At 56.2% G+C, this 122,236-nt stretch overlaps 7 protein-coding genes across 15 annotated transcripts in view; 4 read left to right on the top strand and 3 right to left on the bottom strand.

The window, feature by feature from the left end:
• Nucleotides 1-4,716: 4,716 nt before the first annotated feature.
• SPRYD3 (SPRY domain containing 3) lies at nucleotides 4,717-44,887 on the bottom strand. 3 transcript variants are annotated; one of them, XM_073319136.1, is made up of 11 exons: nucleotides 44,772-44,887; nucleotides 38,315-38,461; nucleotides 37,048-37,123; nucleotides 36,111-36,235; nucleotides 34,701-34,836; nucleotides 34,106-34,294; nucleotides 18,797-18,946; nucleotides 15,795-15,852; nucleotides 9,323-9,442; nucleotides 8,603-8,760; nucleotides 4,717-7,432 (listed from the first exon to the last, which is right to left on the bottom strand). In XM_073319136.1, the coding sequence occupies exons 2-11, from the start codon at nucleotides 38,440-38,442 to the stop codon at nucleotides 7,298-7,300; spliced, it is 1,275 nt and encodes a 424-aa protein (XP_073175237.1). In that variant the 5' UTR covers nucleotides 38,443-38,461; nucleotides 44,772-44,887; the 3' UTR covers nucleotides 4,717-7,297. The 3 variants fall into 3 exon arrangements, with proteins under 3 accessions (XP_073175237.1, XP_073175236.1, XP_073175238.1); XM_073319135.1 differs by lacking the exon at nucleotides 44,772-44,887 and adding an exon at nucleotides 42,938-43,047; XM_073319137.1 differs by lacking the exons at nucleotides 18,797-18,946; nucleotides 44,772-44,887 and adding an exon at nucleotides 42,938-43,047.
• A 4,956-nt stretch (nucleotides 44,888-49,843) lies between these two features.
• IGFBP6 (insulin like growth factor binding protein 6) lies at nucleotides 49,844-56,114 on the top strand. The gene is made up of 4 exons (XM_073318880.1): nucleotides 49,844-50,344; nucleotides 53,454-53,605; nucleotides 54,153-54,272; nucleotides 55,037-56,114. Exons 1-4 carry the CDS (start codon nucleotides 49,963-49,965, stop codon nucleotides 55,157-55,159), a joined length of 777 nt encoding a protein of 258 aa, XP_073174981.1. The 5' UTR covers nucleotides 49,844-49,962; the 3' UTR covers nucleotides 55,160-56,114.
• A 2,550-nt stretch (nucleotides 56,115-58,664) lies between these two features.
• SOAT2 (sterol O-acyltransferase 2) lies at nucleotides 58,665-70,385 on the top strand. Its single transcript, XM_073319205.1, has 15 exons — nucleotides 58,665-58,848; nucleotides 59,415-59,473; nucleotides 59,854-59,981; nucleotides 60,957-61,010; nucleotides 61,902-62,009; nucleotides 63,559-63,841; nucleotides 64,318-64,393; nucleotides 64,664-64,745; nucleotides 64,983-65,028; nucleotides 67,693-67,822; nucleotides 68,235-68,332; nucleotides 68,773-68,871; nucleotides 69,467-69,602; nucleotides 69,860-70,005; nucleotides 70,335-70,385. Exons 1-15 carry the CDS (start codon nucleotides 58,665-58,667, stop codon nucleotides 70,383-70,385), a joined length of 1,680 nt encoding a protein of 559 aa, XP_073175306.1.
• A 3,360-nt stretch (nucleotides 70,386-73,745) lies between these two features.
• LOC140900702 (uncharacterized) lies at nucleotides 73,746-77,734 on the top strand. 3 transcript variants are annotated; one of them, XM_073318371.1, is made up of 3 exons: nucleotides 73,746-73,899; nucleotides 75,118-75,494; nucleotides 76,002-77,734. In XM_073318371.1, the coding sequence occupies exons 2-3, from the start codon at nucleotides 75,155-75,157 to the stop codon at nucleotides 76,292-76,294; spliced, it is 633 nt and encodes a 210-aa protein (XP_073174472.1). In that variant the 5' UTR covers nucleotides 73,746-73,899; nucleotides 75,118-75,154; the 3' UTR covers nucleotides 76,295-77,734. The 3 variants fall into 3 exon arrangements, with proteins under 3 accessions (XP_073174472.1, XP_073174471.1, XP_073174473.1); XM_073318370.1 differs by having other exon boundaries at nucleotides 75,109-75,494; XM_073318372.1 differs by lacking the exon at nucleotides 73,746-73,899 and adding an exon at nucleotides 74,050-74,605 and having other exon boundaries at nucleotides 75,109-75,494.
• On the bottom strand, nucleotides 75,651-92,182 carry CSAD (cysteine sulfinic acid decarboxylase). Of its 3 annotated transcripts, none has more exons than XM_073318367.1 (15): nucleotides 92,167-92,182; nucleotides 90,366-90,529; nucleotides 88,696-88,822; nucleotides 88,119-88,209; nucleotides 87,403-87,509; nucleotides 86,427-86,542; nucleotides 85,364-85,443; nucleotides 84,824-84,878; nucleotides 84,601-84,717; nucleotides 83,672-83,736; nucleotides 83,166-83,247; nucleotides 82,216-82,415; nucleotides 82,017-82,068; nucleotides 81,602-81,691; nucleotides 75,651-80,284 (listed from the first exon to the last, which is right to left on the bottom strand). In XM_073318367.1, the coding sequence occupies exons 2-15, from the start codon at nucleotides 90,510-90,512 to the stop codon at nucleotides 80,111-80,113; spliced, it is 1,503 nt and encodes a 500-aa protein (XP_073174468.1). In that variant the 5' UTR covers nucleotides 90,513-90,529; nucleotides 92,167-92,182; the 3' UTR covers nucleotides 75,651-80,110. The 3 variants fall into 3 exon arrangements, with proteins under 3 accessions (XP_073174468.1, XP_073174467.1, XP_073174469.1); XM_073318366.1 differs by lacking the exon at nucleotides 92,167-92,182 and adding an exon at nucleotides 90,999-91,081; XM_073318368.1 differs by lacking the exons at nucleotides 90,366-90,529; nucleotides 92,167-92,182 and adding an exon at nucleotides 89,681-89,746.
• A 6,839-nt stretch (nucleotides 92,183-99,021) lies between these two features.
• On the top strand, nucleotides 99,022-106,977 carry ZNF740 (zinc finger protein 740). Of its 2 annotated transcripts, XM_073318311.1 has the most exons (7): nucleotides 99,022-99,145; nucleotides 100,709-101,088; nucleotides 101,578-101,709; nucleotides 101,900-101,986; nucleotides 102,851-102,974; nucleotides 104,022-104,140; nucleotides 106,234-106,977. In XM_073318311.1, exons 2-7 carry the CDS (start codon nucleotides 101,080-101,082, stop codon nucleotides 106,321-106,323), a joined length of 561 nt encoding a protein of 186 aa, XP_073174412.1. In that variant the 5' UTR covers nucleotides 99,022-99,145; nucleotides 100,709-101,079; the 3' UTR covers nucleotides 106,324-106,977. The 2 variants fall into 2 exon arrangements, with proteins under 2 accessions (XP_073174412.1, XP_073174413.1); XM_073318312.1 differs by lacking the exons at nucleotides 99,022-99,145; nucleotides 100,709-101,088 and having other exon boundaries at nucleotides 101,589-101,709; nucleotides 101,900-101,990.
• An 8,441-nt stretch (nucleotides 106,978-115,418) lies between these two features.
• The window catches only part of ITGB7 (integrin subunit beta 7), a 14,746-nt gene continuing 7,928 nt past the window's right edge, over nucleotides 115,419-122,236 (bottom strand). For both annotated transcript variants that reach the window (XM_073318761.1, XM_073318762.1), the window contains exons 7-15: nucleotides 120,317-120,412; nucleotides 120,141-120,230; nucleotides 119,561-119,701; nucleotides 118,759-118,952; nucleotides 118,215-118,432; nucleotides 117,738-117,954; nucleotides 117,217-117,425; nucleotides 116,753-116,913; nucleotides 115,419-116,278 (exon numbers count right to left, since the gene is read on the bottom strand). In XM_073318761.1, coding sequence (XP_073174862.1) covers nucleotides 116,213-116,278; nucleotides 116,753-116,913; nucleotides 117,217-117,425; nucleotides 117,738-117,954; nucleotides 118,215-118,432; nucleotides 118,759-118,952; nucleotides 119,561-119,701; nucleotides 120,141-120,230; nucleotides 120,317-120,412 — 1,392 coding nt within the window. In that variant the 3' untranslated portion in view covers nucleotides 115,419-116,212. The remainder of the gene's footprint in view (nucleotides 116,279-116,752; nucleotides 116,914-117,216; nucleotides 117,426-117,737; nucleotides 117,955-118,214; nucleotides 118,433-118,758; nucleotides 118,953-119,560; nucleotides 119,702-120,140; nucleotides 120,231-120,316; nucleotides 120,413-122,236) is intronic.

The raw sequence follows: 122,236 nt of genomic DNA, 5'->3' as shown, positions 1-122,236 counted from the left end.
TTTATTGTTTCCATTTAACTAGCCTCTTTGTCTTGGTGTAGTCCCTCCTTTGGAAGTTAAATGCTACCAGGGTGGGCGTCTTTGGCATTTCCCCCTGCACAAGGGTATTACATTGAATTATTGTCACTGTTACCAAGTGGTTCGGCTCCTCTCACCTCCTGGGCGAGACCCCGGGCTCGCTTAGGACAAAAATCAAGAAGTGCCTCTTCCCTTGTGGGTTCCAGAACTAGCTGCTCCAAGAGGCAGCCATTAGCCCTGCCTAGAAATTTTATCCCAGCCAGAGGTGAAGTTCCCAGTCAGTCCAAGTTGAAATCCCTCCTTATTACTTATTCTTTCCTATCCTTTTTGGAGACTATTGCAGCAATTCTCAAACTTCGTGACCTCCCTTCTGACAACAAAAACTACTAAACGACCCCAGGAGGGAAGATCGAAGACTGAGCCCCACTGCCTTGGGCAAGGGGGCCAAAGCTGAAGGCCAAGGGCTTCTGCCCTGGGCAGGGGGCATGTAACCTTAGCCCTGGCCAGTGGGGCTTCAGACTTGCTGGGGCCCAGAGCCAACACCAGCCTTAGTGACCCCATTAAAATAGGGTCACAAACCCACTTTGGAGTCACGACCCACAGTTTGAGAACCCCTGGACTACGGCATTCCCTCTTTAATAAATTCATCCTTCAGGGCTGTCTCTGCTGGAATGGTGTGCTCCTCTGCTCCTTTTGGCCTTCCCCCAGCCTTTAGTTTAAAAATAAATAAATAAATCCTCTACAACCTTTTCAATTTTTGATGCCAGCAGTCTGGTTCCATGCTGGTTTGGGTGGAGCCCATCCCCCTTGTATGAGCTCTTCCTTTCTCCAAAGGTTCCCCAGTTCCTAATAAATCTAATCTCTCCTGCCTACACCATTCACGCATTAAGACTTACCGTTCTGCCTGGCTTCCTCGCTCTGCCCGTGGAACTGGAAGCATTACAGAGGAATGGTCATCAGTAAGGTTCAGAGTTAACATGGTGAGCAGAGAGATGAGGGCCTGAGTCTGGAGGGAGCCCAGACGTCCTCACCCCACCCCCCTCCACTGCATCTGTCTAAAACAGCAGCACAAGCCAAAGGTATGGGCCGTGTCCCGCTCAGCATCAGCCGGAGGCCTCTTCTTTCCAGTCAGCAGCGGACCACCTCCTGCTGCATCACTGGCTATTGCACCTAGCTGGGCTCCCAGGCTGGAACTAGCGTTGGCCAGGCCCCGACTCTTGCTCCTGACAAGCAGCATGAAGGAGCCACAACTGGTGCTGGGTGCAGGAGAGCGGCAGCCACCCCGCAACAAGGCAGCGCCTGCCCTGAGCAAAGCCAGAGCGGCCCACACGGCAGAGGAACTCACCGCAGCGGGCGTTCACAACCCAGGCTGGAGGGTCCACGTTACCCAACATGGGGAGGTAAAAACCAGAGCAGTGGACCGACTGGCAGAGGTGCCCCCTACCCATTGCTGGCACAGGCCCAGGCAGCTGCCCCGCCTTGGGGAAATCCAGTCACTTCTCCAGCTGCTGCTACAGCTGTAAGGGGCAACTGGACAATGCCCCACCCAGGGTCATTGTTCCTTGCTAGGGTCTCTATTGGGCGGTTACACTGCAGGATGCAGCAATTACGGGGGGGGGGGTGTCTTGGAGCAGCCTGATTTGGACGGGACCCTGGTTTAAGGCATGTTCTAGTAGCCTGGGGAAGGAGGAGAAGCCCAAGAGGCAGCCAGCCTGGCTCCAAGGCCAGGGCAACGTGCCCCCAGTACAGCTGGCACTGAGAATGCCAGCTGGGGGGCAGAGGCAAAGCCAGGACCAGGCAGGGCAGCGAATCAGCCGCCACACTCAGCAGGATCCTCAACAGGGCAGGGAAAAAACCATTTTTTTTAAACAATTTAAAAAAAATGGATTTTTGTAACGTAAATCCACTTTATTTTGTACTTTTTTTCCTTTTTAAAATTATACTTGAATTTCATACAAAATATGTGAAGGCCTAAACGACTTATCATCCCTTCAAACACTGAAATCAAAAATAAATATGCTGAATCCGTGAGCCTCTTGCAAAAACTTGGAGTCAAAGGCAGCTTGTCTACATAAAGAAAGGATGTAACTGGGGCGGGGGGGGAGGGGCTTTATAAATGTGGCACAACAGGTCATGGATGCACAGGAGTAAGGGCTTGTTTTGTTGAATGAAAATCCATTTGCTGTGCAGTTTGATGTGCTTAATGAAATTCCAGTTACCATCCTAATGCAGCTTGACACACAAAGTGAAATATATCATTCACCATTTTCTAACACACTAAAAATGTGGTTAATAATCGGACAATATTAAGCTACATACCTGCTAACTCACATGTATATAGTGTCCCGATGTGTAGAAAGAATAGCAAACATGGCAGGCGGCCAGCTTGGCTTAACAGTGAAATCCTCGCTGAGCTTAAACACAAAAAAGAAGCTTACAAGAAGTGGAAGATTGGACAAATGACCAGGGATGAGTATAAAAATATTGCTCAGGCATGCAGGAGTGAAATCAGGAAGGCCAAATCACACCTGGAGTTGCAGCTAGCAAGAGATGTTAAGAGTAACAGAAAAGTTTTCTTCAGGTATGTTAGCAACAAGAAGGTCATCAAGGAAAGTGTGGGCCCCTTAATGAATGAGGGAGGCAACCTAGTGACAGAGGATGTGGAAAAAGCTAATGTACTCAATGTTTTTTTTGGCTCTGTCTTCACGAACAAGGTCAGCTCCCAGACTACTGCACTGGGGAGCACAGCATGGGGAGGAGGTGACCAGCCCTCTGTGGAGAAAGAAGTGGTTCGGGACTATTTAGAAAAGCTGGACGAGCACAAGTCCATGGGGCCAGATGCATTGCATCCGAGGGTGCTAACGGAGTTGGCGGATGTGATTGCAGAGCCATTGGCCATTATCTTTGAAAACTCATGGCGATCGGGGAAAGTCCCGGACGACTGGAAAAAGGCTAATGTTGTGCCCATCTTTAAAAAAGGGAAGGAGGAGGTTCCTGGGAACTACAGGCCAATCAGCCTCACCTCAGTCCCTGGAAAAATCATGGAGCAGGTCCTCAAGGAATCAATTCTGAAGCACTTAGAGGAGAGGAAAGTGATCAGGAACAGTCAGCATGGATTCACCAAGGCCAAGTCATGCCTGACTCATCTAATTGCCTTCTATGACGAGATAACTGGCTCTGTGGATGAAGGGAAAGCAGTGGATGTGGTGTTCCTTGACTTTAGCAAAGCTTTTGACACGGTCTCCCACAGTATTCTTGCTCGCAAATTAAAGAAGTATGGGCTGGATGAACGCACTACAAGGTGGGTAGAAAGTTGGCTAGATTGTCGGGCTCAACGGGTAGCGATCAATGGCTCCATGTCTAGTTGGCAGCCGGTGTCAAGTGGAGTGCCCCAAGGGTCCGTCCTGGGGCCGGTTTTGTTCAATATCTTCATTAATGATCTGGAAGATGGTGTGGATTGCACCCTCAGCAAATTTGCAGATGACACTAAACTGGGAGGAGAGGAAGATACACTGGAGGATAGGGATAGGATACAGAGGGACCTAGACAAATTGGAGGATTGGGCCAAAAGAAATCTGATGAGGTTCAACAAGGACAAGTGCAGAGTCCTGCACTTAGGACGGAAGAATCCCATGCACCACTACAGACTAGGGACCGAATGGCTCGGCAGCAGTTCTGCAGAAAAGGACCTAGGAGTTACAGTGGACGAGAAGCTGGATATGAGTCAACAGTGTGCCCTTGTTGCCAAGAAGGCCAATGGCATTTTGGGATGTATAAGTAGGGGCATTGCCAGCAGATCGAGGGACGTGATCATTCCCCTCTATTCGACAGTGGTGAGGCCTCATCTGGAGTACTGTGTCCAGTTTTGGGCCCCACACTACAAGGATGTGGAAAAATTGGAGAGAGTCCAGCAGAGGGCAACAAAAATGATTAGGGGACTGGAACACATGACTTACGAGGAGAGGCTGAGGGAACTGGGATTGTTTAGTCTACAGAAGAGAAGAATGAGGGGGGATTTGATAGCTGCTTTCAACTACCTGAAAGAGGGTTCCAAAGAGGATGGATCTACACTATTCTCAGTGGTAGCAGATGACAGGACAAGGAGTAATGGTCTCAAGTTGCAGTGGGGGAGGTTTAGATTGGATATTAGGAAAAACTTTTTCACTGGGAGGGTGGTGAAACACTGGAATGCGTTACCTAGGGAAGTGGTGGAATCTCCTTCCTTAGAAGTTTTAAGGTCAGGCTTGACAAAGCCCTGGCTGGGATGATTTAATTGGGGATCAGTCCTGCTTTGAGCAGGGGGTTGGATTAGATGACCTCCCGAGGTCCCTTCCAACCCTGATATTCTATGATTCTATGATTCTATGATTCCCCACCCAGCTCACCAAAAGATGGACCAAATTTAGCGTCAAGGCTCCATTCAGCTGTAACTTAACCCGCTTTAAGGGTTATACAAACCACAGCGAATGCACCTTTCTTTAACAAGTAACCAAATCACACAAGGAGAAGCTGATTCAAATTGATGGTTTACACTAAGGCTTGGTGATTTAAATCAGGATTTAAACCGCTGATTTAAATCGATCCGCCCTGATCCTCAACCCGCCATCCCACAGCCCAGCTGCCTGCCACGGATCCCTGCTGCCCACGGGGCCAGCCACAGGGCAGCACCAACCAGGACAAAAGATGCCAGGAGCCGGATACAGATAAATATGGAAACTCCATCTTTATTGAGTGTGTATAAAGATCTCAGTATGTACAGACGTGTAAGTCGGAGGGTGGAGAGCGCAGACTGGGGGTGGGGATTGGGGGGATCTCAACCTGGCTGGGTCAAAACACTTGATTCCCCGTAGGTGCAAAGTCCGGGTTTCTCAGCCAGCAGCAGCCTCAGCACTGGTGAGATCCCCATCTCGGGTGGGGGGAGGGAGGATGGGCTCCATGCAGATGGGACCCGGGCAGGGTCCCAGCCCAGGGCATCATGCCCTCCCAGCTGAAGCCTAGCAGGGGAGAGTCCCACAACTGGAGCCCTCCCCAGGCTCACTGATTTCCCACTAGCAGCTAAGGGCTGTGTCCAGACCTGGGCTGGGGGGATACACAAAAGGGGGAGGGGGCTGATTTTTACATTCACAAGATCTGGTAACAATTAAGCAAAGAAAGAGCAGCATAAGCCCCAGTGGCACCTGGTCCACAGCCAGCCCCCCAGCCATCACAGACATGACCCCGTAGGCCCAGGGAGCTTTTGGCATCACAGGGCTGGGGCAGCCCAGGCAGGGGTGGGAGAGACCCTTCCAGCGACTCAGCTCTCATTGGCTAGCGGCCACCTGGGCGCAGCCCTGGCCCCAGGTGTCCCAAGAGAGCCGTAGAGAGGAGTGAAGGAACCTGCCCCAACGTTAACTCTGCCAACGAACCCTCGCGTGCCCCCTGAATTCATTCTCTGCCCCCCATCAGAGCATCCCCCTCACTCCCTGCAGCCCCGCCAGCCTGGGCTGAGACACTAGGCTGCCCAAGCCCTGGCTGGATTAGCCCCCGCTTCCCTTGGAGGGCACAGGCGGGTTCCATCACCATCCTTTGCCCCCGCATTGGCAGTAGGGCAGGCACCAGCATTTAGGGGGTGGGGGGAGGTATGTGTAAGCTCTGTGGCAGGTGCTGCAATCCCCAGCATTGGAAATAGGCCTCCCCGCCGTGACCCCCCACTTGCCACCCCACATGAGGGCCACGTCCTCCAGCCCAGCAAGGGGAACCCCCGCCACAGGCTAGGGAGCTACCCCTCAAAGGGGGTGGGAGAGGGAGCCACGGGCAGACTCGGAACTGGGGGGCAGCCCTGACCCGGTCCACATGGACTCTGGGAAGTGGAAAGCTGAATTGGACTGCAGGAAACAGCGGACAGAGCAGCGAGGGCTGGTCTGCCCCGAGCCTGGCTACAAGCCCAACCTGGGGGGATGCTGACACCAGGCTAGGGGGGAGCGAGAATTTCCAAGCTTGCCTGGGGTGGGGGGGGAGGCTGCTTAATGGGGGAAGCCCCAGTTACCCTGAAGAAACCCACCCATCTGCCCTGCCCCTTACAGACCTCCTGGTTATCCCTAGGAGGGGAGATGGGCTGGGGTCTAGGGGGCTCCAGGGTCAGGGGGCTGGGTGAGGGGCAGCTGAGATCACCCCACGCAGGGCCGGGGTTTGCTGACTGTGGCCCCCCACAAAGGGGCCCTGGGCTGCAGCACTGTCCCCTCAAGGCCCAGCCCCAGCCTGACGCTACATCAGGGCCCACAGCAGCCAGTGTTCACTCCCCCTGACACCCCCAGCCCCTGACCTCAGAGGGCAGAACGAGACAGCTGTCAGGGACAAAACCCTAGCCTGCCCCCTGACCTGTGCCCTGCCCCCGGGGAGACGGACTGATGGCCTGGGGACTTGGGACCATGGGTCAGGCCATCCCAGCCCCCCGAGGGATGGCATGACACTGTAATAAGGCAACCAGTGTGGGCACGAGGGGCGGAGGGTTGGCCATCGCTGGCTACAGAGGGGCAGAGGAGGAAGCCCAGGAAGCCGGCTCTTTAGCAAGTGGGGCAAGGCTCAGGCACCGCAGGACAGCAGGGAGAGGCTTCGAGGCAGCCCAGACCCCCATCTGAGTGGTGCCTGATTCCTCACCAACACCAGGGCAGGCCAAGCTGGGGCAGGCAGGAGGCCACAGTGCTGTAAAACCATCCGTGGTAACAGGAGAGGCCCCAGTGGGCACAGATCTCACGCATGCTCAGGTGGTAGCCAGAGCCCAAGCCGGGTGCCCAGCTACCAGGATCCCTGCAACAGAGCAGCAGCCAGACAGGAAATGAAAGCAAAGAGGAATCTCGCCAGCTGGGGGGAAGGGGCCAGCCCCACACAGGGGGGTGGGAATTGGGCCTCAGGCGGCACCTGTCTCCGCATGTCACACACCACACTGAGACGGACAGGCTGGGCCCAAGGCTTGGCAAGTTGCTACAAACAGGAGATTGCCCTGTGCTCTGGCTGGCACTGGACAGAGCTGGGGGGGCAGCACCAGGCACATCCAGAGCTTCCAGAGCTCTCTCCAGCCACCCAACATCCCACCTGCAGACTGCCGGGCACCAGGGCCCAGTGGGGCACTCGCGGAACCAGCTGGGATAATACTTTGGCCACCAGCGACAAAGCACTGCCCCCTACAGGAAGAGGCTCAAAGCGCGAGGGATTGAAGTGATGGAGAACGTCCCCAGGGTGCCCCATGGGGAAGGTGCTGACCCCGAGAGCGGGGCAGAGGACGGGATATGCCCCCTGGCTCCTAGCCGCTGAGCGGGTGGAGGTCCACCTTGACTTTCTCCCCACTGCTCAGCATGCCAATGGTGGGGAAGAAGCCGCCGACCGGCACCACCGCGTCCTTCTTGCCAATGATCTTCCCGTTGCGTGTGAAGAACACCTGGGGGGACAGAATGGTGCCGCGGGCTGTTAACCCCTTCACTGCCACAGCATGGCCCCTTCCCTCCCAGCCCAGGGCCCCACTCAGTACAGCCATGACATCCGGCTCCACGCTGGGAGATGCCCAGTCAAGGGCCACAGCAGCTCCTTGTTGGGAGTAACCCAATCTGCAATGACTGCAAGTGCCCCCCACTTTGCCCACAGAGACGCTTCCCAGCATGCACCACGGCTAGATGTGTACACTCTTTAGCCCGGGCCTCTGTTAAACCCAGATGCCACAAGCCCCCGGGCCCCGCCAGGCCTGTTGTTTTAGCCACCCCGTCCTATGGGCTCAGGAGCCGTAAAGCCCGAGGAGAACAAGCCAGGGGTGCAGGCCAGCCAGCCAGGAGGACTCCAGTACAGCCAATCCGAGCCCCAGCCAGCAGGCCGCAGAGCCGGGCGTTGGAGTGGTGTTAGTCCGCAGTTCTCCGGCACTGCTAAAAAGCCAGTTCCTTGTAGCACCACTTGGAGGAGGGGAACATTGTGGCATCAGCCACTAGGGGGCGCCTCAGGCCAGGGAAATCCAGCCAGCTCGTACCCAGGCCTGGGCCAAGGTCACAGTAAGGCACGGGGGAGAACAGGCCGGTCGGCCCCTGGGTTAGGGGCTGCAGTTTCTTGGGGGCTGGGCACTGCCCAGTCAGCTCCAATTGATTCAAGCTTGTTGCACGGGGTGGCAGCACCATGAGCTGTGCCAGTGTGTGTCCCTGGGGCGGGGTCCCAGGACCCCAGACAGAGCCACCCCGTCACTCCCGGCAGGGCCTCCGGCTCCTACCAGCATGGATGCAAAGCAGAAAAACCCCCATGGGGCAAAGCAGCCCCATGACACATCCCCAGTGCCCTGGAACCACCCCTCGGCACACCCCCTGCTCCCCCAAATCACCCTGGAAAATTTCCCCTCCCCCGAGTCATCCCCCAGGCGTGTTCCCCACCATGCCCCAGCCCCTGGTGCATTCCCCCTCCTGACCCACACTGGTCCCATGGCACATCCCCCAACCATGCCCCCGGCCTGACCCCCCAGCCCCACATTCCTCCCTTGAGCCACCCCACCCAGCGCATCCCCCACCCCCTCCCCAAGCTGTCCCAGCCCCACGGTACAGCCCCCAGCCAGGTGCCAGCAAAGCCCAGCTCTTACCACCACTTTCTTCCCTTCGTGCTCCTGCTCCATCTCCTCCCCGTCCTCTTCCTCCTCCTCCTCCTCCTCCTCCACCTCCTGGTGCAGGTACATGACATTCCGCACGCCCCGCAGCTTGGGCTTCAGGTCCATGGTGTCGCAGCTGTCGTCGCTGTCGCCTGGGGTGGTGGGGAAAGCCGGGTCACCCCGGGGCTGGGTTGTACCCCATGCAGGGAGCACCCGCTGGGGTCTCTGCAACAGGCTGGGCCCTTCGACTCACGTAGCAGCGGCTCCAGGATTAAACCCCACTAAGGACCCCCCACCCCCAATCCAGATTCATTCCCCCGACAGGCCCCCCAGGAGCTGCTACCACATGTCCTCCGCTCAGCCCCGTCCAGCCACCACAGCGAAGGCACTGCCTAGCACCCATCGGCACTGCCTAGCACCCAGGGTGCCCCGCGAACGCCAGCCCCTGCCCTCACCAGGCCTGAGCCAGGGGGTCGAAGCAACTCGGCCAGGTCAGCAGCACAGCCAGAAACGCCATCCCGGCTGCCTGCCTCTAGCCACTAGACCATGCTGCCTTGCTCCACATCCCCCCTGCTTTTCTGAGTCTTGTTTCACCACCGGGGGCAAAGCTGGGGGACTGGCTGCAGCCCTCAGCACTACACTCATTGCTACAGGACTGGATCTCAGGTCCCCGGGGGCCAGCCACGCCTCCCCCAGCCACGTGCGGTCACACACCTTCGCTGTCGAGGATGTAATCCCGCGGGAACATGATCCCGCAGCCCATAATGTCGCCCTTGTAGCACCGGGGCCCGAAGGGGTCGCCCACGCCGCTCCCGTGGAAGATCTTCCCATCGTCTGGAAGGAAGAGGCAGAGGAGAGGCTGTTAAGCATGGCGGGCCTGGCAGGGCGGCCCGGGAAGGGGAGCGATGCCCAGGCACGTGGCCACTCTTTGGGGAGATTTCCAGCCTGGCAGCACCACCGGTCTACACCAACCAACATGGTCTCTGCCTGCAGGGCAGGTGGGTCAGACTACGTCCGCCAGTGGGAGATGGCACGAGATACCTGGGCCACACAGCTCACAGCCGCACTGGCGCCATGGGACTCGGGCCAGGATAGGAGAGAGCACGGGCCGAGCCTGGGGGAGAGGTGGACCCCGCACAGAGTGCGGCTCTCTGCCCCCCTTTAGTGGCTGGGCCACGCGGAGGTTTGTGAGCAGGCTTGCCGAGAGGAATCCTAGCTCATCCGGCTTTTGGGGGCTGAGGTTCCAGGTCAGCCCCCACTTAAGGGCTACTGGGGGAAGACGCTCTAGGTTAACAGCTGCTCTTAGAGGATGGGATACAGGAATAAGGGACAGGGGGCAGGTGATTGTCCAGGGAATCTGGGCCTTTTGCTGCATGGAGGACAGGACAGACCTAGAGGTGCAGGGTTCCCGCTGCAATGCTCCACAGCTGGACCCGCACTAGTTGCCAGCTATGAGTGATCCCACCATGGGTGCATGAGGGGCTGTGCTTACCTGGCGCTTTGCCCTTGCCCACCGAGGTGGTTTGCTTGTACTCCTCCTCCCTAGCAGCTGGGGGGATGGGCGTATTCGGGGGGGATGGGCTGCACGCACCCCCCTGCCCCCCCGGTCTCTACCAGTGTCTGCTCCTGTGCAGAGATTGCGAATTGCAGAGCGAGCGCCCATGTTACCACAGGCCGGGGAGAGCGATCGCTCAGAGGGCACGGTGCCAGCACCCCAGGCCTCACCCTGCCCTATCTCGGCTCCCTTGCCAGCCCCAACCCGCCCACCTCCTCAGCCCCCACAGCTGGCTGTACTGTCAGCTGCCTCCCGAGCCATGGACCGGACCCAGGGGGCTGACCACACGCCCAGCGGCGCCAGACCCTCCTCTTAGCCCTGAGAGACCCCAGCGCCCAGCCGGCCATGGCCTGCACCCGGGAGTGCTGCAAGAAAGCTGATGCACCGGGGTGAGCTCCGGGCTGGGGCCACACGCTGAATGGGCTCTCATGTACCAGAGAGCAGATGGTGCCAGGGGAGAGAAGCCGAGCGTGGGAGCCCACGTGAAAGGAGCCAGGGGGGCCCCGGCTGTGCCTCCCGCACCATGCAGCTGGTTCGTGGACCAAGGAGCCCCAAGGCACATGGGCCAGGCAGAAGGCGGAGGCCTGGCGGGGGGCAGGGGGGGGTTGTTTCAGCAAACAAGGGAGATGCACCCAGCGGAAGGGGCGGTAAATATTTCTCCCCGTTGCCAGGGAAACCGAAGCTGGGAATAATACTGTGTAAACATTCCTGTGTGTCGAGAGCGAGCGCGCCTTGTAGGGGATCCCCTGGCTCCTGCCACAGGCGGGGGCGGGCACCAGGGCCCATGCAGGATAACCGGAGGGAAACAGACCCCTGGAGGCTGGGGGGAGCAGGGCTTGCTGGTGGACGGTACTCGGGGCGGGGGCAAGGGAAGGCTTAACCCAGCCCCCTCTCATGCCACATGGAAAGGAGCCCAGGAGAACGCCATCCCCTGCACCAGGTCGCTGGAGATTTTCCAACCTCCCAACCGTCTCAGGGCACCAGCAGGGTGCAACGAGGGGGCCATGGCCTGCTGCTGCCCCCCTTGCCGAGGGAAGACCCCCCAGTAGATCTCAACCCCGTGCCCTCTGCAGCCAGTTCGGTACCTGCCCAGCTCTCCCCTCCTGGCTCCTTCCACCTACCCACAGGGTCCCATACACCCACTCCTCAGTACCCCCCCCCTTCGGCCTCGGAGCTAGGCTGGAATCCTTTCTTCCTTGCCCCCTCCCCTCCAGCATCACAGACCTCCCAAGCCAGGGAGCTCCGCGCCCCCCATTGCTGAGCTGGGGCCACAGCAACCTCAACTGGTGTGTTCTACCCAGGTCTGGGTGAGGGAGGCCGTGAGCTCGACCCTCGCCCAGCACGATGGGGCCCCGATGGTGACTGGCCCTTGGGCACTGGCATCAGAACCATGCTGCGAGCATGGGGAGCATCCCTCGGTCTAACCCCGGAGAGACGAAGGCCAGCGGCTGCACTGGACGGCGGGGGGGTGTGTGTGTGTTCAGGAGATGTAGGAGTTCTCGGCCCCGGCTGGACTCCGCGTTCCACTCACTCCCAAAAGTCCTAGTTTGGAAGGAGATTGGCTCCTTGATGGGTAGTTTTTCTATTAGCCCCAAGTGAGAGCAAGGCCCCATTGGGCCATGCAGCTCCCCTGCCCCAAAGAGCTTCGAGACGAAACAGAAAGAATGGAGGAGAAACTGAGGCACAGCCAGGAGAAGGGGCTTCTCCCGGTTCACCGAGCAGGTCGAGGCAGAGCCCGGACTAGAACCCAGGTCTGCTGCTTCCCAGCACCCTAGACTGTGCTGCAACCTCAGTCAGCTATTCGAGCCCAGGCACCCAGCCATCAGGCTCGCCAAACCCAACTCAGACTGCGCTGGGGCTGCCAGCCAGGCAGCTGAGCTCCAGCTACGAGGCAAGATCCAAAATGGGGGTGGGGGAGGCCAGGCTGGAGCCACGAGCGACTGGCTGGGGCTGCCAGGGAAAGGACAACGTGGCCAAAGGGAGCTGGGAAACCTGGACACAAGTGGGTCACAGCAGCTGCCTCTGCCCCCCATGCACCCGCCTGCACACCATGCTCAACTGTTTGAGAACTGGCCTGGCACTGGGGCATCTGGGCACACCCCAGGCACCCAGCTGCAATGCTCACCATGGGCAGCAATGTTCAGCTGCCCTTGGCTAGCCAGCCCACCCTGGGGGAGAGAAAGATGATGGGCAAGGAAGGAGAAAGGCCTCCGCAAAGACCCACCGGCCCAAGAGAGCAAGCCGGGCACTGCAGGCCGAAGATCTCTGCTTGTGACCAAGCCACGGGGCGGCTGGCCTCCACCAAGGCCTCCCACACTCCTCACGGATGCCTTCAGCTCACACCAGCCACAGCCCTGGCAGAGATGGGGAGGGGAGCATCCGAGATAGCTCCGTGCCATAAGGAGGGTGATGAGAGCCGGAGCCGGACACTCAGAGGCAGCAAAACAAAAGAGATTGCCCTCGATTCGCCAGCCAGCCACAAACCAGGGAGCTGGCAGGAGCCAGGGACGGAGGGAGAGGGCCACACAATGAACAGAAGCCCATGAGGGAGTTTAGGGCCGGGTTACTGCCCCTCGCTTCTGCAGACTCTCCCCCCTACCCACGTGGTACCTCCTCCACTCGCCTGCAGCACGAGCGGATAGGAGAAGCTCTTGCCCGTCTGCATCGCTACCTCCCAGCCTGGGCTCTGCTGCCCGGACATTCCCCCGCTGCAGGACTGATTGAGCGCCCGTGTCTGCCAGAGGTTATGGCAGCTCAGAGCAGCAGCTGGCACTGCAAAGGCTGGGTAACACGAAGGGAAAAAAGGTGGGAGGAGAATTTTTCCAGGAAGAGGAGGAGGAGGAAGGTGAAGTGGCCAGCGAAGGGAAGTGGGAGGCAGCAGATCGAATACTTGGATGGGAATTTGAATGTTCCCCTGGCGCCGAGCACTGGAAAGAAACCACCAGGAATCAAAAGCGTTTACAGCTTTTCCTTCAGAGAGACAAGTCAGACAGAGAAAATAAAATCCTTAATCAGGCAGAAAGGGAGTGCGGCCCAGAAGGTCGGACTGCCCACGGAGGGAAGGGATGGAATGCGGAGCGAGAGTGGGGACAGCTCCCAACAACTTCAATCCCGAGGGAAGGGCCACAAGGCTCCCAGCCCTGCTGTCTTGGAGCCAGAGGACCCGGTAGGATTACGGTGACCAGGCCTCAATCGTCCATCGAGGGTTGAGACTGCATCAACAGTGCCTCTGCCACTAAGAGCCAAGACTCAAGGGCTGACCTAGGCCAGAGATAGCAAGAGGTCAGGCTGCCACCAAGGCACCCGCACACAAACCCCGATCACCACTAGATGGTGGCAATGGGGCTCCTGAACCAGGGGTTGGGAGCCCATAACTGGGTGACTCAAGCAGAGATGTTGAAAACACCCAGGCACTGTTGGTTGTAAAAATCCTGCCCTCAGCAGCTTCTGGCCTTGTGTGTAGAACCCTAGACGGGACTCTCAAGAGACCTGGGCTCTATTCCCAGTTCTGCCGCTGGATGACCTTGGGAAATCCACTTCCCTGCCCCATGCCTCAGTTTCCCCCTCTGTCATACAGGGATAAGGCTACTGCCCTTCTCTGTAAAATGCTTGGAGCTCTGCTGCTGGACTAGCAACATCACCTAAATCTTTTCAACACCCTTCCCGAAAGCACGGCTGAGCCTGGGCAGCAGCAGATGCAGGTGGTGCTCCAAAGCCATACCCCGAGCCAAGCAGCCACCTGGCTCTAAGCACTGTGGCTCTGATCTGCCAAGTGGCTCCTTGGAGATCTGCTTGTGTGGTTACACACACTTGGCCTGATGCCTGGCTGGTGTCGCACGACTGACTTCGGAGCAGCTATGCCGATTCACATCCAGAGATCAAGCCGAGGGGCCCCTAGAGAGAGGTTCAGCACGGACACTTACAGCCCTGTGTGTTGGGTAACACAGGCCAGAATGATCAGAGCAGGAGCTGGTCTTTGCAGCGAGCACCTCCAAAAGCTCTAGGCAGCCACAGAGGCAGCAGGTCACAGGAACAAGTCCCCAGGACCAACCCTGCACTCAGCAGCTGTTCAGCTCCCAGCTGGTGGAGCGTGCTGGCTGGGAGCAGCCACAGTGGGACAGCTGGCTCAGCATGCTAGTAGCTAATTCTCAGCTGATGGGGATCAGCCGAAAGCCAGCATTACAGTCCAAGGCAGGGGAGAGAACCCCACTCTTCAGCTAGCCACACTGCCAGCTCCTTCTGGCCCAGTGGAGCAGACACGGTGCCAACAGGGAAACCCCAGGTCTCGCTGTACTCGTCAATTTTAAGGTCAGAAGGGACCACGGTGATCATTTATTCTGACCTCCTGCACATCGCAGGCCACAGAAGCTCATCTGACCCTCTAAGGAAAGGCAGCTGGAGGCTCCAGGGAGTCCGACCTCCAGATCCCTGGTCGATTGCTCTGCCTAAGAGCCTGGTGCCAAGCACCCGCTAGTCCCCTGGGCTTTCACAGCGAGCAACACAAGAGCCAGCCTCGGTTCATTCTTATCATGAGCCCTGGGAGGGGGAATGTGTCCACACCCGGGCCTGCAGCCCTCAGTGCTTGAGCCCAGCTTCCATACAGGGGCTGGGTGAGAACCACTCTTCGAGAGCAGAGTCAGTAGTGGGGATGTTACTGTAACCCACCCTCTACTGGGTGACTGTTCCCGCTGGCTGAATCACACACAAGAAGAGGAGACTCTACGGTCTGTTAGCTCAGGTAGGAGAGGCTCACGATTTGAGACTAAGAGTCCCAGGTTCAACCCCTGCTATAGACAACGCACAGAGGGCTGCTGCATGTTCGGGTACTTAGCAAATTAATAATGGCTTGCTGTTCTTCCTGGGGTGCAGATTAATGTGGGCTAAATTCAAAGCAGGCAGAAACAAGCATCAAAGACCCAGAGGAGCGTGTGGCAGCAGAAAGGGGGCAGGCCAGTTTTGACATAAGAAGATTGAAAGGCAACAGCCAGATGAACTGAGCCCCTAGTGGAAATAACTCATCCCCCATCCCTGCTGGAGTGCAGTGGGTCTGACTGGATCCAGCCCACAGCGCGAGAGGACTCAGAGCTAAGAGGACCACCATCATCCATCGCAAGCCGGAGATGGGCAGATATGGCAGCAGTAACCAGTGGGGTTGTAAGCAAGTGGAGCTACCTGTGGCCTGAACATTAACCAGCTTTCCCAGCTGATAAACTTGGCACCAAACACCGAGCCTCACCGGGCCTCGCTCTGGTGGGCTGCCAACTCCCTGGACTTCTCCACTCACGATCCAGACCCCACCGCTGAGAGGCTGCCCCGAGAGCAGAATGAAAGCCGGACCCTTTGACATTAAAGACATTTTCAAAAGCTTCTGCAAGCCCCAGGGGTATTTATGCACCTAACTCCCTTAGCTGCTTTTTGAAAACTCCCCCACTAAAAGCTTGGTGTCCAGTGTTGGGAGAATGACACTTCCACCGTCCCCCAAGTTGTGTGCATTGCACTGACTGCCAGTGGCTGCCCCTGGGTGATGCTGCTGCATTTGGGGAGTGCATGGTTAAACTGGGAAGGGACAGCTTCCTTTGGGTTCTGGCCAGAGACTTAGATTCCTCCCCATTCCAGTCCTGCCTCGCTCACCTGCATGGTAGGCCACAGATCCTCTGCTCCAGCCGGGATGGCGGTTTTTCGGGTAGTCCTAGGGCAGAGAGAGGAGGGAGGGTGGGTCTCATGACTTCACCCATTATCACCTAGAGTCCCAGCAGCGGGAATTGCTAAAATATTTCCCTATAAAATGTGAGTTTGCCTTTGGCCTTGGGCCGAGATGGAAAATCCAGCTGTAAAAGCGCAGCAGACACATCCCCCACTCCCCCCAGCCACATCCCTGGCGCCACGGCATGCCCCCTCCCGCCATCCCCGATGGAGGCTGTGACTCGCTTGGCTTCAGGAAGGGGAGGGGAACCAGGCCCTGTGCAATCAGAGCGCTTGGCCCATGAGAGAGTTAATTGGGAGGCCGTGGCATGGCCTGCCTCAGGTGCATGACTCACCGACAGGTAAATCCCTTGGGATTAGACGGCTGCAGCTCAATGAATGAGGATGCACTGCACCGAGACCAATCCCAAACCACCGGGGATGAGGGAACCCTGCCCGAAGGCTGCCAAGGCTAACAGCAGGCCAGCCAGCACCAGCATGAGTCAAGGGTGACTCAGAGCTACCTGCTCCCCAGAGCTTTCTGGCCCCTGTTTGAAAGATGCTCCTGGGACCTACGCAGCAACTTGCTCCACCGCGGCCCAGCCCAGTGCAGAGCGTGCGTTGGCTAGCGGCGCAGCGGGAACGCTACGGGGCTGGGGACCCAGGACAGGGATAGGCCTGTTGCATCAATCAGAGGGGTTGGGGTGCTGCCAGTCCCGACAATATCACCTGGACATCAGACAGGAAGGATGGTCCAGTGGTTAGTACGCAAACCTGGGACTTAGTCAAATGGCTGCCCCTTGGACAAGGCATGTCTACACTGAACACTGAACCTGGGCTCTGAAGCCCCCCTTCCGTCCACAAACAAATCACTCTGACTCAGGGCGCTAAGCCCTCAGTCCTAGAACCCTGCTGGGAGGGTGGGTCAGAGCCAGAGTCCCACTGAGACTCGGTTCCAAGCCCTGTCTTTTAGCAGTGTGGGATGCCTGCCAAGCTGCAGCCCCGAGTCAGAAGGTCCATGCAGCACAGCGCAGATACATTAGCATGGCTGAGACGCGGGTCCAGCAGCTGCAAACCCAGGTTCACAACGCAGTGCGGACACTCAAGAAATCCCAACTCCATAAGCCCTGGTCCCACAGATCCAGGTTTAGGGAACAGTTTAAACGGACTCAGTCTCTCTGTGCTTGTTCCCCATCTGTACAATGGGGTTAGGGTTAGGGGCGTGTGGGGTTAAATACACGGAAGGTCGTGACATGACGACAATATGGTGACAGGGACCAAACCAGTACAAGGGGTAGATGGAATTTAGGGTTTCCAGCTGACAATGCTGTGACCCAGCGTGGCTTGTCACACTTAACCTGGCCTGCCCCCAAGAGACCGCTGGACACAAGCGCCCATTTCCACCTATTTGCCGCATTCCAGCTGCAGCAAAAGTGGGCAAGGAACAGCGGGATTAAACGGGGTCGCTTCTGGCTTCTTCCCAGCCCAGGTTCCAGGGGCACCTCCTGCCTGTTGTGGGCCATTCACGTGGGCATTTTGTTGCCCTGTTAACGATTTTGAGTCCTCTCTTCTGAGAGGAGGGGCAGCTTCCTTTGGGGTCTGGCCATGGACAGGTTGCCCCCTTCATTCCAGAACGCAACCCGCCAACCAACTCATGTGAAAACTACAAACAGTGTAGTCTTTCCTCAGTGCTTACCTCCTATCAACTCATCTTAACCACCAATCATCATCCCTAGCTCTTATCCCAAAGCGCTTTTCAAAGAGGTATCATTGTCCCCACATTACAGATGGAGAAACTGAGGCATGGAGGGGGGAGGAGAAGTACTTTGCAAGCCAGTGGCAGACCTGGGAACAGAAAACACCTTCTCTCTTAGGGAAGAAAGCGCCTAAGAGGGTCTGTGTTGGTCTCATTCGTTAGGCCAGGCCTGCTCTTAGCTGTTTGAGCGGCAGAGTTATTGCCATCAAGGTAGGTTTTTGCCAACGCGGTGATGCAGGTGAAAGCCTAGTGTAGAGAGTTATCCCAGTATAAAACTGCTTATGCGGGTATCGCTTATTTCGCTTCTCTGAACCGGAATAAGTCAGGGGGCAAAGCCGACACAGTTAACACGGCAAAACCTAAGTGCAGACCCGACTTTACATGGTCCCCGCAGAGAATGTCATCAGAGGTGCCCGTTGCAATGCAGACACTCCCTCACTAGGAACTGAACTGAGAGCCCACCCCTCATTTCACGTAGTGCCGGCAGAGCAATTCCCAATCACTGTCCCAGATTAGGGCTGTCCTGGCAGCCTCACTCGTAGGTTGTCATCAGACAAGGCACAGCTGGGTAACAAGCAGATCCCTGTAGACAGTAGCTGACTTGGCAAGAGAATGGAACCTGGCAACGTGGGTACAGCCAACCCCAGGGCCAGCTCTCACACAGAGACTGGACCTGGCAAGCCCGATGTGCCATGAGGAATGCTAGCAGCAGCAGGGGAGGGTAATGTGCTGCATCACCCGGGAGATGAACATGAGTGCATGAATCCAGACCACATGTCAGGACAAACACAAACAGATGGCAGGAAAGGGGCAGGGGGTGGTTTGCATTCTCGAGGGGGAGGCAGCGCAGCCTACAGGATGGCTCCTATGCCACAATCAGGTGAGACCTCACAAAGAGAAATGAGCCTGGCTAGATCATTCACCTGCTGGGGGGGAGAGGGGTGCCTGGGAAGGGGCTTTTAATAAATAGGCACAATAATAAAACATGCAGCTTGTGTAACGATCGGGGCACCTCGTGGAAGCTGAACATGGTTAGGCTGGGTCATCCCACGGATGGGAGATCTCCTCAGAACAACCTGGTCTCCGAAGCCCCACCTCAAACCACTCTTGCTATCAGCAGGCTCGTGGACAGACACACATATCGGACGGATGTGTGGGACCCATCCAGAAGGCACTTTCCCCGCAGTGGCTTTACCTTCCGGGCCAGGCCTAGCGCAATATAGCACTTCTCCCCGGGGTCTACGATCTCCACCTCAAAGTAGTGGCTCCTGGTGCTCAAGGGGTGCCTTGCCTGGGCCAGCCCAACGTCGATGATGCTCTTCCCCTTGCCCACGTACTCCAGGAGCTGCAGAGAACAGGAGATCGGAGTCAACCTCTGAGAGCAGACGCGGCACCGGAGACCCACAAGGCAGGGACTCCTATGGCAGCAGTTCTCATCTTTCCCATGCCAACACAGTCCCAGCTCCTCACCCAGTATCCCACTCCCAGATAACCAGGACACCCTCCCCTCTCTTAGCAATACAGGAAGGACGGGGTGAATCCCTACCCCCCAGGCACCTGTTCACAAGTCATAGGTAGCAAACCCCTAACCTGTAGAATGATCGATTGTTTGCCCTGGAAAGGTCCCCTGCACGGCCACAGAGCAGGCCCTGCTCCTGTCTGCACTGCACAAGTGACCCGGGGGAGCCTGGGCTGCAGGTTCCATCTGTCCCTAGCCTGGGAGTGTTTCGTAGCCCGGCAGGGAGCAAAGGAGAATGCCACTCAGCTCTCCGGCCCAGTTTAAATCGTGGCACTTCAAGGTGAAGTGAATGGCTTATGGAAAAGCCTGTATGGAAGGAGACCAGCTGGGTCTCTGCAGCCCTATGGGTGGGGTCACTCAGTCTGGCTTAGTTATACAGTGATCTAGCTCCGCCCAGTGGGAGGGACTTATGCCCCCAACACTGGGGACCGGGAGGGGGGCTCAGACAGATTTCAGAACTGAAGGTTGGTAAGTTTCAACAGAAGAGGGAAAGGAAGTAACAGAAGCCAGCCAACCTGCTCGCCTGGCCAAGGGTCACATAAAAGAGCATGTCAGGCCTTGTCCCCCTTGGGATACAGAGAAGCATCTTCTAGGAAGCAGAATGAGACCGCTCAGTCCTTTCAAACAAGCCAGGGACAACCCTGCGACGACAGCTGTTCTAGGCTACCCCCTACGTCCCACCAGATCACCCAGAACACCCCATAGCCAACTCCTCAAGAGAGCCAGCCATCCCCGAAAAGCCCTGGGGTTGGGGAGGAAAGGGGAGTCATTAGAAGAAACAGCTTCTGTTGGAGAGAAAAAATAGATTGTGTCCTAGTAGTACAGACTGAGTTAAACTGATCTCGCTTGGGATCTGGCTAACTTTGGGAGGGTGGGGAGGAGAGAGAAGAAAGCTGCATTTTCTGTCCCAGTTGCTCTAAGGATCCAGAGGGAATTGCAAAATCTGGGTTTTTCAGGAGGAGAAGGGGATGTTTACAAGGCCGGGAGCTTTGCAGATTCATGAGGCAAGCCCTGTGTCACGAGGTTTTCTTTGGACAGCGCCCGACATTCCAATTGTTGCTTCACAGACATCAGCTTTTGTTTCCTGCCTCCAGCAAGCCGGGCCCTTGTCCCACCTAACGCAGCTGCGTGGAAAAATATCCCTTCAGGGATCATAAACGAGACAACCTCACACCCTCCTTTGCTCCCCAGGGCTGCCTGGGCTCATCTCTTAGGAAGAGAGTCTTATTTACACTCACAAGATCAGAGTTGCAAGAGCCGACACACCACGTCAAAGGCCTGGCAATCAAGAAAACAACACACGAACTGGCTGACAGCTGGAGCTGACAGATTAGTTTGTACCAGGCCCAAAGCATCTTGTCCATTTTAGCTCCCCCACCCCGCATCTCGGAGCCCGGCTGCATGTTGAACCAATATTTGCTGGCTCCTGCCAAGCCATGGAAAGGGTCAGTGGTTTACATTTTTCCACTCAGTCGCTGCATTGCCACGGGATTCTGAGAACTGCTCATCCATTTAAGAACCAAAATAAAATCAGCACGAGGCTCTGGAAGACGAAGTCACCTCGGGTCACTCCTTGACAAGGAACAACACTGGAAAGAGACTGTAAATGTTCCCCTGCTGGAAGAAAGCAAGCTTAGAAGAGAAGGATACTTACGTAGGATCACGTAAAAGAGCATGTCAGCTCCGTCGATTAGAACAGCAGATAATGTAGGTGGCTGCACATTATGCATGCATGTGGCGTCCAGACAGGGCTGGGGCCAATGACAGCACCAGACCAGGAGCTAGTCCTACAGGCTGATGGGAAAAAGCCTGCACACCATTACATGAAGAGGGTAAGTTTCCTGGGCACAGCAACTGCTCTAAAACACTGGGGGAGATGCAGAATGGCCAGGGGTTTGTGGGGCCACTCAGCTGTGCAGAGCCAGGGGCTTGCTCAGAGCCAGGGACATTTTTTTCCATGCTCTAATAGATCCACTGTAGGTACAAACATGGCGCCCATAACCGCAGCTTCTGGGCATATCACACTTATCAATGTATTTAACCTCCTAACCCTGCTGCGAGGTGGGGCAGTTTTCCCCAGTAGCCATGAACTGAGGCACAGAGACACTAAGCGACTTGCCCTCAGGTCACATAGGAAGTGTGTGGCAAAGCCAGGAATTGAACCTGGGTGTCCCAATCCCCAGGCTACAGCCCTCACCCCTGCACAATCCTCCCTCAGCTAGCTCTGCTGCAATACACAACCAGAGCATGTGCTCCAGGCCAGAACACGGCATTCAAAGTGGAGCACATGCTGAGAAGAGCCACTAGGTTGACCAGGGGAACGGAGCTGATCTCACAAGAGGAGACAGGAGGGGCTTGGCTTGCTCAGCCAGACAAAGGCTGAGGGGGATCCAATTGCTCTAGGTAAATTACACCGGGAAGGGGGAAGAGCTTGAGGAGCCAAAGGACAACGCTGGCACAAGAACAAATCTGAATTAACTGGCCAGGGAGCAGCTGAGGCTGGAGGAGAGGAGTGGGTTTGCAGCCTCAGTAGGAAGGGTTGGGGGCAAGTGCCCTATGCTGTCTGAAGAAGGGACCTGATCCATTTCTGGCCAGGATGATGTGATGGGGCTCCCACAAAACCAGGCATAACCTCAGCGACCATTCCAGTCCTATGGCTCCACTCTTTGTGCAGGGCAGCTGGCATCTTACAGAGCAACTCCAAAGCCCTTGAGGCGGGGTGCCTCAAGGCATCTGGGGGGAACCTTGGCTCCCCTGAAGTCAATGGCGGAACTGCCTTTCGGTGAGGGAAGGGCAGTGGGGGAAGATTTCCCCATGTGGTTTTCCATTCCCATCCCCTGGAAGCTTCTCCAGACCTAATCCAAGCTGGATTTGGGGGGGCAACATATCCAGGGGTTTCCCAGGTAGGGGGCACAGTCTGAGACTCTTTGGTGGCTCCTTCTCCCCACCCCATTCCCTAAAACCTGGGGAGGGAAATGGGCTCCAGGGATGCTCACAACACAAAAACCACCAGCACAACCTGCCCCACAGGCTAGCAGCCACGGAGCCCATGGGTTGTAGGATCCTGACCTCCGACCTCTCACCCCTAGCGTGGGAGGTGCCAGGCTTGCCGCTGCCCTGAATCTGTGGGAAGATACCTTCAGACCCCAGTGCTGGCACCCCAGAGTTGGGTGACCGCTTTCTAGGGGCAGGCTTGGCACCCACCAGCCGGGCCCCTGGCCCTGGAGACCTTCCCAGATGGGAAGCTTCCCACCAGCAGCTCACGCCCCTCGGCTGCAACTTGCCCCAGCAAAGGTGCTGGCATGCACGCTCCTCCTGGAGACCGGAGGGGGGCATTGTTTACCCAGTGCCATGGCAGCGCTCACAGCAGTGGCAGTGATTCACCCAGCGGTGCTGCCCACAAAATACCTTAATCCCCTTTTAATTAGCTGCTTTAAAACTAGTAAGGCATCATCTGAATAACAGACTGAGTAGCGGCTACCAGCCTACGCCCCCCAGCCCCGCCCTGTGCCATCCAACATCAACAGGGACTCCTCCCAGGCCTACACAATCCCTCCCAGCCCCCGCACTCCAGCTCAAAGTGCAGCCCCCAGCACCCTCCGGCCTCCCTCGTGCCCCATTCCATAGCCATACACCCATACAACAATGCGTTTGCCTCGCCCCCACTGGAGCTGGGAACGCTCTCTGCGCTAAGAGACAACGATAGCTGCATCCATAAGGGTTGCGCCGTGTCTTCCGCGGCGTTCAGAAGCAATCACAGCTCAGAGAGTGTGTGACAGGACCCTCAATAGCTCGGTCGCTGCTGGAGCTCAAAGAGATGATCACACACAGACGCTTCAGGCCTGAAAGAGCTATAATTTGGAAGCCTCCCAATGCAGAGCACAATGGAGTGGCTCCTAAGCTGCAATGGGCAAGCGCAGCTCCTCTTTGGTTTGATGGGGGTGGCGCTGAGCCAGGAAAAAGGAACTGCAAGGATCGAGGACAAGTCTGAGAAGGCCCCCCCCGAAGAACAAGGCACAAAGCTGGAGAGTGGCTCAGGCAGCCCGCTGAGTGCGTAGGCAGGTTGAATACAGTGCCCCTCTGGAAAGGCAGTCCCATGCTGGCTGGTCACCTAGGTATGAGTTCTCAACCGGGGGGGGGAGGGGGGGCAGGACCTGGTGTGAGGAGGGGGCACATGCCACCTGGCCTCTCTCACATTGCTGAATGGCATCTTGACTTGATGGATGAAGGTTCCAGGGGGTCCCTGTATGGACAAACCTAAGAATCCTTTGCCATGGGCAGGGAGGGAATCAGCCCATAATCTCAGCAGGGCTTCTCAAGGGGGCATTTGTGCCACCCTTGCCAGCTTCCCTTCAAATGATGCTTCCTAGCAGGCAGCTGGGTTTGGAAAAAGAAAGAGGCCCGTGTAATTCCCCAGGACGGGGAGCGTGTGCGGGGAGGAGACGGCCCGAGGCGATTGTGGCGCAGATGACGAAAATTCCAAGACAACCAACTTTTCGGAACAGACAGACACATGATAAAACTGCCCTTTACCTCCCCCTCCCAGCCAACCGGAGCACCCAAACCAGGCCTTTCATCAAGGGCCGTCAGTAATAAGACTGTCCGAGAGAAGAATGTGAATTATGTGCATTATCATTTCCTGACAGTCTGGAGCTAAAACGGAAAAGCCCTGGCTAGAGATTCAACGGATTGGGGGAGGGGGAATTTAGCAGGGGCAAACTTATTCAGCACTAAGGGTGGCAAGATGGAGAGGAACAGTCTGCAATCTCCCCTTCTAGGCTGGCCCAAGGGCGGAGGTGGTTTTCACCGATTGTTCTTTCCTGGTAGGGAAGAGGGATAGCTCAGTGGTTTGAGCACTGGCCTGCTAAACTCAGGGTTGTGAGTTCAATCCTTGAGGGGGCCATTTAGGGATTGGTCCTCCTTTGACCAGGGGGTTGGACTAGATGACCTCCTGAGGTCCCTTCCAACCCTGAGATTCTATGATAAGCTGTATCAGAGAGCTAGTCAGTCGGACATTATTAAAATTAGGCAAAGGCAGCATGGTGCAGTAGGCAGAGCACAGGAAATTTGAAAATCATGTCCCAGGCCTTCAAGCAATTGCGATTCGGAGGCCCCTGCCCCTACCCCACCCCAGTGTGGCACCCTCTTAGAGGGGCCTAATTCTCAGAAAGTCCCGAGCACCTGCGTTCTGGAAACCAGGCCATTTGATCAGCAGTCCAGACATGCAAAAAAATCACTAGTCGCTTTCAAAGACATCAGCTCTGCTACTGCTTTGCTGGGTGGCATGGGGCAAGTCCTCACCCCCTACCCTGCTCTGTGCCTCAGTTTCTCCATCTATTACATGACAATGATGCCAACAATCCTTTATAAACAGCTGAACTATCAGGCCCTTAAGCACCTAAATCTAGGCCCTGTCCCCAGTGTCTGAGCACCTCACAATCCTTAGTGTATTTACCTGCCCAACCCTGCTATTATCCCCATTTCACATGGGGAAATGGAGTCACAAGAGAGGTTAAGAATGGATTTTGTTGTCAAAGGCTCAAATGGCAGCATCCCCCTAAATGACTTGCCCAAAGTCACAGTCAAAGTGGGGAACTGAACCTGGGTCTCTCAAGCCCCAGGCTAGCACCTTAACCATTAGGCCATCCCTCCCCTACGGGCCACTTAGTCTCCCTGTTGAAAATCTTGGCCGTACTCTCCATTGCAGCGTCAAGCTGCAGCACAGAATGCGTAGCCTTGACTTTGGATTCTAATGAAGCGCTGCTGAGACCAGCATCGCAACACTGGCCACAGTTCTGGGGTCCACATTTTAAAAAGGGAGTTTCAAAATTGGAGCAGGAACCACAAAAGTGAGCTAAGAGCTAGAAAAAAAAGCCTGACGGTGAATTCAATTTGTTTAGTTGATTGAAAAAAAGACCGAGAGGAGATTTGATTACTGGGAATTGGGCTAGGAAGGGGGGCTGACTACACACACTCCTGGCCGGAGACGCTCGGACCACCCCGAACGCCGCCTCTCGCCTCCCTTCCCCGCTGCTTGGGGATGGTTACTCGCTCCCGCCCACTGATCGGCAGCACTGCTCTGCATCCCACCTCAGCCCTCGGCAGTGATGCCTTCCAGGCAGCGAGGTGCTTGTACTTGCACCTGGGAGCCTGGGCTGGTTCTAGGCATGCTGGATGGACACCTAACACCGGATCTGTAACATAGGTGCAGCCGAATTAACATGGGCCCCTACTGCACTACAAACTCTCAGCCAATTCGCTGCCTATCTCCCTCGGAGCCCCTGCCCACCGACTAGGCACAGAGTGGGTTTTCCCTCGAGGGGCCGGAGCCTGCTGACACTCGCTACTTGGCGTAGCTAGCTCTGTGAAGGCAACATGTACTCGCAGCAGTCGATGCTACAACAAAAAAACAAGGTTCAGATCCAGCATTGCCAGCCCCAAACATCCAAAAACGCCAAGTCAGGCTCCAAAAATTGCGAGATTATTTTTAAGCCAATCACGAGGTTTAAAAAATCGCTTGTGATCCTTTTTATTGGCTTTCCAGTTTCTGAACATTTGGGGTCAAGTTTTCTAGCTTTTCTCCACAAGCACAAGAGCTAGAAACTTTCAGTAATTAAAAAAAAAAACCAAGCTGAGGATTCTGTCACATGACTCCAGGAGATGGTGCTTTAAGGAGTAAAGAGACACCAAGCAGCGAGAGAGTCATGAGAGAAATCACAGCAGCGGGCAACACCGCAGACCCATGGCTATTTCCCGCCCACATCGACAACCTTCCTAGCTCCCTTGGCCTTTGTTGCACTGGTATCTGCCACCCCGCAATTTCAGTGGGTCAGCTAATTTAGCAAACTCTTCCCAGCTGCTAAATAAAAGGCTGAATGCCAGCAGCTGCACGGCACCCCAGCCTCATCTCAACGCCACACAGGTCTGCTCCAGCCCAGGAGGGTAATTGGATTCGCATGCACTGAAGCTAGTTCCCCAAGACAGGGAGCGCGAGACCATCTCAAACCCTTTGCCAAAGTCACTCCAGCCAATGAAAATAAAAAGCCCTCAAGTTTGCCGGGCATAACGTGTCCTCCATGAACTGCTGCTGCCTATTACTCATTGTTGCCTCAGCCCCCGGGTGCAGGGAAATCCTCACGATCCAGTCTGTTCTTTCGCTAGGGCCCAAAGCTAAAAATCCCTAGATGTGCCACAGAGATGGCTCACTGTGTTCATCTCTCTGGCAACACAGCAGTGCCAGAGCCCATCCACTAGAGGGAGGCAGTGTGGCCTAGTGAATAGAGCACCAGCTATTCTGGGTGCTATTCCCAGCTCTGCCACCGTCCTGGGGCAGGTCATGTCACCGTTGTGCCTCAGTTTCCCCATCAGGAAAATGGAGATAATTACACTTTGAAATCTACTGATGAAAAGCAAGGTATAAGAGGTAGGTAGTCTCATCACAGATGGCTTGGTCTTCCCGCGGGTAAGGAGCTGGCAGCAACTAGCCATCCTATGGCCTCAATTAGTAGCAAAAGTAATTAGCTATCCACCAGAATTCTGAGTCAGGCACATGGAGGAACAGGTAGAAGTTGGAAAAGAAGGGGCTATGTTCCACGCCAATACACAGTTAGACTGTGGAACTCATTGCCACTGGATGTTGTTGAGGGCAAGAACGTAGCAAGATTCAAAGAGGGACTGGGCACGTATCTGGATCCCAGGGACATCCAGGTAAAACAGTAAGTACCAAACAAAGTGTTGGAAGAGCGACAGAACTTCCCACTCCCGCCCAGCTCTGTCTCATTGATAATACACGTTCATGCTGCAAGCCACGAAAGGGGAGGAAGCGCAAGGACCCCTGGGCGAGAAAGTTGGATGGAGCCAAGATTAGAGCCTTTGAGATTCCACTGTCAGTGCAGGGAATCTCCCGTCATGCTGCTTAAAGCCCCGCAGGCTCATGCCACCCCCACACGCTGTGTGGCAGGGCCACCCACGGACCCCCTTTCCCAGCAGGGATCAGGGTTAGTTATGCGCTCCCGTCACTAGTGGGATGGAGCAGGCAAGAGAAAGGGATCGGATCAGGCCTGAACTATACCGAGGATTAGAGGAAAAGACTCTTTCATGCTCCTGGAGTGGCTGTGTAACAACATGACTGCCAGGCCTCCTTCCTTCCCAGAACCCACTGTTTCAACCCCCCTTCCGGCCGTCTGGCTAAGCCACCAACATGTTCTTAAGGAGAGAAAATACACAGGCGGCAGTTAGTCTAGCAGTGAGGGCACTGGAAAGATTGAGGACACCCGGGTTCTATTCCCGGCCCTACCACCAACCTGCTGCATGACCTCCAGCAGGTGTCTGGAGCTTTGTCTAGACTAGGATTTAGAGGTGTGGGATGGACCACAGTGGCTAGCTCGAGCTAAGACAGGTCTTCTCAGGCTGAGTAAAGAGAAAGCAGAGTGTTCTTCAGCACATGCTGTAAAGTCTAGGCTACCCGACAACATCCCATCTTTAAATCCCAGGCCTTGTCCACACACGGACGCTGCAATGCTTTAACTGTACTGATCTTGTGAAAGCAGCACAAGCCCCTGATGGGAATGCAGACTTACCAGTATAAAGGTGACCTATTCTTGTAGGGGAAATGGAACAAGCTATACCGGTCAAAGGCACCTTTACACCAGCATACCTGTGCTCACATTAGGGGTTGTACTGGTATAACCGGACGGGTCAAAAAAACAAATCACCCCGACCACCAGTTACACCAGGACAAAACTGCACGTACAGAAAGCCCAGGTCTAGTCCGAGCCTCATTTCCCTCCAGCCCTTCGCTGGCCTTTTGTTTATTTAATTTTCAGGCTCTCTAGGGCAGGAATCACCTCTCACTGTATGTGCAGGGCCCAGAATGACGGGGCCCCCTATCTCAGTTGGGGCCCAAAGGTGCTACCCTAGTGCAGATAACAGAAGTTCTGCAAACATTATGATGTTAAAAGAAGCCAAACAAGCGACTTCTGAAAGATGCCAGAATCACAGCTGCTAGGGATTGGAGAATGGAGAGCCAGCTTTGCCCTGAGAGTAGCAGTCAGAGGGACCTCTGTCCAGGTCAGCAACTGGGGGTAGATACCTATGCTCTCTCTACCCTCAGTTTTAGAGAGAGGGAAACTGAGGCACAAAGAGTAGCAGCGACTTGGCTAAGGTCATCCACTGACCCACGACTCCCAGCTCCTAGTCTTGGCTTTAAAAGCCTGATCTTGCCTCGTGCACAATTTCCCCACTAGGGACAACAGGACAGGTAGCTTTGTCCAAGCCTAAGTCATCTCAGTGAGACAAACACTCTGGTGCCAAGCTCACATGCAGGACTATGGTTTTGCTGGCATGCCCCAGCTGGCACATCTGGGCGCTGATCCAGTCCCCAGAAGAACCCAATACCAACTTGTCAGAGGAGCCCCACTCCCCAGCTGCCAACAGCACTAGGTTGTCCCCAAGGAGCTCATCTGATGTTTGCATTCAAGACCCCTCTCATCCGACACAGCATTTTGGGGGACAGGTGACTTAGAAATGAAGAAACAAAACTGGTCTGTGCCTGTAAGAAGCTCTGTCCCAGGCAAATGCCCCTCTCCAAGCAGTCTGTCTCTTTCGGAAAATGGACGGTCTCTGTATTGGTGGACCAGGAAATGAGCCTATTTAAAAGTAACACTCTGCACTCATAAGATGCTGTTGATTTGAGGATCTCTTTACAGACATTAAGCCTTCACACCAGAATTCGGAAGTTTTAGAGAGGGGAAACTGAGGCACAAGGCAGCGATGTGACATGGCTACGGTCAAGCGCTGCGTCAGTGGCAGAGCTAGAAGAACCAAGGAGTCATAGAATCATAGAATATCAGGGTTGGAAGGGACCCCAGAAGGTCATCTAGTCCAACCCCCTGCTCGAAGCAGGACCAATTCCCAGTTAAATCATCCCAGCCAGGGCTTTGTCAAGCCTGACCTTAAAAACCTCTAAGGAAGGAGATTCAACCACCTCCATAGGTAACGCATTCCAGTGTTTCACCACCCTCTTAGTGAAAAAGTTTTTCCTAATATCCAATCTAAACCTCCCCCACTGCAACTTGAGACCATTACTCCTCGTTCTGTCATCTGCTACCATTGAGAACAGTCTAGAGCCATCCTCTTTGGAACCCCCTTTCAGGTAGTTGAAAGCAGCTATCAAATCCCCCCTCATTCTTCTCTTCTGCAGGCTAAACAATCCCAGCTCCCTCAGCCTCTCCTCATAAGTCATGTGTTCTAGACCCCTAATCATTTTTGTTGCCCTTCGCTGGACTCTCTCCAATTTATCCACATCCTTCTTGTAGTGTGGGGCCCAAAACTGGACACAGTACTCCAGATGAGGCCTCACCAATGTCGAATAGAGGGGAACGATCATGTCCCTCGATCTGCTCGCTATGCCCCTACTTATACATCCCAAAATGCCATTGGCCTTCTTGACAACAAGGGCACACTGCTGACTTATATCCAGCTTCTCGTCCACTGTCACCCCTAGGTCCTTTTCCGCAGAACTGCTGCCTAGCCATTCGGTCCCTAGTCCGTAGCGGTGCATTGGATTCTTCCATCCTAAGTGCAGGACCCTGCACTTATCCTTATTGAGTCCCAGTAACCCCAGCCACCACACCCTGCTGCTTTGGAGATGGGAGAGTTCAGCACCTGCGTGGGAATCCCTCTGCCCGAGAGAGGGACAGTGGCTTCTGCTGGGGCTGATGCAAACCAAGGGAGTAAAGGTGGGGTGCCGTCGCACACAGGAGCCAGCTGTACCGTGAAAGAATGCAAGAGCCTATTTATAAAGTTCCTAATTCGGTGTTCACGCCACACCCTGCCAACCCTCCCGCGTCAATTAGCACCGTGCATTGTTCGAACGTTTGTGGTAGTGCGGCTGAGCTGGCCGGTATTTACACATGGCAAGAGGGAACGGGTGGGGGGGTGGGGGGGAGAACCAAAGAGACTTGCCCTGGCAGGCAGGAGCCATGGCAAAACCCCACACAGCCGTTCCAGGGAGCAGATGAGAAACACTCGCTCTGTCTAAAGGTCAGCGAAGGCCTTGGAATGTCTCTCCTGGCCCTGCCTCAAAATTCAACTTCACAGATGTTGTCTGCAATGAAATGTCAGAGGAGAATTGGGGGGGCGGTTAACAGAGGTTGAGATGGAAAAGGATGCAGCCCAAGACGGCGGATTCTTCCCCGCCGCGGCGCCTTGATCAAATGGTCCGGCCCGGCTCCATCCGGCACACACGAGCGGCCGTCACATGTGCTGCGACGTGGGGTCTGCGTTCACAGCTGCAATCCTTTAACAGCTGGAGAAGGTTTGGGCCCCGAGTTTGTTTTTGAAAAAGGCTCTGGGAGAGGGTAGAAATGCTCTGAGAGCTCCAGCTGGGAAGAGGAGGCAGCAGCAGCTAGTGATTAGCACAAGGTTCTAGCTTCCAACCCCACGGACAACAGCACTTCGGTCAAGTCACATACCCCACACCCACCGTGCCTCAGTTTCCCCATCTGTGAGCAAAGGATTGCCTTTGTCTTCCTCTACCACAGGACTTTGGGATCCCCAGAGGAAAGAGGAGATGCAAGTACAAGGGGAAAAGGACCCCAGCTGGACCAGGGAGGAGGAGGAGAAGGTATGTTTGGCGTTGGGAAGAGCCCTCTCACGAACAAGAATGGGCTCCAGACACTGCTGTGCACTTCATTACAGAGCCAGTCCCTCCAATCCCTCAGACTAAGCCGGCCTCATAAGCCCCACCGTGATGTCAGCAGATATTACTGGCCCTAATTTTACAAGGCAGGAAACGGGCAGTGAGGGCAAAGCCTTGCCTGTGGTCAGAAAGTGGCTCAGAGGCAGGAACAGAACCCAGAAGTCCTGACTCCCAGTCCCCTACTTTAACCACAGATCTCCCGTTGCCGTGGGACAGCATGTGTTAGAGCATGCGGCACTCAGGATGCCCCGGAAGCATCAGGGGTAATGCAGCAGCCACAGGCTCTACCTCCACTAGAAGGGCAGCGAGCATCCAGACACAGCAACAAAGAAAGCGGGAAATTCAGACGCCCATGGGTCGATCCACCCTCACGTTCAGCAGTTTCCTTTCTCACCCTACCGAACACAACAGGGTGCTGGAAGCGAGGTGAAGTGCTAGGCCCTACAGCTACGCCAACAAGGCAGCTACCGCCAGCCCCGCTGCTGGGTTCGCCTGGGATGCCAGGTGACGAACCGCCCCGCTGCACCCACCGGCTTTGGGGAGCAGCCAGAACACAGAGATCCCTGCTCCGCAAAGGCAGGGAGGGAAGCGAAGCAGTGTTCCAGAGGGCGGGGCGTGCTGGCCAAAAACAGAGCCAGGAGAGCCAACTCAACCGGAGGCTCCACCACCCTGTGGCAATGACCCATATCGAGAGGTCAGTGCAGCAGAGCATGGGCAGAGAACGTCCCGAGGAGCCGGCTTCTGCAGGGAAGCCCGCACAGACACTCAGCGAGGCCGGTGCAGAGCCAGGCATGACGCGGCTCTCGTTTTGGTCCTCATCCCTTTGGACCCAACCCCACCTTTGATCGTCAGCCTTGTACCCTTTGCAGGTAGGGAAAGGGGCTGAACAAGGCCTAGTGCTGGACCTTGCCCACACCAGCAAGAAGCACGTCCACAGGCTGGGCTTGTAGGACCAAGGCCCGGAAGCTACGTGACAACCCAGCCATGCAGAGGGATCATCACATGGCAGCCTGAGATTTTTCCCCAGCCAATGAGGGACTTGCTCCTCACCTGCCCCCAGCCAGGGTAAAACCCATCTGATAATTATAGGGACCACGCTCCAGGTAACCATGGCAGCTGGGGAACAGAAAGAGCATGGCAGCGCTCCAAGCTACTGCTGGGCTCTGGGAATGGCCACTCCAGACCAGAATCCCCTGCAAGGATGGAGAAGCATGGTCTTGGATTACTCGGCTAGCTTCAGGGGCAAGCGAACCAGCCTGTGGGACTCCACTAGCCGCGTCGCTCTCAGGAGCGGACAGGAGCAGCCTACAGTGGGGATTTTACCGGGTCGCGCTGCAGAGAGACAGATGCAATTGCCAAGCTCATTGTGTATTGCAGCAGCCCCAATGACATACGGGCATCCCAAGGACGCATTCATACCCTTCCACAGGTTCACGCTGAAACAGAGCCAATTGGCTTGTTAGCTTTGCAGCCCTCTTCATGACAGACCAAGGCTTTGCACCTGGTGGGATCAGTAAAGAGTGGCTTTGCCAACTCTAAGGGCGGGGCCGCCCATGGGTGAGAGCAGAGGAAAGGGAGTGAGGACTCCTGGGTTCTATCCCCAGCTCTGGGAGGGAGCATAGCCCTGTAGGTAAAGTCAGGGATTGGGAGTCAGGACTCCGAGATTTTATACTGCCCTAGAGATTGCAGCCAGTCAATTTCCCCATCTGTAAAAAAGGGGCTAATAACCACAGATCTCACCGTGCTTTGCAAAGATGGCTGAAGTGTGGCGTCAGAGCGATTGCGAAGCCCTGTACCTCACAGCCAGTCAGGGCTAGAAGCACTTTGTGCATCAGTATAAATGCTTTTGGGACTAGGACACATCTTCAGAACTGATCTTGGTAGAAAGCAGCTCCCAGTTATATACAGTTAATAAAGATGCCCCCAATCAGTGGGGCAGAATGGCAGCCATGAGTCCTGAGAGACCTCAAGACTTTCATCCCTAGGCCGAGTGGGACGGAGCGAGTGTCTGGACTGTGACGCAGCAGCGCCCAACCCAGTGACTTCAGAACTCCCAAGCTAAGCACAGATCATACACAGCTAGTCCCAAATTTTCAACTCCTGCTGCTTTCCAGTGCCGAGCGGAAAGGAGGCACTGAGGCACCTTGGCAAAGAGTTCAAGGCTCTACCTTCTAACTGGGCGGTGATCACTTATGAGATCATGCATCGCTGCCGGGGTGCCCAAAAAGCAAAGCCAAGCAGGGTTTTCAAAAGAGCTGCTTGGAACAATTCCACTTCTTTGATGAATTTCCAGGGGGTAGGGGGAAATCCCCCGCACTACCCCCACCTCGAGCTTGACTAAAAATAAATAAGCATCTGTGTGTTTGTGGAATTAACAGAGCCAACAATCTGGCTTTGGAGGAAAAGATCACACAAGCCTGCACATTCTTGGGTAATGCTAATTCTATCTAGCAATTAGCCAGCACTTCCCCCTCACAGATCACAAAGCACTGTATGCAGGCAGTTCAGGATCACTGTCCCTGTTTCAGAGAAGGAGAAACCGAGGCACTGGAAAGAGAACCAAGGTTCCAGACTCCCAGTCCAGAGCCACGCTCATTAGACCATGCTACCTCTCTGGGTAGCAGCTGGGGAGAAAAGATGCCAGTTTGGTCTCTTTGGCTCCTTAGGCTCCCCCACTGTTGTATCCACTTGTTGTCTCTCATTTTAGACTTAGCTTGTCAGCTCCTCAGGGCAGATCTGTTCTGGGTTTGTCCAGCGCTTAGCACAATGGGGCGTCTATAGGCTATCACGGTATAAATGGCAGCAGCCACTGTAGCTTACAAGGCAGGGAAGGAGAATCTTTAAAACCTTATTCCAACCTGCGCCCTTCCTGCCAGAGACCCTTGGATTCAGAGGAATTTCCCTGTTTGACATCACAGCCCCTGGTAACCCCAGTAAGAACCCAAACTAACGCAAGCACAGAGCCAATCCGTCAAGCTCAGACCATTCCCTCCCTCCAGCACAGAGCACAGCACCTGCTGTAGAGAGGGGCCAATGCCTCAAGGGGACCCTGATCACCTGCCAGCTAGGTCGGCAGCCAACACCCTGCATAGCACGTGCTCCGTAGATCCCTGCCCCCAGCGTTAAGATGCTCTCTTTGGAGAGGGGAGGAGACCCAGGGCAGGGGAATGGCAGGAACTGGGTTACCTTCGCTCTAAGGAAGGACCAGGTTCAAAGCCTGCACCTAAGCTGAAGGCAGACATTGCCCCGGGCTCCCTGCAGGGGCGACCCATCAGTTCACTCACCGTGCCACAGACCTTCACGTCGTGGAGCCGGCCCCACTCATCCTCATAGCTATCCACCATCATGATACTGTCGTCTTCCTCGTTGCCCAGCTCGGCGTGGAGGTGCAACCGAACCTCTTCTCCCAGCGAGTGCATCCCCACGGCGGGGAAGAGCCCATCCGGGGACAGGGGCATTATGGTGGAGCCCACCTACGGGATACAGCCAGCAAGACCCTCCGTGAGCCTCCTGTACCTCTGATGTCACCTGCTCGCAGCACGACAGGTCCCTGGTATTTCAGTCAATCCTGCCAGCAGTAGCAGAGTTAGCCATGGGAGCTGAACCCCAACCTCTGCCCTATGGGGTCAGGGGGTCTCTGTGGGTCACAGCTGAGCCATGTCACTGGAGGAAGCCTGCTCTGCATCTAGAGGATCTAGCCCCAGGAAGAGCAGCTCACACATTCTGCCCGTCCTCATCTCTGCAGAGCCTGCCCTGATGCCCACAAAGCCATGACTACAGGTGAGTTCCACCAGCAACTTGGTTTTCAACAGATCCCTCCCCCACAAGCAGTAAGAAACCCAGCCAGATGGACAACCATTTCCAATAAGCAGCTCGTACCCTCTTTCCGTTCTTGGTGAAGAATATCTGGGCTGTCTGGACCTCAAAAGAAACTGGCTCGATCCCGCAGCCAATCCGATCCCCCGAGCTGCACTTCGTCCCAAACTGTCGGCCCTTCGCTCTGCCATTGTAGAGCCTGAGGGTGCAAAGAGCAAGGAATGACCTCGGAAAGCATCGCAGATGCCCCAACGTGAGACTCATTGGCACCCAGGCTCGGCACAAAGGGCAAAATTAACAAGCAGGGGAGGGAGGAACACTTTGTGCCTATAGGCCCCTGGGCCTCCGCAGGGACACAAAACACTGTCAGGGCATCATCAATGGAGTAACCCTCCCATTCGCACAGTAAGATTCCAGGTGTCTCTAAGAGAATTCCAGGTAGCACCCAGCTAACCTCAATGCAGTTACCTTGACCCCTGCAAGAAGCTGCCTGGACATCTGACAGCTTGGCAGCCAGCTAATTCGGACTGGCCGTCTATCCATCTTAGGTACTTATCTGGCCCCCATCAGCGGAGCTCTGAGCACCCCACAATCTTTAATGTATGGTATGTGTGAGGCAGGTGCTGATGGGGAACCAAGGCCCAGAGCGACTATATGACTTGCCCAAGATCACCCCAGAAGTCTGGGAGACCTGGGCTCAAGTCTCTCAAGTGCCAGCCTGGTGCCCTAACCCCTGGGCCGTTCTTCCTGTCTGGATACGAGGGGATGAGCACAGAGGGTACAGACCTCACCACAGATGTGGGGCTGCCTCGGAAGGGAAGCAAATGGAGCAGCTCAGTGGAGCGCCCAGCAGGATGCTGATGCCTGCTTAAGAATCTAGGGCTGACAGCACCAGACATTCCATGGCAGTGGCAGCTTGGCACGTTTTCCAGAAGGTTTACACAGAGAGAAGGAACACGCAGCTCCAGCACAAGGGGGGATGTCTATGTGTTGAGCGATACCCAGAGCAATCTACGTGTCATTTCCCCACTAAACCTCTGACTGCCAAAAGCTGGGATTGGACAGGCGATAGATCCTCGATAAACTGCTCTGTTCTGTTCATTCCCTTTGAAGCAGCTGGAACCGGCCACCGTGGGAAGACAGGTCACTGGGCTAGCTGGGCCACTGGTCTCCTCAGGGCTTTTACTGCTGATCAAATTAATTCCTGCATCCACCCAACCCCCCATTCACTCCACACAAGAGTCACAGCCCCTGTGACAAAGGCCAGCACCTAAAGCCCCCTGTATAGCAGGCCTCAACCAAAGCAGCCTGTGCCCCTCCCTCCCTCCCTCCCTCCGCCACTCCCCCCACACCCCCTGAGCCCTTTTGAATCAGCAGCTCAGGAAATGCCACAGGAAACGCACACACCAATGTGCTCCCCAGCCACGCCTCAACGCTCCGCTAATCTGGCAAGCAGGGGGGCACCCAACTCACTTGCCATCGTCAGCATGGTAGGCCACGGAATCAGGCAGCCACCCCGGCTGATGGTCCAGGCTGTAATACTGTGGCACAAGGCCCACGGCAATGGTGCCCCGCACACCACTGTCCACAATCGACACCTGCAAGTAGTTACGAGAACAATCACTTTCCATTCAAACAGCAACACTTCCAGCCATGAACATGGGCTCGGCTCCTCGTCGGCACCTGCCCACACCAACACAGTGGCTCAGGTGATCAGCCAGGACACAGCCATGCTGCGCAACAACAAGCTGGCTGCACCTCCAGAAACGGGGTGGCGAGAGAATTTAGACCCTCCAAGCTCAAGTGAGGGAGAATGGAAAAAAACCAACAGTAGCAGCCAGGCTCCATCTCCAAGAACGGAGCTTCACCTGTTCAGCTTATCAAAGAGAAGATGGAGACCGAGAGGTGATCTGATCACGAAGTACCTTCATGGGAAGAAAACACTGGATACTAAGGGGCTCTTTCATCTAGCAAAGAAAGGAAGAGCAAGAACCCATGGCTGGAAGTTAAAGCCAGACACATTCCGACCAGACACAGGACACCAATTTGTAACAGTGAGGGTCATTAACCACCAGCACAAACCACCCGTGGAAGTGGTGGATTCCAACTCTTAAGGACTCAGAGCCAGACTGGATGGCTCTCTGGAAGGGCTGCTTTAGTTATGGGGCTCATTACAGGGGTAACTGGGAGAAATTCTCTGGCTGGTGTTATGCAGGAGGCCCATGTCAGTTTTAGCATCCAGGAATCTCAGTACAGAAATCCCTGGCTGAACATATGGCGAAGCCAGCAGAGCACAGAGACGCAGCACGCTGGGCTAGCAAGAGAGGACAAGAGGTGGTGTCACACACGGAAGGATCTTTAGATCAGCTCCGACCCAGGGAGTTCACCCAGCCCCAGAAAGCAAGTTTACCTCAAAGTAGTTGTTGTCTTTGGTCAGTGGGCGGGGGGCGACATAACAGCCAACCTCCCCGGAGTTCCCATGGTAACTGCAGACAAGAAATAAGAGGCTGGGTTACTTAAACATCATGATCTGGGCTAGGCACTTTAAATGACAAGGGAAGTCAGGGTGTGGGGAGCATGTGGCTGGGTAGCCGACCACATCCATCTGGCGAAGGTGCCAGTCATGCTTATCTGCCAGCTGAGCTGGCGAATGGAACAGTCATTACCCAATTCATTGCCAAGTGCCCCCTGGGCAGGAGACTAAGGCCTGGAGTTTCAGAAGCAACTGGCAATTTTGGGTGCCCCATGTGAGATGCCTTGGAGGGGGCCAATTCTCAGACAGACCCGAGCACCTGCACTCTGGAAATCAGGCCCCTTGGAGGTGTCTCAAGTTGGGCCCCCAAAAATCACAAGTCACTCTGGAGCATTTAGATTGGACAGCTCTGCTTCCTGGCTGCAGTCCTAGGGCATGCCACAAGGCTGCTGGTCCTAGCAGCAGAAGCCCCTCATTCCCCAATCCCCTTACTTGTGGGATTTGCAGCTCAGTCCAATCAGCCACCTGCCAAGCTTGGAAACACCACACCTGCAAATAACATTCTGTAGTTCTAGAGCATTTCAAAGCATGTTATATACACTTATGCTTTAGGGCAAGGTGGGTCAGTATCCTTCCCTCCATCCCAATTTACAAATGGGGAAACTGAGGCACAGAGAGGGACAAGGGATTGCCTACGGGAGATGCCAGGAACAGAACCACAAAAGAATCTATCTCCTCTAGGTAAGCCTTGTCACTTGGGACATTAGTCAGGACAAAGCACAGAAGAATGTACTGTACATCACAACCATGTCCTAACCAACAACACTGGACGGAGGAGGGGATGATACAATGACCCAAGGTGCCTTTTCCAGCTTAAATTTTTGTGAGTCTCAACCCACTGGAATAACCGCAGGATGCATCATTTGTTCAGTGAAGATGCTTAGGTTAAAGAGTCCATCCGACACCTTTGTGTGCAACACCCAGCGCAGAGAAAGGACCAAACTGGAGATCTCAAGCAAGGCCTTCAGAGACCTCAACAATTTCACTTTATTGCTTCATTCCCAAGCTGCAGAGGCAGAGCGAGACAGTACCCGGTCACAACAGACGCCTTCCCCATGCTAGGCGAGAAGACTGCAGGCCATCCCCTGCTATGGCTGCTCCTTGCTCCGCCCCCACTATCCAGTTTGCCAGTCCTGCCAGTTACCTCAGTGTGTCCCCGTCCACGAGAATGTGTTTGAATCTCTCCTGATAGCGGACAGCCCGCACCTCCCGAATCTCCCGGATCCTCCTCCTCCAGTTCAGGAACCGGTAGTGCAGGTTCAAGTCATCCATTATGGCTGTGAGAGTCAACCTATTGAAAGGAAGGGGGTAAGAAGCTGGCTAGCACGTACAAGGTGGAATGAGACCCTGGAGTCCACCAGCCAAGATACAGTCTCTGCTCCTGAAAAGCCAAGACAGCCAAAAGGCATTATCCAGACATCAGAGGAGACTAGGGCATTGGAAGCCCAGCTCTTCGAATCACTGAAAGACAGCAACAGCATGTACTTCCTCCATTGGCCCTTCTACATCCCACACCTAGCAATCCACTGTGTGAACTGTTACATTATTCGGAGGGATCGGGAGCCAGACAGGCACTGCTGTTCTCCTGCCTCAGGCTGTGATCAAATGCTACAATATGCATAATGCACCTGATAGTCAGTCTTGCACCACTCATGTTAAGTATTATCCCTGTTCTACGGGGTAAACTGAGGCACAGATAGAGGCAGTGACTTGCCCACGTATACACAAGTCAGCAGCAGAAGAGGGGAGAAAATCCAGGAGTTCTGACTCCCAGCCCTTGCTTCAACCTCTGAGCTCCCATCCCAGCCAGTGGGTAGAACCCAGAAGTCTCGACTCCCAGACCTAGCTCTAACCACAAGAAAACACTTCCTCTATTACTATCCACTAAGACAGAAACCTATAAAGAGATAACGGCCAAGACTACATGCCAGTGGCGAGATAGTTTTCATTTGACCCTCTGAATGCTAACACCACTCTCTGGTGCTAATACACCAGCCAGAGGAAAGCTGTACAGAGACACCAGGAACTGGAAACAGAGGCACTCTTCAAAGCACAGAGGGGGTACAGAGAAGGAGAAGAGAGAAAGCAGCACTTGGTTACAACAGAATGTTGGCCTCACCCGCAGGCCACACTGTGTCCATACACACAGCTATTCCTCCCCGAGCACTCAAAGAAACCTTGCCTCCTCTAACCCATGCAATCCAACCCAGCCAGACCGATACACCCTGCAGCTGTTTCCAGCTCTCTTCACCCCACCATCCCTCACACAACGCTGAGACCTTTCTGATCCCCTGGCTCCAAAGACGGCCCCTTGCCACCCCCCATTCCCAAAACTAACCCCCCAGTGCTGGGAGTCACACATTGAGTATCTGGGATTTGGCAGGTCCCACAGTGTAGGAAAGATGCCGGAGACAAGGGCTAACAGGGATTTTGCTCCCAGACCAGAGATGGCAACATGAACGTCACTGACTGTCTGCTCAGCCGGAACAGCACTAAATTATTATTATTTGTACTCTGTAGCACTTGGAGGCCCAGTCATGGACCAGGAGCCTACTGCGCTAGGTACCACACAAATGACCATCACTTGCCCCGAAGAGCTTACCATCTAAGCATAAGGCAAGAGACAACAGATGGATACAGACAAATGGGAGAGCCCAAGGAAACAGTGTTGGTCCACATGACCTGCAGTGTCTTGGCAAACCCTTGCTAAGTTTTGTGTAGGCACCAAAGCAAAGCAGAGCTTTAAGGAGAGTCTTGGAGGAGGACAAGGTAGCGTTGTGGATGTTTACAGGGAGCGCCTCCCAAACATGAAGGGCAGCATGGAACAAAGCATGAAGCCACTTGTTTGAAAATGTAACAAGAGGACGACAGAGGCTGGCATCACGGACTGATCGGAGGAGAGAGTCAATCTCGATAGTGACTGAAATGACAGGTAGGGCAGGGAGAAGTCCTGTAACTTCCAAGACAGCTGGAAGAGCTGCAACCCCAGCTGAGAAGCAGAGATCATCAGGGTGAACCTGCCCAGCCTCCCCAAAAGGAGTTGGTTTCTGACCAATCCCTAAACACAACAGAAGCTCACAGGGACTTGGACCCACCATAAATCCCTTTAAGAGTTTTAGCAAAAAATGTGACCTGTGTGTTGGGGAAAAGGAGAAGGGTTATTGCCTTTGAGACTCGAGATAGAAAGATTAGTGCAATCAGAGCACCAGTAAGACACGCCTGGTATTTATTCAAGGCCACTGGCATCAGTACAACCCAAATGTAGAGCTGGAAAAACCCACACTCCAGTGATGAGTAGGGAGCTTCCACAGGCGAGAAGGAGCCGAGCTGAAGGGCAACTAAGCCATTTATTTCTACAGAGATCCAAGATGCCTTTTTTTTTTTTTTTTTTTAAAAAGGAAGTTACATTTCCAACTCTAACAGTTGGAACCATCCAAATGTGACCAGAGCCCTGTGCAGCACAATGCTTCCTAAGGCTATGTCTACGTGGCAGAGCCTATGCTAGCACAATTGCACCAGCATAGCAGTATACACCCCCAAAAAGAGACTTTCTAGCGGTATAAGAGCACTGCCTCCCCAGATGACATTAGCTATGCTAGTACAAGTTTGAATTGTAGACCAGGCCTCAGTTTGCAGATAGACACAGCCCCAGTGCCTCTGCTGCTGCTCAGATCTTCCCCAAGCAGCCATGAAACTGATCAGCCTCACATCAGTTTCATTCTGCCTGTTGGGAAAAATCACTAGCAGCAGCAGGTACTGGAGTTTTTTTCACCGTGGAGTAGCCTGGAAGAGGGGCAGAGAAGGAAATCACCTCCATGTACAAATCACAAGGCTCAGCAGTAGGGTAAAGAGTCTTGTCTTTTCCTGGAGTCAGAAGGAAGCCAAATGGGGCATAGGTGGTGTCAGATTAGTAGTGTCTGACTTTACAGAAAGAAAAGGAGTACTTGTGGCACCTTAGAGACTAACCAATTTATTTGAGCATGAGCTTTCGTGAGCTACAGCTCACGAAAGCTCATGCTCAAATAAATTGGTTAGTCTCTAAGGTGCCACAAGTACTCCTTTTCTTTTTGCGAATACAGACTAACACGGCTGTTACTCTGAAACCTGACTTTACAGAGCCCATCTGCTCCATTCACCTCAGGTTTGATCAAGCAATACCTACACCTCTAATGAGCACAGCACAACTGAAATAAAGGGCCTTTCACAGTCATTCAGACTAAAGTTTTCAAACGACGCCAGTGGTTTCAGGATTCTCAACTGGAGTGCAGCACCTCGGGCCTGATTTTTAGGGATTTTCAGCATTCACATCTGCAACCAAAGTCACCAGGATCTGGGGCTGTTCAACACCTCTGAAAATCAGGACCAAGATGCAGGCAATCCTAATAAATTAAGGTACCCCAAATCACTGACCCCCTTTGGGAAAGTTGGCCTTCGAACCTAAGCCGTTCCCACGCAAACCACAGACTTTGCTCTACTCTGGAATGCACCCAGCAGGCTCCTGGTGCTACATGAAGAATTATTAATAATGTCAGTATGCTAGCTCCGACAGCCAATGCTACAGAGACAGGCATTTTAGAATAGAGACTCCTGATGCCAAAAAGCCAGCAGGAGAAGCACCCCCTGCACATTCCCTCAGCACTTGCCTAGTCCTATGACCAGTCCTCAGACCCACCTCTCCTCCCATGATCTCTGGGCCCTACCTACCACCACACACACACTGCCTAGGGGACCCAGGCAGATACCCAAGTAGAACATCCATAGCTACCGCCAGCACCTCATCCATTTCCCTCCTATAACTAGGCACCCACTGCCATCTGTCCACTCACCTTCCACAACAGGGTACTTAGCTATACCAGGGCACCAACTCATGAAGCACCTGCCACACTCACCTCCTGTCAGCCGGGGAACACAGACATCCTCCCTCCCCTTCCCGGAACACCCTTTGTGTCCTCTCCCCTTCCCCCCCTAAATCACTGTAGGCGTCCCCTTACATCCCACTGGGCACCCCCCCTTTAATTTACCCAGACCCCAGGGCACCCTTCCCCGCTTTCCCTTACCCACCCTGGACACCTGCTTCCTCCCCACAACTGGGCAGTCACTCCCTTCACCCACCCTGGGTATCTCCTCCCCCCTCAGCTACCCTAGGCCCAGGGCATCCCCCTTCCCTATCCTCCTGCATCCCACCTGCCCTGGGCATCTCCCCCTTCTCTCACCTGGGGTATCCCTCCCACAACCCACCCTGGTCTTAGAGCATCCCCTTTCCCCTCCTCCTCTGGGTATCCCCTCCTCCCTGGGATTCCTCCTTCCCTCTCCCCAGGTATCCCCTCCCCACAACCCACCCTGGGCTTAGAGCATCCCCTCCCCTTCCCTGAGTATCCCCTCTCCCCAGGATCCCCCCTTCCCAGATATCCCCTCCCCCTCCCCCCGTCCTTTTCCCTCTCCTCCTCACCTGCCCTGGGTATCCCCTCCTCCCTGGTATCTCTCCTTCCCTCTCCCCAGGTATCCCCTCCCCACAACCCACCCTGGGCTTAGAGCATCCCCTCCCCTTCCCTGAGTATCCCCTCTCCCCAGGATCCCCCCTTCCCAGATATCCCCTCCCCTTCCCCCCGTCCTTTTCCCTCTCCTCCTCACCTGCCCTGGGTATCCCCTCCTCCCTGGTATCTCTCCTTCCCTCTCCCCAGGTATCCCCTCCCCACAACCCACCCTGGGCTCAGAGCATCCCCCCTCCCCCCCGTCCTTCTCCTTCCCCGCCCGGGCTCCCCCTTACCCAGCCAGGCCCGTCCTCTCCCTCCATGGACCCCTCCCCACTCTTCTCTCCCGACCCGCTCGGCCGCCACCGCCCGCCTCAGCTCACATCCGGGTACCCCACCGCCGGCTCTCCCCTGCCTCCCTCCCGCCCCCCGACAGCCGGCCCGGCCAATCCCCGAGCGCGCCACTTTGACGGGCAGTGCTACACACCGATCGGAGGCTGGGACGGGAGAGCGCGAGGCGGGGGCTGGTCATGTGACGCTGGCGGCTCTGGCGGATGCGCGGCTGATGATGACGCCCCGCGCTCGGGGCGCGCGATTATGACGTAAAGAGCGGGGTGGGGCTAAACGCTGTCCCTGGGCTGCAGACAGCCGGGGGGAGGGGGCGAGGCCCCTCGACTGGGGGACCCTCGGGCACTGGACTTGGGGGGCCATAGACTGTGAGGGGGAGTCTAGGGGGTATCCCTGGATGCTAAAATGGGGATGGGCAACTAGGGCCCTTTAACGGGGGACCCCTGGGCGTTAGACTGGGGGGTCCTATAATGGGGGGGCCCAGGGCCCTAGAATGGGGGACCCTTGGGGACTAGAATGGGGGCGCCACCTAGAGCCCCTTAATGGGGACTTCCACAGGGTGCTAGGAAAGGTTCCAGCTCAGGGCCCTTTAAAGGGCCCCCCTTCCCAGGGTACTAGAATCGAGGAGGTGCTACCTAAGGCCCTCACACTAGAGTGACCACCCAAGTCTTACAAGGGCGTGATACCCTAGGGTTTTATGATGGGGGATCCCCGGGCATTGTAAGTGAGAAGGACCACTGGATCATATAATGGGGGGCACCCCCATGGCCCTAGAATGGTGGGTGACTAGAAAGGCTGTGTCAGGGAAGGGGTCCTCCAGGATGCTGTCAATCATGGCAAGGACAATAGCCCCCTTCCCCAGGACCTAGGCCTGTCATACTGTTTAGGTGCTGGTTGGTATGGGAGGGAGGGGAGGAGACAACACCCCTCAACCCACCAGTAGGAGTCCCAGCTCCCTCCCCATTCTCTCCACTTGCCCCTGGACTTCACTTGTGAGCCCACCCACGCTGTCTCACATATCAACCTCCGGCTAGTAGGCTGGCTTGTCTAGCCTCTAGGTCATCAACGTCATACATTTTCCAAGTCCTGGTTACTATTAGTTTGCATGAGAAGGAGATGCACAAAATTGCAAGCGATGGTATTCGTACATTATTTTTCCTCTCAATCTTTGGCTCTGGTGTTGGAAGGGTGGGCTAGTGGGTAGAGCCTTAGTCTGGGACACAGAAAACCCAGGTTCTGTTCCCAGTTAGTCACAAACTCCCCTGGCTAACCTTGGGCAAGTCACTTAATCCACTTCGTGTCTCTGTTCTCCATCTGTAAAACGGGACTAATCCCTGAGAGCTGTGAGGGTGAACTCCCATCAGCGAGTAGGGGAGGGCTCAACTCATACAGTGAGGAGGGCCCTAGAAGGAGCTGAAGAGAGAGGTCAGTGGCTCCTCTTCAGCAGCAACTCCAGGTTGTTAGCAGCTTGGCAGGCAGGTGAAAAGCCTGTCGCTGCCTGGGCTGTACTTGTGAGACTTCAGGCCCTGAGTTGAGCTCCTGCACTGAAATTGCTATGGCCCCTCTCACCCCCATAGCAGAGCTCCCTCTGCGCCATGCTGGGAGGGAGCTGCCTCCATTCCTCATCCTAGACATGCCTGCATTTGAACTCCACCTTCTATTTTTACACCGTGGGCCAAATTCCTTCCTGGAGTAACTCCCACCCCGCCAGGCTGAGCCTGAGGTCCCTCTCTCCTCTGAGCCGTGGCTCTTGGCTCCGTGCATGTTCCCTTCCCCTGTTACCTCAAGCATTGCTTGGCTGACGTCCCAGCCTAGCCCTCCAGCGAGCCGTGCCCGTCCAGTCACTCGCTCTGCCGCAGGATGAAGGGGAAGGTGTCCAGATTGCTGGAGCGGCCTCATGTCCTTCAGAGCACTGCAGTGAGTCCTCTGGGCTGAGGAGCAGCCAGGGCACCCGAGCAAAAAACCCCTCTGTATTGGCAAGAGCAGGCGGGTCACCTGATGGCCTGCAGTAGCTACGGGCAAGGATGATGCAAAACCAGAGCCTCTGACACACACACACACACACCCCCAGCACAGCTCTGAGACAGGACCTCCTCATTGCTAGGCAGCATGGAGGAGATCTGACTAGCCAGGGAAATGCAAATTCCCTGCTCCCCGGCTAGGGGAATCGCTGTTTTTCTGTGGGTTGCATCATCCCTTACTAAATTATTGCCCCCAGTCTAGGGCTCTGTGGTTGTCGCTGCATCACACACAGAAGGCATCCAGAGCTTCCCAGTGTTAGCAGGGACAGCACTCGGGTGCACCTGCTCCAACAGCCCAGCCCTTGGAGTTAAAGGAGAATCTCCATTTGCAGCAGAGGGCCTATGACACACAGTGAAGTAGGTCTGATTCCCATCCAGCAGGGGACAATGGTGCACATCCACCCAGTGGGTGGAGGTGAAATGGCTTGCTGAAGATCTCTCAGGAATCCCGTGGAAGAGCTGGCAACAGAAGCCATGAGTCCCCGCTCCCACTTTGTTGTTCTAACCCCTCGACCACACAGCCAAGTACAGAGCCTGAGGGCTTTGGCGCCGGTTCCCCTGCTCTAACCCCTGGATCCCAGTCCTCCCCCTCAGGTCCGATCCTCCCCTGCTTGGCACCTTGCATTAGTCAGTTACACCTGGGCAAAGCGGGTTTAAATGCTGCCGGCAGAGTGAGGGGGGAATTCGGGTCAAGGAGCACTTTGCACCCCGCTGCACACAGGTACAAGCAGGGGGCGCTGTCCGGGCCGACGGGGCATAGCTGAGATCACCAGACTCCTGCAGACTGCAGTCTTAGGGTCAGATTTTCCCAAGCACCTGGCGCTATTGAGACCAGGTTGTCAAAAGAGCTCAGGTCCCAGCCCCCTGAAACGAAACGGCCTGGTTTGAAAATCTGCCTCCCTGTTCAGGTGCCCAGATAGGAGGTGCTGCGGGAGTCAGGCACCTCAATACCTTTGTGGATCTCGGCCTTTCACTCTCTCTGCCTCAGTTTCCCCATCTGGAACATGGGGATAGTAGCACTGCCCTGCCCCAAGGGGTCGTGTGGGGCTAAATCCATTAAAGATTAGGAAGCACTCAGATGTATGGTAATCGTGCTGTAAGTGCCAGAGACAGACAGTCGGACCTTCAGCATAGCACATGCCAAGTAAGTCACCCGCTAATTCCTCCATTGAGCCCAAAAGCGCATGGCTGAGTCAGGGCCTACCCTTTGGAAAGCTATCCAGGCTTGGTTCATAAACTCCAAGGGACGGAGCCTTTGCCACATCCCTTGAGAAGCTGTTCCCATGGCTGATTTCACTCCCGGCTACAAATCCGCCTCTTTTTCCCCGTTGGAACGTCATGGACAAAAGTAAACAGAGATCAGGCCCTAGGTGTTAAAATCCTGTCCTGGGGCAGCGTGCATGGGCATCCTGGGTGGAAAATGGGGAAATGCAAATAGAGTGAGGGTGGATCTCAGGAAAAGTAAGAGGCATGTTCCGCTCAGGGCCGAAGAATGCCTTGTTTATGGGAAGTGGACTGTGGCTGCCTCCCAGGGCTGCTTGATTGTGTTCCAGAGGACGGAGCTGCACTTGGGAGTCCTGCTCAGAATGAAATCATCACCTCTTGGATGGCCTGAACAATATCAGAGCCCCCCCCCCTCAACTCTGAGCAGGGGGTCCCCCCTCTGCCCCCACAGCTTCAGGCCGGAGAAAGCAGAGAGGCCTGTCCATCACTAGCCCTGCTTTGCTTGCAGCTCTCGGTTGCATTTCAAAGGTGGCTTCGCAGCCCTGCACCCAGTTAGTCCTCTGAAAGCGAAGGGTTAAGGGGCGCCATCCGGTGGCAAGCATCTGCAACAGCCACTTCTTACCAGGGAGAGGTCCTGTCCCTGGGGTATGATTGATACAAATTCAAGTTCAACAGCCATGTGAACCGTTAATTAACTGCACCTCTTTCCTCAGCCCTTTGAAAGACTGGAGCCCCTCCAAGTGGAGCTGCTTAATGACAACACCTCGCTTTTCTCAGCCATAGAGCTTTACAAAGGAGGGTCACGATCCTCCTTTTCCCAGTGAATAAACTGAGGCACCAGCAGGTCGAGTGACTCGCCCAATGCCACCCAGCAGCTGGGACTAGAACCTGGGTCTCAGCCCAGTGCTCGATCCACTAGGCCCAGGGCATCTTCAGGGGTGTGTGTGTGTGTGTGTGTGTGTGTGCTGCTACTGATGTAAAGGAAAATGAAGCGTGCAATATTCCCAAGCGTCTCTCCATTCAGGCTCCAGGGACAACCATTTGCTAAAGGCACAGTGCTTTGCTGAGGGTGATGCTGAGTTCGGCACCTTTCTCTATGGCAGACTTGTGATCTTGGGTGAGACCCTTTATGGGCTCTGTGCCTCGGTTTCCCCATCTGTAAAATAGGGCCAATAATACTGACCCGCCTACATCCCTGGAGGGTTTTGAGGATTGACCAGCTGCAGGTTCGGAAGGGATTTGGCTGGAAAGCACTGGGTGGGAAAGCCGTGTAACACTGATTTCTGTCTGCTCCTCTTACTCCCATGCTCTTGGAGCCTATAAGGATTTGCAAGAGCGGCAACCAACAGAAAACTGAATTTTGTTGTTTTTAAAACATGTAAGAAAAGCTGATTATTGAAAACCAGAAGCAAGGAAAGAAAAATGCTGGAAGCAATGGGGGGAGTAGCCAGAACAGAAACCCTGGAGATGAGCAGTGAAAATTTCCAAGAAATACTAACAACATCCAAAGATCTTTACTGACATTAATAAAGCCCCACAAGAGAGATAGGAAAGTAATATCATCGGCACTCTCCAGACATGGAAACAGAGGCACAGGCAAGGAAAGTGACTTGGCCAAGGTCACACGGTCAGTGGCAGGGCTGTTCATAGAACCCAGGAGTCCTAATTCCCAGTTTCCTGTTCTAGCCACTAGACCACAGTTCCTCCCTGAGCCAGGAACAAAGCTCTGACATCCTGACTCCCATTCCCCTCCTATAACCCCTAAACCACACTCTCTCCAGAGCTGAAAATAGAACCCAGGAGTCCTGACTCCTAGTGCCTCCTGTTCTAACCACTAGACAACACTTCCTCCCCCAGAGCCAAGAACTGAAGCCGGGAGTCCTGACCCTCAGCCCTCTGCTGCCACCACTAGAACTCACTCCCTTTCAGAGCAAGAAATCCAAAAGACCTGACCCTCCCTAGGGCCCTGCTCTAACCGCTAGTCAAGAACCCAGGAGGCCTGACTCCCATGCCCCGCTCTAATCAGTAGACCTAGCCTGCCAAATAAGCACATTGTTTTAAGACTCAGCTCTGCGCACACAAAGGCCAGCAGTAAAAATGATGTGTTATGTTTTAGGAAAGAATTAGACAGGGGAAGGGAAATAGCTCGGCGATTGGATTACACAACAGAGATGGGCTGGAAGCATGAAATATTCCAGGCATTTAGGCTCCATGCGAAGGCAACAATATTCATTCAGACCCTGAAAAAAAATGTACTTTTGAGGGAAGAAGGGGGGGGAACCATGATCTCAGCCCAGCGCCCCCAGGGAAAGGAGGGGAAATCAGGGATTGGGCACCAGGAAATTGTTTGCTCTTTGCTTCTTTGGGGTTGGGTTAAATGAAAGCAGTTTCTGTTTGGTTGAGAGGGTGGGGGGGTTGTTTGGTTTTTCAAAAGAGATGCTCAGAGAATTAGATCCAAATCACAGGAAGAGAAATTACTGGGGGGGGGAGGGGATCGGAGCTCCCACTTGGGAATGAGGAGTTGGAGGTGGGAGGTGACCCCTTGGGAATGGGGGGGATGAAGGTGGGCTCCCCTACTTGGGAATGGGCCTCAGGGGGATGGAGATGGGTTCTCCCACTTGGGAATTGGCCTGGGGCAGATGAAGATGGGCTCTCCCACTTGGGAAAATGGGGGGGGGTTGGAGATGGGAGCTGATCTCTTGGGAATGGGGGGTGGAGATGGGCTCTCCCACTTGGGAAAGGGGGCATGGAGATGGGAGCTGATCCCTTGGAAATGGAGGGGGATGAAGATGGGCTCTCCCACTTAGGAATGGGGAGATGGAGACGGGAGCCAGCTGATCTTTTGGGAATGGGGGGGATGGAGATGAGAACTGATCCCTTGGAAATGGAGGGGGATGAAAATGGGGCCCCCCACTTGGGAATGGGGCAGGGGATGGAGATGGGCTCTCCCACTTCGGGATGGGGGCATGGAGATGGGAGCTGACCCCTTGGGAATGGAGGGATAGAATCATAGAGTATCAGGGTTGGAAGGGGCTTCAGGTCATCTAGTCCAACCGCCTGCTCAAAGCAGGACCAACCCCAACTAAATCAGATAGGATAGGAGGGAGCTACCTCTTGGGATGTGGGGGGCAGGACTGGAACTGATGACCCCTTGGGAAGGGGTGTAAGGCCTGGAGCTCCCTCTTGGGACTGTGGGTCTGGGACGGGGGCATGTTTCTTTTCCACCTCCCCCGGCCTGTCTCATTTCCTCTCTCAGCCTCTGCAGCTCAGAGGGGCTCAGGCGACCCCCGCCCCCCTCCCGCCGCCCCCAGAATCCCAGGAATCTCCGAGATGGAGAGAAGGGGGAAATTGAATTTGGAAATGAACATGGGGGTGGGGTGGAGAGACAGGAGGGGTGGGGGTGAGAACAGAGAGTAGCCAGGGGGAGGAGCTGCGGGGCGGGGGAGCCTGGAAGGGGGGCAAGAGGAGAGAGGGTTTTTTGGGGGGGGGGGGGCAAGAGCGGGGGGCCGGAGCGCAGCGGGGGTGGGAGCGGAGCCGGGCAGCGCTCAGCCCACGCTCCCCCCACCGCCCGGGGGGTGGCAGGGCTGCAGACACCTGGCGCTCCGGGGCCAGCGCTGGAGGCAGGTTGTGGGCTGGGCAGGGTATTTAAGGGCCGAGGCCGTGGGGAGGGAGCCCAGAGCAGTCGGGGCGCAGCACGGTCCGGCTCCTCCCCTGCCCAGCCGGCCAAGATGCTCCCGGGCTGCTGGCTGGTGTCTGCGCTGCTGCTGGCTCCGGGCTCCTGGGGCGCCCTGGGCCAGTGCCCCAGCTGCGAGGACGGGGACCCCCCGGCCTGCGCCCCCCGAGCCGGCTGCCGGGCCCCCGAGAGGGCAGCGGCGGCGCCCCCCGACAGCGCCAAGGCGCCGCGGGAAGCCTGCGGGGAGAAGGGCTGCGTCCGGGAGCTGGGGGAGCCGTGCGGGGTCTACACGCCCAGCTGCGCCCGGGGACTGCGCTGCATCCCCCGGGCCGGCGAGCGGACCCCCCTGCACGCCCTGCTCCTCGGCAAGGGGGTGTGCCGGGCCGTGGGGGGCAGGAAGGGTAGCCGCAACCACACGGAGCCCGAGCCCCCGGCAGGTGAGTGCGGGGCGGGCTGGGGAGAGCAGCCGCGGCTGGGCTTCGGGGCTGAGCCCAGATGGGGGGGATCCTTGGACCCCCCCCCCCAGCTGAGCTTCGGGGTAAGGGCACAGGGCAGCCCTCGCGGAGGTGCTGAGCCTAGATCGGGGGGATCCCTGGTGACACTTAGCAGCACCCCCAGAAGTTGGGGGGCATCTCCCTAGTTTCTAAGGGCAAAGGCTGCTGCTTTCTCCCCCCTTCCCCCCCCGCCCCTCCCCACTCCCCGGAACTGAGTCTCTTTCCTCCCCCTAGAGGGGCAGAAGAAGATGGGTCCTTCCACTTGGGGGTTGCCATAGTGGGGTTCCCTGGCCAGGGGGCGCACTCCCAAGGGAGTGGCTGGGCATTGCCCCTCTCTGGCTCAGGGGTGGGGAGGGTTCAGACCCCGGGGTGTTGCTGCAGGACACTGGGGGTGACAGGGGAGGCTGGGTGGCTCCTTGTCTATTGCCCAGCGCGATGGAGGGGGAGAGGCTCCAAGTGGGTCGGGTTCTGCTTGCCCTGGGTTGGCTTGATGCCAGGTGGGGGGGGAGCCTGGCGGAAGAAGGGGCTGGGGGCTGCCTGAGAAGTGGGGGGGGGCTTCTGTCCCCTGAGTTGTCTCTATTGTGGGCAATATGCAGCCATGCTCACCCCTGCCTCAGCAGCTGTAGCTGCCAATGGCCCATGGGTGCTCCCAGCAGGAGTCCAGCAGGATCACCTCTAGCCACCCCCCCCCCCCATGGAGGTGTCCCTACCAGGTGCCCTGATCCGGCCTGATCCCCCTCAACACATACACACACATTTTGGTGCCTAGGAAGTGGGCTCAGCCTCCTGAATGGGAGAAAGGGCCCGTGGGTGGATATATTGCTTGGGAAGGGGAACAGGCCCTCCCCTGGGCTGTGAGGGTGGGAGACAGGCCAGGGCCCCATGGCGCTAGGCGCTGTACAAACACAGCCAGCCAGCCCCTGCCCCGAAAGAGCTCCCAGTCTAGCTACCAGCAGGCCGGCCCACGGGAGGCTGCTGACTTGAGCCAAGTCTGGGAACGTGGCGAAGCAGGGGGGGACCCAAGTAAAGGTTCCAGCTGGCAGTAGCTAAAATTTGCCAGCAAAGATTGGTCTCTGAGGGGCAAAAGCCAGACTGAGGCGGGGTGGGGGACCATTGTATGGGAGACTGGGACTGAACTTCCCCCAAGGTGTCTGGCTCAGAGCACCGCTCTCTCAGCCAGCACCGGTCCGGGGGCGAGCCCCCTGTGCTTGGCCGGAGAGAAAGGATCTGGCATGGGGGTGTCAGATGGCAACAGACAGGCCGCAGGGAGCCACCCAGAACTAATTCTCCATCAGGGTTCAGGACACTGCTGTGGCTGGGGAGTTGAGTCTCGCAGACCCCCGCGCTGGCTGGGGGAGCTCGGAGGAACGCGTTGGGGTGGGGGAGGAGAGGAATCCATCGCCTTGTAACAAACCCCACCAGTGGGGGGTGGCTGTGTACCGGGGATGGGGGGTCCTGGCTGGGGGATCAGGGCAGATCAGAGCCATCCATCCAAGCAATGGCATGAAACACAGGGGCAAAAGCCCTTCCAGAGCGGGTATTCAGAGGACCCTCAATTTCTTTCCCCCCCCATCCCCTTTCAAGAATGGTGCCAGGGTCTGTGCTATTGTGTCTGAGCCTCCAGTTCAGCCTAAATTCTCTCCTGCTGCTTGCACCCCCTACCCCAAACTTCATGCCAGGCTCTTCCATAATAAGAGATCAAGTAAAAATTCCCCCCAACTCTTGGAGAAAAGCCTAAATCTTGAGCCTATCCCTTAAACTGACCATGTCTTAGCACCTGGGAGCCCTAGTCATAGACCCAGGCCCCGTGGTGCTAGGTGCTGTACAAACACAGGACAAAAAACGTTTAATGAGAGCGGTGAGACCTGGCCGTGGTGCGACTGCAGAATCCAGCTGTTTGCTCCACCCCACTATAAAGCAAAGGTTTTTCTCCAGCAGAGGAGAGATGCCTTGAGCAATTCCACCCAGGGCTAAGGCAGCTGGAAGGCTGCTGCAGATTGCGGGGGATGTTCACGGCCATTCAATGACTCTGAGACACCCAAAGCTGCTTCCTGGCATGTTCCACCCACCCTGTAGGAGCTGTTGTATCAAGGGACCCCGACTCTTTGCAGGAGGGTGGCTAGCTCTGGAGGGGGGGAGGGTTGTTCAGGCCCATCTGTGGGTTTGCTCTCAGTTACTCACCCATTCCTCTGGCCTGCTCACCAATCCCAGGAGCGCTGGCTCCCCCTTGTGTCGGAACGTGGGAGTGCACAACGGGATGCTGGATATTGGGCACTGGGATTGGGGCCCTTGGGCAAGCAGTAATTTGGGGCAAGATCCCCCCTGCCCCCCTCGCAAGAGTTCAGGGCTGGATTTCAATCACTCAAGCATGCACAATTTTTGGTGAACCTGGCCTGGGCGCTGCTGCGGGGTTCTGGGCCCCGGGCCCCAAAGGACTGAGGTCCACTCACCTCCTGGGTGCATGGAGCTGCAGGTGCTCCATGGTGCCGGATCTTGGGTGTCTCCAAGGGGTCTGCATTTCTGGGTGGGGAACAAAGAAGACTAGTACTGGGGGGATGGGCGGGATAGCTCAGTGGTTTGAGCATTGTCCTGCGAAACCCAGGGTTGTAAATTCAATCCTTGGGGTGGGGGCATTTAGGGATCTGGGGCAAAAATTGGGGACTGGTCCCACTTTGAGCAGGGGCTTGGACTAGATGACCTCCTGAGGTCCCTTCCAACCCTAATATTCTATGATTCTATGACACCCAGAGTTGGTGGTAGCCCCTGAAAGCAATGACCTAAAGGCACCCCCTTCAGCCAGGGGGGCGTGGCTGCATTTGCATCTGCCATGGGCACCTGGCAATAGGTAAGGATGCAGCAAACTCACTTCACCCAAGCAACCAGGCTGGCGCAGCTAGGGTGGCCCCTTTGCATCCTTGAGGGGCCTGACCCCAGCAGAAGCCGCAGGGCCCTGTGCTGGACAGGTCACTCTGGCTGCAGATTGGGGTGGGGAAGGGCAGGGGAGGGTGCGTGGCAGGCTGAGGCCCCAGGCTCTGTCTCCCTTCCTCTGCAGGGGAGAGCCGGAAGGAGAGTCGCAGGGCAAGCCACCCCACGCTGGAGCCTAGGCCCCCCCAGCACCACGGCCCCCTGGTGGAGGTGAACGGTGGCAAGGACCGGCTGCACCAGATCTCGCTGAACAGCGACGGCAAGCCGGACTTGGAGACGGTGCGTTGCGGGAGGGGTGCAGGGACAGGGACAGCGCAAGCATGTGCCTGTGGAAGTCTGACATGAGGCATCTCCTGCCCAGGCATCCAGCACCGGTAGAGAACACTCCTGGGATCCCCTGCCAGCGCTCCTGCAGCACCTCCTGCTGGCATTGCCGTAGCTGGGAGCTGCTGCCCTGCACCCCACAGCGCCCCTTGCTGGGTGAGGCTGGGACTGCAGTAACAGGGAGCTTCCCCCACAGCCAGTGCCCCTGCCCTACTTTCAACAGCGCCCCCTGGTGGAAGAGGCTGGGACTGAGTTTGTAGGTTACAAACAGCTGTCCCAGGCTCTGCAATCACTGGGCTGGAGCACTCCTGCTGCAGGGAGATGAGCTCCCCGGCATGCTGGTTGCCCCTACTGGCGAAGAGGAGGGCAGAGCCCAATGCATAGGCTGGCTGGGGCATGGGGGTGGGTGGGGGGAGGAGAAAAGGCAGCTCTGAGAGCTGTGGGGGGAAGCCCAGCGAGTCCCATCCCTCCTGAACTTGCAATCTGTCCTGGCCCCTGGCAGGCTCCATGCCGCATGCACCTGGCAGCTGTCATGCTGGAGCTCAAGGCCCCACTGTACCGGAGTGGAGAGGACATCTTCATTCCCAACTGCGACACCAAAGGCTTCTACAGGAAAAAACAGGTAAGGTAGGGGCCAGGGCCAGGGCTGGGGTGGGTTCCCCTGAGCTGGGGTGGGCACCTCTGGGCCTGGGGCACCATGAGGGCTGGATGGAGTCAGAGCAGTGAGCCCTGTGGGTGCAGGGCATTGGCGGGAAGCCAGTGAGTGGCTGCCCGGACCCAGCACTGGACTGGCAGGTGATCAGCCCAATGGGCATTGACCTCTGTGTCCAGCCACTGGCCCACTGACCTATGCCCTGTCGGCTGCCCTAGCATATCAGTGCGTGTGTCTTCTACCACTCCCTGCCATGCCGGGTTAGTGCCTGGGACCATCTGACTGTTACCCAAGATCAAGCACCACCAGCTACAAACAGCCAGAGATTTTAAACCATGTCCCCCCAACTACTGCGCCGGGGTCTCTTTGCCCATCTGGATTCTCATCCTTTACGGGACAGCACAGCCTAGTGGATACAGTACTGTTGCTGCCCCTTCCAGTGCCTCAGTTTCCCCATCTATATGTAAAGCACTTGGAGATGTAGGGGTACCACGTGCTAGAGGAAAAGCTAGAAGATACCAATCTCTAGCTCTTCTCTGCAGTCATGAGGGCTAGAAACATACTCCCAGTCTCTGGAAGGATCTCAGCTTTCATGTAATGGTCCCATGATTCCAGGAGCTGGGGCTTCGTTGCGAGGCGAGTGGTGGAAATGCCTCCGATTACAAGACTGTCGATCAGCCCATTGATATGTCCTCTCTCCCACCCTCCCTCCCCCTTGTCTTTTCCTCTTACAGTGCCGGGCATCCAAAGGACAGAGGCGAGGCCAGTGCTGGTGTGTGGATAAGAAGGGCCACCCGCTGGCCGGCTCGGGGGGGCTGGAGGGCAACCCCCATTGCCTGCCCAATGGGAGTGACTGAGAGGGGTGGGCTGGGCTCGAGCGGGGCTGGAGGAGGCTCAGCCTGATAGACGCTGTGGGAAGAAGAGCCCGAGGATACAGAAGCATTTTGCCTTTAATTTATTACATGGCACTGTGGCTGATGGAAGGAGCTGGCCTGAAGGCAGCTTGGGGGCGCTGCCCTCGCTGAGGATCGGCCTCTCCCACCTGCCCCATTCACACCCAGGACTGGCTGGGCACAGGGGGCAGGGAACAGCTCTGTGGTAGCAGCCTGGAGCCCATGCCGCTGCTTTGGGAGTCTGCTAGTGCAGGTGTTTGTTCAATAAGCTATTGGGAGTGGGCGGAGGCAGGGGGTTGCAGCATCCCCTGGTGCTTCCAACCCCCCCACCCACAGATGCATTTCCTGCAATGGGGAGTTTCCCCCTTGGACGGGGGGGGGGTGAACTGCTTTTCTGGGTGGGGAACAAAGAAGGCTAGTATTGGAAGAGTGCTACTAATGTTGGATCTTGGGTGGGGGGTACTCTGGGAAGGGCAGCATGGCTTTGGGGGACAGGCTGGAAAGAGCCAGCAAGAGTTCACCCCTGCACCCCCAAATCTCAGGAGGCCCCCCCCACACACACACACATCCTGAGCTGCAGTCAGACATCAATTAAGAAGCTGGGAGGGGAGAAAGGGATGGGGGGGGGGTCAGCCGTGGGCCAAGCAACCTTTCACTTGCTGGCCTTCCTCCTGAGCCCCCCCAGGAAAGCAGCTGGCTGGGGAGAGTCCTGCTGCCAGCCTGGTGTGGGAAGCAGCTGGAGCAGAGGCAAATGGAGCGGGAGTCAGGGCCAGGCTGCCGGCTCGCCCTGCCCCATCCCACAGCTGTGCTTTTGCTGTGACCTGTCCCGCAGCTCCTTTACCTTAACGCGCCCTCCTGAGGATTGTTGGATGCTTCTGGGAGATGTTTATTTTAAATAAAGCTGAGTTTGGTTTTTGGAGGGCCTGGCGCTTGCCTTCTTTCTGCCGTGCATCCCTCCTGGTGCCCTCCAGACCCCATCTTAGGGCTTGTCTAGCTGGGGAAATAGGCTGTACCAGAATAACTAGCCTGCCCTTAGTCCAGTTGGATATCCCGGCTCCTATGGCCAGTCCACGCTTCTGCCAGGCTCTGTCGGCATAACCCCTGGTAGAGACACAGTTTTGCCACCCTGACGAATGACAGACAGCATCAACGTGGCTTTTTTTGCTGGCATAGCAATGCTGGGTAGGGGAACGTCACCACGCCTTTGTACCGCAGACCTGGCCTATGTCAGTGTTGACCCTCCACCAGTCTTTGGAACAGGGCCCTCTCTTAGGGCAGCAAGTCATGATGCTGCGCCATCCCTTTGGTCAGGTTGGTACTGATGGGAGTTGCAGCGACTTGCTTTTCTTTGGTCGCACTCGGTTCCATTGGAGGAAGGAGCATCCGTCACGCTTATGTGCCCCTACCTGCGTCCTGGAGTCCATCGGCAGCCCTCTGTTTAATGAATGCTATTGACAATGTGGATGAGATCCGCCCGGAGTGGCTGAGGCCAGTTGGAAGAGAATCAGAGCCATCACTTGAGCCTCAGTGCGCCAAAAAAAAAAAAAGTATCTTTTATATTCTGGGCTGGACCACATCTCCCATGGTGCACCATGGTTCCCCTCTTGGTGAGAGGAGGCAGTGCCTCATGGGGAAATAGAGTCCAGCTGAGGACTGTAGGCCTGTAGAGGAGAGTGAGGGCCCTGATGCCTCTGTCCCACCTTGGGGGATCCCTCCAGGGGCAGGTGTGTGTGTGTTGGTGGGAGGGGGGGGCAGTTTCCAGGTCTGGCCCTGCCCCAGAGTTGGCTGGAGGCCTCTGTCTAGGGGGCTGCTCACTAGGGATCTGGCATCAGCACTAGATTGGGTTCAAAGATTTCTGTAAGTGCAGGCGGGACCGTAACACGTAGCCTCTTCCAAGCCAGCCCTGGCCCTGTGGCTGGAGGACCTGAGAGCTCAGCCCTGCAGAGGTGTCATCTCGGTAACCCCTCATCAATTGCCAATAAGAGCTGCCCGGTTGGCTCAAAGTTCCCCTCGCCTTAGCCCTGCTGGGAAGTCCAAGGCAGCCAGACGGGCTGAATTCCAGCAGGATGCTGCCTTATCCAGCCAATGGGTCCATTTGCCCCCACCCCCCGCCACTGCAGAGTGGGGCAAATTGGGGGCAGAGGAGCCTCTGGGGGCCTGAGAGGCAGAGATGCTCCTTCATGGAGGGGGGTGGGTTGTTCTGGGGCATGAGGAGAACAAAGAGGGGCCCCCCGTGTGGAGCAGAGACAGGGGAGTCTGGGGGGGAGAGGCACAGCAAGGGGTCCCCCCCGGGGGTGGGGGCAGAGGGCAGGGGAAGGGAGGTGGTCCCTAAGCAGCAGTGCCCAGCAAGAAGACGTTTGAATCCTCACTCTGGAATGTTGGCAGGCTGCGGGCCAAATGACTCGCTGGTGTAAGCAGCCGTGACACCCTCTCCCCTCCTGGGAGCTCCCTTACACCTAGTGCTGATCCCTTTCCCTTCCCTGACTGAGCTGCAGCTAGCTCTGGGGCAGAGCATAGCACCTGTTCAGTCACGGTGTAGGGCAGGGAGCAGAGATGAGCGCCGTGCCCCAGTGAGATCACAGGGGGAACAGAGATCAGCAGGGGACGGGCTAACTGGGAGCCCAGCCTGGGACCCAGCCCGCTCTTTCTAGCTGTTCCTTCCCTCCCTATGACCCACACACATGGGTTGCCCCAGGAGAGGATGCTGCAATCCCCCTGTGCAAAGCATGCTGGGAATATCCAAGAGCCAGCGGTACCCACAATCAGCAAGAGACAGGGACGCAGCCTCGCCTGTCTCCAAACCGGCCTGTAGAAGAGCGAAGGCATCAGTCTAGGTGCCCACTCCATCTCTGCCCAGGCCCATCCTATGTGGGTGGGACCTGATGATTCTGTGCCCAAAGGCAAAGTTTTAAAGTGTGTGTGTGTGGGCGGGTGACCCTGGCTGGGGGCAGAGGTTGGAACCACAGGCCCTGCTATCTCTGCCCTGATAAGGGCTTTATCTTATCACCCCTGCAAGGAGGGTCCAAGGCTCCCATTTCCAGCCTGGATCCCAGAGTGGAAAAACTTCTCCAAGGACTTTACCCCACTTGCCAATCAGCTGACTGGGCAGGGCCCAGCACGGGGAGGGAGGCAGCCCCATGGGAGGAAGAGGATGGTAGCTCTGGGGCAGCCGCTCTGACCTGGTCCCATTCCCTCCGGAGCCAACATGGAGCAAGCTCAGAGGGCCCCTGGCAGAGCCAGGCAGAGGAAGAGAGAGGGGCAAAGGCAGGCAGAAGAGGAGGAGACTCAGGGGCTGGATGGTGAGGAGCAGGGGCAGAGCGGGGGCGGGGGGATAGGAAGGAGGAGGAAGGGGAGGTGGGGCGCAGTATTTCAGGAGCTCTGGGCAGGCGCCCAAGTATAGACGGGACCTGCCAGGGGCATCAGAGCTGGGGGGGGGCAGTGTCTGGGTCCAGAGCAGTGACTGCCGAGCATGCAGGTGTCGGGGCTGGAGCAGCCTGGGGCATGTCACTGGTGCCTGGGGCTAGAGCAGCGTGTGCCATGTCACAGCCGTGTGCGGGTGCCTGGTGGTGGCGTGTGGCATGTTACAGCCATGTGGGTTGCCCGGTACATTGTGGTGACCATGTGGCATTTCAGACCCGTGTGCCCAGGCCCAGGTAGTGGGGGTGGGGTGGGAGGTGGGGGTCTGTATCTTACCTGGCTGGGGTGGACAGGCAGGGAGCTTGCCAGGTGGGGCTGGCAGCTCAGGTGTGTCCCATCATCCTTTTAAGACCTAGCAGCTGCAGCCCTGGGAGCTCCAGGCTCAGGGGGTGGCACCAGCCCATACTGGGGCTGGCATGTCAATGCCCCACCAGTCCCTGTGAGCCAGCAGGCCGGGCTGGCAGCCGACCCCTCCTGCAGCGCTGCCCCCGATGCAGGCTCGGTGGGCTGGTTTCCAGGGGCCCATCCCATCCCACTCCAATTTGCCTCTGTCACAGTACGAGATGGCACCAAGCCGTGGCGGAAATGGGGTGGGGGTCCCCAAACCTCCAGGCAAATGGGGATCTTTCTGGCCCTGCCACGTGGCCACAGAGAGCTCCCGACCCCTCTGGCATGGACACGTGGGGCCCCCCATGCACGCCGGCTCTGACAGGAGCTGGGCTATACAGCACCTCCCCTCCAGGGGGCACCACCCAGTGGGTGACACGTGACTGACCCACTGCCCCCGGCTCCCCCCCGCCAGGGAACATCGAGCAACAGGACAGTGTCACCAGCCTCATCCAATGGAGGAGACACATGGAGGTAAGGCAGGGCTCCACCTGGGTCTGGGGCGGGCCGGGGGATGGGATGGGGTGGGCATCGGGGGCTAGGTGGATGGTTGCCGGGGAAGGAGCAATGGGCAGGTCCCGTGGGAGAGCCCTTCCCCCCGGGCAGCTTGTCTCCTGCGGGGTAGGGGTGGGGGGGAATCAGGACTAGAGGAGGACGCTGATGGCTCTGGAGCAGGGCACTGGGAGGAGCAGGTCCCCCCAAGGCCCTGGCACCAGCTGGCAGAGCTGCAGGGACTGGAGGGAGGCAGCTGGGATGAGGATGTGAGAAACTGGGGGGGCAGGGGAAGCACCTCCCAGGTGCATGCTGGGATACTCCCTGGGGAGGCCAGTCACCACCTCGTTCCCCTGGGGCAGGCGGTGAAGTCGGAGCTGCTGGAGCACATGCAGGGGCAGCTCGGAGACCTGCTGGACAAGGCCGTGGAGGAGGCTGCGCGGTCCTACCCGCAACCCCCCAGGAAGGGCCGGCTGGAGAGAGAGGATAGGTGAGAGCAGAGGGCAGGGGATCCACCCACCCAGCACCCCACTCCCCCCACCCAGCTCCGGGACTCCTCTCCCTGCCCCAATGCGGCACCACCCTGGGGAGTCCCCTGCTTCGGGGATCCCCTTCCTGGCCGCCAGCCAACCAGGGATTCTCCAACCTAACCCAGATGGGGGTGTCTGGGGTGTGACACGGGGTGCTGGGGGCACTGACATGGCAGCGGTGCTGAAAGCTGGTGCCCCCCTCCCTTGCCCAGATACCACCCAGGCCCCCCTGCTGAGTAGAGTCACTCACAGCCTGGGCCGGTAGCGAGGGTGCTGGACTGGGACTCAGGACACCTGGGTTTTAGTCCCATTCCTGCTGCGTGACCGTCAGCAAGTCACTGCCCCCCTCTGTGCCTCAGTTTCCCCTCCTGCCCCTTGTCCAGTTAGCCCGTGAGCCCGTTAGGGTACAGGCAATGTCGGTGTCACAGGGCCCCAATGGCAGCTGGAACGCCAGTATCTACTGCCCTGTTAACCAGACGCTCTAAGCATCAGACTGGAGACCCGCGCGTGCTGATCCCCCCGGAGGGACACCTTCCGCCCACCCACCTTGCAGCTGGTGGGGATGGTGACCGGCTGCTCTCTACCCTAGAAGTGCAGTGGGTGTGGGAACGTGGCTGTGAAAGCCCCTTCCCCGGTCTGTGGTTGCTGCTTGGTGCCAGTGGACATGAACCTGGCTACTGCAGAAGCCCAGTTCTCTCCGGCTTGAGCTGCAGGAGAATCCTCGTTAGCAATTAGTAGTGTAGGGCCTGTGAAACACAGCTGAGCTCTTCTGGTTCCACCCAGTAGCCGGCAGCGGTGAGCATGCACCAGCTCATTAGAAAGGGGTGGCCATTACCCTGGGATGGAAGGTGCACGCGGAAAGCAGTACCGATTCGGGGGTGGGGGTTTCTCCCCCGGGTCTAACCCCAATCCCCCCTGGAATCCTTTAGGGGGAGAGGCTCCCTGCTGGAAAAGCGGAAGGTGTTCGTCGACCGGCAGTCGCTGCTCGAGTGAGTATGGCACGGCTTGGCACGGCCTGCATGTACAGGGGCAGGGAGCTGCACCGAGATGCCCATGTGTGCCAGCCTGACGCCAGGGGCAAGGCAGCAGCACCTGGCAGCTGGGATGGACCAAACCCCCATCCAGAGCTCTGAATGCCCAGCACAGGGCACCTGACACGATGGGCTCATCCTGGGGCTGCCTCGGGGAGACTTGAAGGCTGCTCAGCGACCCTAGAGGCAACCAAGGAGTAGGTGGGGTGAGGGATTGCCCCTGCCACATCCAGAACTGCCCCCCCTCCCCGACATGCCCTGGAATGGCCCCTGTGCTGTCGAATCTTACAGAATGGGAGGTGGGGGAGACAGAGCTGGGGAGGGGGGAGCTGTGTGCACCCCTAGAGGGGCCCCTTGTGCTGGTGCTGCAGGGCAACCACAAGTTGGGTCATTTAGTCAGGACACCTGGGTTCTCTGCCCGGCTGTGGGAGGGGAATGAGATCTACTGGGTATAGTGGCAGGGCTGGGAGTCAGCACTCCTGGGTTCCAGTCTCAACTCTGGACGGGGAGCAGGGTCTAGTGGCTAGAGTTGCGGGGGGTGGGGGGGGGCTGGGGATCAGGAGTCCTGACTGTGCCACAATCTCAGATGAGGCTCTTTGCCGCTCTGTGCCTCAGTTTACCCACTTGTAAAATGGGGATGAGGATCTGCCAGCAGCTTTGTTATTGAAGGTTGGAGGAGTCTCCCGCCCCGCAGCCAGGAAGAGGCTGTGGGCGCAGGGAGGGTGGGGCAGCCCCTGCCCTTCCCCCAGTTCTGGGCGGGGAACATGGACGCAGGGAGGGTGGGGCAGCCCCTGCCCTCCCCCCAGTTCTGGGCGGGGAACATGAGCTCCCTGCCCGGCTCTTTTCCAGCGAGCTGATGGAGACGGAGCACTTCCGAACCATCTACCACATGTTCATCGCCATGCTCTGCGTCTTCATCGTCAGCACTGTTGCGGTGGACTTCATTGACCAAGGGAGGTATGCCAGGAGGGTCCCCGCCTCAACCAATCACGGCCTTTTGTGCCTGGGGGTGTGGCCAAGGGGGATCCCTGCCCTGACCAATCAGAGCACAGTGTTTCTGGGGATGTGATAGATCCCCAGGGCCCCACATCCCAGCCTGAGAGACCTCAGCTTGCACTGAAGAGCAGAAAGTGGCATTTTCTCCAGCCCCTCCCTCCCCCCACCCCGGGGAGACCCTTCCTCTCTGCCCATTCAGCGACGATAGCAGCAGGGCGGGGTGTGTGGGAGGGGGGTTTAACCACGAGAACATGAGTTGGGGCCCATCCCCTGCATGGTGAGAATACGCGGCCTGAGGGCTTCCCAAGGGAGCACTGGGAGGAAGCCTGGGGCAGCCTTCCCCGGTGTCCGTAAGAGTTGGGAAGGTCCACAGTGTTTGCCATAGGGCAGTGAAGGTTCACAGGAGGGCTTTAGGGCACGAAGATCCCTAGTGAAGGTTCATGGAGCCATGAACACCCCTAGTGGAATGCCATAGGGCCCCGAGGGTGCGTAGGGCCATGAACACCCCTAGTGGAATGCCATAGGGCCCCGAGGGTGCGTAGGGCCATGAACACCCCTAGTGGAATGCCATAGGGCCCCGAGGGTGCGTAGGGCCATGAACACCCCTAGTGGAATGCCATAGGGCCCTGAGGGTGCGTAGGGCCATGAACACCCCTAGTGGAATGCTATAGGGCCCTGAGGGTGCGTAGGGCCATGAACACCCCTAGTGGAATGCCATAGGGCCCTGAGGGTGCGTAGGGCCATGAACACCCCTAGTGGAATGCCATAGGGCCCCGAGGGTGCGTAGGGCCATGAACACCCCTAGTGGAATGCCATAGGGCCCCGAGGGTGCGTAGGGCCATGAACACCCCTAGTGGAATGCCATAGGGCCCCGAGGGTGCGTAGGGCCATGAACACCCCTAGTGGAATGCCATAGGGCCCCGAGGGTGCGTAGGGCCATGAACACCCCTAGTGGAATGCCATAGGGCCCTGAGGGTGCGTAGGGCCATGAACACCCCTAGTGGAATGCTATAGGGCCCCGAGGGTGCGTAGGGCCATGAACACCCCTAGTGGAATGCCATAGGGCCCCGAGGGTGCGTAGGGCCATGAACACCCCTAGTGGAATGCCATAGGGCCCCGAGGGTGCGTAGGGCCATGAACACCCCTAGTGGAATGCCATAGGGCCCCGAGGGTGCGTAGGGCCATGAACACCCCTAGTGGAATGCCATAGGGCCCTGAGGGTGCGTAGGGCCATGAACACCCCTAGTGGAATGCTATAGGGCCCTGAGGGTGCGTAGGGCCATGAACACCCCTAGTGGAATGCTATAGGGCCCTGAGGGTGCGTAGGGCCATGAACACCCCTAGTGGAATGCCATAGGGCCCTGAGGGTGCGTAGGGCCATGAACACCCCTAGTGGAATGCCATAGGGCCCTGAGGGTCTGTAGGGCCATGAGTGTCCCTCGGGCCCATGATGCATGGAGGGTCCATGGTGCAGCTCTGAGTCTTGCGTCGCTCTCCTCTCCCCCTGCAGCTTAATCCTGGACTTTGAGCTCTTCATCTTTGCCTTCGAGCATCTCCCCACAGTGCTGGCCACCTGGCTGGTCATGTTCCTCTACACCCTGCTGGTCCCCTACAAAGCCCTGCAGCTGTGGGCTGGCTCCTACCACACCGTGCGCTTCCCCCGCCCCTTCACTGCCATCCTCTGGGGGGCGCTGCTGGCTTGCCACGCTGCCATGCTTGGCTTCTACCCCGTCTACACGGTGATCCAGCACCAGCTCCCACTCGCATACAGGTTCATCGTCATCCTCGAGCAGGTGAGTGCCATGGGGCTGGGCACAGAGGGGCAGAACCAGGCACAGGCAGGGCAGGAGGGCCCCATGGCTCAGCAGGACCAGTTGTCCTGACCTGCAGTCACCGTCCAGCTGTCCCGAACTCCTGCTTGTCCCACTGTAGATGTCTCCAACCAGATGTTTCTCTGGACAAATTCCTGGAGTCTCCCTGAGCATCTGGCTCAGCATACAGCCCCACAAAGCTAGGGTCGTCCTATCTTTCTGGATGGGGGCCCAGCTTCCACTGTGGGGTCCACATGGGATGCAGGTAGAAGGGGGAAGATTGGAGCTGTGAGAGGAGCTAGCCAGATTCTCGGTACGGTGTCCATGCATCTCTGTCTTCTAGGGAACCGGGGACACCCCCAGCCCTGGTGCAGTTCTGGCTGGCGGTGGGGGGCTGGCTCTCTGGGGACCGGCCAGCTCAGGAGCATGAGCAAAGTTCCCTGTTCCCTCCTCTCCAGATCCGGTTCCTGATGAAAAGCCATTCGTTCCTGCGGGAGGCCGTACCCGGCATCATCCATGCCAAGCCGCTGGACGGTAAGTACTGATCGCAGGACCCCTCTCTGCCGGTACCCAGTGCCAGCTAAGGCCCCACTCTGCCGGTACCCAGTGCCAACCAGGGCCTAGTTCCAGCCAGGGCCCCTCTCTGCCAGGGCCTGGTGCCAGCCAGGGCCCCTTTCTGCCAGTACCTAGTGCCAGCCAGGGCCCCTCTTTGCCAGGGCCCGGTGCCAGCCAGGGCCCCTCTGCCTCTCCCCCAGCGCTCCCTGCAGACATTTCCTAGCCACACATTTGGTTTTCTCCTTCCAGAGGAGGTGAAGCTGCCTGCGTTGTCAACGTACTTGTATTTTCTGTTCTGCCCCACGCTGATCTACAGAGAGAGCTACCCCAGGTGAGCCTGCTGCATGCCATGGCAGAGGGGGAGGAGGGGCACCAGGGACATCACTCCTCTGCCAGCTTCCTGAGGGGGGCTGTGCTGAGGACAGAGGGATCCCTACCTGGGGGAAGCCCCACTCCTCCCAGGCTTGACCTGCTTCCCATGAGTGTGCTGGGTCTTTGAGCAAGTGGGAGGGATGGATGGGGGGGCATAGTCTGAAGCTCCAGCCACTGACCGACTCCCTTCCCCCAGGACCCCTTACATCCGGTGGAAATACGTCGCTCAGAACTTCGCCAAGGTGAGAACGGCTGCTTTCCTCTGAAATCGTTTCCTAGCGTTCGAGGCCAGAAGGGGCCCTGACCTTCCTGTCTGACCCCCTGGCTAACCCAGGCCGTTGCGTTTCGCCCAGATATCCTTACGGGGTGCCCAGCCGTGCCCCATGCTGCAGAGAAAGTCGAAAACCCCCGAAGGGCCTTCCCAGCCCTGATCCATCGATCAGTTAGACCCTGAGCATGTAAGGGATGGTCTACGCCGGGGCGGGCTAACTACGGCCCGTGGGCCGGATCCGGCCCCTCAGGGCTTTGGATCTGGCCCGCGGGATTGCCACCCCCTAGCGCCGCTCCCAGAAACCGCTGGCCCCCGGTGTGTGTCGGGGGGGGGAGGGGCGGGCAGAGGGCTCTGTGCGCTGCCCTCGCCTCCAGGCACCGCCCCCTGCAGCTCCCATTGGCCGGGAACGGAGAACCGCGGCCAATGGGAGCTTCAGAGGAGGTACCCACAGGCAAGGGTAGCGTGCAGAGCCCTCTCCCCCCCGTCTCCCCCAGGGGCCGCAGGGAAGTGGTGCCAGCCACGAGGGATGGATGGGGGGGCATAGTCTGAAGGCACAGCCCATGCGGGGCCAGGCAAGGCAGGCAGGGAGCCTGCCCTGGCACCGGTGCGCGCCGCTCCCACCTTGAAGCCGCTCCAGGTAAGCGGCGCCAGGCCAGAGCCCGAACCCCTCTTGCACCCCGCATCCCAACCCCCTGCCCTGAGCCCCCTGCTGCACCTCAACCCCCTGCAGCCCCCTGCACCCCAACCCCCTGCCCTGAGCCCCCTGCTGCACCCCGCACCCTTCCTGCACCCCAACCCCCTGCCCTGAGCCCCCTGCTGCACCCCGCACCCCTCCTGCAGCCCCCTGCACCCCAACCCCCTGCCCTGAGCCCCCTGCTGCACCCCGCACCCCTCCTGCACCCCAACCCCCTGCCCTGAGCCCCCTGCTGCACCCCGCACCCCTCCTGCAGCCCCCTGCACCCCAACCCCCTGCCCTGAGCCCCCTGCTGCACCCCGCACCCCTCCTGCACCCCAACCCCCTGCCCTGAGCCCCCTGCTGCACCCCGCACCCCTCCTGCACCCCAACTGCCTGCCCTGAGCCCCCTGCTGCACCCCACATCCCTCCTGCACCCCAACTGCCTGCCCTGAGCCCCCTCTTGCACTCCGCATGCCCTCCTGCACCTCAACCCCCTGCCCTGAGCCCACTGCTGCACCTCAACCCCCTGCTGCACCCTGCACCCCTCCTGTACCCCAACCCCCTGCCCAGAGCCCCCTGCAGCACCTCAACCCCCTGCAGCACCCCACACATCTCTTGCACCCCAACCCTCTATCCTGAGCCCTCTGCCGCACCCCTCCTGCACCCCCACCCCCTGCCCTGAGCCCTCTGCCACACCCCTCCTGCACCCCAACCCCCTTCCCTGAGCCCCCTGCTGCACCCCACACCCCTCCTGTAACCCAACTGCCTGCCCTGAGCCCCCCACACACTCCGCACCCCTCCCTGCACTCCTGCCCTGAGCCCGCTCTTGCACTCTGCATGCCCTCCTGCACCCCAACCCCCTTCCCTGAGCCCCCTCATACACCCCGCACCCTTCCTCTGCCCCAACCCCTTGCCCTGAGCCCCTTCTTGCACACCAGACCCCCTCCCACGCCCTGCACTCCCTCCTGCACACCAACCCCCTGCCCCAGCCCTGCATGCAATTTCCCCATCCAGATGTTGCCCTCGGGCCCAAAAGTTTGCCACCCCGATCTACGCTGGCATCAGCATCGCTATCTCTCAGGGATCAAATCCACACCCTGGAAAGACGCAGCTATGCCAGGCTAACCCTTGGAAGAATTCTTCCGTCCACCTAGCTACCGCCTCTTGGGGAGGTAGATTAGCTACGTGGCTACACTGAAGCGCCGTAGCGAGGGACTGAATTTTAAGAGTAGACACGGCCTTCCCACCAGGCAGGAATCTAAAGAGAGGGAAACCATTGCTCAGCCCTCTTCCAGAGCGGGCCGTGCGCGATGCCAGCTGGCGGAGGGGAAGGATGGCTGTTTGGTTTCAATCCCCTCCTGCCCTGTGACACACTCCCCTCTGACCCCAGGCGAGTCATTCAGTCCCTCGGTGCCTCAGTTTCCCATCTGCAAAATGAGGATGATTGACGTTTCCCAGCAAACTTGTTTTTCACTGGAAAATTGGGCTGGGCGGGGGTTGACAAAACCTTTTCCGGCAGAAGTGTCTGCTTCCTGCTGAGAGTTTTGACTTGGGCGGGGGTGAGAGGGTGTCAAAAAATGCCGGAAAGCGGAAATGTTTTGGCGGAAAATGGTTGATATTCAAATTTCCAACGAAAGACTGAAATTGGACCCTGGGAAAAAAAAAACAAAACAGCCTCCAGCCCTTGTGGTTGCAAAAAGCCAACGTCGCCTGAGTGCGAGCGGCGCGGAGACTTCTGCCTGAGTCTGCAGAGAGCCCGAGGCAATCGCTCAGGGAGGTGTGAACGGCGCCAGGCCTCTCAACTCCACTGCCCAGTGACAAGCATTTCAGTCTCCCGGCGGGAGGCTTCTGGGAGGAGCTGGAGCGGGGCGTGTCCCCAGCTCTAACTCTGCACCCCAGCAGAGCGTGCTCGTTCCAGGGGCCCGGGGAGCAGCATCCCTGACTGGGTCCCCCTGGCAGTTCCTGGGCTGCCTCTTCTATAGTTATTTCATCCTGGAGCGCCTCTGCATCCCCATCTTCACCAACATGAGCAAGCAGCCCTTCAGCATCAAGATGCTGGTGCTGTCCATCTTCAACGCCACCCTTCCAGGTACACGGCCCCCACCACTCCCCTCCTTGGGTGGGGCTGGGGAGAGGGGGCAGCGCTGTGCAGAGCTGGGAGGGGCCATGTGGGGCTGGGTGCGTGGGGGGACTGTGGGAGGAGGGGTCATATGGGACTGGGGGTGTGATAATTGCTGTAAGTAACCAGCAGGCCAGGGTAGCTGGCCTGGTTGGCAGTGCCCCCTAAGGGTCGGGGCAATCCCGCTGTGGAACAGCGGGCGTGAAGGTTGGCGAGGCTGCGGCGACGGGAATGGGCAAGCGGTCCCAGGGCGTGATGGAGGGGGAGGAGGCCCCGGAGGTGACAGACTGCATTGGGGCGGGGGGCAGAGACCAGGCGCGCCTGCCCCAGCCCGGAGCCGTCCAGCCCAACCCAGGCCAGACGCCCCTTCTTGCCACTGCAGGGACCTTCCTGCTGCTCCTGTCGTTTTTCGCATTCCTGCACTGCTGGCTCAATGCCTTCGCCGAGATGCTGCGCTTTGCGGACCGGACCTTCTACAAGGTGAGCTGGGGGAGGGAGGGGAGGGCCCTCTGGGGCCAGCCCTGCCGCCACCCACCCTGATGTGGGACCCATAGAAAGCTCGAGGGTCTCTTCTCCCCACACCCCTGAAATTCTCAGCCAGGGTGCCCTGTGCCAGGGCTCTGCCTGCCCCCTGTTGGGGGCTCCTGAGCTGGCTTGCAGTGCCCAGGCCCAGCTGGGCTCCCCTGTGCCACGGAGCTGGGTGGGGAAGGGGTGGCCGCTCTGTCTGAGAGCTACAAGATGGGCAGAGGGCACTACCAGTGCAGCGGAGCTGCAGGGGCTGGGGGACACCAAAGCTCCAGGGCCACGTGGGCACCACGGGTGCTGCAGATGGGCGTGCACACGCGGGTGGGCGCTGCAGCACCCTCGGCCCGGGCTCACTCCCCTCTCTCCCTCGTCCCTCTCCCTGCATGCGTGCCCAGGACTGGTGGAACTCCACGTCCTTCGCCACCTACTACCGGACGTGGAACGTGGTGGTTCACGACTGGCTTTACTACTATGTCTACCAGGACCTGTTCTGGGTATGTGGCCCTGGTGCCGGTTGGACATTGTGGCCGTCACTGCGGCACCTGGCAGGGGTGCGGGTGGCGCTTGGAGCCTTGTTTGGTCAGGGAGCTCTGCAGATGATCATAGCCCAGCTCTGGCTCCCTGGCCCAGGCCAGCGGCCCTGATGGAGGGGGCGCTCACCAGCCCAGGCAGTGAGGATGATGCCCTTGGACTCAATGAAACGGGAACTGCTGATGATGCAAGGGGGCTTTGGGCTCTGAAAGGATCCTCGCTGCTCTCCGTCCAGCTCAGGGTGCCAGGCGAGCAGCCAGAAATGGTCCTGGGCTGGGGAGGTAGATGCAGGGAGGGGACACAGTGAGGCTCCCTCCTCTGGATCCAGCTCCCTGCTGCGGGGTGGTCTCATGCAGAGGAAAGGATCTATGCCAGGATGGTGCGGAGCTGGGGGAAGGACAAGGAGGGGGGTCTCACCATAAGGGTGGTGTGGCACTAGACACATTCCTGGCAGGGCGAGGGTTAGTAATGGGATGGGCCATCGGCCTGGGGGGAGCTGGGGTCTGGGACCTTGCTCCTTGTGGCTCCTTGGTTCAGTGCCTTCTCCCTGCCCTCCAGCTCTTCAGAGGGAGGTCCCGGGTCGCAGCCATGCTGTCAGTCTTCATCATGTCCGCCATCGTCCACGAATACGTCATCACCCTCTGCTTTGGCTTCTTCTACCCCGTCATGTTCACCCTCTTTGCCATCATTGGAGGTGAGCGCTGCCTAGTGCCCGGCTTCTCGGTTCCCAGGGTGAAAAGGGGGCAAATGGAGAGCACCTTAGCCAGCCCCACGCCAGCCCACAGTAGTGGCCAATGAAGCATAGATGGGAGAGGATTGAGTGGGTCTCGGCCCAGTTCACAAGGCTACGGGGTCACTCAGCAGAGACGGGGGGACCCCAGTGGGGTGGGGACAGGAGGCGCGTGGGATGGGGCAGTCGCTGCCCGGCCTCCCCCTTGGCTCTCCCCTCAGTGATCTTCAACTTCCTGCTGAACGACAAGCGGAAGAGCCCGATCTGGAACATCATCATGTGGACCTGCCTCTTCATCGGCCAGGGCATCCAGGTGTGCTTGTACTGCCAGGAGTGGTATGCCCAGATCCACTGCCCGCTCGAGCAGGTGAGGGCACCCGGCCCGGAGGCTGGTCTCGGTCACAGGGGGCAGATCTCACCCAGCTGCCGTGCCAGACACCCCCGGCCTCATCGCGGGTCACTTATCTCCCTAGAGTACTAGGGTCCCCTTCTCCTCTAGGCCCCTGGGTCACAGCCTGTCGCTCTTGCCCAGCAGCAAGGGGTGTTGGCCCTCCCTGCTAGGCTGTGCCCATGCCTCTGGCTCAGTCAGTTGGTAGTGTCCCCCTCCCTCTGGCCTGGCCCCAACTCCATTACCCCCCAGGGCAGCGAGGGCCCAGTTCTGTCACTAACTGGATTTCCGGGGGGGGTTCTCAACAGAATACGTTCTGGGGGCTGGTGACGCCACGCTCCTGGTCCTGCCGCAGCTAGGGGCCCCTTTGGATACCGTCTTCCCCATCGCACCAGGAGGACACTCAGCTGCACCCAGGCCTGCCGGACACCCCAGCTACCGAGAGCTCCTGCTGCCAGGATGCATGGAGGAGCTGCACGTGCCCGTCTCCGCCCCTTTGGCTCCTTTCTTACTCAGCATGTCCCAAGTGGATCGGGCTGGATCACGTTTCCCCCACGAGGCCGGGCCTTCTGTCGCTTCCCCAGGGAGGCTTTGGGCAAGAGGGCATTGCCAGTGGGCCTGGCTCTCTGGAGAGACCTGGGGTGGGGTGAGGAGCAGCTGCCAACCCAGCCATGCACCAGCGAGCTACACTGGACATTCTTGTACTGAGACAGCCCTGTGCAGTCTGTGGACGGGCCAGAGTAACAGCAGGGGCCGTCCCATGCCTCAGCCCTGGGTTCACGCCCGGCAGCTGGACTCTTTTCCATCCACTCCCATGGGGGAAAAGGCCACACTAGAATTCTGCACACACACACAAACGTGCCTGGTTCAACAGGTTACTGCTCCACCTCTGGATAAGACCCAGACTCTGGCATTGTCTCAATCACTGGGTGCCGATCCTGACACCAGGCACGGTTCCTCCATTCACACTCCCCCACCCCCCAAGCAATTGACACAATCCTCTCGGCCAGCAGGTTAATCGACAGGGCAGCGCAGCACTTGGGGTAGATCAAGGGGTTTGTGAGCACAAAACCACCTCTGCACCATGAAAGGACAGAGCCCAGCCCTTTGGCTTCACTAACAGGGCAAGCTGCCATGAACTCCAGCCCCAGCTGGCTGCCAGTTGGGACCTGTCTGCCTGGGGTGGCACCTCCTACTGAGCAGGGTACAGTTTTAACGCTACTGTACCTGTGCAGTGCACCAAGGGGAACCTGCGGCCATCGGCTCACTCACAGGGCCAGGCTTTGCTCCCAGCAGCTCCCAGCCATGCTGCTCCAGGGACATTGTCCCAGGAGAACGGTGTCCAGTAGGAGTGTGGATTCCTTTATTGGTATTGCCTTATACCAGCATAGCTACTTCCCCTTGCAGTGTGGCCGAGTGGATTGAGGGTTGACACAGGCCTCAGAAGACCTGGGTTCTGATTCCCAGCTCTACCACTGGGTGACCTTGAGCAAGTCACTTAGCCTTCCTGTGCCTCAGTTTCCCCATCTGTAAAACAGGGATAATGATAGGGCTCTCCTTTGTAAAGCACTTGAAGAACTACTGATGAAAAGTGCTCTATAAAAGCTGGATATTATTTTAGGCATTCTTATACCAATATAACTGCATCCACACCAGGGAGGGAGCCTGTGCTGCTTTAACTATATGGGTATAGCCGAAACGGTACAACTTTTGCATGTCAACAAAGATAGGCTGTTTATGAATGGGGTGGGTAGGGAGAGAGAGAACGTGTGTGTCAGTCGTATTAATATTGATACCAGAACTGATCAAATTGTTTCCATTAAAGTATTTTCAGTGAGAAGTAGCTTTTTGAACCATGCAAACAATTTTGGTGGACATTTTACTTTGCAAATTTTTCAATCTTTCGTCAATTTGAAATACTTTTTTGTCTGCTTCCTCTCTCCCACTTTCTCTCTCTTTCCCAACCCCCATTTCCTTCCTTTCAGAGAGGAGAACAGAGGGGGAAAGAACACTAAACATGCATGTTTCATTGCAAAAATCCAATGTTTCCACAAAATATTTTGAAACAAAGTGAAAAAAAAGTTTCATTTCCTTCTGAATTTCTCGCAGGAAATGCTCAGTGATTGGCGAGCAGCCCTAACAAACGGCGATGGTTTCTATTTGAAAAATAAGAGTTTCTGTGGGGCAAATTTCCACTCATCTAGCAAGCCAGATGCCTCGTCCCTGTAGTAAGAATTCCCCCATAAAGGGAGCGACGTGACATGAATTAAAAGCACAACTTCAAGATGATGAGCTATTACCAGCAGGAGAGTGAGTTTGTGTGTGTATGGGGGTGGGGGGAATGTGAGAAAACCTGGATTTGTGCAGGAAATAGCCCAACTTGATTGTCATGCACATTGTGTAAAGAGTTGTCACCAGCAGGAGAGTGAATTTGTGTGTGGGGGGGTGGAGGGTGAGAAAACCTGGATTTGTGCTGGAAATGGCCCACCTGATGATCACTTTAGATAAGCTATTACCAGCAGGACAGTGGGGTGGGAGGAGGTATTGGTTCATATTCTCTGTGTATATATAAAGCCTGCTGCAGTTTCCACAGTATGCATCGGATGAAGTGAGCTGTAGCTCACGAAAGCTCATGCTCTAATAAATTGGTTAGTCTCTAAGGTGCCACAAGTCCTCCTGTTCTTTTTGCGAATACAGACTAACACGGCTGTTACTCTGAAACTTCAAGACAGCATCTTTGCAGGGTTGTTGTAGCCATGTTGGTCCCAGAATATGCGAGACAAGGAGGGTGAAGCAATCTTTTACTGGACCAACTTCTGTTGGTGGAAGAGACACGCTTTTGAGCTCCACAGAGCTCTTCTTCAGGGACATGTAGATCTCCTGCAGCATTTTTCAGAGGAGCAGCCGTGTAAGTCTGTATCCCCAAAAAGAACAGGAGGACTTGTGGCACGTTAGAGACGAACACATTTATTTCAGCATCAGCTTTCGTGAGCTACAGCTCACTTCCTCAGACACGCATCCCGTGAAGTGGGCTGCAGCTCACGAAAGCTGATGCTCAAATAAATTGGTTCGTCTCTGAGGTGCCACAAGTCCTCCTGTTCTTTTTGCCGCATTTTTGTAAATTGTCTATAGGTTTCAGAGTGGTAGGTGCACAAGTACACTCCTCCTTGTCTTAGATTGGGACTCGCTGCCTGCCAGACACCCCATCAGCAGCCGCCCTTCCCTGCCCAGCCCTGCTCCGCGTGGGAGAGTCGGGACGCTCTGATGGGGGGAGTCAAACCGTGCCTCAGTTTCCCCAGCTGTCGGACAGAGGGGTGACAGGACTGCTTGAGCTCTGGTGGGGGCGGGAAGGAGTCACTCCTCCCCGCCTGTAAAGGGCGGCGAGCTCTGCCAGGGGGATAATGCGATCCATGAAGTCCGGACCCCGAGGAAGTTCAGAGACCCCCGCCGGGGCAGGGGGCCCAAGGGCCGGTTGGCTGGGAGCCCGAGGGACCAGGGCACACCTCCGCCCCACCCGCTCCTCAGCCCCGGCCCCTCGCCCGCACTCAGCGCCCCCCCCAGCGCTGCGATCCGGGCGTCCCCGGAGGGGGCGGGGCGGACCCGGGGTTCCGCGCGCGCGCGCGCGCGCTAGGAGCCGGGCGGGGGGGAGGGGCTGCGTCCGCTTCCTCCTTTTATTTATTTATTTATATATTTATTTCCTGCTGCCGCCGCGCGCTGCGCTCCCGGAAAGGGTTCGGACCCCCCGCGCGCGCAGTGAGGAGGACGCCGAACGCGCGCGTACTGCGCCTGCGCCGCGATGGGGAGGACGTCATGCCGCCTCGCGCTGCGGAAGGCGCGGAGCGGAGCCGGGCTCCGCCCTAGAGGGGCTCCGAGGTGGGTCGGAACTGGGGGCTGCGATTCCTTCCCCTCCCCCCCCCCGGAAGCTAACGGCCCCCGGGGCCTGCCCAGCCGGGAGGGGCGGGAGTAGCTGGAAGAGCGCCCGCATCTCGGGGCGGGGGAGGCGCCATCGGGGGGCGCTGGGACAGTTGGTAACCGGGGGGGCTGAGGGCCATGGGGCCAAACTGCAAACCCTGGGTAGGATGGGGGGAGGGGCGGCCCCCGGCTCCGGCCCCCGGGTGCCCTGTATCGGGGGGCTCAGGGCAGCCTGGGAGCGTCCCCCACGCAAAGTGCCACCCGCCCGTGGGGCGACCTGGGCCCCTGGCTGGCTTCCCAGCTGGGGAGGCCTGGGCGGACTGGGAGCGAGGTGGCAGGGCTGGGGCTCCTGGCTCTGGGGTGCAGCACATTGGTTGTGGTGTCTGAGTGTGCGTGTGTGTGGACAGCCAGGGCTCCGCTACCCGTCTTGCCCCATTGGGAGCGGCCTTTAGCCCTGTCACGCTAGCTCCTTCCACCCCTGAAATACCCATTTCCCCAACCCCCTCCTTCCCCCCCAAAATCGTGTTACCACTGAGAGCAGATGCCACCCAGGGAAAACCAGGTGGCTCCGGATTTCCACACTGAATAATCTTCCAGGGCCCCATCGTGCCAGGCGCTGCACAGACAGGCCGTGCCCCGAAGAGCTTGCAGTCTAAACAGACAAAAGGTGGGGAAGGGAAACTGAGGCATAGAGCAGGCCATGTGACTTGCTCAAGGTCACCAGCAGAGCTGGGAATAGAACCCAGGTGTCCTGAGTCCTAGCCATGCTGCCTGTCTGCAAGACCCTGGTGCTGTTTTGCAGAAAAAGGCATCTCTCACCGAAACCTGCAGAACTCACTCGCTTTGGGAGCGGCCAGGGGCTGCAGGGTGGGCGTGCTGCTGAGACAGCAGGGACCTTTTGGGGTAGGCTGGGGAAACCCTCTGTGCTGTGAGGTGACCCTTCCCTGCTCAGCCTAGCTGCCTGGGCACTGGGGCCTCCCCTCAGAAACACTTGGGTTCTGTGGTTCAACTGACAGCGAATCCTGGAGTTCAGAGGAATTTTGAAAGGGGGACCCCAGAGTCTAAGGGACGGAGTGAGGAGGGGGCATTCAGAGAGCAGGTCCCCTGAAGAGGCTGAACAGAGGCTTTTCCACCCAGTCACCCCAAATCACCTGGCTGCTTTGTTTTGAGGCCCTGCAGGTCTGCCTTTCGGGGGGCTCCAGGGTGAGGTGCCAGGATGGAGATGGGTGAGCAGGTGCTGCACATCCTGGAGGATCTGGGAGAGGAGGAGTTCAAGAAGTTCAAGTTTTACCTGCTCCATGGGGGCATGGCTCCCCACATACGCCGCGGGAAGCTGGACGGCGCCTCCCGCATCCAGGTGGCTGAGCTGCTGATGCAGACATACCCCCAGGAAGCGCTAGACATCACCAACCAGGTGCTGTGCAATATCCCAAGGCTGGACCTGGTCCAGGGCCACCAGCTCCAGACAGGAGGAGATGCTGGGAACAGTGGCGATGATGCAAATCGCAGTGAGGCTGTGAATAGCGGCGCCAGGGCAAGTGAGCTGCAGGCCTACGGTAAGGAGCACAGCCACAGAGCAGGGTGGTTCAGTGACAGGCATGGAGAGCTCCCAGCTTCTTTGTTCCCAGCCTCTCCCAGCAGGGGGCACTGTAGGGGAAAGGCAGCAGCCCGAGCTCCAATGATGTGGAAAATAGGAGTGGCCCTGAATACCAAGTGGCTTGCTTTAATTTAAATAGTAGTGAGAACTAAGGGGTCCGTAAGACAGCAGTGAGGCAGCCCCTAAAATTAGTAAGGGGGTCCAATCCCCTCTGAAGACCCCTGTAATTTGAGTACTGGCTGTGGGTGACACATCCGGCTGCTCCAGCTCTGGCATCTCCCAGCCGGGGGTGCTGTAGGGAGTGGGGCAGGAGCACTGGCTGTTGAGGAAGCTCCTGGCTACTCCAGTCCCAGCCTCACCCACTGGGGGCGCTGTAGAGAGCAGAACAGGAGCACTGGTTTTGGGGGTGCTCCCAGCTATGCCAGCCCCAGCCTCTCCTGGCTGACTCTTCTCCCCTCTTTCCCAGAGAGGCAGAGTCTGGTTTCAGAGCAGCAGCTGATGCAGCTGGCAGGGAAAATGGGCAAGTCCTGGAAGCAGATCGGCATCGAGTTTCTGGGCCTGGAGAATCACTGTCTGGAGCAGATCGAGGAGAACAATCCCGGCAACACCAAACTGCGAGCTTTCAGCATGTTCTTGGAGTGGAGGAAACGAGCGAGGCAGGAGGCCACTGTCATCTGCCTTCTCTCCATCCTGTCCCAGGACGGGGTGCCCCTCCAGCCCGAGGACCTCGACTGCCTCCGGGACACAGGCAGGGCCTAAGGAGATCTGGGGGGCTTAGTCCAGGGCAGCGGCTCTCAACCAAGGGTCCGCGAGCAGGGCCAGTGTTAGCCACTCTGGGGCCCAGGGCAGGAAGCCGAAGCCCTGCTGTGCAGGGCTGAAGCCTGGGGCCCTGAGCCCCGCATCCGGGGCTGAAGCCGAAGTCTGAGCAATGTAGGTTGGTGTGGGACCCTGGCAAGTTGCCCTGCTTGCTACCTTCTAATGCCAGCCTTGGCTTTTATATGCAGATAAACAGTTGTGGCCCTGGTGGGCCATGGAGTTTTTATAACATTGGGGGGGTGAGGGGGCACTCAGAAAGAAAAAGGTTGAGAACCCCTGGTCCAGGGGATGGAGTGGCCTTGACAGTGGCGCTTTAGTTTTGGGGTGTCTGATTTAAGACCCCCCAGGGCCTGGCTTGCAGAGAGGCCGAGCACCCACCACTCCCATTGATCTTAGCTGGAGTGGAGGGTGCTCGGAAACCAGGCCATGGGTGGCACCGAGGAATCAGTGGCCACTTTGAAAAATGCTGGCCTCTGTCCTGCCCCATGCCTCAGTTTACCTACATGTGCAGTGGGGAAAACATGGCCAGATTCTCCAAAGAGCTCAGTGTCTAGCAGCTCCCATTACTTTACCTCAGCCAGAGAGGCCCTTGAGGTGGGTGGTTGCTCAGGGTGCCAGATGTACCTCCTTTAAAGCCACTTTCACTGCCAGCAGCCTCAAGTGCCACTGAGTCAGGCCCCAGATATGTGTCTGGCTGCTTCCCCCATCCAGCCTGCCACCAATTGCTAGCTGGGGTGGGTCAGTCCAAGTAGGGGGCCCAGGATAGCCCCAGGGAATGGATTCAAGAGTGGGGGCAGATGGAGAGGGAGGAGACACCTGTGATCTGGGACAGCTATAAAGTGGGAGACCCTTTGCCCGCTCACAGGCACATCACTCGAAGAAGAACCTGGGGGATCCACTCCCCCGATCTCTCCTTGGGGTCTCATCTAGGCAGCTCTTTTTTAAAGACCGTTTTTACCAAGAAGCACAATTGAAGCCTTTTTATACTTGCAAAGAAATAAACTTTCTCAAAGCCAGCGCAGCTCAGGCCCTGCTTCTCACTGATTATAATCACAGCTCAACCCCACGTAGTTGGATTTCATCCCAGCCCCAATGCAGAGCCCTGCAAGAGGGGCAGGAAGCTGTCTTGCTCTGGGGCCACTTGGCTACGCTGCTGGCCAGGACAGACTAATAATAGCTAGAGCTCTGCAGTGGGACTGGGATACCGCAGGACCCACTGTCATCACAGCGGGAGCAGGTAAAATGTACTTTGTTTCAGATGGGATTGGGTGGGCAAAAAAGCAGACTGCGGTAATTTGCAGGAAAACAAAATGCAAGTTTAGCTGCACCTGCTGTTCAAATTGACCACCTTATCGATCACTTAGCTTGAGCCTTCTTTAAAAATTTCTATCAAAAACCTAGAGTGGTGAGCAGTGTTGCCGCTAAATGTTTTTCAGAAAGCAAGAGTAATCCTGATCTATACGTAACTTGAATGGTTTGTTTCAAATTTCCCAAACCGGTGCTAGCACGGTGTAAAACATTCCAGTTTCTTTAAACAACTTTTTATCATTAAAAAAAAATCTGCATCTTTTAAGAGAAAGTGTTGGCGTAATTTGTTTTGACGTGATATGCGATCTACACGACAGCAGTGTGTCATAAATAGAATTTCAGCAAGGTAAAGCAAGCTTTTTTTTTTTTTAAATAAAGGTTTTGATACCTCAATTTAAGCGAGGGATAGAAAGAGATTTGATGTCTATTCTAGGAGTTAAAGTATTATTTTTATATGGTTTAAGCAAATTTTGTTTTATTCTTTTAGTGGTAAAATTGTCTGAATTCCATTTTTATATATAATATATTAACCAACGGTTGTGTTTTGTTAGTAGGCTGGGGGAGTCTGTCTCTCTCTTGTGGGATTTGCGGGACCTAAAGTTTTTGTGGGTGGGAGCTGGGGGGAGTGGGTATTGCGGGGCGGGATTTAAAAAATAGTCCAGTACAGGGCTCTGCTGTTAGGTTTATGTTGTATATGGTCCCTATTGGCCTTATGGCAGCCGGGGAATAGCCAGGGGGCTGGGCTACTGTGGCCACACCCTCTCCCACTATTGGGACGTCCCCCTGCCTGCCACAACAGGGCATGTTGTGGGGTTGGGGTGCAGAGCCAGGTCTGTGCCCATGGGGAACGCACTGTGTACTGGTGGTATTCCTTGGGCGGGGAGGGGCAAGGGAGGTCCTCCTGATTTGCAGCCAGTTTGCACAAGCATTGCTGCAGCAAAGCCACTTCACTAGGCCAGCACGGGCCGGGTTGGGCCCTGCGTTGGGAGTGATGCGGGTCCGTTCGCTGCCTCTGTGCCCAATACCAAAGCAGGAACATGAGCAGCTCCTGGCTCCTGTCCAAGCAAGCAGCCCCCGTGGCCTTGTCTGAGCTGGGCTCCAAGGGGGGAGCGCTAGCAAACGCCGGCTCTCCGCATGTTCTGAATGCCCAGTGGTGATGAGGCCTTGAGCCAAGTCAAAGCCGCTGTTCCCCCACTTCAGCGTGTTAAAATGCCAGCATGAACCTGCTGGCTCCAAGTTGAGTGTGGACACCAGCCAGTGCCACATCCAGCCAGCAGGAGGTCTGTACCCTCCCGTTCCTCCCTCCCCTCCACCCCCCCGAGATCTTGGCCTGGTGCATGGGGGCAAAAAGGCTAGAAGCAGAAGACTGAACGGCCGTGAGCTGGCTGCAGACAGGAGGGCGGATAGCAAGCAGGCTGGGAGCTGGGGCAAAAAGATGGGGATGTTGTGAAGGCCAAAAGTATAAAAGAATGCGAGAGCCATTAATGGACCTATCCTCAATGAACTTATCGGCCAAGATGGTCCGGGACGCAACCCATGCTTTGGGTGTCCCTGAACCTCTGATGGCCACAAGCTGGGACTGGATCACTCAATAATTGCCCTGTTCTGTTCATTTCCTCTGAAGTGTCTGGCACCGGCTGCTGTTAGGAGACCAGATACTGGGCTAGGTGGACCATTGGTCTGACCCAGTATGGCCGTTCTTATGAACTCTCAGACAATGCTGAGAATGCGTACATGGATCTCAAAGCAGGTCAGTCTCACTGTCCTCATTTCACAGACAAGGAAACTGAAGCTCGGGGAGGGGAAGTGACTCATTTACAGGTGCAGAAAGCGAGCTGGGAATAGATAAAGAGTCCCAGGGCAGTGCACTAACCACTGGACCATGCTGCTTCCTCCATCAGAATTGTGTTACTGATTCTCTGGAGCAGTAGGCAATGTTGCAAGACTTCTTGCAGCAGTGAACTTCCAAGCCCACCAAGAGCCCGGTGGTCTCTTTAAGACAGTTTTGCAAACTTCCACCCATTCAAGGTGAGTCATTTTAGCTAGCAGGCAAGTAGAATACGATATGGGGGGAGGGGGCAAGCAGAATTTGCACCGGGGCTGGTATGGCAATTTAACAAAGGTGGCAGTGGTTTGGATCTAAAACCAAAAGCCATGTTTCCTGCTGTGCTGCTTATGAAATGCGGGGGGGGAGGGAAGCATTTACCAAGCATTTATTAAGAACTGACATGTGCTTAAGTAAATGAATCAGGAATACTTAGGCCAGAGCACTGCTAAGGGCAGGGGAGGAACGACAAAGGAGCACTGTGTTTGACTTGAAAAGCCTGTTTGGAGGCAACCCAGGTGGAGCTTTGTGCCAGTTCCACACAGCTTGGTGCATCTCCACAGCCCATGTGGACTGCCCCACAACCGCCATTCCTCCTATGCAATCAGCTGTGTCTATTGGGCTCCCTACAAATCTGTGCCCAGTCTCTCAATCTCATCCAGGAAGAAATCCAAATCCTGCTTGGTGACCATGGGATTTGTGACAACCTGGCGGAAGAAGTTGACCTTGCTGCCAAGGGGTTGGTAGCCCACCATCATGGACCCTTTCTTCATCATCCGCTCCTTGATAGCTGGAGCCACCTAGGCGGAGCCGCACATAACATCAGCATCAGTCAGTGGAGCACATAGCCACCTAATTAGCCAGCTGTGATACAAACCTGTAACCCTTCTCCTGGGCTATAGAGTAGACCCTTCCAATGGCCAACCCAGCCCATCTAGCTAGCTCAGGGTTTGGGGCCTTGTGTGGTGACTGTCCCCTTTAAGAAGGATTAGGGTCCAGTGCACCTGTGATGTGTCAGCCACCTTCCAGTTAGGCTTAAGAGAGGGCCCCCTGAGCCAGCAGAGGAATCAGGCACTGGAGCTGTGCAGGAGCCCCAGAGGAGCAGTGATGGAGTTGCTTGGGGAAAAAGCTTCAGGAGACTCAGTGGAGAGAGCTAAGTTGGGGTGGGAGCAGGAACAGGACTGTTGGTAGAGGGACCCTGATGGGTAGAAGGCCTGGGAAGTGGCCCCAAGGCAAAAGGGGAAGATCTAGCTCAGCCAGGGGGAGCTGAGCCCAGAAGCAAGAGGGTGGATCCCCCTGAGCAGGGGTGGGACTCCTAGGGAAAAGCTGGGGAGCTCTTTGGCAAAGCCTTGAGGGAAGGGTAGTCATACCCAGGCAGGGAGACCTGGAGCAGGCGCCAAAGGAAGTGGGAGTACCGTGCTGCTACTGATTCTGCGGTGGGTGAGGCCCTAGACGGGGGGAGGGGGAAATGATTGGGTGTGTTCACTGTGGGCACTGGAGAAAGGTTTCACTTGCAAGGTTGTGGAGGAGTCACAGCACGGGTGTATAGGAAGACATTCTGCCCAGAGGCAGATGGGCTACATTCCTTTCAAATAAAAGGGAAACTGAGGCTGAGCACACCTGTTGTGCTGTGGGCTGATGCCAGAAAGTGTCCCCACAAGGGGTCACCATATAGCAGCTTGGATTTTGAAAGGTGTCAATGGGATTTGGGTGCGGGACTCCCTAAGAGATTCCCTGGGTGCTGGATGTCCAACTCTGCCAGGCAGCTTTGAAAATCCCTGTCATGGATAATGCCTGGAACTCTGGTGTCTAAGTGTGACAAGAGACATCAGCTAAGGCCAGTGGGACACAGACCTAGGACCTTGGATACAAAGAAACAGTGACGTCTAAGTACACAGTAAGCTAGAGAAGCAGCTAGCAAAGAGAAAGCTGGGGTGCCGCAGCCTGGGAGTTGGCAGGGGGACAGGACAGACAGACACACACATTCTCTCTCTGTCTCTCTCCACAAGTCTGGGGGGGACTGCACTGGAGTTTACTACCATCCACAGAGACTATCTATCCATCAGAAAACAGGGCCCCCACATCCCCAGCCCACTCCCAGCATTCCCTGTACTCACCTTTCCCAGTCTCTCCCAGTAATCAGCACAGCCCTGCTTGCCCTGGAGGCTGGGCGGCACAAACCAGAAACACAGATTGACGAACTCAGGCTGGGGGAGGTAAAAGAGAAGGGGTCACCAGCAGGGATCTCTGTAAGTAAACAACCCGAGCACCCTGAAACCTCAGCTAATGGAGGTGCAGCCTCTGGAGCCTGGACAGGATCCAAGCCTGCTCCCCCCTTGCTTATGGCTCTAGGAACACCCAGGGAGATTGGATTTCATTGCTGGTAAACTCACATAACAAGGTTAAATAGCTGCTGCCCGCCCACCCATCAATAAGGGCTTTGGGAATCCATGATACACTCTCCCCGCTCCCTTGGAAAACGACAAGCTCCGGATGAGCCGTGGTGTAGCAATGGCTCCAGATGGCCCATACCTCTATCACCAGCTGGAAACCTTCCCTTTTCTTTATTTCATCAGCCAGGTACCTAGAGAGGATGAAGAACACATCATTGATCTTTGTGGTGGGCATAAAGCAATCGTGAGCTAGAGACACCATCCATCTGTAAGGATCATGGGGCATCACTAGAGCACCTCTTGGGGTCAGGGGTACACCTGTATCCCCCACCCCATACCTAGTGAACTCGAAGGCCCTGTCCACTCGCTTCTCCAGCCCCTCGGTCCCATTGGCCTTCCACATCAGCCACAGCTTGAGGCAGTCCACCTTGCGGCCACACTGGATGGTCTTGTCTCCCGTGTCGTAGGCCATGTCATAGAACTTGTCGGTCTGGAAGAGGTAGGTGGCGTTGGCGCAGTGGCACCTCTGCAGCAGGCCCTGAAATGGGAGGGTCCGGCAAACACATCAGCATGTCCCGACCAGGGCCCCATGGGAAGGCAGGGACAAAGCATGGGCCATCCAGGCCAGCAAGAGAGCACTGAGGGAGCTGGATTGGCTCTACATGGTCACATAAACTCCACTTCCAACAACACCCAGCAGGGGGTGCTGCAGGGAGTGGGGTAGGAGCACTGGCTGAAGGGGAGTGCCCAGCTACTCCAGTCCCAGCCTCTCCCAGCAGGGGGCACTGTAGGGAATGGGGCAGGACTATTGGCTGCGGGGGAGCTCCCTGTCACTTCATTTCCAGCCTCTTCCAGCAGGAGACACTGTAGAGAGCAGAACATAAGCTGCATCCATCACAGCGGGGTTATAATTGCCTGCCTCTGCAGGGGAGGGAATCAGAGTAACAGCCGTGTTAGTCTGTATTCGCAAAAAGAAAAGGAGTACTTGTGGCACCTTAGAGATTAACCAATTTATTTGAGCATCAGCTTTTGTGAGCTACAGCTCACTTCATCGGATGCATACTGTGGAAAATACAGAAGATGTTCTTATACATACAAACCATGAAAAAATGGGTGTTTATTTTCATGGTTTGTATGTATAAGAACATCTTCTGTATTTTCCACAGTATGCATCCGATGAAGTGAGCTGTAGCTCACGAAAGCTTATGCTCAAATAAATTGGTTAGTCTCTAAGGTGCCACAAGTCCTCCTTTTCTTTTTAGGGGAGGGAATGGCGGCGAAAACCTACGGAGCTATCTCGAAGCAGGAAGGCAGAGCACTGCAAACCCGTCATCAGCATCTTGTGGGGGTTCCAAGCCACCGAATCCGCCCTGCAAGGGAAAGGGAGACTCAGTGAGACATTAACATCAGCTGGGCCAGGGAAAGGGCTGGAGAGCAGGGGAGCACTGGGATGGCTGTGGGTGCTCTGGGCAGCGGACAGCCAGCTACAGGAGGTGTATGGAATGGGATATTCACCAGCAGGAGCAGAGCTGCACAAACTGATATTGATGCCACCATGTGCTAATTTCAGGGTCTTACAGGCACAGGCTGCCCATGCTGGATCGCACAGGGAGGGATCATCTCCAGCTCTGCCTCAATTCCTGTTCTCAGTGTGTCCTTGAAGTTCCTCACCCCGATGTAAAGTTCTGCATAACCGGCCCCTCACCTGATCGAGCAGGCTCTGACCTCCACTACTCCCATGAAGCTGCGAGCATGACAGTTAACCCTGTCCCCCGGTTTGGGGACAGTACGCACCTGTCTATCCCACGCAGCAGATGTCTGTGTCTTCTGGAGAGCAGGGCGCTCCCACCCCATGCAGCCTGCCAAGGAAGAACAGGGAGAGACAGTAGTGCTTTGAGTTCAATCAACAGCCAGTGGGGAGCTACATGTGGCTAAATCCGCTGAGACTGAGGCATGCTGCACCTTCAGCCAAGGGGAGCCCTGTTTCAAGATGGTCCCTTCTAGCCCAGCCTAGGGCCTCTTCTCTCACTGTGACATCTACGATCCCCTGCCTTTGGCTGCTCTAAGGGGAGAGCTTGACCCTAAAGTCTCCTGCCTGGATTTTGCAAGAGGCCCAGTGCACATGGAGAGAGGACACTAGAGGAGGAATGCAGGAGGAATGCAGCTGTTGGTTCCAACACCAAACTGGCCTATATGAACTGGCAGGTGACTTTCAGTCTGGATGCACAAGAGATGGCACACACACAAAACTACTGTCCAAGTGGCCCAGGGGGAAGATGGGAAGGCACTGGAGGACTAGCGGCCCCCAAGCATTGCATCCTCGCTGTGGAGTGATGGCAGCAGACCAGTTGCACTCACTTCGGCTTCAGCCGGTGCCCCAGTGGTGTTACCAGCATCGCGGAACATGAGTGATGGTTTGCATGGGTGGATGGGAGAGAGATCACAGGATCCTTCACACTACAACAGGAGCGAACTCGGCTGTGGAGACAAGCCGTGTGGGGGTTAGGGATAGGGCTTGTCAATTACCAGCAATGCTGGATCAGTTCAGCCAAGCTGTGGTAACCGAAGGTTCCCAGTGACCTCCTCATCCGCTCCCCTAGCCCCACCTCCCTTCCCGGTCAGCTGTCTGTGCCAAAGTCACATGCGCTCAAGGACGGAGTCCTTCCTAAATCTCTAGCTCCCTAGGGCACATCTCCCTGCCCCGCCCTCCTTGGGGGACTCACGTCCACGTGAAACCAGGCCCCATGGCGCTCACACACGTCTGCCACGTCCACCAGTGGGTCGAAGGCTCCCAACACAGTGGTGCCGCAGGTAGCGTTGACGAAGAAAGGACACGCGCCCTGGAAGGGAAGAGGGACAGTGGGCGGTGTTACAGTTACGGGGGTGTACCTAGCAGTCTGCTCCCTGCTCCGCAGACCAGGCCCCCTCGCCCCACCCCATACTCACCTCAGATTTTGCCTTGTTGATCTGTTTCTCCAAGTCTGCAGGTATCATTTTCCCCCTGAGGATGAGAGCACAAATTATCCCTGGGGTCCGCCTCCATGCAGAGAGCAGAGATGGATTCTTCTACCCAAGTCCATGCAGGTGGTTCAAGGGAAGCGCCTGTGGGAGCTGTTAGCTACCCAGCTCCCTGCTCAGGCCAGCAAGAGTCACTGATAGGACCCGTGGAGGAGTGATGGCTTTCGGGAGCTCCCAGCCACTGCAGTCGCAGCCTCCTCCAGATACAGAGCCTGAAGGAAATGGGGCATGTGTCCTAGGTGTTGGGGCGCACCCAGCTACTCCAGTCCCAGCCTCTCCCAGGAGGGGGCGCTGATTGCTGGGGCGATTCCAGCTCCCAGAAAGAAGTCCTGGGGTGCTTCCAGCGACTGTCATACCAGCCTCTCCCAGCAGGAGGTGCTGTAGGAAGGGAAGGAGGCATGCTCAGCCGAATGGAACCAGTGCCAGGTCTGGATAAAGGCCACAAGTTTTCCCAGCGTGAGCTCTCACCTCTCATCCACTCCGACCAGGTAGATGTTGTCTGTGCCAATGCCCAGGAAAGCTGCCCCCTTCTTGACGGAGTAGTGGCACTATGGGGGAAGGCAGAAGGGAGGGAATCAGCACTGACTCCTGCCAGGGTCCAATCCCAAACTAATCACAGGGCAGGAAGTGTCATTTAGAGGTGAGAGCTGCAGAATCCCTAGGAGTCAGGGCTGCTTTAACTGAATGCACCATTTTCTCCTGTATTGCAGGGGGGCTGTGAGCCATTGAACCAAACTGTAAACCCTGGATATAATGGAAACCACTTCAAGTGAGGGGGTGCTGCAGCACCCCCCGCACTCCTAGTTCCAGCACCTATGCTGGATTGTGTATTCTGTGATACTTTAGCCCTGCTGCGTTATTCCCACGGGGGACCCCGGGTGGAGGGAGAACTGATGTGCCTTAGTTCTCCAAAAGGGCCCCTGGTACTCTGGTAAGAGGCCCATTCGAAGGGTGTGGACGGTATAGACAGATTAAGACATTTACGGGATTTTGGGGCCTGGTCCAAATTAGCAGAAAAAGGCTACGGCAAGAAGCCCTGGGCTGCAGTTCTTTGAACTGCACCCTCCGTCGCGTCCCTCTCCTCCCTCCCACAACACCTCTCAGGCATCTACAAGTGCGGGACAGACCACTACTCTGAAATCCAGCTGAATCCAGGTCTGGGCATCCTTCCCGGTGCAGATAGCGACCCTCAGGCATTGCAACCCTTAACCCTCTGGTTCACGCACTTGGCCTAACTCCATCCTACAACGCAATGCTTCCTGTTTGAAAAGGAACCCCAAAAGCCCCTGGTCCCTGTGCTGGGCTATGTGTATGGCACGCCAGCCAAACTGGGGAGGGGGACTGTAGATGGCAGGGGTTAAGCCAAATGGCACGGATGCTGAGGGAAGAAGTGGGTCATGCTCTGGGCCCTGCTGATTCGCGGCTCCAGTGGGGTGACACTACAGCACCCCATCCTTCAGGGGAGACGAAGCTCAGCCCCGTCTTCTCATGCGCCTGTCATGGCTAGTGAAGGGGAAACTCCAGATTGCACCTCTTGCGAAGTAAACATCGCCAGCCTCGGCAGTGCCCAGATGCCCGTCCGCTTGCTGTCCGGGAAACGCTGGTACCGTGCCACGTTCATGGCATATATATTGGAGAGGGAGCCTCCTGCAGGGAAACAAACCCACAGAGATCAGTGCAAGCCTGTCACCCATTCCCCATGTGCTGCAGGACAGGAACAAGGACAGCTTTGGAGGGGAAGGAGGCTTCCGTGAGCAGGATTCAATCACCACACCGAGAAGAAACTCACTCTGCAGGGCACTGCTAGGAGGATGCTCACACTGCTGTGGTGAGGAAGCTGGAATCAGCAAGGCACTGCTGAGAGGAAGCTCACACTGGTGGAAGGAGGTTGGATTGGCAGGGCACTGCCAGGAGGATGCTCACACTGACCGAGAACTGCTGGGAGGAAGGCCCAGGTTTCGGTGGTATATCACCGTAAGAGCATCAGGTTCTAGGACTCTGCATAAGAAGGCAGGGCTTTTTTGCTGACTCACCTTAGTGCCGGGCGCCAGAACCCTGCAGAGAGAGACAGAGGTCTGCTGCCTCCTTCTGTATGGGAGGTCCTATCCGGTCCAAGCCATGACATAAAACGGGATGGAGGGACATAAAACGGGATGGAGGCAGAGGGAACTAAGGGTAAAGATCGGGGAAGTCCTACAGAGAAGCACCCTAGGAAGAGCCAAGCTCAGGAGAAAGCTTTGGCCACAGGTTATGTTCTGTTGTTGCTGTTTAAGTGAACCATAAAGGCAAACTGCAGGGAGGGCCGAGTCTGGCTCTGGCCCAGTGTGTATGCCAGGGAGGGCGGAGTCTGCCCCCTATGTCAGCTGGGGTGCCAGCTGCTAACCCTGCTCACACACTTCTTTCAGGGATCTCCAAGCCCTGCAGGAAACCCGGTTCACGAAAGGGCAGTGATGCCCTGGGTGCCCTGGGCTTGACCCTCCCTCTGGCAGTATACCAGCCTCACGCACCTGGGCAGAATATCCCGTCTCCACTCCCCCAGCCAATCAGCTCCCGCAGCTTCTTCAGCACCGTCTCCTCCATCAGCACGAACACAGGGGCGATCTCGTAGGTGTACCTGGGCCACACAGACACACCTCAGCGGGGCACCCGGCCACTGGGGGAGGGGCGTCCCTGGAGCTGCACAGGAGATGGATAGCCCTGGAGGGAAGTGAAAACTGCAGGGTGCTGGGCCATATTGCAGATTGCAGACCAGCTAGGCAGTGATGGGAGCCCTGATTCAAGAGCACCTGGGCGTGGAACAGTAGTGGGGGCGGTGGGTCGGGATTGAGGGGCATCAGCAGAGCAGTGTGTGGGGAGCCCAGGGCAGGAATAGGGGGAGGCTGCAGGTAAAGATGAAGGTGCTCTGACAGAGATGCACAATCCCTGGGCCCGCACTATACCAGCTTTGGTGGTGCTGTTAGTCAGGAGAGCCAAATCCATACCCCATCTACATCTAAAGGAGAGAGACTGCAGCCTCTGGGACCCTCGGGGCCAAAATGACAACCCAGAACTTCCCCCCACCTTGTGAATTTCACCCACCACTCCCTGTCTTTTGGCAGCAAACAGCCCCTGCATTCTTCCTCTCCTGTGTCCTTAACTGTCCTTGTGCCCCACCCCCAGCCAGATGCGCTGCCTGCCTGGGCAGCTCAGGCAAAGGGTGCTCAGAGACAGGGCAAGTACGTACTGGCTGGTGTTGAGCGTCTCTGTGATCATCCGTCCCACCAAGGCATGGGGATCCAGCCCCGAAAACAGCTGGTTAAAGAAACGAGGATGACCTGGGGCAGGGGGGAGGGAAGAGAGAGAGAGAGCCTTTAACACAGGGAAAGAGCAGGAAACAGAGCTTTTGTTCTCATTAAACCTGGTCTAGATCCGAAGTAACATCAGCAGACATCAGTCTCCAGCTCAGCCCTACACTGGGCAGCCCCCAGGACCTGTGAGTCCATAAATACAGCCTCTACCATTTGAGCTAAAGGAGAATCTTTGTGAGCTGTAACAGTTTTAAGGCTGTTACCCTCTTTGGGCTGCAGCTGCTAGAGGGCGATAGCCACATTCACTTGGCTGGGCTCCAGTGACGTATACACCCTAGTTGGTATGTCACAGCTGCGCTGATATCCCTTATGGATGTAGTTCTGACCTAGCATTCAGGCCCTGCTCAGTGGAGGGCGAGCCTTGTTCTCCCTCTGACACACAGGCAGCAGGAGGCCGGGGACCTCCTCCATGGGCAGCACCAGGCCCAGCCGTCAGAGTGTCTCATCACCTACATGTTTTCACGCTGTAGTGGATGACATCCCGGCAGAGCTCCAGCACCCTCTGCTGGGGCTCCCCACTGCTCCTCATCTCCAGGTCCAGGATTTTCTGCAGGTCATGGGGCTCCCTCCAGTCACAGACCTGAAGAGACAGAGACAACTCATCAGCAGTCTGCTCCGGTCCTGCTGAGCTGGGAAAACAGCCCTTTCCTGGAGGCTCCCTCTCCAGGGGGCACAGGGCAAGCAGGGCCCACCTCAGCAAGGAGCCCCCCTACAGCTGGGGGCAAGGCTGGTAGAAGATGCCCAGCTCATGACCTCAGGAGCCTGTGCACATGTGTGAGGGGGCTTACTCCAGGCTGGGGGAAAGAAGTCGGGTCCTGTCTAAGCAGCAGCAGGGGGAAGCTCATTTCTAGGCACTCTCCACCCCACCATCCCTGGCAATGGAGGAGTCTGGAATGGTCACCCCCGCTCCCCCGACCGCAGCGTATCCGTCCAGCCTTTGCTTAGTGCCTAGGACTGTGCATATATTTCCCATGGACTGAGCCCATAAACAGGAAAGGACAGGAGGGGAATGGGGTCCGAGCAGCACCTCAGAGAGAGGCACTCCCTGCGGCCGCAATCCCAGAACTGCTCCCTCCCGGGGCTCCACAGGACCCCTGTGCCACAACACATAGAGCCCTTCCCCAGGCTCTTTCACACCACGGGGCCTCATTTTCCCCCTCTGCAAAGTGGGACAATGCCAGCCTGCCTCCCAGAGCGAGGCCTCCAAGCTCGGTGCCCTGGCATGCCCAGAGTACTTGGAGATCCTCCCTAGGGAGAGGGGACAGCGGAGCACAGTGCCAGTAGCAGTCAGAGGAACAGACAGCACATGCCGAGCAAAGTCACTCCTCTGCTTGCGATCTAAGGCATGAGCGGGCACAGTATGGTGTGGATGGGTGCTGGCGTGCAGCCTGTGGCGGCTCTCCTCTCTAAGGCACGGGTGCAGTCCATAAAGATGTACCATGCTCCTTGAGCTGAGTGGCCAGGCTGAACTGCAGACTGCGACGTGCAGTCTCCACGAGCTCCCCTTTAATATTAAAGCCGAGGGTGCGATCGGTGCTGATTTGTACGGATGGGTGGTCTGTGCCCAGGCTGCAGGGGGCGGCTGGGCAGTCTGTTCTCGACTGGCAGGGGGTGGCCAGACAGTCTGTGCCTTGGTGGCAGGAAGTAGCCACGTGGTCTGTGCCTATATTGTAGGGGGTGACCAGGCAATCTGTGCCAGGGTGGTGGGGCACTCTGTGCCCAGGTAGCAGGGGGTGGCTGTTCAGTCTGTGCCCAGGTGTTAGAAGCCAACTTGGTGGTCTGTGCCTGGACTGCAGGGCGTGGCCTGTAGCACTGGTTAAGGCCAGCTGGATCACTGCTCTGGTGGGGCCATGTTCCGGCCAATGGCTTGGAAAAGCCAATGATCATCACTGCTCCGGGCAAAGGGCACCTGGAGACAGGGAGAGGGCGAATGATCACCACTGGCAGCAACTCGGCTTAGAAACAGACAGGAGCCCTTTGCAAAGCACCTTTGGGGTAAGAGGGAAAACTCCCTCCCCTGCCCATACCAAAGAGGGGCCAGCCACAGGCTACCCCATGGAAGGGGTGGGGCTACACTCCAGCCTCCTGGACTGCTCAGCCGCCACTGCCCTCAGGAGCCCCACCTTTTCTTTGACATCTGTCCCTTTCCTGACAGCTTCCTCCAGGATGATCTGGAAAGCTTCCTGCAGGAACTCTTCGCCAGCCGCCTTATCCAGGGCGGGGTGGGACAGGGGGTCTTCTGCCATCGTCAGTCGTTTCCCCCCGAGCATGCCTCTGTACAACCACTCTGGAAAAAAGCCACCCAGTGTCTTGTTACCTGTCCAGTCCTGTGAGAACTATACCCAGATCACACGGGCAAAGTACAAAGGAAATGATCTGTTACTGACAAATCACGCCACACAGCAGCTCTTAAAGGACCCCTTGCTGTTTCCAGAAGATTTTCTATTTGCCAGACACAAATAGAGTCAAATTCACATAGCCCCCTGCTGGGCTCAGTCCAAACAGGCTGGATCCGAGATACCTCTGTGTGCTAATTGCTGTTTGCCACAGAAATGCCAGGGACAGCCCAGGCCAGAGTGATGCTGAGACACTACAAACTCCTTTGGGAAAAGTGATCATTACGGATCATCCGGTGCTCGAGGAAGGGGCCACCGATGGGAGCTTTCTGAACACCTTTCTTCTTTCCCTCCCAGCCCCTCTCTCTCGTTCCCCCCTACTTGTGGTTCAGGCACCGTGGAGAGGTAGCAGCTCCTTACCTGCCAGCTCCCAGAGGTGAAATGAACTAGGCAGCTCTGGCCAAAATGCACTCTGTTGGGCCCAGTGCAGTCCACAGAGCCCTGCCCTCATATTCCCTGCAGAGGTGTGGCTAGCAAGGACTATAAATCCAGGGTGCGGCACTCCATCAGACTACTGGAGGAGGTCAACAAGTACTGTAGGAACTACAAGCCCCTGCATGCAATGCACCAATTTAAGTCACGAGAAAGCGCAGAGAATGGAGACTGCTTTAGCAAGCAATGGATGTGCAATACAAGGTTCACTTTTATGCAGCAGGAAAAATGAGCACCCTCTGCCCTAAACATTAACTTATGCCCTCAACATCCTAATACGCGTGAGAGAAAGGCTGGTCTTGTGATTAAGAGACTGACCTGGGATTTAGGAGAGCTGAGTTTAGTTCTTGGTGCTACCACAGATTCCCTGTGTGAGTGGGGGCAAATTACATGAATCTCAGTGTGCCTCAGTTTCCACTCTGTAAAATGGATTAAACTCGATAAGTTTATGGAGGAGATGGTATGATGGGATAACATGGTTTTGGTAATTAAATATTCATGGTAAATAGGCCCAATGGACTGTGATGGGTTTTTAGATGGGGTAAGATCCAAGTTACCCGGGAAAGAATTTTCTGTATTAGGAGTGGTGGGTGAAATTCTGTGGCCTGCATTGTGCAGGAGGTCAGACTAGATGATCATAATGGTCCCTTCTGACCTAAATATCTATGAAAAAAAAACTTTATAACCTCCATTCCATGATTCTATGAAAATGAGGATGATAAAGCTTCCTTTCTCCTGCCCTTGTCTATTTAGACTGTACACTCTTTGGACAGGGACATCAATCACCATACGTTTATACAGTGCCTAGTATAATGGGGCGCCTATCCTGAGTGGGTCCTTTAATACAACTAATAAATACATTCCCCAATTTAGCTGCACCAGCTAATTCTCCGCTAAATACTTGCTCAGTGCAAGTCACACTTGCTCACTGAGTGCCAGGTGAGTGCTACCTCCCCACTTGCACCAATTTTTCTTACACCTGATATAATGGAATTGCTATGCTGACGCCCCTGATTTCTGTCTTTCTCCTGCTCTGTGCATCCTACAGCTAAAGCAAACCTTGCAACTCCCAGTGCACAAATGGAACAAAACAGACCTTGTAGAGGATTTGCCACACTGGATCAAATGACTGGTTCATCCAGTCTGGCCTCATGAATCCTGCCAACAACTGCTACTTCAAAGAAAAGTTAATGTAATCCCATCATGCACCTGGCCGAATATGCAATGATGTACAGAGGTGGTAACAAAAAATTATGTTCCAATCCCACACAGGCTTTCAGCTCACATTACAGCATGAGAAGTACTTACTCTTATCTGAGCCTGCCAAGCTATAAATGTTATTACTGGATATAAAACCCATTCATGCCTTCTTCCAATCCAGCCACAGCCGTTCTCCTGGGGCAATGCACAGACTGATTAAGTGCTGCCTGAAGACTTGTTTCCATTTATTGGGGATTTAAATTTAGCAACCGTTTGTTTCAGGAATGGAAATTCCAGCAATTTTTAGGAGGTTCCTAGTGTAACGAATACAAAACTCAAATCAAGGGCAGGCTACAGTCTTCTTACCTCATTGATTCTGAACCTTTCCCATGCTGAGCCCCCAAGTTACAAGAGGCAGAGGTTTCAAGCCTCCTCTCCCATCTAGCCTTAAAGATAGGGAGGGTGGTCGTGTCCCCCCGAACTGTGTTTGCAGATGCCAGGTCTTAGTTTATGTACCTGAAATGCAAAGCTTGGACTTGAAAGCTCAGGGTTGCTGAGATCTGGCCTGTTCAGTCTGATCCATTTGGTTTGGCCCAGTATTTGGCTCACTCTGATCCAAATCTCCCCCAAAATCTAGAGTGTTTGGATCCTGCAGGGTCCATCTCTGCTGGTTATTATAACGCATTATTTACAGTTGGCAGCACCTCGGACACAAAGGAAGCCAAGGTCCCTGCCCTGAAGAGCTTTCCTTCTAGAAAGGATGGATGCTGAGATACAAAAGGAGGAGTGACCAAGGAGAGACTGAGAGAAGAGAACAAGGAGAAAGGAAAATCTGCTCTTGCAAGAGCATCATAGGTGACAGAGCCAGGGCTGGGGGGTGAGGGGGGGTTGCAGGCAAAGGGCAATTGCCTCCCCACTTTTTAAACAGAGGACCCATGCCCCCCACTTTGAGAACATAGGTGCTCGGCAACAGGTCAGCATGGAGGTAACCTGGGATGCTACAGCTAGGACCAGGCAGTGGAGTGCAGGGGCAGGAGACAGGTGATGTCAGAAACCAGGGCCACCTGCACAGTGGAGTCACCATAAGAACATAAGAACGGCCACACTGGGTCAGACCAAAGGTCAATGCAGCCCAATATCCTGTCTACTGACAGTGGCCAATGCCAGGTGCCCCAGAGGGAGTAAACCTAACAGGTAATGATCAAGTGATCTCTCTCCTGCCATCCATCTCCACCCTCTGACAAACAGAGGCCAGGGACACCATTCCTTACCTATCCTGGCTAATAGCCATTAATGGACTTAACCTCCATGAATTTATCCAGTTCTCTTTTAAACCCTGTTATAGTCCTAGCCTTCACAACCTCCTCAGACAAGGAGTTCCACAGGTTGACTGTGCGCTGAGTGAAGAAGAACTTCCATTTATTTGTTTTAAACCTGCTGCCCATTAATTTCATTTGGTGGCCCCTAGTTCTTATATTATGGGAACAAGTAAATAACTTTTCCTTATTCACTTTCTCCACACCACTCATGATTTTATAGACCTCTATCATATCCCCCCTTAGTCTCCTCTTTTCCAAGCTGAAAAGTCCTAGCCTCTTTAATCTCTCCTCATATGGGACCCGTTCCAAACCCCTAATGATTTTAGTTGCCTTTCTCTGAACCTTTTCTAATGCCAGTATATCTTTTTTGAGATGAGGGGACCACATCTGTATGCAGTATTCAAGATGTGGGCGTACCATGGATTTATATAAGTGGGGAGCAGGAGCTGAGCACAGGTAGGGGGAGGCGGAGACCAGACAGGCCATGCAAGGCTTCATCCCTTGTTCCCCTGAGCCTCCCCAGCTCGCCCCTGCCCTTTTGAGAATATAGGTGCTTGGTATCAGGTCAGCACAGGGGGAGCCAGGATGCTGCAGCCAGGACCAGACAGGGCAGCACAGAAGCCAGAGCTTCCGAGAGCCCGAGGTGGAACTGGAGGATGTCGGGAGTTGGGTACCAGGGTCACCTGGACAGTGGGGTCATCCGCAGGAGGAGCAGGAGCCAAGCATAGGTAGTGGGAAAGGCAGGAACAGGACGAGCTCTGCAGGGAGACACTTCTTGTTCCAATGGGCATCCCCCAGCTGCCCCCCTCTTTTGGTTGCTGCTTAGCTCCCCCAACTTTTCTGGTCCTTGCAGCACCACTGGAGAGCGCTCATTCCCAAAGAACACATTACTTTGACCCCAGTTGAGGAAAGGACATTAAACATGTGCTTAACTCCCACAAGCTGATACTCTCCTGAGTCAGGGCTTTAATTTGCTTCTTGAGCCAAACTTCTCTCCTGTTGATTCACTTATCACTTAACCCCAAGCTTTCTAAAATCATGAGTGAGGTCCCAAAAATCATGAGATTTTTAAAAAATATCATGATTTTAAACCAAATAAAATTAAAATGGGCTTCTTTTGCTTTAATTACTGGTTTCTGAGCCTGTAGGTCACATTGGCTTCACATTTTCACACTCTTCTCTGCAACCATGAGGGTTAGAAACTTAGATTTTTTTGTAAATGATAGCTGAGATGCTCTTCTAACCACAGGAATCCAGGAACTACGGTTTTCAGGCACCAGATATTGTCAGACTTGTAATAAAATCATCAGAGTTGGCAGCACTGCTGACTGGTTGAGGGGGATATTTTCAAAAGTACCTAAGGGATTTCAGAGCACAAGCCCCAGTGATTTTCTATGCCACTTGTGCTCCTGGGGAAAATCTCCTCCTTCGTTTGTTAAAATAAATACTACTCTTGTTTATGATCAGGGCTGCAAATAGTAAGGACCATGAAACCTACTCGTTCTGAAAAGTAATTGGAAGGCAGAGAGGGATCTGAGTCACAGAGAGCATGTTACAATCACAACCCCTGGGTAAGATGAGGCCTTTCACTGTAAATCATTAAATTTTCAGCTTTTGAACTCACCCTTTATTCCATCTCATTTACCTGCAAGAATGAATATCACCCTTTTACAGACCTACTCCACTCCAGGAAACCACCCCTAATTCATAAGAATCCACTTACCTTCCAAATGTGCTTTGCCCAACAGCCTGCTGCCTGCTTTCTGCGTGAGTATCCCCTAAAGGAAGGGAAGGTGGGGAGGGAAAAGGAACTCTGTGGGAGCAGCGTGGCCAGCACACCACATCAGGATCAATTCCTATACCCTGACCTACGCATCCAAATGGGAAATTAACTACAGGGGTCAGTCCACATGGTATCATCACAGGACTGGCCAGCACCAACAAGGGACAGATCCCTGCCAGACTTTTATTGAGCGCAAATAGGGATTTCAACAACAAGGCACACTTTATTTTAAGCCACCTGCGACATCCCAGATCTGCAATCTGTGAAACGGTCATTGTGATTGGTTTCAGAGTAACAGCCGTGTTAGTCTGTATTCGCAAAAAGAAAAGGAGTACTTGTGGCACCTTAGAGACTAACCAATTTATCTGAGCATAAGCTTTCGTGAGCTACAGCTCACTTCATCGGATGCATACTGTGGAAACTGCAGAAGACATTATATACACAGAGACCATGAAACAATACCTCCTCCCACCCCACTCTCCTGCCGGTAATAGCTTATCTAAAGTGATCACTCTCCTTAAAATGTGTTGCAGAGTAGCAGCCGTGTTAGTCTGTATTCGCAAAAAGAAAAGGAGGACTTGTGGCACCTTAGAGACTAACCAATTTATTAGAGCATAAGCTTTCGTGAGCTAAGTGAGCTGTAGCTCACGAAAGCTTATGCTCTAATAAATTGGTTAGTCTCTAAGGTGCCACAAGTCCTCCTTTTCTTCTTAAAATGTGTATGATTGTGACTGGTCACGTGACTGTGGTAGCCATGAAGGCTGCAGTTGCCAGTCCCTGCCACTAAGGGTCCCCCTTGCTTCTGAAACACCTGTCAGTGACGTGGGGCTGTGTACACTTATTGCAAGGGGTCTGTAGGTCAGGGGGTCACAGGAGTCCGTGTAGATCCCTGTTTCTCTGAGGAGCTTCGCAGGGAACAGTGAGTCCCTTAGCTGTCAGCATCCTGCCCTAAGGTGGGGGGATTTTTCAATGCACAGAGATTGTTAGGCAAAAATCCCTTTGGGATGCACGTTCTTTTGAACCTGTGGGGCAAGGACGGTCTGTTTGTACAGCGCTAGTACGGTGGGATCTTGCTCCGGGACTAGGGCTCCTGGGTTACCACAATACAAATGTTCAATAATAATAATAACACTAATTTAGCACTGATGGAAAGTACCAGCTTGACATCCCCGGCCAGTACAGCACAGACAGCAGCAGGGTATGCCTTGCCCCAGCCCACTGCTCTCTGTTCATGTGCGTCCATCCATCCTGGTCATGGAAGGCCGTGTCTAGGACTGGGATCGGAGTTCTGTCTCCCTGGCCCATCCATTGCTTCATCCAGGGACTATTTACTCAATGTTTGTTCAGTACCTACCATAATTGAGATCTGCCTTAGTCCCGTAAGTGATACCCTATAAGAACGGCCACACTGGGTCAGACCAACGGTCCATCTAGCCCAGTATCCTGTCTTCTGACAGTGGCCAATGCCAGGAGCTTCAGAGGGAATGATCAGAACAGGCAATCATTGAGTAATCCATCTACTGTCCTCCACTCCCAGCTTCTGGCAGTCAGAGGCTAGGGGCACCCAGAGCATGGGGTTGTATCCCTGACTATCTTGGCTAATAGCCATGGAAGGACCTATCCTCCAGGAACTTCTCTAGTTCTTTTGTGAACCCTGTTATAGTTTTGGCCTTCACAACATCCCCTGGCAAAGAGTTCCACAGGGTGACTGTGCATTGTGTGAAGAAGTACTTCCTTTTGTTTGTTTTAAACTTGCTGCCTTCTAATTTCATTGGGTGATCCCTGGTTCTTTGTGATTAATTATTAATTAATCATTAATTCATAAATAGGAGTAACAAAAAGACACTAATTAGTGCCCTTTGTGCTGGTGGCTTTTGTGACATGAACACTGAGAGAGGTAATGTGTGCTGGACTGGGACTCAGGAAACCTGGGTTCTATTATTATTCCTGCCACTGGCCTGCTGGATGGCCTCAGGCAAGTCACTTCCCCTCTTTATGCCTTAGTTTCCCCATCTGTAAAATGGGAGTAATGATACTGACCTGCTTTGTAAAGTGTTTTGAGATCTACTGATGGAAAGCACTTGATAAAAGCTAGGGATTATTATTATCACCTAAGAGAAGCTCTGAGACTCACCAAAATGATAACACACTGGACACCATGAGCCATTAGCTGTCAGCACTGTCCATCAGATTTAAACCCGGACCCTTTCTTTGAGTGTCAAAAGACCAAGCTTTTCAGGCTGCAAGACACTTTTAAAGCACTTTCCGCCTCTCCAGCCACTCTTTCTTTCAAAACAGACCCAGCTGGCAGCCTCCCTGAGAAGTGTGAGTTTACTTGTGAAGTACAGAAGTTCTGAAGTGAAGGCAATCTTGCATCAATAGGACTGGCATGCTGGCCCTGTCTAGCAAACTTGGTTCTTCCCCCTGCACTGTCACACTGTGTTAGAACAAGGTCAGACTCCTGTTGACTCGCTGCGTGACCCTAACCACGTCACTCCTCTGTGCCTCAGTTTCCTCATCTGTAAATCAGGGATGATAACAACACAGCCCTACCTGGCAGATGGGTTGTGGCTCTTCATGGAGGTTTGCAAAGCATTTTGAGATCTTCTTCAGGTTAAATAGACGTGCACAGAGAGCAGGAGTCACCAGAAGAAGAGTGGACTGGGAAAGAAATCAGAACCAATAGCAAATCAGGGTGAGATTTTCCCACAGCGCTCAGCATATCAATGGTATGTCAGTGGGAGCAAAGTGAGGCTCGTGCTAATTACTGTGGAAAATGCAGGACTGGGAGTAACGTGCTGATTCAATGACCGATCTCCCCTACCCCAACCTTACCCCCTGGCAGGAAGGGGTAAGAAAAGCCCCCCTTTTCCATCTACACTCCAGCAGTACAACTGCATATCCTGATCCCCCTTATTCCCAGGTTCTGGGGGGTCCACAGTGGGATGCTACAAAGCCAACACCTGCTCCTCAGGGCGCCGTAGATGGGAGCCCAAGACTGCTTCCCTGCCTTGCAGCGCAGGACTGCAAGATGGGGTGTCTCTAGGGTGACCAGACAGCAAGTGTGAAAAACCGGGACAGGGAATTGGGGGTAATAGGTGCCTATATAAGACAAAGCCCCGAATATTGGGACTGTCCCTATAAAATTGGGACATCTGGTCACCCTAGGTGTCTCCCAAATGTCTGGATTCCTCTCACCAGAGAGAGGGTATTTGTTTTCACCCCCTGATGGTGGAGAGGGGTTGCGGTGCAAAGGACCCCCCTCCATGCCCTGGTGCCCCAGTTCACCACTGATGGGAGTGGGGCATAATCCCCTCATTCCCAGGGGTGTATATTGGGGGCGGGGCCAGGGAGAGCCGCTCCTACCAGAAGGGTGTATATGGGGGGGTGGGGCCAGGGAGCGCCCCTCCCACCGGGGGTGTATATTGGGGGGTGGCCAGGGAGAGCCCCTCCTCCAGGGATTTATATGGAGTCCAAGGCGAACCCACTCCCAGAGGCCTCAGGATCTCCCTCCCGCTACTCAGGGTTACCCTGGTAACAGCCCCCTCCCTGCCTTCCCTGCACCAAGATGGCGGCAGGGGCGGCCTCAGGAGCGACCCCGCGCATGCGCTGGCCCCGCCCGGGCGGACTGAACGTGACCCCTGTGTCAAGCGCTTCCGGTTCCGGGGTAGCGGCGGCGGCCGAGAGGGTTCGGGCCGCTGTTTGTAAACTTGTCTCCCGGGGGAGAGCAGGGAGGCAACGGCGGAGCCTGGAGCCCGCAGCGGCCGAGCCAGGTACGGACCCCCCAGCCAACGGGCAGCGGGCCCCGGGGGCCAACGGGCCCCGCCCCTACAGGGGGCCGGAGCCGGCTCGGCCCGGCCTTGCACCCCGCTGCGCCTCGGCCTTGCGCGCATGCGCTTGTACGCTCGCGCCGGGGCCCTTGCACGCTCGGGGGCTGTGGCTTGCACACTTACACCTACCCGCGTGCGCGGTCGCTTGCACACTCGTGGGCGTTGCGTCTTGCCCGCCCCCCACGCGCTTGTGCGCACACTCGTGCTCAGGCCTTGCACGCCCAGACACAAGCACAGGCTGCAACGTTGCACTCTTGGGTCACCGCCTTGGGCGTAGCTGCATGCTTGCACACCCGTGCTGTGGTTTGCACGCTTGTGCACAGGCTGGGGCTGTTGCACATGAGCATGGTGCAGATGCACTTGTATTTAGCAGTGCTCCCCTGCAACAACCTGCGTGCTTGTGCACACTTACCCTGTGTGCGCTCTGGGATGCTACATGGAGCACGTATTGTGGTGCCGACTTCCTCCGATTCAGGCACCGGACCTCACTTGTGCTGCACTGTGTTTCCGCACTCATAGTAGTTCACACCCATGTGTGTGTTGCTCTTCCTGCAAATCACAAACTTGCTCTCTCACTCCACTTCTGCATGCATGGACAGGAACCGCAATCCACATCTGATGAAGTGAGCTGTAGCTCATGAAAGCTGATGCTCAAATAAATTTGTTAGTCTCGAAGGTGCCACAAGTCCTCCTGTTCTTTTTGCGAATACAGACTAACACGGCTGTTACTCTGAAACCAATCCACAGTTACGTTCATTACTGCTTGCTCATTCGCAGTCTTACTGTATTTCCATGCAGCATCGCAGAGCAGGCAGCTGGCACTACAGAGTCAGATTTTATGTTTCCTGTTTCTAAGAATAGAAAGTTATGACTTCTAGACACTTTCTCCTGAACTACGAAATAATAATGTGGAAGAGCACCTAGTGCAGCCTTTCTGTATGTGTCGGTATTCGAAGAATGAAGGGGTGTGTTTGAACACAAGGTGGCAGTCAGGATTCCCAGGTTCTCTTCCCAGCGCTGGGATGGGAGTGTGGCTAGAGGTTAGGGCAGATCACTGAGAGTCATAACTCCTGGTTTCTACTCTCAGCTCTGACTGTGTGACCTGGGGCCAGCCACTTTACCTCTGTCTGTCTCCCCATCTGCAAAATGTTGTCAAGGCTAACTACACAGGGCTTAGAGAAGCTCATAAACATCCGATGAAGTGAGCTGTAGGTCACGAAAGCTCATGCTCAAATAAATTGGTTAGTCTCTAAGGTGCCACAAGTACTCCTTTTCTTTTTGCGAATACAGACTAACACGGCTGTTACTCTGAAACAGGAGAGAGAGTATTATGTGTCTTCTCCCCACCTTTCTGCAAAACCTCTGCTAATATTAAGCAATTAATTTTGCCTGGGTTCTCTTTGAATGAAAGTGCTTTGACTCACAGATAAAGAAGTTTCTTTCTCTAGCCATCCCTTGTCAATTGATTCAGTTATGCTTTTTTTTTTTTTTTTTTTAAACTCACAGGCTCAGACTAAACCAGAGAAGTGTCTGCAGCAATATCGAGGCACGGCGATCAACCCCCTTTATCCAGAATCCATCCAGAAGCAGGGCTAGGGTTGGGATGACTCATCTGTAAAAGCGGTGCAGTCAGTTACCTTCCCGTCTAGCTTCTCCAGCTCCCGGCAGTGCTGGGAGAAGACTCCCTTATAACGCCACACACAATTCCAGGCTCTCAGAATCCAGAAAGATGTCGGCAAAGTGGAGGGTACTGGACAAGACCAGCAAAAAATGATTAACTGAAAAAATAAAATCTTTCTAATCGTAAAATTCTTTCCTGGGAGAGAATTAAGGCTAAAGAATTGTTACAATCCGTTTGTTGAGGACAGACAGACAAGATGGCTCAGGTAATGAGCCCCAATTTTCCCATCTGTAACAGGAATGCAACGTCACTGGGAGGTGACTGTCAAGCTGAATGGGCTGTAGAGCCCTTGGTGACCCACAGTGACAATGGGTAGAAGTAGATACTTAATGCAAACGATGTAGTTCTGATCAAACGGGGTATCTGTTGAATTAAACAGGAAGCTAAGTATGTGCAGCCAACACGATTGCAGACACAACACCACAATACTGGAATGCTTGCTCCCAAAACATTGCACTCCTTAAGCTCAAGGGAACTCTCCCATTCGCTACAAGTAGTATTAATTTATAGACCCACTTTGTAGACCTCCAGCCACTAGAGGGTGGTGTAGTTGCACATGTAGCTGACTATGTCGGATTCATTCTGATAGAGGGCACTGGCATGTGTGGGCAGTGGCTGGTTAGGTTATGGCTGGCTGGCTGGCTAAGCTCGGCTCAACCCTGCATCTTTCATGGTTGTTTGTCTCGTCTCTTAGGCGAGCCTCCTGGCCTGTGAGGGCCTCTCTGGGGTGTGCCTCGTGCCAACTGTTGCCAGCAAGAAGATGATGCCAAAACAGAGCTCCAAACAGACAGAGAATGGAGAGAGAGGGAACAGCCCGAACATGCTGGTATGTGGGGAGCTGTTACAGGTATCATCTCTACCCTGATCCTGCCCCATCACCATCTCTCTAGTCATGTCAATGACAGTGGGGGGTGTCTAAATGTAATGGCTCAGGGTGTCTCCAGAGGATTCTGGGGGGCAAGGGGCTCTGGAAATGAACACAGGGAAAGAACTGACCCCTGTTTTCTCTCCTTAAGGGTCTCCGCCAGGAGAGTGAGAAATCTCGCAGCCGTAAAGAGGCAGAGCCAGCAGAAGCATCGCAGCCAAAAAAGACCATTAAAAAGGCAGGTAATCGTCCGTCATATGGTCACGGAGGAGTGGGGCAGATGGGGCTGCCTTATGAAGTCTTACCACGCTCAGGGCCAGCCTGTCTTTCTGAGTGAGCTGTTGGCATTGTTGCCTGTTTCTCAGACAGCAGGGCATTTCAGGTGTTTAGCTTCAAACAGTCACGCGGCTCAGGCATCCAGCTCCTCATGATCACACTGTTCAGCCTTGAGGGCCCAGCACCTTGAAGGCGAGAAATGAATTCACAGGCTCCAAGAGTGACACTGGGGTAAAGGTGGGGCAGTGACACACGATACCCTCAAACCAAAATGTGAACTCGCATCATGTGGCAGATACTAGCTCTCCCTGCAGTACTGAACCCGTCTCACCTGCAAGAAGAATCTCTGCTAAAATGGGAAGAGTGGTCTTGTGGGTAAAGCAATGGGACTTGGAATCGGAACTCCTGAGTTCTGTCCTTGGACCTGCCATAGACTCTCTGCATGGTCACAAGCATATCCTTTAACCTCTCGGTGTCTTAATCTTCCTTCTTACCTTCTAGGAGAATTGGGAGGCTAAACTATTTTGTATTGTAGCAGTAATCATGTACCTACCTCTTACGTAGAGTTTTTCATCGGGAGATCTCAAAGTGCTTCACAATCTTTAATGCAGTGGCTAGGGGCCCCGGAGTCCTGTTGTGCTAGGCACCGCACAGACACATGACAAAAATGGTCCCTGCCCTGATTAGTTCACAGGAGTGCTTGGACATCACCAAATGGAAGGGGGTAGGAAGGGGTGAATAGTTTGGCAGAACCTGACCCTAGAGCAGTGTTATGTGCTCGCTGTGCCATACGCTGGAACGGTGAGGGTCTGTCTGTGCTTCACAGGTGATGGTGATTGAGCAGAACGGCTCCTTCCAGCTGAGAATCCCCAAGAACTTTATTTGTGAGCACTGCTACGGAGCCTTTCGGAGCAGCTACCATCTCAAGAGACACATCCTCATCCATACTGGTAAAGAGCCAGGAGAGCGAGGGTCTTGCTCTGCTGATAGCTGCTGTGGGCCTTCTGGCTCAGAAGCAGAACGGGGGTGAAGCATTGAGAGGCTGATCCATAACTCCAGCTGCGTCTGTAGCTTGAGCTGTGTTCCAGAGGGGGCAGGGGCTCTATTAATCAAACAGCTCAGCTCTTTAAGCAAAAAGGTTGCAAGAGGGCACAAGTGTCCTAGCGATGTTTAATTCAGAACATGTACCTGCCTGGGCATTAGGTCTTGGGTGCAGAGTTTGCGAATGGTGCCTTCACTGCATTGCATTCTAGCTGCTACCAGTGGATCTGACTAGGCGCAAGCGGCTGTTGCCGTATGAGCCGTTCCTTGCTGAGAGCCTGGATCATGATGGTGGAAGATCTTCTGTCCCTAGTGCTCTGCCTCTCTTTGCTTTTCTGCTGCTTCGCCCCGAACAGCCCAGCTTGCGGAGAGCTGTGAGCTGTAGAATAGGGTGGGGCTGTGACATCAGAGAAAAGAGGGGGACCAAACAGGCTGTGCAGAGGGGATGCCGTGCGGGATTAAATCCATCCCTGTCCTGGTGAGTTTTCAAGGGAAAGTGGCGTGTGGTGCAGCCACGAGATCAGATGGTTACTCCGTTGCGGGGCAGGCACCTCTTGATCAGTTAATGCAGACCAGCCTGGTGAATGATCTTTCCGTCTGGGGGCAGCGCTGAATGGGGAGAATGCAGCGGCTTTGCAAATGGGTTAAGAGGCTGCCCACGGGCAGGGGGCAGCACAGAGGAAGGCGTGGAGACAGGACTAGGAAAGGGAAATGAAGAGGAGAGGTGGTTCGAAGTGGCATTATCGATAGGGGAAGTGGGGGGGCACAGTAGGAGACGAGGGCGGAGATGCAAGGCAAACAGACTGGCGTGGGGGTCTAGGGTAAGGCTGGGTCATGCAGGGCAGTGGGGATTCGGAGCCAGGCGGTGGCATGGGGCTGCGTGCCAGCACTGGGGGGAGGGGGGGGCAGTGGGCAGTACAAGCCTCCCTATCACAGCCCCTTCTGCTCTTCCCTAGGGGAGAAGCCGTTCGAGTGCGATCTGTGTGACATGCGCTTCATCCAGAAGTACCACCTGGAGCGCCACAAGCGGGTGCACAGCGGCGAAAAGCCCTACCAATGCGAGCGCTGCATGCAGGTAACCCCACCCCCACCCCCAGCCAGGCACGCCACCGAGCGAGGGGTGGGGTCGCTTTGCTGCAGATACTCCCCCACCCACGGCCCGCAAGGGTTACTCCTGCAGCAGCTGGGCGTGGGGAGGAGATGCCCCTTCCTGGGAAGAGGCATCAGCCCAGGCTCTGTACTTGGAAGGGCCTGGTCTCGCGCCGCCAAGCTCCGTGGTTTCCCAGAGCAGGGCGGTGTCTTATCACTGGGAGCTAGCATGCTCAGATCTGTGTGCACACAGCGGGGGAAGCCACTTCCTTCCTATCAGAACCAGCGGCCTCCTACGAACAGCCTGGATGAGGGCTTGCCGGGAATTCATTCCTGGTTCACTCTGGGCCCGTCAAATCTGCCTGGTGTTGCTTTTGGTCTGTCCCTAGCAGTGCAGGTCTGTGCCTAGGGCCCACAGAGCATGGCTCATCTTCCTAGCGCTGCAGAGGCATGAGCAAAGCCTCCCACAGCCCCTTGGGAAGTAGGGGATTGCGAAGGGTTTTAGGTCAGAAATTGCTGCCCTTTTAGGGTCCCTCCATTATCTATGACCTGAGAGCTGTGCGCACCGCCAGCTCTCCTGGACTTCTGCTGGGATTGCAGGTGCCCAGCAGCCAGCCAGGATGGCTCCCCCAAAACAGAGGCACCCCCAGTCGGTAGCCACGCATGGAAGCTGTTGGCCTAGCTGTCTTGCAGAGTCTGTGTCAGAGCTGGGTTAGACTCCAGGTTCCCACCGAGCAGAGCAGAACAGTGAACTGCTTAACCATGTGGGGCTGTCTCTTCTCTCTAAACACCGGCTCGTTCAGCTGAGCAGCATGGCTGGGCACTGGGCCAGGTCCTTGGTTACGATCCGGCCCCTTGTGCTCCTCAAACAGTGCAAAAGAGGTTGGATACTGGCTGAAAACAGCCAGTGGGGAATTCCCATGAGAGAAGTTAGGGGACCCACCCAGGGGTAATTAAAAGCTGGGGTAGAGAGTGGGGATAGGACATGGCTGTGCTAACCTTTCACTGCCGAAGTCAGTGGTTTTCAAACTTTTTTTTTTCTGGTGACCCAGTTGAAGAAAATTGTTGATGCCCATGACCCAACAGAGCTGGGGATGGGGGGTGAGGGAGGGGCTCGGGGCTGGGGCAGAGTGTTGGGGTGCAGGGGTGAGGGCTGCAGAGTGGGACCAGGAATGAGGGTTCAGGGTATGGGAGGGCGCTCTGGGCTGTGGCGAGGGGTTGGAGTGTGTGAGGGGGGTCAGGGCTCTGGGCTGGGGATGAGGGGCTTGGGGTGAAGGAGGGGGCTCAGGGCTGTGGCAGGGGGTTGGGATGTAGGAGGGGGTCAGGGCTCTGGGCTGGGGCTGGGGATGTGGGGTTTGAGGTGCAGGAAGGGGCTCCAGGTTTGGGGGGAGCTCAGGGCAGGGGGTTGCGGACACAGGCTTACCTCCGGCGGCTTCTGTTCAGCAGCGGGGGTGCTAAGGCAGGCTTCCCACCTGTCCTTGCACTGCGGACCATGCTGCGCCCCCAGAAGCAGCCAGCAGCAGGTACAGCTCCGTGCTCTGCCCCTGCCCTGAGCACCAGCCAATGGGAGTGCAGAGCCGGTGCTCAGGACGGGGGCAGAGCACAGAGCTCTGTGGCCCCCCTGCCTAAGAGCCAGACTTGCTGCTGGCCGCTTCTGGGGTGCAGCGCGGTGTTGGAACAGGTAGGGACTAGCCTGCCTTAGCCGGGCAGCACAGCCGACAGGACTTTTAACGGTAGTGCTAACCAGAGCTGCTGCGACCCACGGTTTGAAAACCAATGGCCTAAGCGACCCTAGGCCAGTTGTGTAAGCAAGAGCAGCCCTCCGACTACTATAACTTGGGCTGGGGTCAGCACAAAGCACCCTGAATGTGGGGGAGCTGGACCTGACTTCAGCTCCCCATGCTCAGCAGAGAATCTAGCCGTGCCTTGCTGTCCTAGGAGTCTTTCCTAGCTCCAGAGATTGGTCCTGCCGTTCCCATAACAGACTCCAACAGCGCACGCTGCCCTGCATTGGTGCTTTTCTTATTGGCTGGATTTGATGTTGCAATAACTCCCTTCTCTCTTCTCCATCTTTCGCAGAGCTTCTCCAGGACAGATCGGCTGCTTAGACACAAACGAATGTGCCAGGGCTGCCAGACCAAAACCCCTGACTCACAGCTGCTGCTTTAGGAGCCAGGGCGATGCATTGGAGAAGCTAGGAAGTGGACAGGATTTTCAGTTTTCTGTGTCTGGTTTTGCCTGCTCCTGCTCTTCCGGCCTAGGTGGGGCAGAGCTGAGGACTCTCCTAGACTCTCAGATGGGGTCTGGACACTGTAAATAAGATGAGGATGATCTGGAATCTCTACCCAACCAGCAGAAGCCACAGGCAGCTGTGTATAAACCTTCTTTTCCATTGGTTTGTTTTTGAAGTATCACCATTTGCCTCTCAGGAAAGGCTTCGGGGGACAACAGGGCAAAGCTAGCTACACTCACCTCAAACTCTTAACACTTGCCATCACCTGATCAACCAGCTCACGCCCAGGCAGAGCTCACAGGTATGAAATATAGCGGGGTGGAAATCAACTGTGGTGTTCTTCTGACTCTCTTTGTAACCAGTCTCACCGGAAGAGACCAACAAAGCGGTGGATTATGAGAAGCAGCTGTGGAGGATTTTGATTCAGGCGTGAAATGCAGAAACTCATCTCAGCCGAGAGCTTGGTTCTGAGGTCTGCGGAGCTTTTATTTCTAGGGTGTCTGATTTTATAACTGAGTTTCCTCCTGCTCTTTCCACCTTCAAGAAACAAGCGGGGACATTGGAGGGGGAGGGAGGAGAGCGCACCGTTGCGGGGGAGGGTGGCGGTTGCGGGGGCTCAGTTGAAACTCTTGTGACACCCAGCAACTCGTGCGATCAGTGTCTTGTGAAATGGTGTTGCTTGAGCAGCTGCTGCACACGTGGCGGGGGTGAACCCGCATGGAATCTGAATGTCTCTTAGCAACACCCAAACCCCTGATGATGACAGGCAGTGCTTCGGGGTATACAGCCCATGGCTGGGGGGGAACGGCTTCTGCAAGAGGCTGTCCTGCTTCCTTGGCCCCAGTGTGTGTGTATGTGAGGGTGCTTGGGGTGATCACATTACCACATGTCCCTGTGCCCCCTTGAATTCAGATCCTAGTCTGGTTCAAGGCAGCAACCCATAATCTGGCTTTCTCGGAAATGTTCTTGCCTCAAACGCTGCCGGGATTGGCTCATGCTCAGGAAGGCTTTCAGTTGCTTTGTAGTTTGGGATAAGATCTACCCCTTTGTGTTTGACCCCGTGGGCTAGCCAGGAATGGATCTTTGCAGTGTCTGTTGTGGATTTGGGGGGGGAATGTAACCCACTCTCGGATTTCACTTCCAGTACATTAGTGCCCTGCCCACTTGGGGGTGGACACCACTTAAATAAACTGTGATCTCTCCGGCAACTCTCCAGTGGCCCAGGAGCAACTGCACAGTTCAGAGAGAGCTAGAAACAGCTAAAGAGACCTGCAGGGAAAGGCAGTTAAACTTCCTCTTCTGAAAGAAACAAACTATGAGCATGAGGGAGGGGGCCAGGCTCCCCAGCCATGCTCAGGAGCCCTGAGTGTTGCAAGCCAGAAAAAGCCTGTTACCAAAGTGATGACTCTGCCTCCCAAATCCCCCTCTTGGCTCCCAACGCACGTTCATACCCTGCATCTGAAAACTCAGGCCCAGCGAGTGTCCGCTAAAGATCAGACCTTTCCCGGCTGGTAACAAATGTGTGGGGAAGGAAGATGTTGTTCCCGTCTGCACCTTGTCTTCCACTCCCCCTGCAGTGACAGCAGTATATTGGATACTTCCTGCTCGGTGCTCTGCTGGGAGCCCCGCCCAGATGTCCCTGTCTAGGATGACCCACCCAGATGACCCATAGCCCAGGTCGAGCTAAGCTTAGTCTCTGTGCACAGCAGCTGGCATCGCTGCAGCTCAGATCTCCTGTTTCTGCCCCAAGATGTCATTTGGTGCCCTGGTAATTCTTCTGGGGCAATGGGGAGCAGAGTGTAGGGGAAGGTTACACAGGGCAGTGAGAATCTGGACTCGGCTTTCTGAGCATCAGTGACACTGCAGCAAAGTGCTCTTGGGAAATGACCCAAATGCTCTTTAAAATGTCAGTGGCTCTGTCCCTTCTTAGTTCAAATCATGCAGCCCCCCCACCATTGCCCCCACGTAGCGAGCTACATAGCGAAATAAAATCCTTTCTGTAGCAGCTTTTCCCAGCAGCAGAGTGTGTTCTGCACTGGTGCAGCTTGGCCTTGTCCGGCGAAGGTAGATACTTCCTACGTTTCTTAGGCCAGCGGGGGCTCTGCTAATGTTAGCAAGTTGACCTTCTGTCTCCATCTCGCTGCTGTGTTCCCTTGGGTCTCTAGGTCCTTTCAGCCTCCCTTGCCCCCAGCTGCTCATCCTTCTCTCTCATCTCCTCCCCCCCGACCCCAACCCCATGTGCGTGCGCACTAAGGAAATAGGAATGGGTTTCTGTCTTGGATGTGGTTTTTTTTTTTTTGTTTTTTTTTCCCCTTTACCCAAATATCTCAGTGAGACACTCTGTCGGGGGAGATTTGCAATGCTCCTTGCTGCCAGATTCTGCTCTGCGTTCCCCAGTCCCTCAAAGATGGGACTGAAAGCCAGTTTCCAAAGAGAACAGAGTTGTGTCTTTCCCTGCGCAGGACAGGGCACCCTGGCTTGGCCTGACGCATCCTTGGTTGATTTTGTAGGATCTCGACAGCCACGTGCTCTCCACACCTGCATGCTGGATACACCAGTATGAATGCTTTACTCGAGCGGTGCTCTTCGTCCAAATCTCTCCCCAGTGGAGTACAGCGTCTGCATATGCACTGTGGTCTCCTTTGGGGAACGGCTAGAGTAGAACCTGGTAGCCTGGGTTGTCTTTCCCAGGTGTCAAACACTACCTTTCCCCTGAGTCCATCTGGAGCTGTGAGTTCAGGGCACCTGAGCTCCTTAGATCCTGAAATCACAATGGTCCAATTTCCTGCTTGTATCTAACATACTTTGTTGTTGGGAGAGGTTAAATGGGCATCCTCTGCTTCTTGGCCAGACAAATGCAGGCTCTGCTTGTAACCATACAGAATGGAAGAGCGGAGTGTTAGTTACAACACTCCGTGATCCGCTCCTGCTGCCTGTTAAAGGCAGGCCGCCTCTTGGAGACCGTTTCAGAATGGTTCATTTTTGGTGCCATTTGCATGATTCTCGGTTAGGCCCCTGCAACCTCGACTTGGAATTGTTCCTTTTCAGTCTCCCTGCCCGAGAAAATCACACCCTGTTGTATGTCTGGAGCTTCTGGGTGTTGGCTGGAATCAAAGCATAGGCTGCTGGCGCCCATGGGGTCGGTTAGACTGAGGCATAGTGTTCCTCAAGGAAGCGCTGGAAGCCCCGTTGACTCCGTCATTCAGAATCACACTAGGCAGAATGCCTGTGGCTCCGTTGTGGGGAGCAATGGGATGGGTGACTGGCTAGCTTCTCAGCTGGGAGTTCCATGTTGGCAGCACCTGGGTTGGCACAGCAGGGAAGGAAGTTCAGGACACTTCCACCACAGGCTCGTGGGCCAAGCTGTCCTGGACAGAAGAGGTGGTGGCTGTTTGAACAGTGTTGGGCCTTGCAACCTGGCTGTGGGGCATAAGGTTGTAGGAGTGTTGTATGGAAGCAGCTTCCAGGCCAACCACTGGTGATTACCATTCTAGCTGGTCCAGTCGGGTCAAAGCCGATGGAGAAGGAGACAAGTCACTTTTTCCACGAGTCTTTCCCTGCTCTCTTTCACCGATGATGGAATTTAAAGGAACTCTCAACATTTCCTGCTCAACAGAGAAGCTGATAAGACTTTTTTTACCCTCTCTATTTGGTAAAAGGAGATTCCCTGCCTTCCATGCCCCCGTGTTGTGGTGAAGGGAGCTGAAATCAGCTTTACCTAGCCCCTTATCACATCAAAACATCAGCATCGCTGAGGAACTAGTATCTGGCTCCTACAGAGAGTTGGCCTATCAATCTTTTGGGCCCCCAGAAATCCTGACCTCTTTAAAAGATACCTCGTTGACAGTGTCTCACATCTGTAGAACGAGTTTTCATGGGTGGAGTCAACACTGAAAGCCTAGAGGCGTTAACGTGAAGTATCTTGGCCTGGAGAACATCACCAGAAAAACCTTTAATCCTAGACTTAAGATTCTCTTCCAAACAGGCGTGATTGGCTGTTCAGCCCTGGCTCCTTTGCCCCTTGGCAACAGTGGCTGAAATGGGATGTCCCGTTGTGTGTTTGCTGTCGCTATTTATTCTCCTGACCCCACCCAATGAGTAAGGCAATCGACTGGAAGTCAGAAGGTCATGGGTTCTAGGCCCAGCTCTGACACCAACCCTGGGCAGAGTACTGCTCCGTATCTGTGTTCTCCCTGCACTAATTATACTGACTCACTTTTGCAGAAAGAAGTATGAAGTTTTACTATTGGAACACGAATCTTCTATGTAGAACTGCTGAGGGTGGATCTTGGGGCGTTGGCTGTGACGTGACATTGGTTGGCCGCCTGTTACAATCTGGCTGTACTTCTGCCCAGCACCAGGGGGCAGTACAAGCTATCCTGTAGTCCTACTGGCAAAAGGGTGTTGGCAAACGGTTAGTTCGGTTAAACCAGATGCTGGTTTAGAAGACAGACTAACTCACTCTTGGTTTTGAACTTTCATAGCGGATGGAACACCTGTGGTCTGGGGCAGAGACCTCTAAATTATGGGAAACTGTTGGGTGGGAGCCTCACTGCTCAGATCCTCTGAGGGCCTGAAGCTGCCTGCGTTCAGTGTTGCAGAGTTCGATGCGTGTGTGGTCTGTGTGGCTGGGGTTTTTCTCAAAACCTGTTTTTTGACCTGGTGGTGAGGAGCTACTGCTGTCACTGCTGCTACAGACCGTCCTTCTCCTTGAGTAGCTGATGCATGCACACAGTGTGCTAGAGAAAGGGTTCGTCCATCTAGCTGACGCTGCAGGTTGCCAGTGCACTATAGAAGCTGCAGCTGTTTTGAAGCCTGAAGGTCAAATTGTTTGCAGCTGGGGCTTCCTTTTTCTAAACCATCTCTGCAGAGGTATTTCCATTCCCAGTAAAAAATATGGGTTTGGGGCTAAGAGGCTCATTGGATTCACCTACGGCTCATGCTCTGCAAACCCCCTCAGCTGATACATGGAAAAAGTATTCAGTTTTATATCTATAAATTAGTGACTTATGGTGATTTGAACATTTGTGTTTTTATTTTTAAATGCTCTTAAAAGTAACCTGTCATGACATTCCAGAGTGAATTAAGATCAATTGAATGAAGACCACTTTAATTCTGAATAAGAGCATTCACACAGGGATTTAATGCAGTTTAACTAATTCACTATAAATTCACACCTTTAATTAATTAGGATTAATTTTCCTTAGTTTCCCCTTATACACAAGCCCTTAACGAGCTGTGCCCTGGGATAAAGAGTAATATTGACAGATGTGTCGTGACTGAGTTTATTCTTCCTAGCTGGTTTACAGCCGAATTGGCATGAGAAAGGTGGGGGCAGTGAAACTGACAAGGAACACAACTGAAACTGACGAGAAACAAAAGTTTCTCTGTCTGAGCTGGGTGCAAAAGGGCAATCTGGCTAGCACCCGCACTCCAAAATAAATCTACTGAAAAGTTGTCAGTTCTAGTAACACACACAAGACGATGTGTAAACTTGGCTTCTAACTTGACTGTAGCAAAGAGGCGTGTCCACACCTCATCTGTGCTGGGGAGTGTAGTTAAAACACTACAACCCTCCACTGTAAACATATTTTTCTGGTGCAATTCGGGGCTTCCCCTGCTTTTAAGCTAGGGTAAACCATGCTCTTGCAAGCCCCTTACTGCCACAGCGTGGTGCATTCGCACTGGTGCAGCCACAGTAATGCAGCTACGCCCAGCCCCTCCGAGGCTGAAAAGCAGGTGCGTTGCGGAGTCATGGGCGTCAGGCTGGCTGCTTCTCTGGAGTGGGGTGCAAATGGGCACTTCATCTCCTCGTGCACCCATGTAAAACTCATTTTTCTTGTAGCATCTGTATCCAGTGAGCCCACATCTGGTGGCAGGTTGGGGGTAGGGGGGAAGGAGACTGTGTGAGTGTGTATTTCAGAGATGGGACCCTGCTCTCTAGTGTGCATGCATGACAAGCTCACCAGACTCTGGTCTGATTTGTGTTCAGATGTCTTCTCAGGTGAGGCCCATATCTGGAACGGCCCAGGGAAGAGGTTAGCTGTAGAGTAGTGTTCATGTGCATTATTAGACCTTGATCATGCCATTTCCCAGCTCCAGCCAGGATAATTTCCTCCCCACTTTGTGAGCATTTAAAAATCACCCAGACAGAAAACCACACGCCTGGCTGCAGTGAGGGGTGTTTTCTGGCATGAGCCCCCAAAGGGCAGGGATTGGAAACCATGCCACCAGCTAAGCGTGAGAGAGAGTCCACACACATGCACACCCTGGCCTGCCCTTGAGTCAAGGAGTGTGTGAACAAGAAGGGCATGGCTGTCCAGGTGTTCTTCACAAGCAGAATGAACACAGTCGCACTAGCCACACTGTGGCATGACTGATCCCTGAAGGCAGGCGCGAAGTGGCCCCTGAGTTGTCCCAGAACTACTGTTTTGACAGATGGACCAAGAACTCTCCTGTTAGTGAATCCGAGCTGAGTGATATCTGGAAAGTCCCATGGCTTACTTATTTGTCTTTTTTTTTTTTTTAATTAAATATACTTATTTTGCGATGGGGGTGGGGGGAGCGTGTGTTACTGATGAGATAAATGAGAATCCCTTTTAAACTGTAGTTTTTATAAGATGTTATAAACTTGTATCTTTTTACCATTAGTGTGGTGTCTGTTCCTTTGTGACCTATTTAGAGTATTTAAATAAAAACTTGTTTTTTCTTTTCTAAACTCTACTCTGCTTCTTATCTCGGTTCACTCTAGGGGCTCGGATCCTGGTCTGAGCAGCAGTGAAGCGCCCCAAAAAAAAAAAAAAAGCCCATGTAGCATACAGTCAAGGCTTATGAAAAAGGGAGTAGTGATTTTTTGGGAGCTTAGCTGTGAGGCTCTTTAGAGGGCCCTTGCTTTCACAGAGCAAATACTTAATGTTCTGGACATCAGACCCCATTAAAAGGGTCCAGGGTTGGATGCCTGCAATCACTAGTCACGCTAGAAATTGTTCTAGCCCAATGGGCTCTTAGGTGTTCCCATAAGACAGATAATAAATAACACAATCTTGGCCTTTAAGTTTCAGTGAACCAAGAACTTCTCCCAAGTAGCTAAAGGGTCAAAAATCTGCTGTCACCAGGGTAAGTATGGATTTTAATTAACCCATGGAACTTTCTGCCACAACTTTGCTTTTTCATAAGGCTCAGGGTCAGCTAATGTGGATATTAATATTGGTTACAGGAGCGAGGATGGTGGAAAGTGCGTACCAGCCCTCCTCGTGTGATAGGACATAAGGTGCGTGGCTGGGGATTAGAGGAGCATTTCTGGTTCTTTGGCATCTCGTTGCCTAGTTAGCTATGAGAGGGTCTGGCATGTCCTCCTGGGCCTAATCACGGTCAGTCCGGAGCACTGGGGTAATGCGCTGTCACAATTTCTGTGTTTAATCAGTACCTTTGGGTTTGTCAGGCGTGTAACAGGATGTGGCCCTGGGTGGCGTTGCCCCTTGATTCTCTCTGACTGCCTGCCTGCTCTGCAAGGGGGAAGCTTTGCTTCCTGACTTCCAACACTGCAGCCTCTGTCCTGCGGGGCCCTCCCTGCCCCCTCTGCTGAGGGGGCTTCCAAGCTGGCACCTTCGCTCTCCCATGTGCTGTGGAGCAGCAGCCTGCAGCTGGGGCTGGCTCTCCTGATGCTGTGTGGTTCCCCCTCCCCCCCGCGTTTGTGGGATTTGACACTTGTTTATGTCAGGAAAGCAGACGCAGTTGCAAGGAGGTTCTGCTTTTGAGCATGGGAAGCTGCGGAAATGAGGAAATATACAGAACCTCCTCCCAGACTCTCTTATCACCAAACCCCACTTGGGCACCTGCCCCTGCCCTCACCCCCACTATGTCCTCTTGGCTTCTCTAGGGCTGGGAACAATCCCACACCTGTTCATTTCAACCCTAGGGCCCCATTAGCTACATATAGATACCAGTTTACCTGGTGCTAACCCAGCAGGGGCCTTTCTCCCCCTCCTAGCCCAGGGAGAGAGGTTTTTCCACTACTGCCCTTAAGCCAGTGGGCCTGAACGTTTAGCTTCAAGCATAAAGCCTTCTGCTGCTAGAGCAGGGGCAGGCAAACTTTTTGGCCTGAGGGCCACAGCAGGGTTCTGAAACATATGGAGGGCCAGGTAGGGAAGCCTGCCCCCCTCAGAATCCTGACCCATCCAATCCCCTCTGCTCCTTTGCCCCCTCCTGGGATCTCTGTCCCCTGATGGGCCCCCCAGGACTCCCACGTCTAGCCAACCACCCCCTGGGACCCTCTGCCCCTTATCCAACCCCTCTGCCCCCATAGCGTGCTGCTCAGAGCACCAGGACTGGCAGCTGTGCCACCTGGCCAGAGCCTGGCAGGAGCTCACAGCCCCTCCACCCAGAGCACTGGCGGTGTGGTGAGCTGAGGCTGCAGGGGAGGGGGCTGGCCTCCCCAGCCGGGAGCTCAAGGACTGGTCAGGATGGTCCTATGGGCCAGATGTGGGCCACGGGCTGTAATTTGCCCACCTCTGTGCTTGAGTCACCAGGGCTGGGTTCAGTCCCTGCACCTGTGCTTAGGGGAAGGGGTGGTCACTGCAGGCGCAAGAGATGTGGAGTAACCCCAGGCTCCCTCCTCCGAAAGGACAGCCTGTGAGAGCACAGGGCAGGGGCCTGGAGAGAGGCAGGCTGGTTGCCTCGTACACATGGGGTGTAAGAGTGTGAGCGGCTGATTCTCAAGTGTGACCCCCCCCCGCACACACCTCCTTGCGACCACTGACAAACAGCTACTTAGTGAGAAGGGGAGCGAGTGTTCCTCCTCCCCACACACACACTTCGCCCTGACTGAGTTTTTGTGTGTGAAAACATTGGCTGCAGTTAGTAGTGTAGGGGAGAGAGAGGCTCGACCTGCTCTACACCTGGGCCAAATGCAAATTTCCCCCAGCCTGTCTGTATTTTGCCCCGGTCACTGTATCTTCCCAGCCCTGCTGCCTGCGAGGAAACTCTTTGTCAGTGGCAGCGCACAATAAAACATCACGCAAGAGCTGAGCTGGCTGCTGCCCCAGCCCTTTATTCCTCTCTGTATTCACTCAGCGAAGTGGGGGAGGCAGTTCCTCGTCTGCGGGGGGGATTATTTGAGAGCCCCGAGGGTGCTGGAGGAGATAAAGAGGGAGAGGCTCCCTAGGTTTATTCTGGCTCTCAGTAGTTGTTAAGCACCCAGTTCACAGTGGGGTTTTACTGGCTTGGTGCTCTTGATCCCGGCTGGGAGGAGGGATTACGCCTGCTGTTTTCCTTCTGGTGCTGAAGAGCCCTGCTCCAATTACCACCCCCCCACGGTTGGCCATGAGTTTCCCCTGGCTCGGCTCTGTCCTACAGTGCTCCCTGTTAAATGAGAGAAGCCCCCAAAAGCAGGGCTTTGGCGCTCCGTAGCCCGGCCCTTCCTGCTAGTCACTGACCCCAGAGCTCTTCTGCTGGGCGTGGACAGCAGCTCCTGCTCTCTGGGTGCTGGGGGTCGCTGACGGACGCACTGCAGGGGGCAGAGAAGCAGCAGGCTCGGGGCAGGGGCTTAGCGCTGCAAGGGGAGGGCAGGGTAGGGCTACTAAAGCAGGGAGGCCTCAGGCTGGGACGGGCCCCAGAATGGAGCCAGGGCCGCACCCTGTTCCTCCAGTGACAAGTGGGGGCACCTGGCAGCCTGTTTGGCAGCGGGTAGCCGTGTGAGATTCCGCCGAGCAGCAGGCCCTCTGCCTGCGCCTTCCCTTCCAGGAGAGGCCCAGTCAAGCTCGGGGTGGCTGCCGTAGCGTGGCATCTGGGGGCCCATGCCATTGGTGGCTGGCCATCCGTGATGCCTCAGTCGTCGTTGTACCTGGGGTTGATGACCGTGGTGGTGGCACTCTGGTACAGCGGGTTGTTCACCTGTGAGGGCAGAGAAGTTGCTGGAATCAAAGGGGAGGCAGGAGTGGGGTGGCCTCAGGGAACCGGGGGTCTGTTCCCGCTGACCTAGGACAAGTAGCTGCCCTGCTTTGCATCTGGAGCTGATGAGCCGGATCCACCTGGGGGCCTGGCCCGGAGAGGAGACTGGGCCAGGTGCTGGAACGTCCTCACCCACCGGGGCACGTGACACAGGGCATACAGGCTGCAGCCCATGGGGAAGGAGGTAGGGAGCCATCGGGCCCGGGGAACCCGACCAGTTCAGCCTGGGGGCTGGGACTGGATGGCCGTGGCGTGAGGGAGCTCGCAGGCTCCCATCTGGTCCCAGGCCTCAGGCCACTTCCTCTGACAGGCCCTGTAACAGTAACTGGCAGTGGCCAAGGGCTGAACGGGCCAGGCAAGGGGGAAGGCCTGAGCTGGGAGGGAAGGGGCCGCCGACAGCAGGGGTGGGGCCCTGACCTCATTCCCCCTGGCCTGCTCCCGCTCCTTCTCGAAGCGCATGTACTCCCGCCGGTCCAGGACCTCCACGGAGATGCGGTAGGCGATGATGATCAGCAGCCCGATGACCACGATGCCCGAGACCAAACCCAGCACGATCATGGCAGTCTGGTCAGCAACAGCTGCAGGGAGGGGAGGAAGAGCACCGGCCTGAGTGAAGCCTGCAGCCACGCCGCACCCCCGCCACCCCCCCCCCGGCAGCCCGCACAGCTGCATCCCACCTCCCTGTTTTCGCTGTCCCCCCACCGACTGCTTGGCTTCCCCCTTTCTGGCCCACACTGGGCCCCCTCTCTCCCTGCTGCTCACCCTTCCTGGGGCATAGTGCCCCAGCCCCTAGCCTGCCCCATGTCACCCCCTCTACCCAAGCCCCCACCCAACCCCAACTGGTGCTCATCGTCCCTGGCTCCCCCTGGCCAAGCACGCACCGTCCTTGGCTTTCACCGTGAGGCGAACTGTGCCCCCGTCCATGCCCTCGATCAGGAAGAGCAGGATCCGCCCGTCCTCCGTCTTCTCCTTGCACCACTGCTCGCTCACAGCGGGTTCGGGCAGCACCGTGGCCGTGGTGTGGTTGCAGGCGGTGCTGCAGTTCTGGCTCAGCGGGCCCGTCCCGAAGGCCTTGCAGTCGGCGCAGTCCCTGCAGGGCTCCCAGAGAGACAGCTGCAGTCAGCTGGCCCCTCCAGGGTCCCCCCTGCCTGCATTGCCCTGTCCACCATCCCCAGCCGGCCCCTCCCACTGTCCGTCCCGTTCCCCCCCCACACACAAATACACTGTCCTGAGCCACCCCCAGCCCCCTGCCACCACTCGCTGCCCCCGCCCCCGCCAGCCTGACCCACCCCACCCGGCCCTCTCCCCTGGCCTTAGGGCACTGACAGGCTGCCACCCTGGGCTCTTGGGGTGGGCGGTGCTGAGTTTCCGTCCTGACCTCTGCCCTTTGCCCGCTTCTCACCGGTGCTCCTCGCAGGGTGTCTGGCAGCCCGGGCACCGGCTGCAGAGCCGGCCGAAGTAGCCCGTCTGGCACTCGCACTTGCTGCAGAGGCAGCGTCCATGCCCGCTGCACTCCACGCCGTCCTGCAGGCACGCGCTGGTGTCCAGGCTGCAGTCGCACGCGCTGCCCGCGTAGCCCTGGTCGCACAGGCAACTCCCACATTGGCACCGACCCCGGCCTGCGGGGAGGGACGGGGGCAGGGTGCCGTCAGCCTGGGCGAGCACCCGCTTCGGTCTGGGAGCCAACCCGGCCCCTCTCTCTATTCCTCCTTCGCCTTGCACAAAACCCACCAGCCACCCTCCCCCCGTCCATTCTCCCACCGGGCAAGGCAGCAGCTGCCCAGGGCCTGCCCAGCCCATCGGAGCTCTGGCCTCCCCAAGCCCGGCAGCCCCGGCAGCCCCGGCAACCAGGCCCCCCGCCCGGCCCCGCCGCCCTCACCTGCACAGAGCTGCCCGTCGCGCCGCTCGCAGCTGGTGTCGTCGCACTCGCAGTGCTGCCCTCGCACGTTGCTGTTGCACTGGCACTGCCCGCACACGCACTGCCCCTTCCCGTCGCACAGGAGGCCCGTGCCGTTCCGGCCCCGGCACCCCTCCTGCAGGTACGCGGCGTCCGCCAGCCTGCACTCACACAGCGGGCCCACGCGGTCAGGGCTGCAGCTGCAAGGCGGTGGGGGAGGCGGTCAGGGGAACATGTCGGGGGGGGCTTCTTACCCCCCCCTCCAAGCCACTGGGCCAAGAGGCCTGCAGCCCCACCAACACACACGCACAGCCTAGCTGCCCCCTCCTACCCCCCCCCTTCTGGGCTGCCCCCAGTGCCCCTCCCCGCTCAGCAGGGATGCCCCCCGACTCCCTGCAGCCCAGGCCACGACCAGCCCCACACTAGGCCAGACTCCCAACCCCATCCTGCTGAGCAGTCTGTTCCCCCTGCCCCAATCTGCACCCCCCCCACCCCCCACCTCCCCTGCGTCTGGGCAGGGCTTTACCTGCAGACTCCGCAGGTGAGGGTGCCATGGCCCCCGCTGCAGTGGGTGGCGTGGGGCTCCGGCTGGCTGCAGGGGCACTCACACAGTGTCTGCAGCTCCACGTGCACCTCCTCGGGGAAGCCCAGCACCCGCAGCGCGAAGGCGTGCGGACCCTCCAGGCAGGTGTCGGCCTGCACCGTCACCGTGAAATTCACCTGGGGGAGACGGGCATGTGGGGGAGGGGTAAACACACACCCCCGGCCACGAGGCCTAGAGTAGACACCCCCCCCTATGCCCCACTGAGCTGGCCTGTCCCCGTCCCCAGCCCTCCTCCCCCCACTGAGCCAGCCTGCCGCCCTCTCCCCCGCCCAGCCAGCCTGCCCCTCCCCTCACCGGGCTCCCCTCCCCCCACTGAGCTAGCCTGCCCCCTCCCCTCACCAGGTCCCCAGCTTCCCACCCCAGGAGCGAGCCTGCCCCCTCTCCTCAGCGGGCTCCCAGCTTCCCCCCACCCCCGAGTGAGCCTGCCCCCTCCCCTCACCTGTCTCCCCTAGCCCCCCTCCCCCCACTGAGCTGGCCTGTCCTCTCTCCCCACTGGGACAAGCTACCCAGCCCCCACTCCCCCTCAGTGGGTCAGGCTGTCCTAACACTGCCCAGGACGACCCCAGCCTCCAAGCCTGGTGGCCCAACTGAGGGCCTGGGCTGGGTTGCCCTCCCCCACCCCAGGGTGTCAGAGACGGGGAGAGGAGCCAGGCCATAGGGGCAGCTCAGCCTGGGGTCCCCAGAGCCCAGCAGGGCTCGGTGTGGGGTGAAGGGGGGGGCTCACCAGCTGGTTGATGCGAACGCCGGAGCAGACCCCACTGTGGCCCCCGAGGGAGCGGGTGGCATCCTCGCAGTGCGACTCGTAGGCCACGCTCACGCCGGGCGGGAGCTGGAAGTGCTCCAGGTTCACCGTGGACGACAGGCTCTGGGGGGAGAGGGGCACAGGGAGCCGTCCAGGAGCCGCGGGAGCAGGGGGGGGCCTCAGGCTGCAGGGACCCTCCTTGGCTCACCCACCCCGCCTGCCCCACCAGCTTCCAGCCAGCTCCCTGCCCACCCCAGCTCCTACCACCCACCCAGCCCCTCCAAGCCCCCAGCCAGCTGGCTGGGTAGTCAGCCCCTCCACCCACCCCCCTGGTTCCCAGGCCCCACTGCTCTGACCACTAGGCAACACCCCCACCCAGCCCCTCCACCTTCCCCACTAGTGCCAAGGAGACCCTGCATGGGGTGCCCAGGCCAGAGGGCGCCCTGCAGGTATATGCTGGGTGCTGGGGCCGGGGGGGGCCTTCAAGGATCCCTCAAAACCCTCAGCCCCACCCCCATTACATGCCATCATCCCCTCCCCCTGAGCTGCCCCTCCCTCTCACATTGTAGGCGTCAGAGATGAGCTGCACCACGTTGCTGGAATCCTCCTTCAGCTCCCCCACCACCGACTTGGGGATCAGCCTGCTCAGCTCCTGGAGCGGGGCAGAGGCCGGGTGAGTGAGTGAGCCCCCCAGCTCCGCCTCCCCCAGCTCCGCCCCTGGCCCACCCCTGCCCTCACCTGGTACACGGGCAGCGTGGAGCCAGTGACAGCAAAGATGGGCTGGATGTTAGAGGCTGAGAGCACCTGGGCCAAGTGCCCGACCGAGGGGTAATCCTGCAACGAGAGGCAGCGCCCACCTGTCACCACACAGCACTGCCAGCCCAGGGTGGCATCCAAGCAGGAGTCGAACCCAGGAGTCCGGGCTCTGACCCCTCCCAGCACAGGAACGGAACCCAGGGTCGGCAGGGCCTGAGGAATTAGCTGGCGCACTCAGAACCCATCGCGATTAACTCGGAGAGGTCATGGAGGCCGAGTGAGATACCTGGAGAAGGGCATACATAGCGCTGGGCTTTGAACAGGGCAACAAAGGCCCCGGGGAATTCCAGCCCAGCCAGCCTAACTTCAACCCCTGGAAAGCTGCTGGACTCAATTATTAAACAAGCGATCTGTAAGCAGCTAGGGCAGGGGTGGGCAAACTTTTTGGCCCGAGGGCCACATCGACGTTGAGAAACAGTATGGAGGGCTGGGTAGAGAAGACTGTGCCTCCCCAAACAGCCTGGCCCCCGCCCCCAGACTGCCCCCCTCAGAACCTCCCGACCCATCCAACCCCCCCCTGCTCCCTGTCCCCTGACTGCCCCAACCCCTATCCATGCCCCCACCCGCTCACAGCCCACCCCCGGGATTCCCATGCCTATCCAATGCGGCCTGTTCCCCATCCCCTGCCTGCCCCACTCCAGAACCTCCGCCCCATCCAACCGCCCCCTGCTCCCCGCCCGGGACCCTCTGCCCCTTATCCAACCCCCGCACCCCCTTCCCATGCTGCTCAGAGCAGCAGGAGCTCGCAGCCCCACCGCCCAGCCGGAGCCAGCCACACTGCCCGCATTGCCCAGCAGGAGCGGCGGGCCAGAGTGCTGGTGGCATGGCACGCTAAGGCTGCGGGGAAGGGGGACAGCGAGGGAGGGGCTGGGAGCTAGCCTCCCCAGCCGGGAGCTCAGGGGCCAGGCAGGACGGTCCCGTGGGCCGCAGTTTGCCCACCTCTGACTAGGGGATAAGGAATAGCCAGCACGGGTCTATCAAGAACAAATCCACCTCATTTCCTCCTTTGACAGAGCTGCTGGTCTAGCGGATGGGGGAAGCTGTCAAAGCGCCGTAGCTTGGTTTTCATACGGCTTCTCACACAGTCTCACATGCAAACTAGGGAGCTGGCGGTCTCCGTGAAATTACGATAAGGTGGGTGCACAAGCGGTTGAAAGCCCGTCCTCAAACAGAAGCTATGGAGGGTTCACTCTCAAACAGGGAGGGCAGAGCTGGGGGCCGGGCGGGGGCAGTCCTGCAGGGGTAAGTCCTGGGTCCAGTATTACTTAATATTTTCACTAGTGCCTTGACTAATGGAGTGGAGTAGCGGCATGTAACATTTGCAGATGACACCAAGCTGGGAGGGGTTGCAATAGGATGACCAGATGTCCCGATTTTATAGGGACAGTCCCGATTTGGGGTTTTTTTTCTTATATAGGCACCTATTGCCCCCCACCCCCGTCCCGATTTCTTACACTTGCTATGTGGTCACCCTAGGTTGCAAGCACTTTGGAGGACAGGATTAGAATTCAAAATGACCCGGACACGTGGGAGACCGGGTCTGAAATCAACAAGCTGAAATTTAGTAAAGACAAGTGCAAAGTACTTTGCTTAGGAAGGAAAAATCAAACGCATGACTGCAGCCGGGTTGGGGAGTCAGTGCTGAAAAAAAATGTGGTGGTTAGCAGGGATCACGAACTGAATATGAGTCAGCTGCGAAAAAGGCTAAGGTCATTCCGGGTGTAGTAAGAGGCAGCCTAGATTCCACTGCTGAAACCACAAGACGACACTCCCTTCCCAGACCCAGGCATAGAACCCTGGCATCCGGGCAGCCGTTCCTGGACTCCGGCTGCACCCCTCGCT

Source organism: Lepidochelys kempii, chromosome 20, assembly GCF_965140265.1.
Source record: "Lepidochelys kempii isolate rLepKem1 chromosome 20, rLepKem1.hap2, whole genome shotgun sequence".
Lineage (NCBI taxonomy): Eukaryota > Metazoa > Chordata > Testudines > Cheloniidae > Lepidochelys > Lepidochelys kempii.
The sequence above is the reverse complement of the archived record's forward strand: the minus strand, read 5'-3'. Positions and strand labels throughout refer to the sequence as shown.

Coding starts and splice junctions, on each gene's coding strand:
- ZNF740 (XM_073318311.1), top strand. Junction 101,987..102,850: donor CAAAAAAGACCATTAAAAAG/GCAGGTAATCGT, acceptor TGTGCTTCACAG/GTGATGGTGATTGAGCAGAA. Junction 102,975..104,021: donor ACACATCCTCATCCATACTG/GTAAAGAGCCAG, acceptor GCTCTTCCCTAG/GGGAGAAGCCGTTCGAGTGC.
- LOC140900702 (XM_073318371.1), top strand. CDS start 75,155: ATGGAGATGGGTGAGCAGGTGCTGCACATCCTGGAGGATCTGGGAGAG. Junction 75,495..76,001: donor AAGTGAGCTGCAGGCCTACG/GTAAGGAGCACA, acceptor CCTCTTTCCCAG/AGAGGCAGAGTCTGGTTTCA.
- CSAD (XM_073318367.1), bottom strand. CDS start 90,512: ATGCTCGGGGGGAAACGACTGACGATGGCAGAAGACCCCCTGTCCCAC. Junction 82,416..83,165: donor TCCTGCTTCGAGATAGCTCC/GTAGGTTTTCGC, acceptor CTCCCATTTCAG/GGCCTGCTGCAGAGGTGCCA. Junction 80,285..81,601: donor ACTGGGAGAGACTGGGAAAG/GTGAGTACAGGG, acceptor GGCTCCGCCTAG/GTGGCTCCAGCTATCAAGGA.
- SPRYD3 (XM_073319136.1), bottom strand. CDS start 38,442: ATGGATGACTTGAACCTGCACTACCGGTTCCTGAACTGGAGGAGGAGG. Junction 34,837..36,110: donor TACCATGCTGACGATGGCAA/GTGAGTTGGGTG, acceptor TTGCACCCTCAG/GCTCTACAATGGCAGAGCGA. Junction 8,761..9,322: donor TTACATCCTCGACAGCGAAG/GTGTGTGACCGC, acceptor CCACCACCCCAG/GCGACAGCGACGACAGCTGC.
- IGFBP6 (XM_073318880.1), top strand. CDS start 49,963: ATGCTCCCGGGCTGCTGGCTGGTGTCTGCGCTGCTGCTGGCTCCGGGC. Junction 53,606..54,152: donor GCAAGCCGGACTTGGAGACG/GTGCGTTGCGGG, acceptor GGCCCCTGGCAG/GCTCCATGCCGCATGCACCT. Junction 54,273..55,036: donor GCTTCTACAGGAAAAAACAG/GTAAGGTAGGGG, acceptor TTCCTCTTACAG/TGCCGGGCATCCAAAGGACA.
- SOAT2 (XM_073319205.1), top strand. CDS start 58,665: ATGCAGGTGTCGGGGCTGGAGCAGCCTGGGGCATGTCACTGGTGCCTG. Junction 64,746..64,982: donor TACAGAGAGAGCTACCCCAG/GTGAGCCTGCTG, acceptor CCCTTCCCCCAG/GACCCCTTACATCCGGTGGA. Junction 70,006..70,334: donor TCCACTGCCCGCTCGAGCAG/GTGAGGGCACCC, acceptor GGTTCTCAACAG/AATACGTTCTGGGGGCTGGT.